Source organism: Dendrobates tinctorius, unplaced genomic scaffold (assembly GCF_039654945.1).
Source record: "Dendrobates tinctorius isolate UK_male_01 unplaced genomic scaffold, ASM3965494v1 ptg000125l, whole genome shotgun sequence".
NCBI lineage: Eukaryota > Metazoa > Chordata > Amphibia > Anura > Dendrobatidae > Dendrobates > Dendrobates tinctorius.
The window spans coordinates 32437894-32582072 of NW_027361793.1; positions in this window are offsets into that span (position 1 = coordinate 32437894).

Genomic DNA, 144179 nt, shown 5'->3' on the forward strand with positions numbered 1-144179 from the left:
AGTGATGTCATCGTTTCATTCTATCCTAATTGGGTGAGCAATACCCTCCTTGGCGTATCCAGAGATTCAAACTTCCTCTCGTCACCTTACAGTAACTTAACTTTCTTCAAAGATCTATCCAGATTCACTATACAAAAACGCAGATCATTTTTCCAGACAACAACTTGGCTTCGAAATGCTCATATTAGTTATAATTGGACCCAATCATCAACATTACTTGTGAATTTTGCTTCCAAGTTGGTTCACATTCGATCTCCGGAGGAGGGTTTGGACTTCCTTAAAAATACCGGACTGATCCCTATTGTCTCTCCTTCTAATACTCTTCGTCCATCTGCACAGGACCTCCGTCTCCATCATACATGAACTTTGGACTCCCTTGGATCTTCTCTATTGTGGACTGTCAGGGTTTGTTTCTCCTTATTTTGATTTGCAACTGAAATAACTTCAAGATTTGTGGTTGCTTGCTCCACTAAGATAATCTGAGAATAAAAAAAGCCGAACTTTCCTCCTCCTATTGGTCTTTGGGTACTGGATACTCGGACCAACGCGACAAGTTTGCATATAACATTTGAGTTACTTAAATTTTTTTTTTGTGTACTAGTATATGTATGCTTGTCCTCATACAATAGGAGTTTATTCACTCCTAAAACACTACAAAGAAACATACTGTTAGTCTTTGTCTTGGCTCTTCTTTATGGGGTTTTTCAATCCCCACTATATCGAAGAGACAAGACACTTTAGTATAGTTTATTTCCCTCCTTTCTTCCCTCTGTTCTACCCTTTGTACGTCTCAATAAAGCAACTTAAAACTTACTCCGAACCCCTTACCCTTCCTTTCCCTTTGCCTTATTGTAATATCTACACTTAAACATCAATGTTAAACTATTGCTGTTATCTTGAAAACTTAATAAAGTTCTTTGAAAATGGAGAAAATTCAAAACATTCATTATTCAATAGAGCCCAATAGCAAAAACCAGCGTTTTGAATGAAGAATCACATTTCTTGGTAGAATCATGCAGGATTGAAATTTTTGATGGTTTTTTACTCCTCTCAACAGCCCAAACAAGTTTCTAAAAGCATGAGTTTGCAACTACTTTACTTTTGGAGAAAATTCAAAACATTCATTATTCAATAGGGCCCAAACTATCAAAAACCAGCGGTTTCAATGAACACACATTTCTTGGTAGAATCATGCAGGACTGAAATTTTTGATGTTTTTCTACTCCTCTCATGAGCCCAAACAAGTCTCTAAAAGCATGAGTTTGCAACTACTTTACTTTTGGAGAAAATTCAAAACATTCACTATTCAATAGAGCCCAATAGCAAAAATCAGGTTTTGAATGAAGAATCACATTTCTTGGTAAAATCATGCAGGATTGAAATGTTTGATGTCTTTTTACTCCTCTCAACAGCCCAAACAAGTTTCTAAAAGGATGAGTTTGCAACTACTTTACTTTTGGAGAAAATTCAAAACATTCATTATTCAATAGGGCCCAAACTATCAAAAACCAGCGGTTTCAATGAACACACATTTCTTGGTAGAATCATGCAGGACTGAAATTTTTGATGTTTTTCTACTCCTCTCATGAGCCCAAACAAGTCTCTAAAAGCATGAGTTTGCAACTACTTTACTTTTGGAGAAAATTCAAAACATTCATTATTCAATAGAGCCCAATAGGAAAAACCAGCGTTTTGAATGAAGAATCACATTTCTTGGTAGAATCATGCAGGATTGAAATTTTTGATGGTTTTTTACTCCTCTCAACAACCCAAACAAGTTTCTAAAAGGATGAGTTTGCAACTACTTTACTTTTGGAGAAAATTCAAAACATTCATTATTCAATAGGGCCCAAACTATCAAAAACCAGCGGTTTCAATGAACACACATTTCTTGGTAGAATCATGCAGGACTGAAATTTTTGATGTTTTTCTACTCCTCTCATGAGCCCAAACAAGTCTCTAAAAGCATGAGTTTGCAACTACTTTACTTTTGGAGAAAATTCAAAACATTCATTATTCAATAGGGCCCAAACTATCAAAAACCAGCGGTTTGAATGAACACACATTTCTTGGTAGAATCATGCAGGACTGAAATTTTTGATGTTTTTCTACTCCTCTCATGAGCCCAAACAAGTCTCTAAAAGCATGAGTTTGCAACTACTTTACTTTTGGAGAAAATTCAAAACATTCATTATTCAATAGAGCCCAATTGCAAAAACCAGCGTTTTGAATGAAGAATCACATTTCTTGGTAGAATCATGCAGGATTGAAATTTTTGATGGTTTTTTACTCCTCTCAACAGCCCAAACAAGTTTCTAAAAGGATGAGTTTGCAACTACTTTACTTTTGGAGAAAATTCAAAACATTCATTATTCAATAGGGCCCAAACTATCAAAAACCAGCCGTTTCAATGAACACACATGTCTTGGTAGAATCATGCAGGACTGAAATTTTTGATGTTTTTCTACTCATCTCATGAGCCCAAACAAGTCTCTAAAAGCATGAATTTGCAACTACTTTACTTTTGGAGAAAATTCAAAACATTCATTATTCAATAGAGCCCAATAGCAAAAACCAGCGTTTTGAATGAAGAATCACATTTCTTGGTAGAATCATGCAGGATTGAAATTTTTGATGGTTTTTTACTCCTCTCAACAGCCCAAACAAGTTTCTAAAAGCATGAGTTTGCAACTACTTTACTTTTGGAGAAAATTCAAAACATTCATTATTCAATAGGGCCCAAACTATCAAAAACCAGCGGTTTCAATGAACACACATTTCTTGGTAGAATCATGCAGGACTGAAATTTTTGATGTTTTTCTACTCCTCTCATGAGCCCAAACAAGTCTCTAAAAGCATGAGTTTGCAACTACTTTACTTTTGGAGAAAATTCAAAACATTCACTATTCAATAGAGCCCAATAGCAAAAATCAGGTTTTGAATGAAGAATCACATTTCTTGGTAAAATCATGCAGGATTGAAATTTTTGATGGTTTTTTACTCCTCTCAACAGTCCAAACAAGTTTCTAAAAGGATGAGTTTGCAACTACTTTACTTTTGGAGAAAATTCAAAACATTCATTATTCAATAGGGCCCAAACTATCAAAAACCAGCGGTTTCAATGAACACACATTTCTTGGTAGAATCATGCAGGGCTGAAATTTTTGATGTTTTTCTACTCCTCTCATGAGCCCAAACAAAAAAGCATGAGTTTGCAACTACTTTACATTTGGAGAAAATTCAAAACATTCATTATTCAATAGAGCCCAATAGCAAAAACCAGCGTTTTGAATGAAGAATCACATTTCTTGGTAGAATCATGCAGGATTGAAATTTTTGATGGTTTTTAACTCCTCTCAACAGCCCAAACAAGTTTCTAAAAGGATGAGTTTGCAACTACTTTACTTTTGGAGAAAATTCAAAACATTCATTATTCAATAGGGCCCAAACTATCAAAAACCAGCGGTTTCAATGAACACACATTTCTTGGTAGAATCATGCAGGACTGAAATTTTTGATGTTTTTCTACTCCTCTCATGAGCCCAAACAAGTCTCTAAAAGCATGAGTTTGCAACTACTTTACTTTTGGAGAAAATTCAAAACATTCACTATTCAATAGAGCCCAATAGCAAAAATCAGGTTTTGAATGAAGAATCACATTTCTTGGTAAAATCATGCAGGATTGAAATTTTTGATGGTTTTTTACTCCTCTCAACAGCCCAAACAAGTTTCTAAAAGGATGAGTTTGCAACTACTTTACTTTTGGAGAAAATTCAAAACATTCCTTATTCAATAGGGCCCAAACTATCAAAAACCAGCGGTTTGAATGAACACACATTTCTTGGTAGAATCATGCAGGACTGAAATTTTTGATGTTTTTCTACTCCTCTCATGAGCCCAAACAAGTCTCTAAAAGCATGAGTTTGCAACTACTTTACTTTTGGAGAAAATTCAAAACATTCATTATTCAATAGAGCCCAATAGCAAAAACCAGCGTTTTGAATGAAGAATCACATTTCTTGGTAGAATCATGCAGGATTGAAATTTTTGATGGTTTTTTACTCCTCTCAACAGCCCAAACAAGTTTCTAAAAGGATGAGTTTGCAACTACTTTACTTTTGGAGAAAATTCAAAACATTCATTATTCAATAGGGCCCAAACTATCAAAAACCAGCCGTTTCATTGAACACACATGTCTTGGTAGAATCATGCAGGACTGAAATTTTTGATGTTTTTCTACTCATCTCATGAGCCCAAACAAGTCTCTAAAAGCATGAGTTTGCAACTACTTTACTTTTGGAGAAAATTCAAAACATTCATTATTCAATAGAGCCCAATAGCAAAAACCAGCGTTTTGAATGAAGAATCACATTTCTTGGTAGAATCATGCAGGATTGAAATTTTTGATGGTTTTTTACTCCTCTCAACAGCCCAAACAAGTTTCTAAAAGGATGAGTTTGCAACTACTTTACTTTTGGAGAAAATTCAAAACATTCATTATTCAATAGGGCCCAAACTATCAAAAACCAGCGGTTTCAATGAACACACATTTCTTGGTAGAATCATGCAGGACTGAAATTTTTGATGTTTTTCTACTCCTCTCATGAGCCCAAACAAGTCTCTAAAAGCATGAGTTTGCAACTACTTTACTTTTGGAGAAAATTCAAAACATTCACTATTCAATAGAGCCCAATAGCAAAAATCAGGTTTTGAATGAAGAATCACATTTCTTGGTAAAATCATGCAGGATTGAAATTTTTGATGGTTTTTTACTCCTCTCAACAGCCCAAACAAGTTTCTAAAAGGATGAGTTTGCAACTACTTTACTTTTGGAGAAAATTCAAAACATTCCTTATTCAATAGGGCCCAAACTATCAAAAACCAGCGGTTTGAATGAACACACATTTCTTGGTAGAATCATGCAGGACTGAAATTTTTGATGTTTTTCTACTCATCTCATGAGCCCAAACAAGTCTCTAAAAGCATGAGTTTGCAACTACTTTACTTTTGGAGAAAATTCAAAACATTCTTTATTCAATAGAGCCCAATAGCAAAAACCAGCGTTTTGAATGAAGAATCACATTTCTTGGTAGAATCATGCAGGATTGAAATTTTTGATGGTTTTTTACTCCTCTCAACAGCCCAAACAAGTTTCTAAAAGGATGAGTTTGCAACTACTTTACTTTTGGAGAAAATTCAAAACATTCATTATTCAATAGGGCCCAAACTATCAAAAACCAGCGGTTTGAATGAACACACATTTCTTGGTAGAATCATGCAGGACTGAAATTTTTGATGCTTTTCTACTCCTCTCATGAGCCCAAACAAGTCTCTAAAAGCATGAGTTTGCAACTACTTTACTTTTGGAGAAAATTCAAAACATTCATTATTCAATAGAGCCCAATAGCAAAAACCAGCGTTTTGAATGAAGAATCACATTTCTTGGTAGAATCATGCAGGATTAAAATTTTTGATGGTTTTTTACTCCTCTCAACAGCCCAAACAAGTTTCTAAAAGGATGATTTTGCAACTACTTTACTTTTGGAGAAAATTCAAAACATTCATTATTCAATAGGGCCCAAACTATCAAAAAACAGCCGTTTCAATGAACACACATGTCTTGGTAGAATCATGCAGGACTGAAATTTTTGATGTTTTTCTACTCATCTCATGAGCCCAAACAAGTCTCTAAAAGCATGAGTTTGCAACTACTTTACTTTTGGAGAAAATTCAAAACATTCATTATTCAATAGAGCCCAATAGCGAAAACCAGCGTTTTGAATGAAGAATCACATTTCTTGGTAGAATCATGCAGGATTGAAATTTTTGATGGTTTTTTACTCCTCTCAACAGCCCAAACAAGTTTCTAAAAGGATGAGTTTGCAACTACTTTACTTTTGGAGAAAATTCAAAACATTCATTATTCAATAGGGCCCAAACTATCAAAAACCAGCGGTTTCAATGAACACATTTCTTGGTAGAATCATGCAGGACTGAAATTTTTGATGTTTTTCTACTCCTCTCATGAGCCCAAACAAGTCTCTAAAAGCATGAGTTTGCAACTACTTTACTTTTGGAGAAAATTCAAAACATTCACTATTCAATAGAGCCCAATAGCAAAAATCAGGTTTTGAATGAAGAATCACATTTCTTGGTAAAATCATGCAGGATTGAAATGTTTGATGTCTTTTTACTCCTCTCAACAGCCCAAACAAGTTTCTAAAAGGATGAGTTTGCAACTACTTTACTTTTGGAGAAAATTCAAAACATTCATTATTCAATAGGGCCCAAACTATCAAAAACCAGCGGTTTCAATGAACACACATTTCTTGGTAGAATCATGCAGGACTGAAATTTTTGATGTTTTTCTACTCCTCTCATGAGCCCAAACAAGTCTCTAAAAGCATCAGTTTGCAACTACTTTACTTTTGGAGAAAATTCAAAACATTCATTATTCAATAGAGCCCAATAGGAAAAACCAGCGTTTTGAATGAAGAATCACATTTCTTGGTAGAATCATGCAGGATTGAAATTTTTGATGGTTTTTTACTCCTCTCAACAACCCAAACAAGTTTCTAAAAGGATGAGTTTGCAACTACTTTACTTTTGGAGAAAATTCAAAACATTCATTATTCAATAGGGCCCAAACTATCAAAAACCAGCGGTTTCAATGAACACACATTTCTTGGTAGAATCATGCAGGACTGAAATTTTTGATGTTTTTCTACTCCTCTCATGAGCCCAAACAAGTCTCTAAAAGCATGAGTTTGCAACTACTTTACTTTTGGAGAAAATTCAAAACATTCATTATTCAATAGGGCCCAAACTATCAAAAACCAGCGGTTTGAATGAACACACATTTCTTGGTAGAATCATGCAGGACTGAAATTTTTGATGTTTTTCTACTCCTCTCATGAGCCCAAACAAGTCTCTAAAAGCATGAGTTTGCAACTACTTTACTTTTGGAGAAAATTCAAAACATTCATTATTCAATAGAGCCCAATTGCAAAAACCAGCGTTTTGAATGAAGAATCACATTTCTTGGTAGAATCATGCAGGATTGAAATTTTTGATGGTTTTTTACTCCTCTCAACAGCCCAAACAAGTTTCTAAAAGGATGAGTTTGCAACTACTTTACTTTTGGAGAAAATTCAAAACATTCATTATTCAATAGGGCCCAAACTATCAAAAACCAGCCGTTTCAATGAACACACATGTCTTGGTAGAATCATGCAGGACTGAAATTTTTGATGTTTTTCTACTCATCTCATGAGCCCAAACAAGTCTCTAAAAGCATGAATTTGCAACTACTTTACTTTTGGAGAAAATTCAAAACATTCATTATTCAATAGAGCCCAATAGCAAAAACCAGCGTTTTGAATGAAGAATCACATTTCTTGGTAGAATCATGCAGGATTGAAATTTTTGATGGTTTTTTACTCCTCTCAACAGCCCAAACAAGTTTCTAAAAGCATGAGTTTGCAACTACTTTACTTTTGGAGAAAATTCAAAACATTCATTATTCAATAGGGCCCAAACTATCAAAAACCAGCGGTTTCAATGAACACACATTTCTTGGTAGAATCATGCAGGACTGAAATTTTTGATGTTTTTCTACTCCTCTCATGAGCCCAAACAAGTCTCTAAAAGCATGAGTTTGCAACTACTTTACTTTTGGAGAAAATTCAAAACATTCACTATTCAATAGAGCCCAATAGCAAAAATCAGGTTTTGAATGAAGAATCACATTTCTTGGTAAAATCATGCAGGATTGAAATTTTTGATGGTTTTTTACTCCTCTCAACAGTCCAAACAAGTTTCTAAAAGGATGAGTTTGCAACTACTTTACTTTTGGAGAAAATTCAAAACATTCATTATTCAATAGGGCCCAAACTATCAAAAACCAGCGGTTTCAATGAACACACATTTCTTGGTAGAATCATGCAGGGCTGAAATTTTTGATGTTTTTCTACTCCTCTCATGAGCCCAAACAAAAAAGCATGAGTTTGCAACTACTTTACATTTGGAGAAAATTCAAAACATTCATTATTCAATAGAGCCCAATAGCAAAAACCAGCGTTTTGAATGAAGAATCACATTTCTTGGTAGAATCATGCAGGATTGAAATTTTTGATGGTTTTTAACTCCTCTCAACAGCCCAAACAAGTTTCTAAAAGGATGAGTTTGCAACTACTTTACTTTTGGAGAAAATTCAAAACATTCATTATTCAATAGGGCCCAAACTATCAAAAACCAGCGGTTTCAATGAACACACATTTCTTGGTAGAATCATGCAGGACTGAAATTTTTGATGTTTTTCTACTCCTCTCATGAGCCCAAACAAGTCTCTAAAAGCATGAGTTTGCAACTACTTTACTTTTGGAGAAAATTCAAAACATTCACTATTCAATAGAGCCCAATAGCAAAAATCAGGTTTTGAATGAAGAATCACATTTCTTGGTAAAATCATGCAGGATTGAAATTTTTGATGGTTTTTTACTCCTCTCAACAGCCCAAACAAGTTTCTAAAAGGATGAGTTTGCAACTACTTTACTTTTGGAGAAAATTCAAAACATTCCTTATTCAATAGGGCCCAAACTATCAAAAACCAGCGGTTTGAATGAACACACATTTCTTGGTAGAATCATGCAGGACTGAAATTTTTGATGTTTTTCTACTCCTCTCATGAGCCCAAACAAGTCTCTAAAAGCATGAGTTTGCAACTACTTTACTTTTGGAGAAAATTCAAAACATTCATTATTCAATAGAGCCCAATAGCAAAAACCAGCGTTTTGAATGAAGAATCACATTTCTTGGTAGAATCATGCAGGATTGAAATTTTTGATGGTTTTTTACTCCTCTCAACAGCCCAAACAAGTTTCTAAAAGGATGAGTTTGCAACTACTTTACTTTTGGAGAAAATTCAAAACATTCATTATTCAATAGGGCCCAAACTATCAAAAACCAGCCGTTTCATTGAACACACATGTCTTGGTAGAATCATGCAGGACTGAAATTTTTGATGTTTTTCTACTCATCTCATGAGCCCAAACAAGTCTCTAAAAGCATGAGTTTGCAACTACTTTACTTTTGGAGAAAATTCAAAACATTCATTATTCAATAGAGCCCAATAGCAAAAACCAGCGTTTTGAATGAAGAATCACATTTCTTGGTAGAATCATGCAGGATTGAAATTTTTGATGGTTTTTTACTCCTCTCAACAGCCCAAACAAGTTTCTAAAAGGATGAGTTTGCAACTACTTTACTTTTGGAGAAAATTCAAAACATTCATTATTCAATAGGGCCCAAACTATCAAAAACCAGCGGTTTCAATGAACACACATTTCTTGGTAGAATCATGCAGGACTGAAATTTTTGATGTTTTTCTACTCATCTCATGAGCCCAAACAAGTCTCTAAAAGCATGTGTTTGCAACTACTTTACTTTTGGAGAAAATTCAAAACATTCATTATTCAATAGAGCCCAATAGCAAAAACCAGCGTTTTGAATGAAGAATCACATTTCTTGGTAGAATCATGCAGGATTGAAATTTTTGATGGTTTTTTACTCCTCTCAACAGCCCAAACAAGTTTCTAAAAGGATGAGTTTGCAACTACTTTACTTTTGGAGAAAATTCAAAACATTCATTATTCAATAGGGCCCAAACTATCAAAAACCAGCGGTTTGAATGAACACACATTTCTTGGTAGAATCATGCAGGACTGAAATTTTTGATGCTTTTCTACTCCTCTCATGAGCCCAAACAAGTCTCTAAAAGCATGAGTTTGCAACTACTTTACTTTTGGAGAAAATTCAAAACATTCATTATTCAATAGAGCCCAATAGCAAAAACCAGCGTTTTGAATGAAGAATCACATTTCTTGGTAGAATCATGCAGGATTAAAATTTTTGATGGTTTTTTACTCCTCTCAACAGCCCAAACAAGTTTCTAAAAGGATGATTTTGCAACTACTTTACTTTTGGAGAAAATTCAAAACATTCATTATTCAATAGGGCCCAAACTATCAAAAAACAGCCGTTTCAATGAACACACATGTCTTGGTAGAATCATGCAGGACTGAAATTTTTGATGTTTTTCTACTCATCTCATGAGCCCAAACAAGTCTCTAAAAGCATGAGTTTGCAACTACTTTACTTTTGGAGAAAATTCAAAACATTCATTATTCAATAGAGCCCAATAGCGAAAACCAGCGTTTTGAATGAAGAATCACATTTCTTGGTAGAATCATGCAGGATTGAAATTTTTGATGGTTTTTTACTCCTCTCAACAGCCCAAACAAGTTTCTAAAAGGATGAGTTTGCAACTACTTTACTTTTGGAGAAAATTCAAAACATTCATTATTCAATAGGGCCCAAACTATCAAAAACCAGCGGTTTCAATGAACACATTTCTTGGTAGAATCATGCAGGACTGAAATTTTTGATGTTTTTCTACTCCTCTCATGAGCCCAAACAAGTCTCTAAAAGCATGAGTTTGCAACTACTTTACTTTTGGAGAAAATTCAAAACATTCACTATTCAATAGAGCCCAATAGCAAAAATCAGGTTTTGAATGAAGAATCACATTTCTTGGTAAAATCATGCAGGATTGAAATGTTTGATGTTTTTTTACTCCTCTCAACAGCCCAAACAAGTTTCTAAAAGGATGAGTTTGCAACTACTTTACTTTTGGAGAAAATTCAAAACATTCATTATTCAATAGGGCCCAAACTATCAAAAACCAGCGGTTTCAATGAACACACATTTCTTGGTAGAATCATGCAGGACTGAAATTTTTGATGTTTTTCTACTCCTCTCATGAGCCCAAACAAGTCTCTAAAAGCATGAGTTTGCAACTACTTTACTTTTGGAGAAAATTCAAAACATTCATTATTCAATAGAGCCCAATAGGAAAAACCAGCGTTTTGAATGAAGAATCACATTTCTTGGTAGAATCATGCAGGATTGAAATTTTTGATGGTTTTTTACTCCTCTCAACAACCCAAACAAGTTTCTAAAAGGATGAGTTTGCAACTACTTTACTTTTGGAGAAAATTCAAAACATTCATTATTCAATAGGGCCCAAACTATCAAAAACCAGCGGTTTCAATGAACACACATTTCTTGGTAGAATCATGCAGGACTGAAATTTTTGATGTTTTTCTACTCCTCTCATGAGCCCAAACAAGTCTCTAAAAGCATGAGTTTGCAACTACTTTACTTTTGGAGAAAATTCAAAACATTCATTATTCAATAGGGCCCAAACTATCAAAAACCAGCGGTTTGAATGAACACACATTTCTTGGTAGAATCATGCAGGACTGAAATTTTTGATGTTTTTCTACTCCTCTCATGAGCCCAAACAAGTCTCTAAAAGCATGAGTTTGCAACTACTTTACTTTTGGAGAAAATTCAAAACATTCATTATTCAATAGAGCCCAATTGCAAAAAACAGCGTTTTGAATGAAGAATCACATTTCTTGGTAGAATCATGCAGGATTGAAATTTTTGATGGTTTTTTACTCCTCTCAACAGCCCAAACAAGTTTCTAAAAGGATGAGTTTGCAACTACTTTACTTTTGGAGAAAATTCAAAACATTCATTATTCAATAGGGCCCAAACTATCAAAAACCAGTGGTTTCAATGAACACACATGTCTTGGTAGAATCATGCAGGACTGAAATTTTTGATGTTTTTCTACTCATCTCATGAGCCCAAACAAGTCTCTAAAAGCATGAGTTTGCAACTACTTTACTTTTGGAGAAAATTCAAAACATTCATTATTCAATAGAGCCCAATAGCGAAAACCAGCGTTTTGAATGAAGAATCACATTTCTTGGTAGAATCATGCAGGATTGAAATTTTTGATGGTTTTTTACTCCTCTCAACAGCCCAAACAAGTTTCTAAAAGGATGAGTTTGCAACTACTTTACTTTTGGAGAAAATTCAAAACATTCATTATTCAATAGGGCCCAAACTATCAAAAACCAGCGGTTTCAATGAACACATTTCTTGGTAGAATCATGCAGGACTGAAATTTTTGATGTTTTTCTACTCCTCTCATGAGCCCAAACAAGTCTCTAAAAGCATGAGTTTGCAACTACTTTACTTTTGGAGAAAATTCAAAACATTCACTATTCAATAGAGCCCAATAGCAAAAATCAGGTTTTGAATGAAGAATCACATTTCTTGGTAAAATCATGCAGGATTGAAATGTTTGATGGTTTTTTACTCCTCTCAACAGCCCAAACAAGTTTCTAAAAGGATGAGTTTGCAACTACTTTACTTTTGGAGAAAATTCAAAACATTCATTATTCAATAGGGCCCAAACTATCAAAAACCAGCGGTTTCAATGAACACACATTTCTTGGTAGAATCATGCAGGACTGAAATTTTTGATGTTTTTCTACTCCTCTCATGAGCCCAAACAAGTCTCTAAAAGCATGAGTTTGCAACTACTTTACTTTTGGAGAAAATTCAAAACATTCATTATTCAATAGAGCCCAAAAGGAAAAACCAGCGTTTTGAATGAAGAATCACATTTCTTGGTAGAATCATGCAGGATTGAAATTTTTGATGGTTTTTTACTCCTCTCAACAACCCAAACAAGTTTCTAAAAGGATGAGTTTGCAACTACTTTACTTTTGGAGAAAATTCAAAACATTCATTATTCAATAGGGCCCAAACTATCAAAAACCAGCGGTTTCAATGAACACACATTTCTTGGTAGAATCATGCAGGACTGAAATTTTTGATGTTTTTCTACTCCTCTCATGAGCCCAAACAAGTCTCTAAAAGCATGAGTTTGCAACTACTTTACTTTTGGAGAAAATTCAAAACATTCATTATTCAATAGGGCCCAAACTATCAAAAACCAGCGGTTTGAATGAACACACATTTCTTGGTAGAATCATGCAGGACTGAAATTTTTGATGTTTTTCTACTCCTCTCATGAGCCCAAACAAGTCTCTAAAAGCATGAGTTTGCAACTACTTTACTTTTGGAGAAAATTCAAAACATTCATTATTCAATAGGGCCCAAACTATCAAAAACCAGCGGTTTGAATGAACACACATTTCTTGGTAGAATCATGCAGGACTGAAATTTTTGATGTTTTTCTACTCCTCTCATGAGCCCAAACAAGTCTCTAAAAGCATGAGTTTGCAACTACTTTACTTTTGGAGAAAATTCAAAACATTCATTATTCAATAGAGCCCAATTGCAAAAACCAGCGTTTTGAATGAAGAATCACATTTCTTGGTAGAATCATGCAGGATTGAAATTTTTGATGGTTTTTTACTCCTCTCAACAGCCCAAACAAGTTTCTAAAAGGATGAGTTTGCAACTACTTTACTTTTGGAGAAAATTCAAAACATTCATTATTCAATAGGGCCCAAACTATCAAAAACCAGCCGTTTCAATGAACACACATGTCTTGGTAGAATCATGCAGGACTGAAATTTTTGATGTTTTTCTACTCATCTCATGAGCCCAAACAAGTCTCTAAAAGCATGAGTTTGCAACTACTTTACTTTTGGAGAAAATTCAAAACATTCATTATTCAATAGAGCCCAATAGCAAAAACCAGCGTTTTGAATGAAGAATCACATTTCTTGGTAGAATCATGCAGGATTGAAATTTTTGATGGTTTTTTACTCCTCTCAACAGCCCAAACAAGTTTCTAAAAGGATGAGTTTGCAACTACTTTACTTTTGGAGAAAATTCAAAACATTCATTATTCAATAGGGCCCAAACTATCAAAAACCAGCGGTTTCAATGAACACACATTTCTTGGTAGAATCATGCAGGACTGAAATTTTTGATGTTTTTCTACTCCTCTCATGAGCCCAAACAAGTCTCTAAAAGCATGAGTTTGCAACTACTTTACTTTTGGAGAAAATTCAAAACATTCACTATTCAATAGAGCCCAATAGCAAAAATCAGGTTTTGAATGAAGAATCACATTTCTTGGTAAAATCATGCAGGATTGAAATTTTTGATGGTTTTTTACTCCTCTCAACAGTCCAAACAAGTTTCTAAAAGGATGAGTTTGCAACTACTTTACTTTTGGAGAAAATTCAAAACATTCATTATTCAATAGGGCCCAAACTATCAAAAACCAGCGGTTTCAATGAACACACATTTCTTGGTAGAATCATGCAGGGCTGAAATTTTTGATGTTTTTCTACTCCTCTCATGAGCCCAAACAAAAAAGCATGAGTTTGCAACTACTTTACATTTGGAGAAAATTCAAAACATTCATTCTTCAATAGAGCCCAATAGCAAAAACCAGCGTTTTGAATGAAGAATCACATTTCTTGGTAGAATCATGCAGGATTGAAATTTTTGATGGTTTTTTACTCCTCTCAACAGCCCAAACAAGTTTCTAAAAGGATGAGTTTGCAACTACTTTACTTTTGGAGAAAATTCAAAACATTCACTATTCAATAGAGCCCAATAGCAAAAATCAGGTTTTGAATGAAGAATCACATTTCTTGGTAAAATCATGCAGGATTGAAATGTTTGATGGTTTTTTACTCCTCTCGACAGCCCAAACAAGTTTCTAAAAGGATGAGTTTGCAACTACTTTACTTTTGGAGAAAATTCAAAACATTCATTATTCAATAGGGCCCAAACTATCAAAAACCAGTGGTTTCAATGAACACACATTTCTTGGTAGAATCATGCAGGACTGAAATTTTTGATGTTTTTCTACTCCTCTCATGAGCCCAAACAAGTCTCTAAAAGCATGAGTTTGCAACTACTTTACTTTTGGAGAAAATTCAAAACATTCATTATTCAATAGAGCCCAATAGCAAAAACCAGCGTTTTGAATGAAGAATCACATTTCTTGGTAGAATCATGCAGGATTGAAATTTTTGATGGTTTTTTACTCCTCTCAACAGCCCAAACAAGTTTCTAAAAGGATGAGTTTGCAACTACTTTACTTTTGGAGAAAATTCAAAACATTCATTATTCAATAGGGCCCAAACTATCAAAAACCAGCGGTTTGAATGAACACACATTTCTTGGTAGAATCATGCAGGACTGAAATTTTTGATGCTTTTCTACTCCTCTCATGAGCCCAAACAAGTCTCTAAAAGCATGAGTTTGCAACTACTTTACTTTTGGAGAAAATTCAAAACATTCATTATTCAATAGAGCCCAATAGCAAAAACCAGCGTTTTGAATGAAGAATCACATTTCTTGGTAGAATCATGCAGGATTGAAATTTTTGATGGTTTTTTACTCCTCTCAACAGCCCAAACAAGTTTCTAAAAGGATGATTTTGCAACTACTTTACTTTTGGAGAAAATTCAAAACATTCATTATTCAATAGGGCCCAAACTATCAAAAACCAGCCGTTTCAATGAACACACATGTCTTGGTAGAATCATGCAGGACTGAAATTTTTGATGTTTTTCTACTCATCTCATGAGCCCAAACAAGTCTCTAAAAGCATGAGTTTGCAACTACTTTACTTTTGGAGAAAATTCAAAACATTCATTATTCAATAGAGCCCAATAGCGAAAACCAGCGTTTTGAATGAAGAATCACATTTCTTGGTAGAATCATGCAGGATTGAAATTTTTGATGGTTTTTTACTCCTCTCAACAGCCCAAACAAGTTTCTAAAAGGATGAGTTTGCAACTACTTTACTTTTGGAGAAAATTCAAAACATTCATTATTCAATAGGGCCCAAACTATCAAAAACCAGCGGTTTCAATTAACACATTTCTTGGTAGAATCATGCAGGACTGAAATTTTTGATGTTTTTCTACTCCTCTCATGAGCCCAAACAAGTCTCTAAAAGCATGAGTTTGCAACTACTTTACTTTTGGAGAAAATTCAAAACATTCACTATTCAATAGAGCCCAATAGCAAAAATCAGGTTTTGAATGAAGAATCACATTTCTTGGTAAAATCATGCAGGATTGAAATGTTTGATGGTTTTTTACTCCTCTCAACAGCCCAAACAAGTTTCTAAAAGGATGAGTTTGCAACTACTTTACTTTTGGAGAAAATTCAAAACATTCATTATTCAATAGGGCCCAAACTATCAAAAACCAGCGGTTTCAATGAACACACATTTCTTGGTAGAATCATGCAGGACTGAAATTTTTGATGTTTTTCTACTCCTCTCATGAGCCCAAACAAGTCTCTAAAAGCATGAGTTTGCAACTACTTTACTTTTGGAGAAAATTCAAAACATTCATTATTCAATAGAGCCCAATAGGAAAAACCAGCGTTTTGAATGAAGAATCACATTTCTTGGTAGAATCATGCAGGATTGAAATTTTTGATGGTTTTTTACTCCTCTCAACAACCCAAACAAGTTTCTAAAAGGATGAGTTTGCAACTACTTTACTTTTGGAGAAAATTCAAAACATTCATTATTCAATAGGGCCCAAACTATCAAAAACCAGCGGTTTCAATGAACACACATTTCTTGGTAGAATCATGCAGGACTGAAATTTTTGATGTTTTTCTACTCATCTCATGAGCCCAAACAAGTCTCTAAAAGCATGAGTTTGCAACTACTTTACTTTTGGAGAAAATTCAAAACATTCATTATTCAATAGAGCCCAATAGGAAAAACCAGCGTTTTGAATGAAGAATCACATTTCTTGGTAGAATCATGCAGGATTGAAATTGTTGATGGTTTTTTACTCCTCTCAACAGTCCAAACAAGTTTCTAAAAGGATGAGTTTGCAACTACTTTACTTTTGGAGAAAATTCAAAACATTCATTATTCAATAGGGCCCAAACTATCAAAAACCAGCGGTTTGAATGAACACACATTTCTTGGTAGAATCATGCAGGACTGAAATTTTTGATGTTTTTCTACTCCTCTCATGAGCCCAAACAAGTCTCTAAAAGCATGAGTTTGCAACTACTTTACATTTGGAGAAAATTCAAAACATTCATTATTCAATAGAGCCCAATAGCAAAAACCAGCGTTTTGAATGAAGAATCACATTTCTTGGTAGAATCATGCAGGATTGAAATTTTTGATGGTTTTTTACTCCTCTCAACAGCCCAAACAAGTTTCTAAAAGGATGAGTTTGCAACTACTTTACTTTTGTAGAAAATTCAAAACATTCATTATTCAATAGGGCCCAAACTATCAAAAACCAGTGGTTTCAATGAACACACATGTCTTGGTAGAATCATGCAGGACTGAAATTTTTGATGTTTTTCTACTCATCTCATGAGCCCAAACAAGTCTCTAAAAGCATGAGTTTGCAACTACTTTACTTTTGGAGAAAATTCAAAACATTCATTATTCAATAGAGCCCAATAGCAAAAACCAGCGTTTTGAATGAAGAATCACATTTCTTGGTAGAATCATGCAGGATTGAAATTTTTGATGGTTTTTTACTCCTCTCAACAGCCCAAACAAGTCTCTAAAAGCATGAGTTTGCAACTACTTTACTTTTGGAGAAAATTCAAAACATTCATTATTCAATAGAGCCCAATAGCAAAAACCAGCGTTTTGAATGAAGAATCACATTTCTTGGTAGAATCATGCAGGATTGAAATTTTTGATGGTTTTTTACTCCTCTCAACAGCCCAAACAAGTTTCTAAAAGGATGAGTTTGCAACTACTTTACTTTTGGAGAAAATTCAAAACATTCATTATTCAATAGGGCCCAAACTATCAAAAACCAGCGGTTTCAATGAACACACATTTCTTGGTAGAATCATGCAGGACTGAAATTTTTGATGTTTTTCTACTCCTCTCATGAGCCCAAACAAGTCTCTAAAAGCATGAGTTTGCAACTACTTTACTTTTGGAGAAAATTCAAAACATTCACTATTCAATAGAGCCCAATAGCAAAAATCAGGTTTTGAATGAAGAATCACATTTCTTGGTAAAATCATGCAGGATTGAAATTGTTGATGGTTTTTTACTCCTCTCAACAGTCCAAACAAGTTTCTAAAAGGATGAGTTTGCAACTACTTTACTTTTGGAGAAAATTCAAAACATTCATTATTCAATAGGGCCCAAACTATCAAAAACCAGCGGTTTCAATGAACACACATTTCTTGGTAGAATCATGCAGGACTGAAATTTTTGATGTTTTTCTACTCCTCTCATGAGCCCAAACAAGTCTCTAAAAGCATGAGTTTGCAACTACTTTACATTTGGAGAAAATTCAAAACATTCATTCTTCAATAGAGCCCAATAGCAAAAACCAGCGTTTTGAATGAAGAATCACATTTCTTGGTAGAATCATGCAGGATTGAAATTTTTGATGGTTTTTTACTCCTCTCAACAGCCCAAACAAGTTTCTAAAAGGATGAGTTTGCAACTACTTTACTTTTGGAGAAAATTCAAAACATTCATTATTCAATAGGGCCCAAACTATCAAAAACCAGTGGTTTCAATGAACACACATGTCTTGGTAGAATCATGCAGGACTGAAATTTTTGATGTTTTTCTACTCATCTCATGAGCCCAAACAAGTCTCTAAAAGCATGAGTTTGCAACTACTTTACTTTTGGAGAAAATTCAAAACATTCATTATTCAATAGAGCCCAATAGCAAAAACCAGCGTTTTGAATGAAGAATCACATTTCTTGGTAGAATCATGCAGGATTGAAATTTTTGATGGTTTTTTACTCCTCTCAACAGCCCAAACAAGTTTCTAAAAGGATGAGTTTGCAACTACTTTACTTTTGGAGAAAATTCAAAACATTCATTATTCAATAGGGCCCAAACTATCAAAAACCAGTGGTTTCAATGAACACACATTTCTTGGTAGAATCATGCAGGACTGAAATTTTTGATGTTTTTCTACTCCTCTCATGAGCCCAAACAAGTCTCTAAAAGCATGAGTTTGCAACTACTTTACTTTTGGAGAAAATTCAAAACATTCATTATTCAATAGAGCCCAATAGCAAAAACCAGCGTTTTGAATGAAGAATCACATTTCTTGGTAGAATCATGCAGGATTGAAATTTTTGATGGTTTTTTACTCCTCTCAACAGCCCAAACAAGTTTCTAAAAGGATGAGTTTGCAACTACTTTACTTTTGGAGAAAATTCAAAACATTCATTATTCAATAGGGCCCAAACTATCAAAAACCAGCCGTTTCATTGAACACACATGTCTTGGTAGAATCATGCAGGACTGAAATTTTTGATGTTTTTCTACTCATCTCATGAGCCCAAACAAGTCTCTAAAAGCATGAGTTTGCAACTACTTTACTTTTGGAGAAAATTCAAAACATTCATTATTCAATAGAGCCCAATAGCAAAAACCAGCGTTTTGAATGAAGAATCACATTTCTTGGTAGAATCATGCAGGATTGAAATTTTTGATGGTTTTTTACTCCTCTCAACAGCCCAAACAAGTTTCTAAAAGGATGAGTTTGCAACTACTTTACTTTTGGAGAAAATTCAAAACATTCATTATTCAATAGGGCCCAAACTATCAAAAACCAGCGGTTTGAATGAACACATTTCTTGGTAGAATCATGCAGGACTGAAATTTTTGATGTTTTTCTACTCCTCTCATGAGCCCAAACAAGTCTCTAAAAGCATGAGTTTGCAACTACTTTACTTTTGGAGAAAATTCAAAACATTCACTATTCAATAGAGCCCAATAGCAAAAATCAGGTTTTGAATGAAGAATCACATTTCTTGGTAAAATCATGCAGGATTGAAATTTTTGATGGTTTTTTACTCCTCTCAACAGCCCAAACAAGTTTCTAAAAGGATGAGTTTGCAACTACTTTACTTTTGGAGAAAATTCAAAACATTCCTTATTCAATAGGGCACAAACTATCAAAAACCAGCGGTTTGAATGAACACACATTTCTTGGTAGAATCATGCAGGACTGAAATTTTTGATGTTTTTCTACTCCTCTCATGAGCCCAAACAAGTCTCTAAAAGCATGAGTTTGCAACTACTTTACTTTTGGAGAAAATTCAAAACATTCATTATTCAATAGAGCCCAATAGCAAAAACCAGCGTTTTGAATGAAGAATCACATTTCTTGGTAGAATTATGCAGGATTGAAATTTATGATGGTTTTTTACTCCTCTCAACAGCCCAAACAAGTTTCTAAAAGGATGAGTTTGCAACTACTTTACTTTTGGAGAAAATTCAAAACATTCATTATTCAATAGGGCCCAAACTATCAAAACCAGCCGTTTCATTGAACACACATGTCTTGGTAGAATCATGCAGGACTGAAATTTTTGATGTTTTTCTACTCATCTCATGAGCCCAAACAAGTCTCTAAAAGCATGAGTTTGCAACTACTTTACTTTTGGAGAAAATTCAAAACATTCATTATTCAATAGAGCCCAATAGCAAAAACCAGCGTTTTGAATGAAGAATCACATTTCTTGGTAGAATCATGCAGGATTGAAATTTTTGATGGTTTTTTACTCCTCTCAACAGCCCAAACAAGTTTCTAAAAGGATGAGTTTGCAACTACTTTACTTTTGGAGAAAATTCAAAACATTCATTATTCAATAGGGCCCAAACTATCAAAAACCAGCGGTTTCAATGAACACACATTTCTTGGTAGAATCATGCAGGACTGAAATTTTTGATGTTTTTCTACTCCTCTCATGAGCCCAAACAAGTCTCTAAAAGCATGAGTTTGCAACTACTTTACTTTTGGAGAAAATTCAAAACATTCATTATTCAATAGAGCCCAATAGCAAAAACCAGCGTTTTGAATGAAGAATCACATTTCTTGGTAGAATCATGCAGGATTGAAATTTTTGATGGTTTTTTACTCCTCTCAACAGCCCAAACAAGTTTCTAAAAGGATGAGTTTGCAACTACTTTACTTTTGGAGAAAATTCAAAACATTCATTATTCAATAGGGCCCAAACTATCAAAAACCAGCGGTTTGAATGAACACATTTCTTGGTAGAATCATGCAGGACTGAAATTTTTGATGTTTTTCTACTCCTCTCATGAGCCCAAACAAGTCTCTAAAAGCATGAGTTTGCAACTACTTTACTTTTGGAGAAAATTCAAAACATTCACTATTCAATAGAGCCCAATAGCAAAAATCAGGTTTTGAATGAAGAATCACATTTCTTGGTAAAATCATGCAGGATTGAAATTTTTGATGGTTTTTTACTCCTCTCAACAGCCCAAACAAGTTTCTAAAAGGATGAGTTTGCAACTACTTTACTTTTGGAGAAAATTCAAAACATTCATTATTCAATAGGGCCCAAACTATCAAAAACCAGCGGTTTGAATGAACACACATTTCTTGGTAGAATCATGCAGGACTGAAATTTTTGATGCTTTTCTACTCCTCTCATGAGCCCAAACAAGTATCTAAAAGCATGAGTTTGCAACTACTTTACTTTTGGAGAAAATTCAAAACATTCATTATTCAAAATGCCCAATAGCAAAAACCAGCGTTTTGAATGAAGAATCACATTTCTTGGTAGAATCATGCAGGATTAAAATTTTTGATGGTTTTTTACTCCTCTCAACAGCCCAAACAAGTTTCTAAAAGGATGATTTTGCAACTACTTTACTTTTGGAGAAAATTCAAAACATTCATTATTCAATAGGGCCCAAACTATCAAAAAACAGCCGTTTCAATGAACACACATGTCTTGGTAGAATCATGCAGGACTGAAATTTTTGATGTTTTTCTACTCATCTCATGAGCCCAAACAAGTCTCTAAAAGCATGAGTTTGCAACTACTTTACTTTTGGAGAAAATTCAAAACATTCATTATTCAATAGAGCCCAATAGCGAAAACCAGCGTTTTGAATGAAGAATCACATTTCTTGGTAGAATCATGCAGGATTGAAATTTTTGATAGTTTTTTACTCCTCTCAACAGCCCAAACAAGTTTCTAAAAGGATGAGTTTGCAACTACTTTACTTTTGGAGAAAATTCAAAACATTCATTATTCAATAGGGCCCAAACTATCAAAAACCAGCGGTTTCAATGAACACATTTCTTGGTAGAATCATGCAGGACTGAAATTTTTGATGTTTTTCTACTCCTCTCATGAGCCCAAACAAGTCTCTAAAAGCATGAGTTTGCAACTACTTTACTTTTGGAGAAAATTCAAAACATTCACTATTCAATAGAGCCCAATAGCAAAAATCAGGTTTTGAATGAAGAATCACATTTCTTGGTAAAATCATGCAGGATTGAAATGTTTGATGGTTTTTTACTCCTCTCAACAGCCCAAACAAGTTTCTAAAAGGATGAGTTTGCAACTACTTTACTTTTGGAGAAAATTCAGAACATTCATTATTCAATAGGGCCCAAACTATCAAAAACCAGCGGTTTCAATGAACACACATTTCTTGGTAGAATCATGCAGGACTGAAATTTTTGATGTTTTTCTACTCCTCTCATGAGCCCAAACAAGTCTCTAAAAGCATGAGTTTGCAACTACTTTACTTTTGGAGAAAATTCAAAACATTCATTATTCAATAGGGCCCAAACTATCAAAAACCAGCGGTTTCAATGAACACACATTTCTTGGTAGAATCATGCAGGACTGAAATTTTTGATGTTTTTCTACTCCTCTCATGAGCCCAAACAAGTCTCTAAAAGCATGAGTTTGCAACTACTTTACTTTTGGAGAAAATTCAAAACATTCATTATTCAATAGGGCCCAAACTATCAAAAACCAGCGGTTTGAATGAACACACATTTCTTGGTAGAATCATGCAGGACTGAAATTTTTGATGTTTTTCTACTCCTCTCATGAGCCCAAACAAGTCTCTAAAAGCATGAGTTTGCAACTACTTTACTTTTGGAGAAAATTCAAAACATTCATTATTCAATAGAGCCCAATTGCAAAAACCAGCGTTTTGAATGAAGAATCACATTTCTTGGTAGAATCATGCAGGATTGAAATTTTTGATGGTTTTTTACTCCTCTCAACAGCCCAAACAAGTTTCTAAAAGGATGAGTTTGCAACTACTTTACTTTTGGAGAAAATTCAAAACATTCATTATTCAATAGGGCCCAAACTATCAAAAACCAGCCGTTTCAATGAACACACATGTCTTGGTAGAATCATGCAGGACTGAAATTTTTGATGTTTTTCTACTCATCTCATGAGCCCAAACAAGTCTCTAAAAGCATGAGTTTGCAACTACTTTACTTATGGAGAAAATTCAAAACATTCATTATTCAATAGAGCCCAATAGCAAAAACCAGCGTTTTGAATGAAGAATCACATTTCTTGGTAGAATCATGCAGGATTGAAATTTTTGATGGTTTTTTACTCCTCTCAACAGCCCAAACAAGTTTCTAAAAGGATGAGTTTGCAACTACTTTACTTTTGGAGAAAATTCAAAACATTCATTATTCAATAGGGCCCAAACTATCAAAAACCAGCGGTTTCAATGAACACACATTTCTTGGTAGAATCATGCAGGACTGAAATTTTTGATGTTTTTCTACTCCTCTCATGAGCCCAAACAAGTCTCTAAAAGCATGAGTTTGCAACTACTTTACTTTTGGAGAAAATTCAAAACATTCACTATTCAATAGAGCCCAATAGCAAAAATCAGGTTTTGAATGAAGAATCACATTTCTTGGTAAAATCATGCAGGATTGAAATTTTTGATGGTTTTTTACTCCTCTCAACAGTCCAAACAAGTTTCTAAAAGGATGAGTTTGCAACTACTTTACTTTTGGAGAAAATTCAAAACATTCATTATTCAATAGGGCCCAAACTATCAAAAACCAGCGGTTTCAATGAACACACATTTCTTGGTAGAATCATGCAGGGCTGAAATTTTTGATGTTTTTCTACTCCTCTCATGAGCCCAAACAAAAAAGCATGAGTTTGCAACTACTTTACATTTGGAGAAAATTCAAAACATTCATTATTCAATAGAGCCCAATAGCAAAAACCAGCGTTTTGAATGAAGAATCACATTTCTTGGTAGAATCATGCAGGATTGAAATTTTTGATGGTTTTTTACTCCTCTCAACAGCCCAAACAAGTTTCTAAAAGGATGAGTTTGCAACTACTTTACTTTTGGAGAAAATTCAAAACATTCATTATTCAATAGGGCCCAAACTATCAAAAACCAGTGGTTTCAATGAACACACATGTCTTGGTAGAATCATGCAGGACTGAAATTTTTGATGTTTTTCTACTCATCTCATGAGCCCAAACAAGTCTCTAAAAGCATGAGTTTGCAACTACTTTACTTTTGGAGAAAATTCAAAACATTCATTATTCAATAGAGCCCAATAGCAAAAACCAGCGTTTTGAATGAAGAATCACATTTCTTGGTAGAATCATGCAGGATTGAAATTTTTGATGGTTTTTTACTCCTCTCAACAGCCCAAACAAGTTTCTAAAAGGATGAGTTTGCAACTACTTTACTTTTGGAGAAAATTCAAAACATTCATTATTCAATAGGGCCCAAACTATCAAAAACCAGCGGTTTCAATGAACACACATTTCTTGGTAGAATCATGCAGGGCTGAAATTTTTGATGTTTTTCTACTCCTCTCATGAGCCCAAACAAAAAAGCATGAGTTTGCAACTACTTTACATTTGGAGAAAATTCAAAACATTCATTATTCAATAGAGCCCAATAGCAAAAACCAGCGTTTTGAATGAAGAATCACATTTCTTGGTAGAATCATGCAGGATTGAAATTTTTGATGGTTTTTTACTCCTCTCAACAGCCCAAACAAGTTTCTAAAAGGATGAGTTTGCAACTACTTTACTTTTGGAGAAAATTCAAAACATTCATTATTCAATAGGGCCCAAACTATCAAAAACCAGTGGTTTCAATGAACACACATGTCTTGGTAGAATCATGCAGGACTGAAATTTTTGATGTTTTTCTACTCATCTCATGAGCCCAAACAAGTCTCTAAAAGCATGAGTTTGCAACTACTTTACTTTTGGAGAAAATTCAAAACATTCATTATTCAATAGAGCCCAATAGCAAAAACCAGCGTTTTGAATGAAGAATCACATTTCTTGGTAGAATCATGCAGGATTGAAATTTTTGATGGTTTTTTACTCCTCTCAACAGCCCAAACAAGTTTCTAAAAGGATGAGTTTGCAACTACTTTACTTTTGGAGAAAATTCAAAACATTCATTATTCAATAGGGCCCAAACTATCAAAAACCAGCGGTTTCAATGAACACACATTTCTTGGTAGAATCATGCAGGACTGAAATTTTTGATGTTTTTCTACTCCTCTCATGAGCCCAAACAAGTCTCTAAAAGCATGAGTTTGCAACTACTTTACTTTTGGAGAAAATTCAAAACATTCACTATTCAATAGAGCCCAATAGCAAAAATCAGGTTTTGAATGAAGAATCACATTTCTTGGTAAAATCATGCAGGATTGAAATTTTTGATGGTTTTTTACTCCTCTCAACAGCCCAAACAAGTTTCTAAAAGGATGAGTTTGCAACTACTTTACTTTTGGAGAAAATTCAAAACATTCATTATTCAATAGGGCCCAAACTATCAAAAACCAGCGGTTTCAATGAACACACATTTCTTGGTAGAATCATGCAGGACTGAAATTTTTGATGTTTTTCTACTCCTCTCATGAGCCCAAACAAGTCTTTAAAAGCATGAGTTTGCAACTACTTTACATTTGGAGAAAATTCAAAACATTCATTCTTCAATAGAGCCCAATAGCAAAAACCAGCGTTTTGAATGAAGAATCACATTTCTTGGTAGAATCATGCAGGATTGAAATTTTTGATGGTTTTTTACTCCTCTCAACAGCCCAAACAAGTTTCTAAAAGGATGAGTTTGCAACTACTTTACTTTTGGAGAAAATTCAAAACATTCACTATTCAATAGAGCCCAATAGCAAAAATCAGGTTTTGAATGAAGAATCACATTTCTTGGTAAAATCATGCAGGATTGAAATGTTTGATGGTTTTTTACTCCTCTCGACAGCCCAAACAAGTTTCTAAAAGGATGAGTTTGCAACTACTTTACTTTTGGAGAAAATTCAAAACATTCATTATTCAATAGGGCCCAAACTATCAAAAACCAGCGGTTTCAATGAACACACATTTCTTGGTAGAATCATGCAGGATTGAAATTTTTGATGTTTTTCTACTCCTCTCATGAGCCCAAACAAGTCTCTAAAAGCATGAGTTTTCAACTACTTTACTTTTGGAGAAAATTCAAAACATTCATTATTCAATAGAGCCCAATAGGAAAAACCAGCGTTTTGAATGAAGAATCACATTTCTTGGTAGAATCATGCAGGATTGAAATTTTTGATGGTTTTTTACTCCTCTCAACAACCCAAACAAGTTTCTAAAAGGATGAGTTTGCAACTACTTTACTTTTGGAGAAAATTCAAAACATTCATTATTCAATAGGGCCCAAACTATCAAAAACCAGCGGTTTGAATGAACACACATTTCTTGGTAGAATCATGCAGGACTGAAATTTTTGATGTTTTTCTACTCCTCTCATGAGCCCAAACAAGTCTCTAAAAGCATGAGTTTGCAACTACTTTACTTTTGGAGAAAATTCAAAACATTCATTATTCAATAGAGCCCAATTGCAAAAACCAGCGTTTTGAATGAAGAATCACATTTCTTGGTAGAATCATGCAGGATTGAAATTTTTGATGGTTTTTTACTCCTCTCAACAGCCCAAACAAGTTTCTAAAAGGATGAGTTTGCAACTACTTTACTTTTGGAGAAAATTCAAAACATTCATTATTCAATAGGGCCCAAACTATCAAAAACCAGCCGTTTCAATGAACACACATGTCTTGGTAGAATCATGCAGGACTGAAATTTTTGATGTTTTTCTACTCATCTCATGAGCCCAAACAAGTCTCTAAAAGCATGAGTTTGCAACTACTTTACTTTTGGAGAAAATTCAAAACATTCATTATTCAATAGAGCCCAATAGCAAAAACCAGCGTTTTGAATGAAGAATCACATTTCTTGGTAGAATCATGCAGGATTGAAATTTTTGATGGTTTTTTACTCCTCTCAACAGCCCAAACAAGTTTCTAAAAGGATGAGTTTGCAACTACTTTACTTTTGGAGAAAATTCAAAACATTCATTATTCAATAGGGCCCAAACTATCAAAAACCAGCGGTTTCAATGAACACACATTTCTTGGTAGAATCATGCAGGACTGAAATTTTTGATGTTTTTCTACTCCTCTCATGAGCCCAAACAAGTCTCTAAAAGCATAAGTTTGCAACTACTTTACTTTTGGAGAAAATTCAAAACATTCACTATTCAATAGAGCCCAATAGTAAAAATCAGGTTTTGAATGAAGAATCACATTTCTTGGTAAAATCATGCAGGATTGAAATTTTTGATGGTTTTTTACTCCTCTCAACAGTCCAAACAAGTTTCTAAAAGGATGAGTTTGCAACTACTTTACTTTTGGAGAAAATTCAAAACATTCATTATTCAATAGGGCCCAAACTATCAAAAACCAGCGGTTTCAATGAACACACATTTCTTGGTAGAATCATGCAGGACTGAAATTTTTGATGTTTTTCTACTCCTCTCATGAGCCCAAACAAGTCTCTAAAAGCATGAGTTTGCAACTACTTTACATTTGGAGAAAATTCAAAACATTCATTATTCAATAGAGCCCAATAGCAAAAACCAGCGTTTTGAATGAAGAATCACATTTCTTGGTAGAATCATGCAGGATTGAAATTTTTGATGGTTTTTTACTCCTCTCAACAGCCCAAACAAGTTTCTAAAAGGATGAGTTTGCAACTACTTTACTTTTGGAGAAAATTCAAAACATTCATTATTCAATAGGGCCCAAACTATCAAAAACCAGTGGTTTCAATGAACACACATTTCTTGGTAGAATCATGGAGGACTGAAATTTTTGATGTTTTTCTACTCCTCTCATGAGCCCAAACAAGTCTCTAAAAGCATGAGTTTGCAACTACTTTACTTTTGGAGAAAATTCAAAACATTCATTATTCAATAGGGCCCAAACTATCAAAAACCAGCGGTTTGAATGAACACACATTTCTTGGTAGAATCATGCAGGACTGAAATTTTTGATGTTTTTCTACTCCTCTCATGAGCCCAAACAAGTCTCTAAAAGCATGAGTTTGCAACTACTTTACTTTTGGAGAAAATTCAAAACATTCATTATTCAATAGAGCCCAATAGCAAAAACCAGCGTTTTGAATGAAGAATCACATTTCTTGGTAGAATCATGCAGGATTGAAATTTTTGATGGTTTTTTACTCCTCTCAACAGCCCAAACAAGTTTCTAAAAGGATGAGTTTGCAACTACTTTACTTTTGGAGAAAATTCAAAACATTCATTATTCAATAGGGCCCAAACTATCAAAAACCAGCCGTTTCAATGAACACACATGTCTTGGTAGAATCATGCAGGACTGAAATTTTTGATGTTTTTCTACTCATCTCATGAGCCCAAACAAGTCTCTAAAAGCATGAGTTTGCAACTACTTTACTTTTGGAGAAAATTCAAAACATTCATTATTCAATAGAGCCCAATAGCAAAAACCAGCGTTTTGAATGAAGAATCACATTTCTTGGTAGAATCATGCAGGATTGAAATTTTTGATGGTTTTTTACTCCTCTCAACAGCCCAAACAAGTTTCTAAAAGGATGAGTTTGCAACTACTTTACTTTTGGAGAAAATTCAAAACATTCATTATTCAATAGGGCCCAAACTATCAAAAACCAGCGGTTTGAATGAACACACATTTCTTGGTAGAATCATGCAGGACTGAAATTTTTGATGTTTTTCTACTCCTCTCATGAGCCCAAACAAGTCTCTAAAAGCATGAGTTTGCAACTACTTTACTTTTGGAGAAAATTCAAAACATTCATTATTCAATAGAGCCCAATAGCAAAAACCAGCGTTTTGAATGAAGAATCACATTTCTTGGTAGAATCATGCAGGATTGAAATTTTTGATGGTTTTTTACTCCTCTCAACAGCCCAAACAAGTTTCTAAAAGGATGAGTTTGCAACTACTTTACTTTTGGAGAAAATTCAAAACATTCATTATTCAATAGGGCCCAAACTATCAAAAACCAGCGGTTTCAATGAACACACATTTCTTGGTACAATCATGCAGGACTGAAATTTTTGATGTTTTTCTACTCCTCTCATGAGCCCAAACAAGTCTCTAAAAGCATGAGTTTGCAACTACTTTACTTTTGGAGAAAATTCAAAACATTCATTATTCAATAGAGCCCAATAGCAAAAACCAGCGTTTTGAATGAAGAATCACATTTCTTGGTAGAATCATGCAGGATTGAAATTTTTGATGGTTTTTTACTCCTCTCAACAGCCCAAACAAGTTTCTAAAAGGATGAGTTTGCAACTACTTTACTTTTGGAGAAAATTCAAAACATTCATTATTCAATAGGGCCCAAACTATCAAAAACCAGCGGTTTCAATGAACACACATTTCTTGGTACAATCATGCAGGACTGAAATTTTTGATGTTTTTCTACTCCTCTCATGAGCCCAAACAAGTCTCTAAAAGCATGAGTTTGCAACTACTTTACTTTTGGAGAAAATTCAAAACATTCATTATTCAATAGAGCCCAATAGCAAAAACCAGCGTTTTGAATGAAGAATCACATTTCTTGGTAGAATCATGCAGGATTGAAATTTTTGATGGTTTTTTTACTCCTCTCAACAGCCCAACCAAGTTTCTAAAAGGATGAGTTTGCAACTACTTTACTTTTGGAGAAAATTCAAAACATTCATTATTCAATAGGGCCCAAACTATCAAAAACCAGCGGTTTCAATGAACACACATTTCTTGGTAGAATCATGCAGGACTGAAATTTTTGATGTTTTTCTACTCCTCTCATGAGCCCAAACAAGTCTCTAAAAGCGTGAGTTTGCAACTACTTTACTTTTGGAGAAAATTCAAAACATTCATTATTCAATAGAGCCCAATAGCAAAAACCAGCGTTTTGAATGAAGAATCACATTTCTTGGTAGAATCATGCAGGATTGAAATTTTTGATGGTTTTTTACTCCTCTCAACAGCCCAAACAAGTTTCTAAAAGGATGAGTTTGCAACTACTTTACTTTTGGAGAAAATTCAAAACATTCATTATTCAATAGGGCCCAAACTATGAAAAACCAGCGGTTTCAATGAACACACATTTCTTGGTAGAATCATGCAGGACTGAAATTTTTGATGTTTTTCTACTCCTCTCATGAGCCCAAACAAGTCTTTAAAAGCATGAGTTTGCAACTACTTTACATTTGGAGAAAATTCAAAACATTCATTCTTCAATAGAGCCCAATAGCAAAAACCAGCGTTTTGAATGAAGAATCACATTTCTTGGTAGAATCATGCAGGATTGAAATTTTTGATGGTTTTTTACTCCTCTCAACAGCCCAAACAAGTTTCTAAAAGGATGAGTTTGCAACTACTTTACTTTTGGAGAAAATTCAAAACATTCACTATTCAATAGAGCCCAATAGCAAAAATCAGGTTTTGAATGAAGAATCACATTTCTTGGTAAAATCATGCAGGATTGAAATGTTTGATGGTTTTTTACTCCTCTCGACAGCCCAAACAAGTTTCTAAAAGGATGAGTTTGCAACTACTTTACTTTTGGAGAAAATTCAAAACATTCATTATTCAATAGGGCCCAAACTATCAAAAACCAGCGGTTTCAATGAACACACATTTCTTGGTAGAATCATGCAGGATTGAAATTTTTGATGTTTTTCTACTCCTCTCATGAGCCCAAACAAGTCTCTAAAAGCATGAGTTTTCAACTACTTTACTTTTGGAGAAAATTCAAAACATTCATTATTCAATAGAGCCCAATAGGAAAAACCAGCGTTTTGAATGAAGAATCACATTTCTTGGTAGAATCATGCAGGATTGAAATTTTTGATGGTTTTTTACTCCTCTCAACAACCCAAACAAGTTTCTAAAAGGATGAGTTTGCAACTACTTTACTTTTGGAGAAAATTCAAAACATTCATTATTCAATAGGGCCCAAACTATCAAAAACCAGCGGTTTGAATGAACACACATTTCTTGGTAGAATCATGCAGGACTGAAATTTTTGATGTTTTTCTACTCCTCTCATGAGCCCAAACAAGTCTCTAAAAGCATGAGTTTGCAACTACTTTACTTTTGGAGAAAATTCAAAACATTCATTATTCAATAGAGCCCAATTGCAAAAACCAGCGTTTTGAATGAAGAATCACATTTCTTGGTAGAATCATGCAGGATTGAAATTTTTGATGGTTTTTTACTCCTCTCAACAGCCCAAACAAGTTTCTAAAAGGATGAGTTTGCAACTACTTTACTTTTGGAGAAAATTCAAAACATTCATTATTCAATAGGGCCCAAACTATCAAAAACCAGCCGTTTCAATGAACACACATGTCTTGGTAGAATCATGCAGGACTGAAATTTTTGATGTTTTTCTACTCATCTCATGAGCCCAAACAAGTCTCTAAAAGCATGAGTTTGCAACTACTTTACTTTTGGAGAAAATTCAAAACATTCATTATTCAATAGAGCCCAATAGCAAAAACCAGCGTTTTGAATGAAGAATCACATTTCTTGGTAGAATCATGCAGGATTGAAATTTTTGATGGTTTTTTACTCCTCTCAACAGCCCAAACAAGTTTCTAAAAGGATGAGTTTGCAACTACTTTACTTTTGGAGAAAATTCAAAACATTCATTATTCAATAGGGCCCAAACTATCAAAAACCAGCGGTTTCAATGAACACACATTTCTTGGTAGAATCATGCAGGACTGAAATTTTTGATGTTTTTCTACTCCTCTCATGAGCCCAAACAAGTCTCTAAAAGCATAAGTTTGCAACTACTTTACTTTTGGAGAAAATTCAAAACATTCACTATTCAATAGAGCCCAATAGTAAAAATCAGGTTTTGAATGAAGAATCACATTTCTTGGTAAAATCATGCAGGATTGAAATTTTTGATGGTTTTTTACTCCTCTCAACAGTCCAAACAAGTTTCTAAAAGGATGAGTTTGCAACTACTTTACTTTTGGAGAAAATTCAAAACATTCATTATTCAATAGGGCCCAAACTATCAAAAACCAGCGGTTTCAATGAACACACATTTCTTGGTAGAATCATGCAGGACTGAAATTTTTGATGTTTTTCTACTCCTCTCATGAGCCCAAACAAGTCTCTAAAAGCATGAGTTTGCAACTACTTTACATTTGGAGAAAATTCAAAACATTCATTATTCAATAGAGCCCAATAGCAAAAACCAGCGTTTTGAATGAAGAATCACATTTCTTGGTAGAATCATGCAGGATTGAAATTTTTGATGGTTTTTTACTCCTCTCAACAGCCCAAACAAGTTTCTAAAAGGATGAGTTTGCAACTACTTTACTTTTGGAGAAAATTCAAAACATTCATTATTCAATAGGGCCCAAACTATCAAAAACCAGTGGTTTCAATGAACACACATTTCTTGGTAGAATCATGGAGGACTGAAATTTTTGATGTTTTTCTACTCCTCTCATGAGCCCAAACAAGTCTCTAAAAGCATGAGTTTGCAACTACTTTACTTTTGGAGAAAATTCAAAACATTCATTATTCAATAGAGCCCAATAGCAAAAACCAGCGTTTTGAATGAAGAATCACATTTCTTGGTAGAATCATGCAGGATTGAAATTTTTGATGGTTTTTTACTCCTCTCAACAGCCCAAACAAGTTTCTAAAAGGATGAGTTTGCAACTACTTTACTTTTGGAGAAAATTCAAAACATTCATTATTCAATAGGGCCCAAACTATCAAAAACCAGCGGTTTCAATGAACACACATTTCTTGGTAGAATCATGCAGGACTGAAATTTTTGATGTTTTTCTACTCCTCTCATGAGCCCAAACAAGTCTCTAAAAGCATGAGTTTGCAACTACTTTACTTTTGGAGAAAATTCAAAACATTCATTATTCAATAGAGCCCAATAGCAAAAACCAGCGTTTTGAATGAAGAATCACATTTCTTGGTAGAATCATGCAGGATTGAAATTTTTGATGGTTTTTTTACTCCTCTCAACAGCCCAAACAAGTTTCTAAAAGGATGAGTTTGCAACTACTTTACTTTTGGAGAAAATTCAAAACATTCATTATTCAATAGGGCCCAAACTATCAAAAACCAGCGGTTTCAATGAACACACATTTCTTGGTAGAATCATGCAGGACTGAAATTTTTGATGTTTTTCTACTCCTCTCATGAGCCCAAACAAGTCTCTAAAAGCATGAGTTTGCAACTACTTTACTTTTGGAGAAAATTCAAAACATTCATTATTCAATAGAGCCCAATAGCAAAAACCAGCGTTTTGAATGAAGAATCACATTTCTTGGTAGAATCATGCAGGATTGAAATTTTTGATGGTTTTTTACTCCTCTCAACAGCCCAAACAAGTTTCTAAAAGGATGAGTTTGCAACTACTTTACTTTTGGAGAAAATTCAAAACATTCATTATTCAATAGGGCCCAAACTATCAAAAACCAGCGGTTTCAATGAACACACATTTCTTGGTAGAATCATGCAGGACTGAAATTTTTGATGTTTTTCTACTCCTCTCATGAGCCCAAACAAGTCTCTAAAAGCATGAGTTTGCAACTACTTTACTTTTGGAGAAAATTCAAAACATTCATTATTCAATAGAGCCCAATAGCAAAAACCAGCGTTTTGAATGAAGAATCACATTTCTTGGTAGAATCATGCAGGATTGAAATTTTTGATGGTTTTTTACTCCTCTCAACAGCCCAAACAAGTTTCTAAAAGGATGAGTTTGCAACTACTTTACTTTTGGAGAAAATTCAAAACATTCATTATTCAATAGGGCCCAAACTATCAAAAACCAGCGGTTTCAATGAACACACATTTCTTGGTAGAATCATGCAGGACTGAAATTTTTGATGTTTTTCTACTCCTCTCATGAGCCCAAACAAGTCTCTAAAAGCATGAGTTTGCAACTACTTTACTTTTGGAGAAAATTCAAAACATTCATTATTCAATAGAGCCCAATAGCAAAAACAAGCGTTTTGAATGAAGAATCACATTTCTTGGTAGAATCATGCAAGATTGAAATTTTTGATGGTTTTTTACTCCTCTCAACAGCCCAAACAAGTTTCTAAAAGGATGAGTTTGCAACTACTTTACTTTTGGAGAAAATTCAAAACATTCATTATTCAATAGGGCCCAAACTATCAAAAACCAGCGGTTTCAATGAACACACATTTCTTGGTAGAATCATGCAGGACTGAAATTTTTGATGTTTTTCTACTCCTCTCATGAGCCCAAACAAGTCTCTAAAAGCATGAGTTTTCAACTACTTTACTTTTGGAGAAAATTCAAAACATTCATTATTCAATAGGGCCCAAACTATCAAAAATCAGCGGTTTGAATGAACACACATTTCTTGGTAGAATCATGCAGGACTGAAATTTTTGATGTTTTTCTACTCCTCTCATGAGCCCAAACAAGTCTCTAAAAGCATGAGTTTGCAACTACTTTACTTTTGGAGAAAATTCAAAACATTCATTATTCAATAGAGCCCAATAGCAAAAACCAGCGTTTTGAATGAAGAATCACATTTCTTGGTAGAATCATGCAGGATTGAAATTTTTGATGGTTTTTTACTCCTCTCAACAGCCCAAACAAGTTTCTAAAAGGATGAGTTTGCAACTACTTTACTTTTGGAGAAAATTCAAAACATTCATTATTCAATAGGGCCCAAACTATCAAAAACCAGCGGTTTCAATGAACACACATTTCTTGGTACAATCATGCAGGACTGAAATTTTTGATGTTTTTCTACTCCTCTCATGAGCCCAAACAAGTCTCTAAAAGCATGAGTTTGCAACTACTTTACTTTTGGAGAAAATTCAAAACATTCATTATTCAATAGAGCCCAATAGCAAAAACCAGCGTTTTGAATGAAGAATCACATTTCTTGGTAGAATCATGCAGGATTGAAATTTTTGATGGTTTTTTACTCCTCTCAACAGCCCAAACAAGTTTCTAAAAGGATGAGTTTGCAACTACTTTACTTTTGGAGAAAATTCAAAACATTCATTATTCAATAGGGCCCAAACTATCAAAAACCAGCGGTTTGAATGATCACATTTCTTGGTAGAATCATGCAGGACTGAAATTTTTGATGTTTTTCTACTCCTCTCATGAGCCCAAACAAGTCTCTAAAAGCATGAGTTTGCAACTACTTTACTTTTGGAGAAAATTCAAAACATTCACTATTCAATAGAGCCCAATAGCAAAAATCAGGTTTTGAATGAAGAATCACATTTCTTGGTAAAATCATGCAGGATTGAAATTTTTGATGGTTTTTTACTCCTCTCAACAGCCCAAACAAGTTTCTAAAAGGATGAGTTTGCAACTACTTTACTTTTGGAGAAAATTCAAAACATTCATTATTCAATAGGGCCCAAACTATCAAAAACCAGCCGTTTCAATGAACACACATTTCTTGGTAGAATCATGCAGGACTGAAATTTTTGATGTTTTTCTACTCCTCTCATGAGCCCAAACAAGTCTCTAAAAGCATGAGTTTGCAACTACTTTACTTTTGGAGAAAATTCAAAACATTCATTATTCAATAGGGCCCAAACTATCAAAAACCAGCGGTTTCAATGAACACACATTTCTTGGTAGAATCATGCAGGACTGAAATTTTTGATGTTTTTCTACTCCTCTCATGAGCCCAAACAAGTCTCTAAAAGCATGAGTTTGCAACTACTTTACTTTTGGAGAAAATTCAAAACATTCATTATTCAATAGGGCCCAAACTATCAAAAACCAGCGGTTTCAATGAACACACATTTCTTGGTAGAATCATGCAGGACTGAAATTTTTGATGTTTTTCTACTCCTCTCATGAGCCCAAACAAGTCTCTAAAAGCATAAGTTTGCAACTACTTTACTTTTGGAGAAAATTCAAAACATTCACTATTCAATAGAGCCCAATAGTAAAAATCAGGTTTTGAATGAAGAATCACATTTCTTGGTAAAATCATGCAGGATTGAAATTTTTGATGGTTTTTTACTCCTCTCAACAGTCCAAACAAGTTTCTAAAAGGATGAGTTTGCAACTACTTTACTTTTGGAGAAAATTCAAAACATTCATTATTCAATAGGGCCCAAACTATCAAAAACCAGCGGTTTCAATGAACACACATTTCTTGGTAGAATCATGCAGGACTGAAATTTTTGATGTTTTTCTACTCCTCTCATGAGCCCAAACAAGTCTCTAAAAGCATGAGTTTGCAACTACTTTACATTTGGAGAAAATTCAAAACATTCATTATTCAATAGAGCCCAATAGCAAAAACCAGCGTTTTGAATGAAGAATCACATTTCTTGGTAGAATCATGCAGGATTGAAATTTTTGATGGTTTTTTACTCCTCTCAACAGCCCAAACAAGTTTCTAAAAGGATGAGTTTGCAACTACTTTACTTTTGGAGAAAATTCAAAACATTCATTATTCAATAGGGCCCAAACTATCAAAAACCAGTGGTTTCAATGAACACACATTTCTTGGTAGAATCATGGAGGACTGAAATTTTTGATGTTTTTCTACTCCTCTCATGAGCCCAAACAAGTCTCTAAAAGCATGAGTTTGCAACTACTTTACTTTTGGAGAAAATTCAAAACATTCATTATTCAATAGAGCCCAATAGCAAAAACCAGCGTTTTGAATGAAGAATCACATTTCTTGGTAGAATCATGCAGGATTGAAATTTTTGATGGTTTTTTACTCCTCTCAACAGCCCAAACAAGTTTCTAAAAGGATGAGTTTGCAACTACTTTACTTTTGGAGAAAATTCAAAACATTCATTATTCAATAGGGCCCAAACTATCAAAAACCAGCGGTTTCAATGAACACACATTTCTTGGTAGAATCATGCAGGACTGAAATTTTTGATGTTTTTCTACTCCTCTCATGAGCCCAAACAAGTCTCTAAAAGCATGAGTTTGCAACTACTTTACTTTTGGAGAAAATTCAAAACATTCATTATTCAATAGAGCCCAATAGCAAAAACCAGCGTTTTGAATGAAGAATCACATTTCTTGGTAGAATCATGCAGGATTGAAATTTTTGATGGTTTTTTTACTCCTCTCAACAGCCCAAACAAGTTTCTAAAAGGATGAGTTTGCAACTACTTTACTTTTGGAGAAAATTCAAAACATTCATTATTCAATAGGGCCCAAACTATCAAAAACCAGCGGTTTCAATGAACACACATTTCTTGGTAGAATCATGCAGGACTGAAATTTTTGATGTTTTTCTACTCCTCTCATGAGCCCAAACAAGTCTCTAAAAGCATGAGTTTGCAACTACTTTACTTTTGGAGAAAATTCAAAACATTCATTATTCAATAGAGCCCAATAGCAAAAACCAGCGTTTTGAATGAAGAATCACATTTCTTGGTAGAATCATGCAGGATTGAAATTTTTGATGGTTTTTTACTCCTCTCAACAGCCCAAACAAGTTTCTAAAAGGATGAGTTTGCAACTACTTTACTTTTGGAGAAAATTCAAAACATTCATTATTCAATAGGGCCCAAACTATCAAAAACCAGCGGTTTCAATGAACACACATTTCTTGGTAGAATCATGCAGGACTGAAATTTTTGATGTTTTTCTACTCCTCTCATGAGCCCAAACAAGTCTCTAAAAGCATGAGTTTGCAACTACTTTACTTTTGGAGAAAATTCAAAACATTCATTATTCAATAGAGCCCAATAGCAAAAACCAGCGTTTTGAATGAAGAATCACATTTCTTGGTAGAATCATGCAGGATTGAAATTTTTGATGGTTTTTTACTCCTCTCAACAGCCCAAACAAGTTTCTAAAAGGATGAGTTTGCAACTACTTTACTTTTGGAGAAAATTCAAAACATTCATTATTCAATAGGGCCCAAACTATCAAAAACCAGCGGTTTCAATGAACACACATTTCTTGGTAGAATCATGCAGGACTGAAATTTTTGATGTTTTTCTACTCCTCTCATGAGCCCAAACAAGTCTCTAAAAGCATGAGTTTGCAACTACTTTACTTTTGGAGAAAATTCAAAACATTCATTATTCAATAGAGCCCAATAGCAAAAACAAGCGTTTTGAATGAAGAATCACATTTCTTGGTAGAATCATGCAAGATTGAAATTTTTGATGGTTTTTTACTCCTCTCAACAGCCCAAACAAGTTTCTAAAAGGATGAGTTTGCAACTACTTTACTTTTGGAGAAAATTCAAAACATTCATTATTCAATAGGGCCCAAACTATCAAAAACCAGCGGTTTCAATGAACACACATTTCTTGGTAGAATCATGCAGGACTGAAATTTTTGATGTTTTTCTACTCCTCTCATGAGCCCAAACAAGTCTCTAAAAGCATGAGTTTTCAACTACTTTACTTTTGGAGAAAATTCAAAACATTCATTATTCAATAGGGCCCAAACTATCAAAAATCAGCGGTTTGAATGAACACACATTTCTTGGTAGAATCATGCAGGACTGAAATTTTTGATGTTTTTCTACTCCTCTCATGAGCCCAAACAAGTCTCTAAAAGCATGAGTTTGCAACTACTTTACTTTTGGAGAAAATTCAAAACATTCATTATTCAATAGAGCCCAATAGCAAAAACCAGCGTTTTGAATGAAGAATCACATTTCTTGGTAGAATCATGCAGGATTGAAATTTTTGATGGTTTTTTACTCCTCTCAACAGCCCAAACAAGTTTCTAAAAGGATGAGTTTGCAACTACTTTACTTTTGGAGAAAATTCAAAACATTCATTATTCAATAGGGCCCAAACTATCAAAAACCAGCGGTTTCAATGAACACACATTTCTTGGTACAATCATGCAGGACTGAAATTTTTGATGTTTTTCTACTCCTCTCATGAGCCCAAACAAGTCTCTAAAAGCATGAGTTTGCAACTACTTTACTTTTGGAGAAAATTCAAAACATTCATTATTCAATAGAGCCCAATAGCAAAAACCAGCGTTTTGAATGAAGAATCACATTTCTTGGTAGAATCATGCAGGATTGAAATTTTTGATGGTTTTTTACTCCTCTCAACAGCCCAAACAAGTTTCTAAAAGGATGAGTTTGCAACTACTTTACTTTTGGAGAAAATTCAAAACATTCATTATTCAATAGGGCCCAAACTATCAAAAACCAGCGGTTTGAATGATCACATTTCTTGGTAGAATCATGCAGGACTGAAATTTTTGATGTTTTTCTACTCCTCTCATGAGCCCAAACAAGTCTCTAAAAGCATGAGTTTGCAACTACTTTACTTTTGGAGAAAATTCAAAACATTCACTATTCAATAGAGCCCAATAGCAAAAATCAGGTTTTGAATGAAGAATCACATTTCTTGGTAAAATCATGCAGGATTGAAATTTTTGATGGTTTTTTACTCCTCTCAACAGCCCAAACAAGTTTCTAAAAGGATGAGTTTGCAACTACTTTACTTTTGGAGAAAATTCAAAACATTCATTATTCAATAGGGCCCAAACTATCAAAAACCAGCGGTTTCAATGAACACACATTTCTTGGTAGAATCATGCAGGACTGAAATTTTTGATGTTTTTCTACTCCTCTCATGAGCCCAAACAAGTCTCTAAAAGCATGAGTTTTCAACTACTTTACTTTTGGAGAAAATTCAAAACATTCATTATTCAATAGGGCCCAAACTATCAAAAACCAGCGGTTTGAATGAACACACATTTCTTGGTAGAATCATGCAGGACTGAAATTTTTGATGTTTTTCTACTCCTCTCATGAGCCCAAACAAGTCTCTAAAAGCATGAGTTTGCAACTACTTTACTTTTGGAGAAAATTCAAAACATTCATTATTCAATAGAGCCCAATAGCAAAAACCAGCGTTTTGAATGAAGAATCACATTTCTTGGTAGAATCATGCAGGATTGAAATTTTTGATGGTTTTTTTACTCCTCTCAACAGCCCAAACAAGTTTCTAAAAGGATGAGTTTGCAACTACTTTACTTTTGGAGAAAATTCAAAACATTCATTATTCAATAGGGCCCAAACTATCAAAAACCAGCGGTTTCAATGAACACACATTTCTTGGTAGAATCATGCAGGACTGAAATTTTTGATGTTTTTCTACTCCTCTCATGAGCCCAAACAAGTCTCTAAAAGCATGAGTTTGCAACTACTTTACTTTTGGAGAAAATTCAAAACATTCATTATTCAATAGAGCCCAATAGCAAAAACCAGCGTTTTGAATGAAGAATCACATTTCTTGGTAGAATCATGCAGGATTGAAATTTTTGATGGTTTTTTACTCCTCTCAACAGCCCAAACAAGTTTCTAAAAGGATGAGTTTGCAACTACTTTACTTTTGGAGAAAATTCAAAACATTCATTATTCAATAGGGCCCAAACTATGAAAAACCAGCGGTTTCAATGAACACACATTTCTTGGTAGAATCATGCAGGACTGAAATTTTTGATGTTTTTCTACTCCTCTCATGAGCCCAAACAAGTCTCTAAAAGCATGAGTTTGCAACTACTTTACTTTTGGAGAAAATTCAAAACATTCATTATTCAATAGAGCCCAATAGCAAAAACCAGCGTTTTGAATGAAGAATCACATTTCTTGGTAGAATCATGCAGGATTGAAATTTTTGATGGTTTTTTACTCCTCTCAACAGCCCAAACAAGTTTCTAAAAGGATGAGTTTGCAACTACTTTACTTTTGGAGAAAATTCAAAACATTCATTATTCAATAGGGCCCAAACTATCAAAAACCAGCGGTTTCAATGAACACACATTTCTTGGTAGAATCATGCAGGACTGAAATTTTTGATGTTTTTCTACTCCTCTCATGAGCCCAAACAAGTCTCTAAAAGCATGAGTTTGCAACTACTTTACTTTTGGAGAAAATTCAAAACATTCATTATTCAATAGAGCCCAATAGCAAAAACCAGCGTTTTGAATGAAGAATCACATTTCTTGGTAGAATCATGCAGGATTGAAATTTTTGATGGTTTTTTACTCCTCTCAACAGCCCAAACAAGTTTCTAAAAGGATGAGTTTGCAACTACTTTACTTTTGGAGAAAATTCAAAACATTCATTATTCAATAGGGCCCAAACTATCAAAAACCAGCGGTTTCAATGAACACACATTTCTTGGTACAATCATGCAGGACTGAAATTTTTGATGTTTTTCTACTCCTCTCATGAGCCCAAACAAGTCTCTAAAAGCATGAGTTTGCAACTACTTTACTTTTGGAGAAAATTCAAAACATTCATTATTCAATAGAGCCCAATAGCAAAAACCAGCGTTTTGAATGAAGAATCACATTTCTTGGTAGAATCATGCAGGATTGAAATTTTTGATGGTTTTTTACTCCTCTCAACAGCCCAAACAAGTTTCTAAAAGGATGAGTTTGCAACTACTTTACTTTTGGAGAAAATTCAAAACATTCATTATTCAATTGGGCCCAAACTATCAAAAACCAGCGGTTTCAATGAACACACATTTCTTGGTAGAATCATGCAGGACTGAAATTTTTGATGTTTTTCTACTCCTCTCATGAGCCCAAACAAGTCTCTAAAAGCATGAGTTTGCAACTACTTTACTTTTGGAGAAAATTCAAAACATTCATTATTCAATAGAGCCCAATAGCAAAAACCAGCGTTTTGAATGAAGAATCACATTTCTTGGTAGAATCATGCAGGATTGAAATTTTTGATGGTTTTTTTACTCCTCTCAACAGCCCAAACAAGTTTCTAAAAGGATGAGTTTGCAACTACTTTACTTTTGGAGAAAATTCAAAACATTCATTATTCAATAGGGCCCAAACTATCAAAAACCAGCGGTTTCAATGAACACACATTTCTTGGTAGAATCATGCAGGACTGAAATTTTTGATGTTTTTCTACTCCTCTCATGAGCCCAAACAAGTCTCTAAAAGCATGAGTTTGCAACTACTTTACTTTTGGAGAAAATTCAAAACATTCATTATTCAATAGAGCCCAATAGCAAAAACCAGCGTTTTGAATGAAGAATCACATTTCTTGGTAGAATCATGCAGGATTGAAATTTTTGATGGTTTTTTACTCCTCTCAACAGCCCAAACAAGTTTCTAAAAGGATGAGTTTGCAACTACTTTACTTTTGGAGAAAATTCAAAACATTCATTATTCAATAGGGCCCAAACTATGAAAAACCAGCGGTTTCAATGAACACACATTTCTTGGTAGAATCATGCAGGACTGAAATTTTTGATGTTTTTCTACTCCTCTCATGAGCCCAAACAAGTCTCTAAAAGCATGAGTTTGCAACTACTTTACTTTTGGAGAAAATTCAAAACATTCATTATTCAATAGAGCCCAATAGCAAAAACCAGCGTTTTGAATGAAGAATCACATTTCTTGGTAGAATCATGCAGGATTGAAATTTTTGATGGTTTTTTACTCCTCTCAACAGCCCAAACAAGTTTCTAAAAGGATGAGTTTGCCACTACTTTACTTTTGGAGAAAATTCAAAACATTCATTATTCAATAGGGCCCAAACTATCAAAAACCAGCGGTTTCAATGAACACACATTTCTTGGTAGAATCATGCAGGACTGAAATTTTTGATGTTTTTCTACTCCTCTCATGAGCCCAAACAAGTCTCTAAAAGCATGAGTTTGCAACTACTTTACTTTTGGAGAAAATTCAAAACATTCATTATTCAATAGAGCCCAATGGCAAAAACCAGCGTTTTGAATGAAGAATCACATTTCTTGGTAGAATCATGCAGGATTGAAATTTTTGATGGTTTTTTACTCCTCTCAACAGCCCAAACAAGTTTCTAAAAGGATGAGTTTGCAACTACTTTACTTTTGGAGAAAATTCAAAACATTCATTATTCAATAGGGCCCAAACTATCAAAAACCAGCGGTTTCAATGAACACACATTTCTTGGTACAATCATGCAGGACTGAAATTTTTGATGTTTTTCTACTCCTCTCATGAGCCCAAACAAGTCTCTAAAAGCATGAGTTTGCAACTACTTTACTTTTGGAGAAAATTCAAAACATTCATTATTCAATAGAGCCCAATAGCAAAAACCAGCGTTTTGAATGAAGAATCACATTTCTTGGTAGAATCATGCAGGATTGAAATTTTTGATGGTTTTTTACTCCTCTCAACAGCCCAAACAAGTTTCTAAAAGGATGAGTTTGCAACTACTTTACTTTTGGAGAAAATTCAAAACATTCATTATTCAATAGGGCCCAAACTATCAAAAACCAGCGGTTTCAATGAACACACATTTCTTGGTAGAATCATGCAGGACTGAAATTTTTGATGTTTTTCTACTCCTCTCATGAGCCCAAACAAGTCTCTAAAAGCATGAGTTTGCAACTACTTTACTTTTGGAGAAAATTCAAAACATTCATTATTCAATAGAGCCCAATAGCAAAAACCAGCGTTTTGAATGAAGAATCACATTTCTTGGTAGAATCATGCAGGATTGAAATTTTTGATGGTTTTTTTACTCCTCTCAACAGCCCAAACAAGTTTCTAAAAGGATGAGTTTGCAACTACTTTACTTTTGGAGAAAATTCAAAACATTCATTATTCAATAGGGCCCAAACTATCAAAAACCAGCGGTTTCAATGAACACACATTTCTTGGTAGAATCATGCAGGACTGAAATTTTTGATGTTTTTCTACTCCTCTCATGAGCCCAAACAAGTCTCTAAAAGCATGAGTTTGCAACTACTTTACTTTTGGAGAAAATTCAAAACATTCATTATTCAATAGAGCCCAATAGCAAAAACCAGCGTTTTGAATGAAGAATCACATTTCTTGGTAGAATCATGCAGGATTGAAATTTTTGATGGTTTTTTACTCCTCTCAACAGCCCAAACAAGTTTCTAAAAGGATGAGTTTGCAACTACTTTACTTTTGGAGAAAATTCAAAACATTCATTATTCAATAGGGCCCAAACTATGAAAAACCAGCGGTTTCAATGAACACACATTTCTTGGTAGAATCATGCAGGACTGAAATTTTTGATGTTTTTCTACTCCTCTCATGAGCCCAAACAAGTCTCTAAAAGCATGAGTTTGCAACTACTTTACTTTTGGAGAAAATTCAAAACATTCATTATTCAATAGAGCCCAATAGCAAAAACCAGCGTTTTGAATGAAGAATCACATTTCTTGGTAGAATCATGCAGGATTGAAATTTTTGATGGTTTTTTACTCCTCTCAACAGCCCAAACAAGTTTCTAAAAGGATGAGTTTGCAACTACTTTACTTTTGGAGAAAATTCAAAACATTCATTATTCAATAGGGCCCAAACTATCAAAAACCAGCGGTTTCAATGAACACACATTTCTTGGTAGAATCATGCAGGACTGAAATTTTTGATGTTTTTCTACTCCTCTCATGAGCCCAAACAAGTCTCTAAAAGCATGAGTTTGCAACTACTTTACTTTTGGAGAAAATTCAAAACATTCATTATTCAATAGAGCCCAATAGCAAAAACAAGCGTTTTGAATGAAGAATTACATTTCTTGGTAGAATCATGCAAGATTGAAATTTTTGATGGTTTTTTACTCCTCTCAACAGCCCAAACAAGTTTCTAAAAGGATGAGTTTGCAACTACTTTACTTTTGGAGAAAATTCAAAACATTCATTATTCAATAGAGCCCAAACTATCAAAAACCAGCGGTTTCAATGAACACACATTTCTTGGTAGAATCATGCAGGACTGAAATTTTTGATGTTTTTCTACTCCTCTCATGAGCCCAAACAAGTCTCTAAAAGCATGAGTTTTCAACTACTTTACTTTTGGAGAAAATTCAAAACATTCATTATTCAATAGGGCCCAAACTATCAAAAACCAGCGGTTTGAATGAACACACATTTCTTGGTAGAATCATGCAGGACTGAAATTTTTGATGTTTTTCTACTCCTCTCATGAGCCCAAACAAGTCTCTAAAAGCATGAGTTTGCAACTACTTTACTTTTGGAGAAAATTCAAAACATTCATTATTCAATAGAGCCCAATAGCAAAAACCAGCGTTTTGAATGAAGAATCACATTTCTTGGTAGAATCATGCAGGATTGAAATTTTTGATGGTTTTTTACTCCTCTCAACAGCCCAAACAAGTTTCTGAAAGGATGAGTTTGCAACTACTTTACTTTTGGAGAAAATTCAAAACATTCATTATTCAATAGGGCCCAAACTATCAAAAACCAGCGGTTTCAATGAACACACATTTCTTGGTACAATCATGCAGGACTGAAATTTTTGATGTTTTTCTACTCCTCTCATGAGCCCAAACAAGTCTCTAAAAGCATGAGTTTGCAACTACTTTACTTTTGGAGAAAATTCAAAACATTCATTATTCAATAGAGCCCAATAGCAAAAACCAGCGTTTTGAATGAAGAATCACATTTCTTGGTAGAATCATGCAGGATTGAAATTTTTGATGGTTTTTTACTCCTCTCAACAGCCCAAACAAGTTTCTAAAAGGATGAGTTTGCAACTACTTTACTTTTGGAGAAAATTCAAAACATTCATTATTCAATAGGGCCCAAACTATCAAAAACCAGCGGTTTGAATGATCACATTTCTTGGTAGAATCATGCAGGACTGAAATTTTTGATGTTTTTCTACTCCTCTCATGAGCCCAAACAAGTCTCTAAAAGCATGAGTTTGCAACTACTTTACTTTTGGAGAAAATTCAAAACATTCACTATTCAATAGAGCCCAATAGCAAAAATCAGGTTTTGAATGAAGAATCACATTTCTTGGTAAAATCATGCAGGATTGAAATTTTTGATGGTTTTTTACTCCTCTCAACAGCCCAAACAAGTTTCTAAAAGGATGAGTTTGCAACTACTTTACTTTTGGAGAAAATTCAAAACATTCATTATTCAATAGGGCCCAAACTATCAAAAACCAGCCGTTTCAATGAACACACATTTCTTGGTAGAATCATGCAGGACTGAAATTTTTGATGTTTTTCTATTCCTCTCATGAGCCCAAACAAGTCTCTAAAAGCATGAGTTTGCAACTACTTTACTTTTGGAGAAAATTCAAAACATTCATTATTCAATAGAGCCCAATAGCAAAAACCAGCGTTTTGAATGAAGAATCACATTTCTTGGTAGAATCATGCAGGATTGAAATTTTTGATGGTTTTTTACTCCTCTCAACAGCCCAAACAAGTTTCTAAAAGGATGAGTTTGCAACTACTTTACTTTTGGAGAAAATTCAAAACATTCATTATTCAATAGGGCCCAAACTATCAAAAACCAGCGGTTTCAATGAACACACATTTCTTGGTAGAATCATGCAGGACTGAAATTTTTGATGTTTTTCTACTCCTCTCATGAGCCCAAACAAGTCTCTAAAAGCATGAGTTTGCAACTACTTTACTTTTGGAGAAAATTCAAAACATTCATTATTCAATAGGGCCCAAACTATCAAAAACCAGCGGTTTGAATGAACACACATTTCTTGGTAGAATCATGCAGGACTGAAATTTTTGATGTTTTTCTACTCCTCTCATGAGCCCAAACAAGTCTCTAAAAGCATGAGTTTTCAACTACTTTACTTTTGGAGAAAATTCAAAACATTCATTATTCAATAGGGCCCAAACTATCAAAAACCAGCGGTTTGAATGAACACACATTTCTTGGTAGAATCATGCAGGACTGAAATTTTTGATGTTTTTCTACTCCTCTCATGAGCCCAAACAAGTCTCTAAAAGCATGAGTTTGCAACTACTTTACTTTTGGAGAAAATTCAAAACATTCATTATTCAATAGAGCCCAATAGCAAAAACCAGCGTTTTGAATGAAGAATCACATTTCTTGGTAGAATCATGCAGGATTGAAATTTTTGATGGTTTTTTACTCCTCTCAACAGCCCAAACAAGTTTCTAAAAGGATGAGTTTGCAACTACTTTACTTTTGGAGAAAATTCAAAACATTCATTATTCAATAGGGCCCAAACTATCAAAAACCAGCGGTTTCAATGAACACACATTTCTTGGTACAATCATGCAGGACTGAAATTTTTGATGTTTTTCTACTCCTCTCATGAGCCCAAACAAGTCTCTAAAAGCATGAGTTTGCAACTACTTTACTTTTGGAGAAAATTCAAAACATTCATTATTCAATAGAGCCCAATAGCAAAAACCAGCGTTTTGAATGAAGAATCACATTTCTTGGTAGAATCATGCAGGATTGAAATTTTTGATGGTTTTTTACTCCTCTCAACAGCCCAAACAAGTTTCTAAAAGGATGAGTTTGCAACTACTTTACTTTTGGAGAAAATTCAAAACATTCATTATTCAATAGGGCCCAAACTATCAAAAACCAGCGGTTTGAATGATCACATTTCTTGGTAGAATCATGCAGGACTGAAATTTTTGATGTTTTTCTACTCCTCTCATGAGCCCAAACAAGTCTCTAAAAGCATGAGTTTGCAACTACTTTACTTTTGGAGAAAATTCAAAACATTCACTATTCAATAGAGCCCAATAGCAAAAATCAGGTTTTGAATGAAGAATCACATTTCTTGGTAAAATCATGCAGGATTGAAATTTTTGATGGTTTTTTACTCCTCTCAACAGCCCAAACAAGTTTCTAAAAGGATGAGTTTGCAACTACTTTACTTTTGGAGAAAATTCAAAACATTCATTATTCAATAGGGCCCAAACTATCAAAAACCAGCCGTTTCAAAGAACACACATTTCTTGGTAGAATCATGCAGGACTGAAATTTTTGATGTTTTTCTATTCCTCTCATGAGCCCAAACAAGTCTCTAAAAGCATGAGTTTGCAACTACTTTACTTTTGGAGAAAATTCAAAACATTCATTATTCAATAGAGCCCAATAGCAAAAACCAGCGTTTTGAATGAAGAATCACATTTCTTGGTAGAATCATGCAGGATTGAAATTTTTGATGGTTTTTTACTCCTCTCAACAGCCCAAACAAGTTTCTAAAAGGATGAGTTTGCAACTACTTTACTTTTGGAGAAAATTCAAAACATTCATTATTCAATAGGGCCCAAACTATCAAAAACCAGCGGTTTCAATGAACACACATTTCTTGGTAGAATCATGCAGGACTGAAATTTTTGATGTTTTTCTACTCCTCTCATGAGCCCAAACAAGTCTCTAAAAGCATGAGTTTTCAACTACTTTACTTTTGGAGAAAATTCAAAACATTCATTATTCAATAGGGCCCAAACTATCAAAAACCAGCGGTTTGAATGAACACACATTTCTTGGTAGAATCATGCAGGACTGAAATTTTTGATGTTTTTCTACTCCTCTCATGAGCCCAAACAAGTCTCTAAAAGCATGAGTTTGCAACTACTTTACTTTTGGAGAAAATTCAAAACATTCATTATTCAATAGAGCCCAATAGGAAAAACCAGCGTTTTGAATGAAGAATCACATTTCTTGGTAGAATCATGCAGGATTGAAATTTTTGATGGTTTTTTACTCCTCTCAACAACCCAAACAAGTTTCTAAAAGGATGAGTTTGCAACTACTTTACTTTTGGAGAAAATTCAAAACATTCATTATTCAATAGGGCCCAAACTATCAAAAAACAGCGGTTTCAATGAACACACATTTCTTGGTAGAATCATGCAGGACTGAAATTTTTGATGTTTTTCTACTCCTCTCATGAGCCCAAACAAGTCTCTAAAAGCATGAGTTTGCAACTACTTTACTTTTGGAGAAAATTCAAAACATTCATTATTCAATAGGGCCCAAACTATCAAAAACCAGCGGTTTGAATGAACACACATTTCTTGGTAGAATCATGCAGGACTGAAATTTTTGATGTTTTTCTACTCCTCTCATGAGCCCAAACAAGTCTCTAAAAGCATGAGTTTGCAACTACTTTACTTTTGGAGAAAATTCAAAACATTCATTATTCAATAGAGCCCAATTGCAAAAACCAGCGTTTTGAATGAAGAATCACATTTCTTGGTAGAATCATGCAGGATTGAAATTTTTGATGGTTTTTTACTCCTCTCAACAGCCCAAACAAGTTTCTAAAAGGATGAGTTTGCAACTACTTTACTTTTGGAGAAAATTCAAAACATTCATTATTCAATAGGGCCCAAACTATCAAAAACCAGCCGTTTCAATGAACACACATGTCTTGGTAGAATCATGCAGGACTGAAATTTTTGATGTTTTTCTACTCATCTCATGAGCCCAAACAAGTCTCTAAAAGCATGAGTTTGCAACTACTTTACTTTTGGAGAAAATTCAAAACATTCATTATTCAATAGAGCCCAATAGCAAAAACCAGCGTTTTGAATGAAGAATCACATTTCTTGGTAGAATCATGCAGGATTGAAATTTTTGATGGTTTTTTACTCCTCTCAACAGCCCAAACAAGTTTCTAAAAGGATGAGTTTGCAACTACTTTACTTTTGGAGAAAATTCAAAACATTCATTATTCAATAGGGCCCAAACTATCAAAAACCAGCGGTTTCAATGAACACACATTTCTTGGTAGAATCATGCAGGACTGAAATTTTTGATGTTTTTCTACTCCTCTCATGAGCCCAAACAAGTCTCTAAAAGCATGAGTTTGCAACTACTTTACTTTTGGAGAAAATTCAAAACATTCACTATTCAATAGAGCCCAATAGCAAAAATCAGGTTTTGAATGAAGAATCACATTTCTTGGTAAAATCATGCAGGATTGAAATTTTTGATGGTTTTTTACTCCTCTCAACAGTCCAAACAAGTTTCTAAAAGGATGAGTTTGCAACTACTTTACTTTTGGAGAAAATTCAAAACATTCATTATTCAATAGGGCCCAAACTATCAAAAACCAGCGGTTTCAATGAACACACATTTCTTGGTAGAATCATGCAGGGCTGAAATTTTTGATGTTTTTCTACTCCTCTCATGAGCCCAAACAAAAAAGCATGAGTTTGCAACTACTTTACATTTGGAGAAAATTCAAAACATTCATTATTCAATAGAGCCCAATAGCAAAAACCAGCGTTTTGAATGAAGAATCACATTTCTTGGTAGAATCATGCAGGATTGAAATTTTTGATGGTTTTTTACTCCTCTCAACAGCCCAAACAAGTTTCTAAAAGGATGAGTTTGCAACTACTTTACTTTTGGAGAAAATTCAAAACATTCATTATTCAATAGGGCCCAAACTATCAAAAATCAGTGGTTTCAATGAACACACATGTCTTGGTAGAATCATGCAGGACTGAAATTTTTGATGTTTTTCTACTCATCTCATGAGCCCAAACAAGTCTCTAAAAGCATGAGTTTGCAACTACTTTACTTTTGGAGAAAATTCAAAACATTCATTATTCAATAGAGCCCAATAGCAAAAACCAGCGTTTTGAATGAAGAATCACATTTCTTGGTAGAATCATGCAGGATTGAAATTTTTGATGGTTTTTTACTCCTCTCAACAGCCCAAACAAGTTTCTAAAAGGATGAGTTTGCAACTACTTTACTTTTGGAGAAAATTCAAAACATTCATTATTCAATAGGGCCCAAACTATCAAAAACCAGCGGTTTCAATGAACACACATTTCTTGGTAGAATCATGCAGGACTGAAATTTTTGATGTTTTTCTACTCCTCTCATGAGCCCAAACAAGTCTCTAAAAGCATGAGTTTGCAACTACTTTACATTTGGAGAAAATTCAAAACATTCATTCTTCAATAGAGCCCAATAGCAAAAACCAGCGTTTTGAATGAAGAATCACATTTCTTGGTAGAATCATGCAGGATTGAAATTTTTGATGGTTTTTTACTCCTCTCAACAGCCCAAACAAGTTTCTAAAAGGATGAGTTTGCAACTACTTTACTTTTGGAGAAAATTCAAAACATTCACTATTCAATAGAGCCCAATAGCAAAAATCAGGTTTTGAATGAAGAATCACATTTCTTGGTAAAATCATGCAGGATTGAAATGTTTGATGGTTTTTTACTCCTCTCAACAGCCCAAACAAGTTTCTAAAAGGATGAGTTTGCAACTACTTTACTTTTGGAGAAAATTCAAAACATTCATTATTCAATAGGGCCCAAACTATCAAAAACCAGCGGTTTCAATGAACACACATTTCTTGGTAGAATCATGCAGGATTGAAATTTTTGATGTTTTTCTACTCCTCTCATGAGCCCAAACAAGTCTCTAAAAGCATGAGTTTGCAACTACTTTACTTTTGGAGAAAATTCAAAACATTCATTATTCAATAGAGCCCAATAGGAAAAACCAGCGTTTTGAATGAAGAATCACATTTCTTGGTAGAATCATGCAGGATTGAAATTTTTGATGGTTTTTTACTCCTCTCAACAACCCAAACAAGTTTCTAAAAGGATGAGTTTGCAACTACTTTACTTTTGGAGAAAATTCAAAACATTCATTATTCAATAGGGCCCAAACTATCAAAAACCAGCGGTTTCAATGAACACACATTTCTTGGTAGAATCATGCAGGACTGAAATTTTTGATGTTTTTCTACTCCTCTCATGAGCCCAAACAAGTCTCTAAAAGCATGAGTTTGCAACTACTTTACTTTTGGAGAAAATTCAAAACATTCATTATTCAATAGGGCCCAAACTATCAAAAACCAGCGGTTTGAATGAACACACATTTCTTGGTAGAATCATGCAGGACTGAAATTTTTGATGTTTTTCTACTCCTCTCATGAGCCCAAACAAGTCTCTAAAAGCATGAGTTTGCAACTACTTTACTTTTGGAGAAAATTCAAAACATTCATTATTCAATAGAGCCCAATTGCAAAAACCAGCGTTTTGAATGAAGAATCACATTTCTTGGTAGAATCATGCAGGATTGAAATTTTTGATGGTTTTTTACTCCTCTCAACAGCCCAAACAAGTTTCTAAAAGGATGAGTTTGCAACTACTTTACTTTTGGAGAAAATTCAAAACATTCATTATTCAATAGTGCCCAAACTATCAAAAACCAGCCGTTTCAATGAACACACATGTCTTGGTAGAATCATGCAGGACTGAAATTTTTGATGTTTTTCTACTCATCTCATGAGCCCAAACAAGTCTCTAAAAGCATGAGTTTGCAACTACTTTACTTTTGGAGAAAATTCAAAACATTCACTATTCAATAGAGCCCAATAGCAAAAATCAGGTTTTGAATGAAGAATCACATTTCTTGGTAAAATCATGCAGGATTGAAATTTTTGATGGTTTTTTACTCCTCTCAACAGCCCAAACAAGTTTCTAAAAGGATGAGTTTGCAACTACTTTACTTTTGGAGAAAATTCAAAACATTCATTATTCAATAGGGCCCAAACTATGAAAAACCAGCGGTTTCAATGAACACACATTTCTTGGTAGAATCATGCAGGACTGAAATTTTTGATGTTTTTCTACTCCTCTCATGAGCCCAAACAAGTCTCTAAAAGCATGAGTTTGCAACTACTTTACATTTGGAGAAAATTCAAAACATTCATTCTTCAATAGAGCCCAATAGCAAAAACCAGCGTTTTGAATGAAGAATCACATTTCTTGGTAGAATCATGCAAGATTGAAATTTTTGATGGTTTTTTACTCCTCTCAACAGCCCAAACAAGTTTCTAAAAGGATGAGTTTGCAACTACTTTACTTTTGGAGAAAATTCAAAACATTCATTATTCAATAGGGCCCAAACTATCAAAAACCAGCGGTTTGAATGAACACACATTTCTTGGTAGAATCATGCAGGACTGAAATTTTTGATGTTTTTCTACTCCTCTCATGAGCCCAAACAAGTCTCTAAAAGCATGAGTTTGCAACTACTTTACTTTTGGAGAAAATTCAAAACATTCATTATTCAATAGAGCCCAATAGCAAAAACCAGCGTTTTGAATGAAGAATCACATTTCTTGGTAGAATCATGCAGGATTGAAATTTTTGATGGTTTTTTACTCCTCTCAACAGCCCAAACAAGTTTCTAAAAGGATGAGTTTGCAACTACTTTACTTTTGGAGAAAATTCAAAACATTCATTATTCAATAGGGCCCAAACTATCAAAAACCAGCGGTTTCAATGAACACACATTTCTTGGTACAATCATGCAGGACTGAAATTTTTGATGTTTTTCTACTCCTCTCATGAGCCCAAACAAGTCTCTAAAAGCATGAGTTTGCAACTACTTTACTTTTGGAGAAAATTCAAAACATTCATTATTCAATAGAGCCCAATTGCAAAAACCAGCGTTTTGAATGAAGAATCACATTTCTTGGTAGAATCATGCAGGATTGAAATTTTTGATGGTTTTTTACTCCTCTCAACAGCCCAAACAAGTTTCTAAAAGGATGAGTTTGCAACTACTTTACTTTTGGAGAAAATTCAAAACATTCATTATTCAATAGGGCCCAAACTATCAAAAACCAGCGGTTTCAATGAACACATATTTCTTGGTAGAATCATGCAGGACTGAAATTTTTGATGTTTTTCTACTCCTCTCATGAGCCCAAACAAGTCTCTAAAAGCATGAGTTTGCAACTACTTTACTTTTGGAGAAAATTCAAAACATTCATTATTCAATAGAGCCCAATAGCAAAAACCAGCGTTTTGAATGAAGAATCACATTTCTTGGTAGAATCATGCAGGATTGAAATTTTTGATGGTTTTTTTACTCCTCTCAACAGCCCAAACAAGTTTCTAAAAGGATGAGTTTGCAACTACTTTACTTTTGGAGAAAATTCAAAACATTCATTATTCAATAGGGCCCAAACTATCAAAAACCAGCGGTTTCAATGAACACACATTTCTTGGTAGAATCATGCAGGACTGAAATTTTTGATGTTTTTCTACTCCTCTCATGAGCCCAAACAAGTCTCTAAAACCATGAGTTTGCAACTACTTTACTTTTGGAGAAAATTCAAAACATTCATTATTCAATAGAGCCCAATAGCAAAAACCAGCGTTTTGAATGAAGAATCACATTTCTTGGTAGAATCATGCAGGATTGAAATTTTTGATGGTTTTTTACTCCTCTCAACAGCCCAAACAAGTTTCTAAAAGGATGAGTTTGCAACTACTTTACTTTTGGAGAAAATTCAAAACATTCATTATTCAATAGGGCCCAAACTATGAAAAACCATCGGTTTCAATGAACACACATTTCTTGGTAGAATCATGCAGGACTGAAATTTTTGATGTTTTTCTACTCCTCTCATGAGCCCAAACAAGTCTCTAAAAGCATGAGTTTGCAACTACTTTACTTTTGGAGAAAATTCAAAACATTCATTATTCAATAGAGCCCAATAGCAAAAACCAGCGTTTTGAATGAAGAATCACATTTCTTGGTAGAATCATGCAGGATTGAAATTTTTGATGGTTTTTTACTCCTCTCAACAGCCCAAACAAGTTTCTAAAAGGATGAGTTTGCAACTACTTTACTTTTGGAGAAAATTCAAAACATTCATTATTCAATAGGGCCCAAACTATCAAAAACCAGCGGTTTCAATGAACACACATTTCTTGGTAGAATCATGCAGGACTGAAATTTTTGATGTTTTTCTACTCCTCTCATGAGCCCAAACAAGTCTCTAAAAGCATGAGTTTGCAACTACTTTACTTTTGGAGAAAATTCAAAACATTCACTATTCAATAGAGCCCAATAGCAAAAATCAGGTTTTGAATGAAGAATCACATTTCTTGGTAAAATCATGCAGGATTGAAATTTTTGATGGTTTTTTACTCCTCTCAACAGCCCAAACAAGTTTCTAAAAGGATGAGTTTGCAACTACTTTACTTTTGGAGAAAATTCAAAACATTCACTATTCAATAGAGCCCAATAGCAAAAATCAGGTTTTGAATGAAGAATCACATTTCTTGGTAAAATCATGCAGGATTGAAATGTTTGATGGTTTTTTACTCCTCTCAACAGCCCAAACAAGTTTCTAAAAGGATGAGTTTGCAACTACTTTACTTTTGGAGAAAATTCAAAACATTCATTATTCAATAGGGCCCAAACTATCAAAAACCAGCGGTTTCAATGAACACACATTTCTTGGTAGAATCATGCAGGATTGAAATTTTTGATGTTTTTCTACTCCTCTCATGAGCCCAAACAAGTCTCTAAAAGCATGAGTTTGCAACTACTTTACTTTTGGAGAAAATTCAAAACATTCATTATTCAATAGAGCCCAATAGGAAAAACCAGCGTTTTGAATGAAGAATCACATTTCTTGGTAGAATCATGCAGGATTGAAATTTTTGATGGTTTTTTACTCCTCTCAACAGCCCAAACAAGTTTCTAAAAGGATGAGTTTGCAACTACTTTACTTTTGGAGAAAATTCAAAACATTCATTATTCAATAGGGCCCAAACTATCAAAAACCAGCCGTTTCAATGAACACACATGTCTTGGTAGAATCATGCAGGACTGAAATTTTTGATGTTTTTCTACTCATCTCATGAGCCCAAACAAGTCTCTAAAAGCATGAGTTTGCAACTACTTTACTTTTGGAGAAAATTCAAAACATTCATTATTCAATAGAGCCCAATAGCAAAAACCAGCGTTTTGAATGAAGAATCACATTTCTTGGTAGAATCATGCAGGATTGAAATTTTTGATGGTTTTTTACTCCTCTCAACAGCCCAAACAAGTTTCTAAAAGGATGAGTTTGCAACTACTTTACTTTTGGAGAAAATTCAAAACATTCATTATTCAATAGGGCCCAAACTATCAAAAACCAGCGGTTTCAATGAACACACATTTCTTGGTAGAATCATGCAGGACTGAAATTTTTGATGTTTTTCTACTCCTCTCATGAGCCCAAACAAGTCTCTAAAAGCATGAGTTTGCAACTACTTTACTTTTGGAGAAAATTCAAAACATTCACTATTCAATAGAGCCCAATAGCAAAAATCAGGTTTTGAATGAAGAATCACATTTCTTGGTAAAATCATGCAGGATTGAAATTTTTGATGGTTTTTTACTCCTCTCAACAGTCCAAACAAGTTTCTAAAAGGATGAGTTTGCAACTACTTTACTTTTGGAGAAAATTCAAAACATTCATTATTCAATAGGGCCCAAACTATCAAAAACCAGCGGTTTCAATGAACACACATTTCTTGGTAGAATCATGCAGGACTGAAATTTTTGATGTTTTTCTACTCCTCTCATGAGCCCAAACAAGTCTCTAAAAGCATGAGTTTGCAACTACTTTACATTTGGAGAAAATTCAAAACATTCATTATTCAATAGAGCCCAATAGCAAAAACCAGCGTTTTGAATGAAGAATCACATTTCTTGGTAGAATCATGCAGGATTGAAATTTTTGATGGTTTTTTACTCCTCTCAACAGCCCAAACAAGTTTCTAAAAGGATGAGTTTGCAACTACTTTACTTTTGGAGAAAATTCAAAACATTCATTATTCAATAGGGCCCAAACTATCAAAAACCAGTGGTTTCAATGAACACACATGTCTTGGTAGAATCATGCAGGACTGAAATTTTTGATGTTTTTCTACTCATCTCATGAGCCCAAACAAGTCTCTAAAAGCATGAGTTTGCAACTACTTTACTTTTGGAGAAAATTCAAAACATTCATTATTCAATAGAGCCCAATAGCAAAAACCAGCGTTTTGAATGAAGAATCACATTTCTTGGTAGAATCATGCAGGATTGAAATTTTTGATGGTTTTTTACTCCTCTCAACAGCCCAAACAAGTTTCTAAAAGGATGAGTTTGCAACTACTTTACTTTTGGAGAAAATTCAAAACATTCATTATTCAATAGGGCCCAAACTATCAAAAACCAGCGGTTTCAATGAACACACATTTCTTGGTAGAATCATGCAGGACTGAAATTTTTGATGTTTTTCTGCTCCTCTCATGAGCCCAAACAAGTCTCTAAAAGCATGAGTTTGCAACTACTTTACTTTTGGAGAAAATTCAAAACATTCACTATTCAATAGAGCCCAATAGCAAAAATCAGGTTTTGAATGAAGAATCACATTTCTTGGTAAAATCATGCAGGATTGAAATTTTTGATGGTTTTTTACTCCTCTCAACAGCCCAAACAAGTATCTAAAAGGATGAGTTTGCAACTACTTTACTTTTGGAGAAAATTCAAAACATTCATTATTCAATAGGGCCCAAACTATCAAAAACCAGCGGTTTCAATGAACACACATTTCTTGGTAGAATCATGCAGGACTGAAATTTTTGATGTTTTTCTACTCCTCTCATGAGCCCAAACAAGTCTCTAAAAGCATGAGTTTGCAACTACTTTACATTTGGAGAAAATTCAAAACATTCATTCTTCAATAGAGCCCAATAGCAAAAACCAGCGTTTTGAATGAAGAATCACATTTCTTGGTAGAATCATGCAGGATTGAAATTTTTGATGGTTTTTTACTCCTCTCAACAGCCCAAACAAGTTTCTAAAAGGATGAGTTTGCAACTACTTTACTTTTGGAGAAAATTCAAAACATTCATTATTCAATAGGGCCCAAACTATCAAAAACCAGTGGTTTCAATGAACACACATTTCTTGGTAGAATCATGGAGGACTGAAATTTTTGATGTTTTTCTACTCCTCTCATGAGCCCAAACAAGTCTCTAAAAGCATGAGTTTGCAACTACTTTACTTTTGGAGAAAATTCAAAACATTCATTATTCAATAGGGCCCAAACTATCAAAAACCAGCGGTTTGAATGAACACACATTTCTTGGTAGAATCATGCAGGACTGAAATTTTTGATGTTTTTCTACTCCTCTCATGAGCCCAAACAAGTCTCTAAAAGCATGAGTTTGCAACTACTTTACTTTTGGAGAAAATTCAAAACATTCATTATTCAATAGAGCCCAATAGCAAAAACCAGCGTTTTGAATGAAGAATCACATTTCTTGATAGAATCATGCAGGATTGAAATTTTTGATGGTTTTTTACTCCTCTCAACAGCCCAAACAAGTTTCTAAAAGGATGAGTTTGCAACTACTTTACTTTTGGAGAAAATTCAAAACATTCATTATTCAATAGGGCCCAAACTATCAAAAACCAGTGGTTTCAATGAACACACATTTCTTGGTAGAATCATGGAGGACTGAAATTTTTGATGTTTTTCTACTCCTCTCATGAGCCCAAACAAGTCTCTAAAAGCATGAGTTTGCAACTACTTTACTTTTGGAGAAAATTCAAAACATTCATTATTCAATAGGGCCCAAACTATCAAAAACCAGCGGTTTGAATGAACACACATTTCTTGGTAGAATCATGCAGGACTGAAATTTTTGATGTTTTTCTACTCCTCTCATGAGCCCAAACAAGTCTCTAAAAGCATGAGTTTGCAACTACTTTACTTTTGGAGAAAATTCAAAACATTCATTATTCAATAGAGCCCAATAGCAAAAACCAGCGTTTTGAATGAAGAATCACATTTCTTGGTAGAATCATGCAGGATTGAAATTTTTGATGGTTTTTTACTCCTCTCAACAGCCCAAACAAGTTTCTAAAAGGATGAGTTTGCAACTACTTTACTTTTGGAGAAAATTCAAAACATTCATTATTCAATAGGGCCCAAACTATCAAAAACCAGCCGTTTCAATGAACACACATGTCTTGGTAGAATCATGCAGGACTGAAATTTTTGATGTTTTTCTACTCATCTCATGAGCCCAAACAAGTCTCTAAAAGCATGAGTTTGCAACTACTTTACTTTTGGAGAAAATTCAAAACATTCATTATTCAATAGAGCCCAATAGCAAAAACCAGCGTTTTGAATGAAGAATCACATTTCTTGGTAGAATCATGCAGGATTGAAATTTTTGATGGTTTTTTTACTCTCAACAGCCCAAACAAGTTTCTAAAAGGATGAGTTTGCAACTACTTTACTTTTGGAGAAAATTCAAAACATTCATTATTCAATAGGGCCCAAACTATCAAAAACCAGCGGTTTCAATGAACACACATTTCTTGGTAGAATCATGCAGGACTGAAATTTTTGATGTTTTTCTACTCCTCTCATGAGCCCAAACAAGTCTCTAAAAGCATGAGTTTGCAACTACTTTACTTTTGGAGAAAATTCAAAACATTCACTATTCAATAGAGCCCAATAGCAAAAATCAGGTTTTGAATGAAGAATCACATTTCTTGGTAAAATCATGCAGGATTGAAATTTTTGATGGTTTTTTACTCCTCTCAACAGCCCAAACAAGTTTCTAAAAGGATGAGTTTGCAACTACTTTACTTTTGGAGAAAATTCAAAACATTCATTATTCAATAGGGCCCAAACTATCAAAAACCAGCGGTTTCAATGAACACACATTTCTTGGTAGAATCATGCAGGACTGAAATTTTTGATGTTTTTCTACTCCTCTCATGAGCCCAAACAAGTCTCTAAAAGCATGAGTTTGCAACTACTTTACTTTTGGAGAAAATTCAAAACATTCATTATTCAATAGAGCCCAATAGCAAAAACCAGCGTTTTGAATGAAGAATCACATTTCTTGGTAGAATCATGCAGGATTGAAATTTTTGATGGTTTTTTTACTCCTCTCAACAGCCCAAACAAGTTTCTAAAAGGATGAGTTTGCAACTACTTTACTTTTGGAGAAAATTCAAAACATTCATTATTCAATAGGGCCCAAACTATCAAAAACCAGCGGTTTCAATGAACACACATTTCTTGGTAGAATCATGCAGGACTGAAATTTTTGATGTTTTTCTACTCCTCTCATGAGCCCAAACAAGTCTCTAAAAGCATGAGTTTGCAACTACTTTACTTTTGGAGAAAATTCAAAACATTCATTATTCAATAGAGCCCAATAGCAAAAACCAGCGTTTTGAATGAAGAATCACATTTCTTGGTAGAATCATGCAGGATTGAAATTTTTGATGGTTTTTTACTCCTCTCAACAGCCCAAACAAGTTTCTAAAAGGATGAGTTTGCAACTACTTTACTTTTGAAGAAAATTCAAAACATTCATTATTCAATAGGGCCCAAACTATCAAAAACCAGCGGTTTCAATGAACACACATTTCTTGGTAGAATCATGCAGGACTGAAATTTTTGATGTTTTTCTACTCCTCTCATGAGCCCAAACAAGTCTCTAAAAGCATGAGTTTGCAACTACTTTACTTTTGGAGAAAATTCAAAACATTCATTATTCAATAGAGCCCAATAGCAAAAACCAGCGTTTTGAATGAAGAATCACATTTCTTGGTAGAATCATGCAGGATTGAAATTTTTGATGGTTTTTTACTCCTCTCAACAGCCCAAACAAGTTTCTAAAAGGATGAGTTTGCAACTACTTTACTTTTGGAGAAAATTCAAAACATTCATTATTCAATAGGGCCCAAACTATCAAAAACCAGCGGTTTGAATGAACACACATTTCTTGGTAGAATCATGCAGGACTGAAATTTTTGATGTTTTTCTACTCCTCTCATGAGCCCAAACAAGTCTCTAAAAGCATGAGTTTGCAACTACTTTACTTTTGGAGAAAATTCAAAACATTCATTATTCAATAGAGCCCAATAGCAAAAACAAGCGTTTTGAATGAAGAATCACATTTCTTGGTAGAATCATGCAAGATTGAAATTTTTGATGGTTTTTTACTCCTCTCAACAGCCCAAACAAGTTTCTAAAAGGATGAGTTTGCAACTACTTTACTTTTGGAGAAAATTCAAAACATTCATTATTCAATAGGGCCCAAACTATCAAAAACCAGCGGTTTGAATGAACACACATTTCTTGGTAGAATCATGCAGGACTGAAATTTTTGATGTTTTTCTACTCCTCTCATGAGCCCAAACAAGTCTCTAAAAGCATGAGTTTGCAACTACTTTACTTTTGGAGAAAATTCAAAACATTCATTATTCAATAGAGCCCAATAGCAAAAACCAGCGTTTTGAATGAAGAATCACATTTCTTGGTAGAATCATGCAGGATTGAAATTTTTGATGGTTTTTTACTCCTCTCAACAGCCCAAACAAGTTTCTAAAAGGATGAGTTTGCAACTACTTTACTTTTGGAGAAAATTCAAAACATTCATTATTCAATAGGGCCCAAACTATCAAAAACCAGCGGTTTCAATGAACACACATTTCTTGGTACAATCATGCAGGACTGAAATTTTTGATGTTTTTCTACTCCTCTCATGAGCCCAAACAAGTCTCTAAAAGCATGAGTTTGCAACTACTTTACTTTTGGAGAAAATTCAAAACATTCATTATTCAATAGAGCCCAATTGCAAAAACCAGCGTTTTGAATGAAGAATCACATTTCTTGGTAGAATCATGCAGGATTGAAATTTTTGATGGTTTTTTACTCCTCTCAACAGCCCAAACAAGTTTCTAAAAGGATGAGTTTGCAACTACTTTACTTTTGGAGAAAATTCAAAACATTCATTATTCAATAGGGCCCAAACTATCAAAAACCAGCGGTTTCAATGAACACATATTTCTTGGTAGAATCATGCAGGACTGAAATTTTTGATGTTTTTCTACTCCTCTCATGAGCCCAAACAAGTCTCTAAAAGCATGAGTTTGCAACTACTTTACTTTTGGAGAAAATTCAAAACATTCATTATTCAATAGAGCCCAATAGCAAAAACCAGCGTTTTGAATGAAGAATCACATTTCTTGGTAGAATCATGCAGGATTGAAATTTTTGATGGTTTTTTTACTCCTCTCAACAGCCCAAACAAGTTTCTAAAAGGATGAGTTTGCAACTACTTTACTTTTGGAGAAAATTCAAAACATTCATTATTCAATAGGGCCCAAACTATCAAAAACCAGCGGTTTCAATGAACACACATTTCTTGGTAGAATCATGCAGGACTGAAATTTTTGATGTTTTTCTACTCCTCTCATGAGCCCAAACAAGTCTCTAAAACCATGAGTTTGCAACTACTTTACTTTTGGAGAAAATTCAAAACATTCATTATTCAATAGAGCCCAATAGCAAAAACCAGCGTTTTGAATGAAGAATCACATTTCTTGGTAGAATCATGCAGGATTGAAATTTTTGATGGTTTTTTACTCCTCTCAACAGCCCAAACAAGTTTCTAAAAGGATGAGTTTGCAACTACTTTACTTTTGGAGAAAATTCAAAACATTCATTATTCAATAGGGCCCAAACTATGAAAAACCAGCGGTTTCAATGAACACACATTTCTTGGTAGAATCATGCAGGACTGAAATTTTTGATGTTTTTCTACTCCTCTCATGAGCCCAAACAAGTCTCTAAAAGCATGAGTTTGCAACTACTTTACTTTTGGAGAAAATTCAAAACATTCATTATTCAATAGAGCCCAATAGCAAAAACCAGCGTTTTGAATGAAGAATCACATTTCTTGGTAGAATCATGCAGGATTGAAATTTTTGATGGTTTTTTACTCCTCTCAACAGCCCAAACAAGTTTCTAAAAGGATGAGTTTGCAACTACTTTACTTTTGGAGAAAATTCAAAACATTCATTATTCAATAGGGCCCAAACTATCAAAAACCAGCGGTTTCAATGAACACACATTTCTTGGTAGAATCATGCAGGACTGAAATTTTTGATGTTTTTCTACTCCTCTCATGAGCCCAAACAAGTCTCTAAAAGCATGAGTTTGCAACTACTTTACTTTTGGAGAAAATTCAAAACATTCATTATTCAATAGAGCCCAATAGCAAAAACCAGCGTTTTGAATGAAGAATCACATTTCTTGGTAGAATCATGCAGGATTGAAATTTTTGATGGTTTTTTACTCCTCTCAACAGCCCAAACAAGTTTCTAAAAGGATGAGTTTGCAACTACTTTACTTTTGGAGAAAATTCAAAACATTCATTATTCAATAGGGCCCAAACTATCAAAAACCAGCGGTTTCAATGAACACACATTTCTTGGTACAATCATGCAGGACTGAAATTTTTGATGTTTTTCTACTCCTCTCATGAGCCCAAACAAGTCTCTAAAAGCATGAGTTTGCAACTACTTTACTTTTGGAGAAAATTCAAAACATTCATTATTCAATAGAGCCCAATAGCAAAAACCAGCGTTTTGAATGAAGAATCACATTTCTTGGTAGAATCATGCAGGATTGAAATTTTTGATGGTTTTTTACTCCTCTCAACAGCCCAAACAAGTTTCTAAAAGGATGAGTTTGCAACTACTTTACTTTTGGAGAAAATTCAAAACATTCATTATTCAATAGGGCCCAAACTATCAAAAACCAGCGGTTTCAATGAACACACATTTCTTGGTACAATCATGCAGGACTGAAATTTTTGATGTTTTTCTACTCCTCTCATGAGCCCAAACAAGTCTCTAAAAGCATGAGTTTGCAACTACTTTACTTTTGGAGAAAATTCAAAACATTCATTATTCAATAGAGCCCAATAGCAAAAACCAGCGTTTTGAATGAAGAATCACATTTCTTGGTAGAATCATGCAGGATTGAAATTTTTGATGGTTTTTTTACTCCTCTCAACAGCCCAAACAAGTTTCTAAAAGGATGAGTTTGCAACTACTTTACTTTTGGAGAAAATTCAAAACATTCATTATTCAATAGGGCCCAAACTATCAAAAACCAGCGGTTTCAATGAACACACATTTCTTGGTAGAATCATGCAGGACTGAAATTTTTGATGTTTTTCTACTCCTCTCATGAGCCCAAACAAGTCTCTAAAAGCATGAGTTTGCAACTACTTTACTTTTGGAGAAAATTCAAAACATTCATTATTCAATAGAGCCCAATAGCAAAAACCAGCGTTTTGAATGAAGAATCACATTTCTTGGTAGAATCATGCAGGATTGAAATTTTTGATGGTTTTTTACTCCTCTCAACAGCCCAAACAAGTTTCTAAAAGGATGAGTTTGCAACTACTTTACTTTTGGAGAAAATTCAAAACATTCATTATTCAATAGGGCCCAAACTATCAAAAACCAGCGGTTTCAATGAACACACATTTCTTGGTAGAATCATGCAGGACTGAAATTTTTGATGTTTTTCTACTCCTCTCATGAGCCCAAACAAGTCTCTAAAAGCATGAGTTTGCAACTACTTTACTTTTGGAGAAAATTCAAAACATTCACTATTCAATAGAGCCCAATAGCAAAAATCAGGTTTTGAATGAAGAATCACATTTCTTGGTAAAATCATGCAGGATTGAAATTTTTGATGGTTTTTTACTCCTCTCAACAGCCCAAACAAGTTTCTAAAAGGATGAGTTTGCAACTACTTTACTTTTGGAGAAAATTCAAAACATTCACTATTCAATAGAGCCCAATAGCAAAAATCAGGTTTTGAATGAAGAATCACATTTCTTGGTAAAATCATGCAGGATTGAAATGTTTGATGGTTTTTTACTCCTCTCAACAGCCCAAACAAGTTTCTAAAAGGATGAGTTTGCAACTACTTTACTTTTGGAGAAAATTCAAAACATTCATTATTCAATAGGGCCCAAACTATCAAAAACCAGCGGTTTCAATGAACACACATTTCTTGGTAGAATCATGCAGGATTGAAATTTTTGATGTTTTTCTACTCCTCTCATGAGCCCAAACAAGTCTCTAAAAGCATGAGTTTGCAACTACTTTACTTTTGGAGAAAATTCAAAACATTCATTATTCAATAGAGCCCAATAGGAAAAACCAGCGTTTTGAATGAAGAATCACATTTCTTGGTAGAATCATGCAGGATTGAAATTTTTGATGGTTTTTTACTCCTCTCAACAGCCCAAACAAGTTTCTAAAAGGATGAGTTTGCAACTACTTTACTTTTGGAGAAAATTCAAAACATTCATTATTCAATAGGGCCCAAACTATCAAAAACCAGCCGTTTCAATGAACACACATGTCTTGGTAGAATCATGCAGGACTGAAATTTTTGATGTTTTTCTACTCATCTCATGAGCCCAAACAAGTCTCTAAAAGCATGAGTTTGCAACTACTTTACTTTTGGAGAAAATTCAAAACATTCATTATTCAATAGAGCCCAATAGCAAAAACCAGCGTTTTGAATGAAGAATCACATTTCTTGGTAGAATCATGCAGGATTGAAATTTTTGATGGTTTTTTACTCCTCTCAACAGCCCAAACAAGTTTCTAAAAGGATGAGTTTGCAACTACTTTACTTTTGGAGAAAATTCAAAACATTCATTATTCAATAGGGCCCAAACTATCAAAAACCAGCGGTTTCAATGAACACACATTTCTTGGTAGAATCATGCAGGACTGAAATTTTTGATGTTTTTCTACTCCTCTCATGAGCCCAAACAAGTCTCTAAAAGCATGAGTTTGCAACTACTTTACTTTTGGAGAAAATTCAAAACATTCACTATTCAATAGAGCCCAATAGCAAAAATCAGGTTTTGAATGAAGAATCACATTTCTTGGTAAAATCATGCAGGATTGAAATTTTTGATGGTTTTTTACTCCTCTCAACAGCCCAAACAAGTTTCTAAAAGGATGAGTTTGCAACTACTTTACTTTTGAAGAAAATTCAAAACATTCATTATTCAATAGGGCCCAAACTATCAAAAACCAGCCGTTTCAATGAACACACATGTCTTGGTAGAATCATGCAGGACTGAAATTTTTGATGTTTTTCTACTCATCTCATGAGCCCAAACAAGTCTCTAAAAGCATGAGTTTGCAACTACTTTACTTTTGGAGAAAATTCAAAACATTCATTATTCAATAGAGCCCAATAGCAAAAACCAGCGTTTTGAATGAAGAATCACATTTCTTGGTAGAATCATGCAGGATTGAAATTTTTGATGGTTTTTTACTCCTCTCAACAGCCCAAACAAGTTTCTAAAAGGATGAGTTTGCAACTACTTTACTTTTGGAGAAAATTCAAAACATTCATTATTCAATAGGGCCCAAACTATCAAAAACCAGCGGTTTCAATGAACACACATTTCTTGGTAGAATCATGCAGGACTGAAATTTTTGATGTTTTTCTACTCCTCTCATGAGCCCAAACAAGTCTCTAAAAGCATGAGTTTGCAACTACTTTACTTTTGGAGAAAATTCAAAACATTCACTATTCAATAGAGCCCAATAGCAAAAATCAGGTTTTGAATGAAGAATCACATTTCTTGGTAAAATCATGCAGGATTGAAATTTTTGATGGTTTTTTACTCCTCTCAACAGTCCAAACAAGTTTCTAAAAGGATGAGTTTGCAACTACTTTACTTTTGGAGAAAATTCAAAACATTCATTATTCAATAGGGCCCAAACTATCAAAAACCAGCGGTTTCAATGAACACACATTTCTTGGTAGAATCATGCAGGACTGAAATTTTTGATGTTTTTCTACTCCTCTCATGAGCCCAAACAAGTCTCTAAAAGCATGAGTTTGCAACTACTTTACATTTGGAGAAAATTCAAAACATTCATTCTTCAATAGAGCCCAATAGCAAAAACCAGCGTTTTGAATGAAGAATCACATTTCTTGGTAGAATCATGCAGGATTGAAATTTTTGATGGTTTTTTACTCCTCTCAACAGCCCAAACAAGTTTCTAAAAGGATGAGTTTGCAACTACTTTACTTTTGGAGAAAATTCAAAACATTCATTATTCAATAGGGCCCAAACTATCAAAAACCAGTGGTTTCAATGAACACACATTTCTTGGTAGAATCATGGAGGACTGAAATTTTTGATGTTTTTCTACTCCTCTCATGAGCCCAAACAAGTCTCTAAAAGCATGAGTTTGCAACTACTTTACTTTTGGAGAAAATTCAAAACATTCATTATTCAATAGGGCCCAAACTATCAAAAACCAGCGGTTTGAATGAACACACATTTCTTGGTAGAATCATGCAGGACTGAAATTTTTGATGTTTTTCTACTCCTCTCATGAGCCCAAACAAGTCTCTAAAAGCATGAGTTTGCAACTACTTTACTTTTGGAGAAAATTCAAAACATTCATTATTCAATAGAGCCCAATAGCAAAAACCAGCGTTTTGAATGAAGAATCACATTTCTTGGTAGAATCATGCAGGATTGAAATTTTTGATGGTTTTTTACTCCTCTCAACAGCCCAAACAAGTTTCTAAAAGGATGAGTTTGCAACTACTTTACTTTTGGAGAAAATTCAAAACATTCATTATTCAATAGGGCCCAAACTATCAAAAACCAGTGGTTTCAATGAACACACATTTCTTGGTAGAATCATGGAGGACTGAAATTTTTGATGTTTTTCTACTCCTCTCATGAGCCCAAACAAGTCTCTAAAAGCATGAGTTTGCAACTACTTTACTTTTGGAGAAAATTCAAAACATTCATTATTCAATAGGGCCCAAACTATCAAAAACCAGCGGTTTGAATGAACACACATTTCTTGGTAGAATCATGCAGGACTGAAATTTTTGATGTTTTTCTACTCCTCTCATGAGCCCAAACAAGTCTCTAAAAGCATGAGTTTGCAACTACTTTACTTTTGGAGAAAATTCAAAACATTCATTATTCAATAGAGCCCAATAGCAAAAACCAGCGTTTTGAATGAAGAATCACATTTCTTGGTAGAATCATGCAGGATTGAAATTTTTGATGGTTTTTTACTCCTCTCAACAGCCCAAACAAGTTTCTAAAAGGATGAGTTTGCAACTACTTTACTTTTGGAGAAAATTCAAAACATTCATTATTCAATAGGGCCCAAACTATCAAAAACCAGCCGTTTCAATGAACACACATGTCTTGGTAGAATCATGCAGGACTGAAATTTTTGATGTTTTTCTACTCATCTCATGAGCCCAAACAAGTCTATAAAAGCATGAGTTTGCAACTACTTTACTTTTGGAGAAAATTCAAAACATTCATTATTCAATAGAGCCCAATAGCAAAAACCAGCGTTTTGAATGAAGAATCACATTTCTTGGTAGAATCATGCAGGATTGAAATTTTTGATGGTTTTTTACTCCTCTCAACAGCCCAAACAAGTTTCTAAAAGGATGAGTTTGCAACTACTTTACTTTTGGAGAAAATTCAAAACATTCATTATTCAATAGGGCCCAAACTATGAAAAACCAGCGGTTTCAATGAACACACATTTCTTGGTAGAATCATGCAGGACTGAAATTTTTGATGTTTTTCTACTCCTCTCATGAGCCCAAACAAGTCTCTAAAAGCATGAGTTTGCAACTACTTTACTTTTGGAGAAAATTCAAAACATTCATTATTCAATAGAGCCCAATAGCAAAAACCAGCGTTTTGAATGAAGAATCACATTTCTTGGTAGAATCATGCAGGATTGAAATTTTTGATGGTTTTTTACTCCTCTCAACAGCCCAAACAAGTTTCTAAAAGGATGAGTTTGCAACTACTTTACTTTTGGAGAAAATTCAAAACATTCATTATTCAATAGGGCCCAAACTATCAAAAACCAGCGGTTTCAATGAACACACATTTCTTGGTAGAATCATGCAGGACTGAAATTTTTGATGTTTTTCTACTCCTCTCATGAGCCCAAACAAGTCTCTAAAAGCATGAGTTTGCAACTACTTTACTTTTGGAGAAAATTCAAAACATTCATTATTCAATAGAGCCCAATAGCAAAAACCAGCGTTTTGAATGAAGAATCACATTTCTTGGTAGAATCATGCAGGATTGAAATTTTTGATGGTTTTTTACTCCTCTCAACAGCCCAAACAAGTTTCTAAAAGGATGAGTTTGCAACTACTTTACTTTTGGAGAAAATTCAAAACATTCATTATTCAATAGGGCCCAAACTATCAAAAACCAGCGGTTTCAATGAACACACATTTCTTGGTACAATCATGCAGGACTGAAATTTTTGATGTTTTTCTACTCCTCTCATGAGCCCAAACAAGTCTCTAAAAGCATGAGTTTGCAACTACTTTACTTTTGGAGAAAATTCAAAACATTCATTATTCAATAGAGCCCAATAGCAAAAACCAGCGTTTTGAATGAAGAATCACATTTCTTGGTAGAATCATGCAGGATTGAAATTTTTGATGGTTTTTTACTCCTCTCAACAGCCCAAACAAGTTTCTAAAAGGATGAGTTTGCAACTACTTTACTTTTGGAGAAAATTCAAAACATTCATTATTCAATAGGGCCCAAACTATCAAAAACCAGCGGTTTCAATGAACACACATTTCTTGGTACAATCATGCAGGACTGAAATTTTTGATGTTTTTCTACTCCTCTCATGAGCCCAAACAAGTCTCTAAAAGCATGAGTTTGCAACTACTTTACTTTTGGAGAAAATTCAAAACATTCATTATTCAATAGAGCCCAATAGCAAAAACCAGCGTTTTGAATGAAGAATCACATTTCTTGGTAGAATCATGCAGGATTGAAATTTTTGATGGTTTTTTTACTCCTCTCAACAGCCCAAACAAGTTTCTAAAAGGATGAGTTTGCAACTACTTTACTTTTGGAGAAAATTCAAAACATTCATTATTCAATAGGGCCCAAACTATCAAAAACCAGCGGTTTCAATGAACACACATTTCTTGGTAGAATCATGCAGGACTGAAATTTTTGATGTTTTTCTACTCCTCTCATGAGCCCAAACAAGTCTCTAAAAGCATGAGTTTGCAACTACTTTACTTTTGGAGAAAATTCAAAACATTCATTATTCAATAGAGCCCAATAGCAAAAACCAGCGTTTTGAATGAAGAATCACATTTCTTGGTAGAATCATGCAGGATTGAAATTTTTGATGGTTTTTTACTCCTCTCAACAGCCCAAACAAGTTTCTAAAAGGATGAGTTTGCAACTACTTTACTTTTGGAGAAAATTCAAAACATTCATTATTCAATAGGGCCCAAACTATCAAAAACCAGCGGTTTCAATGAACACACATTTCTTGGTAGAATCATGCAGGACTGAAATTTTTGATGTTTTTCTACTCCTCTCATGAGCCCAAACAAGTCTCTAAAAGCATGAGTTTGCAACTACTTTACTTTTGGAGAAAATTCAAAACATTCACTATTCAATAGAGCCCAATAGCAAAAATCAGGTTTTGAATGAAGAATCACATTTCTTGGTAAAATCATGCAGGATTGAAATTTTTGATGGTTTTTTACTCCTCTCAACAGCCCAAACAAGTTTCTAAAAGGATGAGTTTGCAACTACTTTACTTTTGGAGAAAATTCAAAACATTCACTATTCAATAGAGCCCAATAGCAAAAATCAGGTTTTGAATGAAGAATCACATTTCTTGGTAAAATCATGCAGGATTGAAATGTTTGATGGTTTTTTACTCCTCTCAACAGCCCAAACAAGTTTCTAAAAGGATGAGTTTGCAACTACTTTACTTTTGGAGAAAATTCAAAACATTCATTATTCAATAGGGCCCAAACTATCAAAAACCAGCGGTTTCAATGAACACACATTTCTTGGTAGAATCATGCAGGATTGAAATTTTTGATGTTTTTCTACTCCTCTCATGAGCCCAAACAAGTCTCTAAAAGCATGAGTTTGCAACTACTTTACTTTTGGAGAAAATTCAAAACATTCATTATTCAATAGAGCCCAATAGGAAAAACCAGCGTTTTGAATGAAGAATCACATTTCTTGGTAGAATCATGCAGGATTGAAATTTTTGATGGTTTTTTACTCCTCTCAACAGCCCAAACAAGTTTCTAAAAGGATGAGTTTGCAACTACTTTACTTTTGGAGAAAATTCAAAACATTCATTATTCAATAGGGCCCAAACTATCAAAAACCAGCCGTTTCAATGAACACACATGTCTTGGTAGAATCATGCAGGACTGAAATTTTTGATGTTTTTCTACTCATCTCATGAGCCCAAACAAGTCTCTAAAAGCATGAGTTTGCAACTACTTTACTTTTGGAGAAAATTCAAAACATTCATTATTCAATAGAGCCCAATAGCAAAAACCAGCGTTTTGAATGAAGAATCACATTTCTTGGTAGAATCATGCAGGATTGAAATTTTTGATGGTTTTTTACTCCTCTCAACAGCCCAAACAAGTTTCTAAAAGGATGAGTTTGCAACTACTTTACTTTTGGAGAAAATTCAAAACATTCATTATTCAATAGGGCCCAAACTATCAAAAACCAGCGGTTTCAATGAACACACATTTCTTGGTAGAATCATGCAGGACTGAAATTTTTGATGTTTTTCTACTCCTCTCATGAGCCCAAACAAGTCTCTAAAAGCATGAGTTTGCAACTACTTTACTTTTGGAGAAAATTCAAAACATTCACTATTCAATAGAGCCCAATAGCAAAAATCAGGTTTTGAATGAAGAATCACATTTCTTGGTAAAATCATGCAGGATTGAAATTTTTGATGGTTTTTTACTCCTCTCAACAGCCCAAACAAGTTTCTAAAAGGATGAGTTTGCAACTACTTTACTTTTGAAGAAAATTCAAAACATTCATTATTCAATAGGGCCCAAACTATCAAAAACCAGCCGTTTCAATGAACACACATGTCTTGGTAGAATCATGCAGGACTGAAATTTTTGATGTTTTTCTACTCATCTCATGAGCCCAAACAAGTCTCTAAAAGCATGAGTTTGCAACTACTTTACTTTTGGAGAAAATTCAAAACATTCATTATTCAATAGAGCCCAATAGCAAAAACCAGCGTTTTGAATGAAGAATCACATTTCTTGGTAGAATCATGCAGGATTGAAATTTTTGATGGTTTTTTACTCCTCTCAACAGCCCAAACAAGTTTCTAAAAGGATGAGTTTGCAACTACTTTACTTTTGGAGAAAATTCAAAACATTCATTATTCAATAGGGCCCAAACTATCAAAAACCAGCGGTTTCAATGAACACACATTTCTTGGTAGAATCATGCAGGACTGAAATTTTTGATGTTTTTCTACTCCTCTCATGAGCCCAAACAAGTCTCTAAAAGCATGAGTTTGCAACTACTTTACTTTTGGAGAAAATTCAAAACATTCACTATTCAATAGAGCCCAATAGCAAAAATCAGGTTTTGAATGAAGAATCACATTTCTTGGTAAAATCATGCAGGATTGAAATTTTTGATGGTTTTTTACTCCTCTCAACAGTCCAAACAAGTTTCTAAAAGGATGAGTTTGCAACTACTTTACTTTTGGAGAAAATTCAAAACATTCATTATTCAATAGGGCCCAAACTATCAAAAACCAGCGGTTTCAATGAACACACATTTCTTGGTAGAATCATGCAGGACTGAAATTTTTGATGTTTTTCTACTCCTCTCATGAGCCCAAACAAGTCTCTAAAAGCATGAGTTTGCAACTACTTTACATTTGGAGAAAATTCAAAACATTCATTCTTCAATAGAGCCCAATAGCAAAAACCAGCGTTTTGAATGAAGAATCACATTTCTTGGTAGAATCATGCAGGATTGAAATTTTTGATGGTTTTTTACTCCTCTCAACAGCCCAAACAAGTTTCTAAAAGGATGAGTTTGCAACTACTTTACTTTTGGAGAAAATTCAAAACATTCATTATTCAATAGGGCCCAAACTATCAAAAACCAGTGGTTTCAATGAACACACATTTCTTGGTAGAATCATGGAGGACTGAAATTTTTGATGTTTTTCTACTCCTCTCATGAGCCCAAACAAGTCTCTAAAAGCATGAGTTTGCAACTACTTTACTTTTGGAGAAAATTCAAAACATTCATTATTCAATAGGGCCCAAACTATCAAAAACCAGCGGTTTGAATGAACACACATTTCTTGGTAGAATCATGCAGGACTGAAATTTTTGATGTTTTTCTACTCCTCTCATGAGCCCAAACAAGTCTCTAAAAGCATGAGTTTGCAACTACTTTACTTTTGGAGAAAATTCAAAACATTCATTATTCAATAGAGCCCAATAGCAAAAACCAGCGTTTTGAATGAAGAATCACATTTCTTGGTAGAATCATGCAGGATTGAAATTTTTGATGGTTTTTTACTCCTCTCAACAGCCCAAACAAGTTTCTAAAAGGATGAGTTTGCAACTACTTTACTTTTGGAGAAAATTCAAAACATTCATTATTCAATAGGGCCCAAACTATCAAAAACCAGTGGTTTCAATGAACACACATTTCTTGGTAGAATCATGGAGGACTGAAATTTTTGATGTTTTTCTACTCCTCTCATGAGCCCAAACAAGTCTCTAAAAGCATGAGTTTGCAACTACTTTACTTTTGGAGAAAATTCAAAACATTCATTATTCAATAGGGCCCAAACTATCAAAAACCAGCGGTTTGAATGAACACACATTTCTTGGTAGAATCATGCAGGACTGAAATTTTTGATGTTTTTCTACTCCTCTCATGAGCCCAAACAAGTCTCTAAAAGCATGAGTTTGCAACTACTTTACTTTTGGAGAAAATTCAAAACATTCATTATTCAATAGAGCCCAATAGCAAAAACCAGCGTTTTGAATGAAGAATCACATTTCTTGGTAGAATCATGCAGGATTGAAATTTTTGATGGTTTTTTACTCCTCTCAACAGCCCAAACAAGTTTCTAAAAGGATGAGTTTGCAACTACTTTACTTTTGGAGAAAATTCAAAACATTCATTATTCAATAGGGCCCAAACTATCAAAAACCAGCCGTTTCAATGAACACACATGTCTTGGTAGAATCATGCAGGACTGAAATTTTTGATGTTTTTCTACTCATCTCATGAGCCCAAACAAGTCTATAAAAGCATGAGTTTGCAACTACTTTACTTTTGGAGAAAATTCAAAACATTCATTATTCAATAGAGCCCAATAGCAAAAACCAGCGTTTTGAATGAAGAATCACATTTCTTGGTAGAATCATGCAGGATTGAAATTTTTGATGGTTTTTTTACTCTCAACAGCCCAAACAAGTTTCTAAAAGGATGAGTTTGCAACTACTTTACTTTTGGAGAAAATTCAAAACATTCATTATTCAATAGGGCCCAAACTATCAAAAACCAGCGGTTTCAATGAACACACATTTCTTGGTAGAATCATGCAGGACTGAAATTTTTGATGTTTTTCTACTCCTCTCATGAGCCCAAACAAGTCTCTAAAAGCATGAGTTTGCAACTACTTTACTTTTGGAGAAAATTCAAAACATTCACTATTCAATAGAGCCCAATAGCAAAAATCAGGTTTTGAATGAAGAATCACATTTCTTGGTAAAATCATGCAGGATTGAAATTTTTGATGGTTTTTTACTCCTCTCAACAGCCCAAACAAGTTTCTAAAAGGATGAGTTTGCAACTACTTTACTTTTGGAGAAAATTCAAAACATTCATTATTCAATAGGGCCCAAACTATCAAAAACCAGCGGTTTCAATGAACACACATTTCTTGGTAGAATCATGCAGGACTGAAATTTTTGATGTTTTTCTACTCCTCTCATGAGCCCAAACAAGTCTCTAAAAGCATGAGTTTGCAACTACTTTACTTTTGGAGAAAATTCAAAACATTCATTATTCAATAGAGCCCAATAGCAAAAACCAGCGTTTTGAATGAAGAATCACATTTCTTGGTAGAATCATGCAGGATTGAAATTTTTGATGGTTTTTTTACTCCTCTCAACAGCCCAAACAAGTTTCTAAAAGGATGAGTTTGCAACTACTTTACTTTTGGAGAAAATTCAAAACATTCATTATTCAATAGGGCCCAAACTATCAAAAACCAGCGGTTTCAATGAACACACATTTCTTGGTAGAATCATGCAGGACTGAAATTTTTGATGTTTTTCTACTCCTCTCATGAGCCCAAACAAGTCTCTAAAAGCATGAGTTTGCAACTACTTTACTTTTGGAGAAAATTCAAAACATTCATTATTCAATAGAGCCCAATAGCAAAAACCAGCGTTTTGAATGAAGAATCACATTTCTTGGTAGAATCATGCAGGATTGAAATTTTTGATGGTTTTTTACTCCTCTCAACAGCCCAAACAAGTTTCTAAAAGGATGAGTTTGCAACTACTTTACTTTTGAAGAAAATTCAAAACATTCATTATTCAATAGGGCCCAAACTATCAAAAACCAGCGGTTTCAATGAACACACATTTCTTGGTAGAATCATGCAGGACTGAAATTTTTGATGTTTTTCTACTCCTCTCATGAGCCCAAACAAGTCTCTAAAAGCATGAGTTTGCAACTACTTTACTTTTGGAGAAAATTCAAAACATTCATTATTCAATAGAGCCCAATAGCAAAAACCAGCGTTTTGAATGAAGAATCACATTTCTTGGTAGAATCATGCAGGATTGAAATTTTTGATGGTTTTTTACTCCTCTCAACAGCCCAAACAAGTTTCTAAAAGGATGAGTTTGCAACTACTTTACTTTTGGAGAAAATTCAAAACATTCATTATTCAATAGGGCCCAAACTATCAAAAACCAGCGGTTTGAATGAACACACATTTCTTGGTAGAATCATGCAGGACTGAAATTTTTGATGTTTTTCTACTCCTCTCATGAGCCCAAACAAGTCTCTAAAAGCATGAGTTTGCAACTACTTTACTTTTGGAGAAAATTCAAAACATTCATTATTCAATAGAGCCCAATAGCAAAAACAAGCGTTTTGAATGAAGAATCACATTTCTTGGTAGAATCATGCAAGATTGAAATTTTTGATGGTTTTTTACTCCTCTCAACAGCCCAAACAAGTTTCTAAAAGGATGAGTTTGCAACTACTTTACTTTTGGAGAAAATTCAAAACATTCATTATTCAATAGGGCCCAAACTATCAAAAACCAGCGGTTTGAATGAACACACATTTCTTGGTAGAATCATGCAGGACTGAAATTTTTGATGTTTTTCTACTCCTCTCATGAGCCCAAACAAGTCTCTAAAAGCATGAGTTTGCAACTACTTTACTTTTGGAGAAAATTCAAAACATTCATTATTCAATAGAGCCCAATAGCAAAAACCAGCGTTTTGAATGAAGAATCACATTTCTTGGTAGAATCATGCAGGATTGAAATTTTTGATGGTTTTTTACTCCTCTCAACAGCCCAAACAAGTTTCTAAAAGGATGAGTTTGCAACTACTTTACTTTTGGAGAAAATTCAAAACATTCATTATTCAATAGGGCCCAAACTATCAAAAACCAGCGGTTTCAATGAACACACATTTCTTGGTAGAATCATGCAGGACTGAAATTTTTGATGTTTTTCTACTCCTCTCATGAGCCCAAACAAGTCTCTAAAACCATGAGTTTGCAACTACTTTACTTTTGGAGAAAATTCAAAACATTCATTATTCAATAGAGCCCAATAGCAAAAACCAGCGTTTTGAATGAAGAATCACATTTCTTGGTAGAATCATGCAGGATTGAAATTTTTGATGGTTTTTTACTCCTCTCAACAGCCCAAACAAGTTTCTAAAAGGATGAGTTTGCAACTACTTTACTTTTGGAGAAAATTCAAAACATTCATTATTCAATAGGGCCCAAACTATGAAAAACCAGCGGTTTCAATGAACACACATTTCTTGGTAGAATCATGCAGGACTGAAATTTTTGATGTTTTTCTACTCCTCTCATGAGCCCAAACAAGTCTCTAAAAGCATGAGTTTGCAACTACTTTACTTTTGGAGAAAATTCAAAACATTCATTATTCAATAGAGCCCAATAGCAAAAACCAGCGTTTTGAATGAAGAATCACATTTCTTGGTAGAATCATGCAGGATTGAAATTTTTGATGGTTTTTTACTCCTCTCAACAGCCCAAACAAGTTTCTAAAAGGATGAGTTTGCAACTACTTTACTTTTGGAGAAAATTCAAAACATTCATTATTCAATAGGGCCCAAACTATCAAAAACCAGCGGTTTCAATGAACACACATTTCTTGGTAGAATCATGCAGGACTGAAATTTTTGATGTTTTTCTACTCCTCTCATGAGCCCAAACAAGTCTCTAAAAGCATGAGTTTGGGGGGCGTGGTTTGCAGAGGCCAGGAGCAGACGTGTTTTGCAAGAGCTCCTGAGATTCCTCTAAAAAAGCTACCTAAAGCTTACAAATAAGTGGACTTTATGCAACTATTTGCTGTGGAGGACCTGTGAGAACATGCCTGGAGCTACAGAGATGAAGAAAGAAAAAAATCCAGTGGATAAAAAGCTTCTTAAAGCATCGAGAAGCAAGAGGCCTGAAATTGCTGTGTCATCCCCGCTGTCTGGCTGGAGGAAGATGGCGGCTGCAGTGAAGCCAGTAGCACAGAGGAAGATTGAAGCGACTCCGATGTGGAGATCTGCTGGGTCACAGCCAGTCAACCGGATCATCGGTGGTGGACAAGGAAGGAAAAAAGAGATACCACCGGTTGTCAGCAGCGGGAGGAGAAGCGGCGGCAAAGGTACAGCGGCAGAGCAGAAGAGGAGCGGGACAGAAGAAGCGATGATGTCATCCTATGCCGGCGGGAAGCAGAGAGGCTGCGGGGTCGTCGTGGCAACGGAGAAGCTGGAGAACACAGCGAGGAAGCCCGTCGGGGATGCCGTGAATGGACGCAATGTTGCCGGAAGAGGAGAGGAAAGAGGCGGCAGAGCGGTCACAGCAGCGGTCACACCAAAGGAGGAGGAAGACCCGGTCCTGCTTTCTTCATCCGTGGCTCTGGCGGTAGCTGAGGGGAGGACCCGGGAGACCGGCGGCGATTCTACAGTGGCAGAGCAGAAGAGGAGCAGGGCGGAAGAAGCGGTGATGTCATCATATGCCGGTGAGAGGAAGAGAAGCTGCGGGGTCGCCGTGGCAATGGAGAAGCCGGAGATTGCAGCGGGGAAGCCTGTTGGGGCCTCGCTGAATGGACGTGATGGTGCAGGGAGAGGGGATAGAGGCAGCAGAGCGGTAGTAGCAGCGGTGACATCATTGGAGAGGGAAGAAGCCGCGGTCCCGCTTTCATCATCTGCGGTCCTGGCGGTGGCTGAGGGGAGGACCCGGGAGACCGGCGGTGAGTCTACAAGGACCTTGGTGGAGGCTGGTGTCTGGCGCAGGGAGGTGTCAGGCACCCTGGAACACAATCAAGCGCTCCATACAGCGGAAGAGGGAATTTTCATTGCAACTTGTGGAGCAGCTGAGGAGAGTTGTCGGGTGAGCGTCCAAGGGGCAGGAATCGGTTCAGGGTGGAAGGAGAAGAAAGAGGAGGGTCTGAGGTTGGAACCAGGGGGTGGCAGCCTGCGATATGAAGCTGCTGTATTTGTACCATCGGTACTCAGAGATGGGGGTGCCTGGACTCAGAAATTGGGGATAGGGGGGCAGGGGAACACCTCATTACAACAATGTTTAAATGGGGGGTACCCCTATACTCCTTCACAAAAGGAACAACTACAAAAAACTCAGAGGTTGCGGGATGTGGATGAAGAAGTTCATAATGGAGGGAGTGGATCTGTGGTTCAGTCGTGTGGGGCGATAAGCAAGGCATCCCTAAGAAATAATGGGGTTGAAAGCCCTGTTAATACAGGGAGACAGATGAGCGTAACCTTATGTAAGCCAAATGAGGCCATAAATAATAGCGGACAGAAATATAAAAAATCCAAATTGGGGGATGGGGAGAAAAAAGGGTTCCATATTAACTCTGTCAATTGCATATCATTTAAAGAGGATGTGTATCAAACGATGCTGGAAAGCTCCCAGTTTAATGAGATTACTTTTGGCGCCAATGATGATTTAGAAAGCATTTATACAATAGAATCCTCTGGCGGGGCTGATTCATACGAAGCGTATGGGAGCGATCCTTTTAATGATAAGATTTTGAATGGAACCTCATCTCCATATTCTACTTCTGAGGGGGATAATACTCCTGAAATTAATACTTCACTGATAGATGACATACCCGCCTCAGATGACCATCCATCAGAAGGTTTTGTAGCTAAAATGTGTACAGCCCTTTTAAAATCACTAGATGCCTCAGTAGAAAATCATATTACTCAGAGAAACTCATTTAAGCAAAAAGAATCCAAGGCCTCTGAAGTCTTCATTAAAAATCTTTTTAGGGATGCTTTGCTGCGCCTGACTGATGACTCATATCCTAACTCTGCTAGAAACTTTGATAATACCACAAAAAGCCGAGAAGTACACGATTCTCAAGAAAACCATGAGCCCCGACCCTCTATCACTCTAAAATTGAATGACCTCCCTTATAAAAACCATGAGACACCAACAACACTAGCGGATGGTACCCATTTAACCTCTTTGATCTCCTCAGAGGTCTCTGGATGCTGTTTTCACAATATTAAGACGACAGATTCAATCAAAATTAAAAGTGATATATTACACTCAAGCGACTGTCAAATGTTATCTGTGCTCTCAGACTCATTGAATACTATTAAAAAGGACATTGCTTCTTTTAACTCCACCCTGGCCAATTATGAGGACTTTAAAAGAAAAAACAATGTTAAAATACGAGGGATACCTGAGTCAGTCCAGGCCTTCCAATTAAAGAGTTACATATCCTCAATGGTCACCTCCTTATTCCCCGCTGCTAACGAGAATTATCTAATTGAAAAAACTTTTCGGATACGCAGACCACCTGAGTTACCGCAAGATTTAGCAAGAGATGTTATCGTGTCGTTTCATCCAAACTGGTTAAGAAGTGCGTTCCTTGGACTGTCTAAAGATCCAGAATTCAAATCTTCCCGCTATAGTCATCTATCCTTTTTTAAAGACTTATCAAAAAGCACCTTGAAAAAAAGGAAGTCATTCTCCTCTACTACACGTGAACTGCTACGTGCCAAGATTCCATATTTTTGGACACAATCTTCGACTCTATTGGTGAAATATGCAGAGAGGCTGGTCCCCATCACTTCCCCAGACGAAGGGACTGATTTCTTAGAATTTTTAAGATCCTCCGCAAAATCTTTTCCTCCTTGAACTCAGACTATCACCGCGACTGAAAAATTGCCTTTAATATTTGTACTTGTTCCAAGTTCTCACATTGGTCTTAATTACTAATGTATTCCACTTTTTAATATTCTGGAATTGAACCGGACATTACCCCCAATAGGTCTTAGGGACATCAATGGTTGTCCCGGACGGGGCAGGCTACTATACCTCCTACATTCTACCTTATATATGTTTGTTAATTGACACATTGGAGGCGAATAAGGATAATTGTTTTTTTTTTTTGCAGGTACTGATAAGAAGACTTTAAATCATTCTAGTAAGATACGCAACTGATTGGTTACGTCGAGGTTGCAACTTTTAGTAGCTAACACAGATATGTGAAGTATAACATAATCCTGTGTATTGATTTTATTTCTACTGATATTTAACTTGACGATCATTCAAATGATTACTTGCATTTTTTTTAAGCTAATATGTAAAATTTTGTGATCTCTGATGTGTTGTGTATATAGTCTGCCTATTCCCCCATGCTTGGGGGTTTCCCTGTCTTTACAGGGAATTATGTTTCCCTACCCTTCCTTTGTTTTGTATTCCCTTCCTTTCCTCAAAAATTTGAAACTCTAATAAAGATTATTGGAAAATAAAAGCATGAGTTTGCAACTACTTTACTTTTGGAGAAAATTCAAAACATTCATTATTCAATAGAGCCCAATAGCAAAAACCAGCGTTTTGAATGAAGAATCACATTTCTTGGTAGAATCATGCAGGATTGAAATTTTTGATGGTTTTTTACTCCTCTCAACAGCCCAAACAAGTTTCTAAAAGGATGAGTTTGCAACTACTTTACTTTTGGAGAAAATTCAAAACATTCATTATTCAATAGGGCCCAAACTATCAAAAACCAGCGGTTTCAATGAACACACATTTCTTGGTACAATCATGCAGGACTGAAATTTTTGATGTTTTTCTACTCCTCTCATGAGCCCAAACAAGTCTCTAAAAGCATGAGTTTGCAACTACTTTACTTTTGGAGAAAATTCAAAACATTCATTATTCAATAGAGCCCAATAGCAAAAACCAGCGTTTTGAATGAAGAATCACATTTCTTGGTAGAATCATGCAGGATTGAAATTTTTGATGGTTTTTTACTCCTCTCAACAGCCCAAACAAGTTTCTAAAAGGATGAGTTTGCAACTACTTTACTTTTGGAGAAAATTCAAAACATTCATTATTCAATAGGGCCCAAACTATCAAAAACCAGCGGTTTCAATGAACACACATTTCTTGGTACAATCATGCAGGACTGAAATTTTTGATGTTTTTCTACTCCTCTCATGAGCCCAAACAAGTCTCTAAAAGCATGAGTTTGCAACTACTTTACTTTTGGAGAAAATTCAAAACATTCATTATTCAATAGAGCCCAATAGCAAAAACCAGCGTTTTGAATGAAGAATCACATTTCTTGGTAGAATCATGCAGGATTGAAATTTTTGATGGTTTTTTTACTCCTCTCAACAGCCCAAACAAGTTTCTAAAAGGATGAGTTTGCAACTACTTTACTTTTGGAGAAAATTCAAAACATTCATTTTTCAATAGGGCCCAAACTATCAAAAACCAGCGGTTTCAATGAACACACATTTCTTGGTAGAATCATGCAGGACTGAAATTTTTGATGTTTTTCTACTCCTCTCATGAGCCCAAACAAGTCTCTAAAAGCATGAGTTTGCAACTACTTTACTTTTGGAGAAAATTCAAAACATTCATTATTCAATAGAGCCCAATAGCAAAAACCAGCGTTTTGAATGAAGAATCACATTTCTTGGTAGAATCATGCAGGATTGAAATTTTTGATGGTTTTTTACTCCTCTCAACAGCCCAAACAAGTTTCTAAAAGGATGAGTTTGCAACTACTTTACTTTTGGAGAAAATTCAAAACATTCATTATTCAATAGGGCCCAAACTATGAAAAACCAGCGGTTTCAATGAACACACATTTCTTGGTAGAATCATGCAGGACTGAAATTTTTGATGTTTTTCTACTCCTCTCATGAGCCCAAACAAGTCTCTAAAAGCATGAGTTTGCAACTACTTTACTTTTGGAGAAAATTCAAAACATTCATTATTCAATAGAGCCCAATAGCAAAAACCAGCGTTTTGAATGAAGAATCACATTTCTTGGTAGAATCATGCAGGATTGAAATTTTTGATGGTTTTTTACTCCTCTCAACAGCCCAAACAAGTTTCTAAAAGGATGAGTTTGCAACTACTTTACTTTTGGAGAAAATTCAAAACATTCATTATTCAATAGGGCCCAAACTATCAAAAACCAGCGGTTTCAATGAACACACATTTCTTGGTAGAATCATGCAGGACTGAAATTTTTGATGTTTTTCTACTCCTCTCATGAGCCCAAACAAGTCTCTAAAAGCATGAGTTTGCAACTACTTTACTTTTGGAGAAAATTCAAAACATTCACTATTCAATAGAGCCCAATAGCAAAAATCAGGTTTTGAATGAAGAATCACATTTCTTGGTAAAATCATGCAGGATTGAAATTTTTGATGGTTTTTTACTCCTCTCAACAGCCCAAACAAGTTTCTAAAAGGATGAGTTTGCAACTACTTTACTTTTGGAGAAAATTCAAAACATTCACTATTCAATAGAGCCCAATAGCAAAAATCAGGTTTTGAATGAAGAATCACATTTCTTGGTAAAATCATGCAGGATTGAAATGTTTGATGGTTTTTTACTCCTCTCAACAGCCCAAACAAGTTTCTAAAAGGATGAGTTTGCAACTACTTTACTTTTGGAGAAAATTCAAAACATTCATTATTCAATAGGGCCCAAACTATCAAAAACCAGCGGTTTCAATGAACACACATTTCTTGGTAGAATCATGCAGGATTGAAATTTTTGATGTTTTTCTACTCCTCTCATGAGCCCAAACAAGTCTCTAAAAGCATGAGTTTGCAACTACTTTACTTTTGGAGAAAATTCAAAACATTCATTATTCAATAGAGCCCAATAGGAAAAACCAGCGTTTTGAATGAAGAATCACATTTCTTGGTAGAATCATGCAGGATTGAAATTTTTGATGGTTTTTTACTCCTCTCAACAGCCCAAACAAGTTTCTAAAAGGATGAGTTTGCAACTACTTTACTTTTGGAGAAAATTCAAAACATTCATTATTCAATAGGGCCCAAACTATCAAAAACCAGCCGTTTCAATGAACACACATGTCTTGGTAGAATCATGCAGGACTGAAATTTTTGATGTTTTTCTACTCATCTCATGAGCCCAAACAAGTCTCTAAAAGCATGAGTTTGCAACTACTTTACTTTTGGAGAAAATTCAAAACATTCATTATTCAATAGAGCCCAATAGCAAAAACCAGCGTTTTGAATGAAGAATCACATTTCTTGGTAGAATCATGCAGGATTGAAATTTTTGATGGTTTTTTACTCCTCTCAACAGCCCAAACAAGTTTCTAAAAGGATGAGTTTGCAACTACTTTACTTTTGGAGAAAATTCAAAACATTCATTATTCAATAGGGCCCAAACTATCAAAAACCAGCGGTTTCAATGAACACACATTTCTTGGTAGAATCATGCAGGACTGAAATTTTTGATGTTTTTCTACTCCTCTCATGAGCCCAAACAAGTCTCTAAAAGCATGAGTTTGCAACTACTTTACTTTTGGAGAAAATTCAAAACATTCACTATTCAATAGAGCCCAATAGCAAAAATCAGGTTTTGAATGAAGAATCACATTTCTTGGTAAAATCATGCAGGATTGAAATTTTTGATGGTTTTTTACTCCTCTCAACAGCCCAAACAAGTTTCTAAAAGGATGAGTTTGCAACTACTTTACTTTTGAAGAAAATTCAAAACATTCATTATTCAATAGGGCCCAAACTATCAAAAACCAGCCGTTTCAATGAACACACATGTCTTGGTAGAATCATGCAGGACTGAAATTTTTGATGTTTTTCTACTCATCTCATGAGCCCAAACAAGTCTCTAAAAGCATGAGTTTGCAACTACTTTACTTTTGGAGAAAATTCAAAACATTCATTATTCAATAGAGCCCAATAGCAAAAACCAGCGTTTTGAATGAAGAATCACATTTCTTGGTAGAATCATGCAGGATTGAAATTTTTGATGGTTTTTTACTCCTCTCAACAGCCCAAACAAGTTTCTAAAAGGATGAGTTTGCAACTACTTTACTTTTGGAGAAAATTCAAAACATTCATTATTCAATAGGGCCCAAACTATCAAAAACCAGCGGTTTCAATGAACACACATTTCTTGGTAGAATCATGCAGGACTGAAATTTTTGATGTTTTTCTACTCCTCTCATGAGCCCAAACAAGTCTCTAAAAGCATGAGTTTGCAACTACTTTACTTTTGGAGAAAATTCAAAACATTCACTATTCAATAGAGCCCAATAGCAAAAATCAGGTTTTGAATGAAGAATCACATTTCTTGGTAAAATCATGCAGGATTGAAATTTTTGATGGTTTTTTACTCCTCTCAACAGTCCAAACAAGTTTCTAAAAGGATGAGTTTGCAACTACTTTACTTTTGGAGAAAATTCAAAACATTCATTATTCAATAGGGCCCAAACTATCAAAAACCAGCGGTTTCAATGAACACACATTTCTTGGTAGAATCATGCAGGACTGAAATTTTTGATGTTTTTCTACTCCTCTCATGAGCCCAAACAAGTCTCTAAAAGCATGAGTTTGCAACTACTTTACATTTGGAGAAAATTCAAAACATTCATTCTTCAATAGAGCCCAATAGCAAAAACCAGCGTTTTGAATGAAGAATCACATTTCTTGGTAGAATCATGCAGGATTGAAATTTTTGATGGTTTTTTACTCCTCTCAACAGCCCAAACAAGTTTCTAAAAGGATGAGTTTGCAACTACTTTACTTTTGGAGAAAATTCAAAACATTCATTATTCAATAGGGCCCAAACTATCAAAAACCAGTGGTTTCAATGAACACACATTTCTTGGTAGAATCATGGAGGACTGAAATTTTTGATGTTTTTCTACTCCTCTCATGAGCCCAAACAAGTCTCTAAAAGCATGAGTTTGCAACTACTTTACTTTTGGAGAAAATTCAAAACATTCATTATTCAATAGGGCCCAAACTATCAAAAACCAGCGGTTTGAATGAACACACATTTCTTGGTAGAATCATGCAGGACTGAAATTTTTGATGTTTTTCTACTCCTCTCATGAGCCCAAACAAGTCTCTAAAAGCATGAGTTTGCAACTACTTTACTTTTGGAGAAAATTCAAAACATTCATTATTCAATAGAGCCCAATAGCAAAAACCAGCGTTTTGAATGAAGAATCACATTTCTTGGTAGAATCATGCAGGATTGAAATTTTTGATGGTTTTTTACTCCTCTCAACAGCCCAAACAAGTTTCTAAAAGGATGAGTTTGCAACTACTTTACTTTTGGAGAAAATTCAAAACATTCATTATTCAATAGGGCCCAAACTATCAAAAACCAGTGGTTTCAATGAACACACATTTCTTGGTAGAATCATGGAGGACTGAAATTTTTGATGTTTTTCTACTCCTCTCATGAGCCCAAACAAGTCTCTAAAAGCATGAGTTTGCAACTACTTTACTTTTGGAGAAAATTCAAAACATTCATTATTCAATAGGGCCCAAACTATCAAAAACCAGCGGTTTGAATGAACACACATTTCTTGGTAGAATCATGCAGGACTGAAATTTTTGATGTTTTTCTACTCCTCTCATGAGCCCAAACAAGTCTCTAAAAGCATGAGTTTGCAACTACTTTACTTTTGGAGAAAATTCAAAACATTCATTATTCAATAGAGCCCAATAGCAAAAACCAGCGTTTTGAATGAAGAATCACATTTCTTGGTAGAATCATGCAGGATTGAAATTTTTGATGGTTTTTTACTCCTCTCAACAGCCCAAACAAGTTTCTAAAAGGATGAGTTTGCAACTACTTTACTTTTGGAGAAAATTCAAAACATTCATTATTCAATAGGGCCCAAACTATCAAAAACCAGCCGTTTCAATGAACACACATGTCTTGGTAGAATCATGCAGGACTGAAATTTTTGATGTTTTTCTACTCATCTCATGAGCCCAAACAAGTCTATAAAAGCATGAGTTTGCAACTACTTTACTTTTGGAGAAAATTCAAAACATTCATTATTCAATAGAGCCCAATAGCAAAAACCAGCGTTTTGAATGAAGAATCACATTTCTTGGTAGAATCATGCAGGATTGAAATTTTTGATGGTTTTTTTACTCTCAACAGCCCAAACAAGTTTCTAAAAGGATGAGTTTGCAACTACTTTACTTTTGGAGAAAATTCAAAACATTCATTATTCAATAGGGCCCAAACTATCAAAAACCAGCGGTTTCAATGAACACACATTTCTTGGTAGAATCATGCAGGACTGAAATTTTTGATGTTTTTCTACTCCTCTCATGAGCCCAAACAAGTCTCTAAAAGCATGAGTTTGCAACTACTTTACTTTTGGAGAAAATTCAAAACATTCACTATTCAATAGAGCCCAATAGCAAAAATCAGGTTTTGAATGAAGAATCACATTTCTTGGTAAAATCATGCAGGATTGAAATTTTTGATGGTTTTTTACTCCTCTCAACAGCCCAAACAAGTTTCTAAAAGGATGAGTTTGCAACTACTTTACTTTTGGAGAAAATTCAAAACATTCATTATTCAATAGGGCCCAAACTATCAAAAACCAGCGGTTTCAATGAACACACATTTCTTGGTAGAATCATGCAGGACTGAAATTTTTGATGTTTTTCTACTCCTCTCATGAGCCCAAACAAGTCTCTAAAAGCATGAGTTTGCAACTACTTTACTTTTGGAGAAAATTCAAAACATTCATTATTCAATAGAGCCCAATAGCAAAAACCAGCGTTTTGAATGAAGAATCACATTTCTTGGTAGAATCATGCAGGATTGAAATTTTTGATGGTTTTTTTACTCCTCTCAACAGCCCAAACAAGTTTCTAAAAGGATGAGTTTGCAACTACTTTACTTTTGGAGAAAATTCAAAACATTCATTATTCAATAGGGCCCAAACTATCAAAAACCAGCGGTTTCAATGAACACACATTTCTTGGTAGAATCATGCAGGACTGAAATTTTTGATGTTTTTCTACTCCTCTCATGAGCCCAAACAAGTCTCTAAAAGCATGAGTTTGCAACTACTTTACTTTTGGAGAAAATTCAAAACATTCATTATTCAATAGAGCCCAATAGCAAAAACCAGCGTTTTGAATGAAGAATCACATTTCTTGGTAGAATCATGCAGGATTGAAATTTTTGATGGTTTTTTACTCCTCTCAACAGCCCAAACAAGTTTCTAAAAGGATGAGTTTGCAACTACTTTACTTTTGAAGAAAATTCAAAACATTCATTATTCAATAGGGCCCAAACTATGAAAAACCAGCGGTTTCAATGAACACACATTTCTTGGTAGAATCATGCAGGACTGAAATTTTTGATGTTTTTCTACTCCTCTCATGAGCCCAAACAAGTCTCTAAAAGCATGAGTTTGCAACTACTTTACTTTTGGAGAAAATTCAAAACATTCATTATTCAATAGAGCCCAATAGCAAAAACCAGCGTTTTGAATGAAGAATCACATTTCTTGGTAGAATCATGCAGGATTGAAATTTTTGATGGTTTTTTACTCCTCTCAACAGCCCAAACAAGTTTCTAAAAGGATGAGTTTGCAACTACTTTACTTTTGGAGAAAATTCAAAACATTCATTATTCAATAGGGCCCAAACTATCAAAAACCAGCGGTTTGAATGAACACACATTTCTTGGTAGAATCATGCAGGACTGAAATTTTTGATGTTTTTCTACTCCTCTCATGAGCCCAAACAAGTCTCTAAAAGCATGAGTTTGCAACTACTTTACTTTTGGAGAAAATTCAAAACATTCATTATTCAATAGAGCCCAATAGCAAAAACAAGCGTTTTGAATGAAGAATCACATTTCTTGGTAGAATCATGCAAGATTGAAATTTTTGATGGTTTTTTACTCCTCTCAACAGCCCAAACAAGTTTCTAAAAGGATGAGTTTGCAACTACTTTACTTTTGGAGAAAATTCAAAACATTCATTATTCAATAGGGCCCAAACTATCAAAAACCAGCGGTTTGAATGAACACACATTTCTTGGTAGAATCATGCAGGACTGAAATTTTTGATGTTTTTCTACTCCTCTCATGAGCCCAAACAAGTCTCTAAAAGCATGAGTTTGCAACTACTTTACTTTTGGAGAAAATTCAAAACATTCATTATTCAATAGAGCCCAATAGCAAAAACCAGCGTTTTGAATGAAGAATCACATTTCTTGGTAGAATCATGCAGGATTGAAATTTTTGATGGTTTTTTACTCCTCTCAACAGCCCAAACAAGTTTCTAAAAGGATGAGTTTGCAACTACTTTACTTTTGGAGAAAATTCAAAACATTCATTATTCAATAGGGCCCAAACTATCAAAAACCAGCGGTTTCAATGAACACACATTTCTTGGTAGAATCATGCAGGACTGAAATTTTTGATGTTTTTCTACTCCTCTCATGAGCCCAAACAAGTCTCTAAAACCATGAGTTTGCAACTACTTTACTTTTGGAGAAAATTCAAAACATTCATTATTCAATAGAGCCCAATAGCAAAAACCAGCGTTTTGAATGAAGAATCACATTTCTTGGTAGAATCATGCAGGATTGAAATTTTTGATGGTTTTTTACTCCTCTCAACAGCCCAAACAAGTTTCTAAAAGGATGAGTTTGCAACTACTTTACTTTTGGAGAAAATTCAAAACATTCATTATTCAATAGGGCCCAAACTATGAAAAACCAGCGGTTTCAATGAACACACATTTCTTGGTAGAATCATGCAGGACTGAAATTTTTGATGTTTTTCTACTCCTCTCATGAGCCCAAACAAGTCTCTAAAAGCATGAGTTTGCAACTACTTTACTTTTGGAGAAAATTCAAAACATTCATTATTCAATAGAGCCCAATAGCAAAAACCAGCGTTTTGAATGAAGAATCACATTTCTTGGTAGAATCATGCAGGATTGAAATTTTTGATGGTTTTTTACTCCTCTCAACAGCCCAAACAAGTTTCTAAAAGGATGAGTTTGCAACTACTTTACTTTTGGAGAAAATTCAAAACATTCATTATTCAATAGGGCCCAAACTATCAAAAACCAGCGGTTTCAATGAACACACATTTCTTGGTAGAATCATGCAGGACTGAAATTTTTGATGTTTTTCTACTCCTCTCATGAGCCCAAACAAGTCTCTAAAAGCATGAGTTTGCAACTACTTTACTTTTGGAGAAAATTCAAAACATTCATTATTCAATAGAGCCCAATAGCAAAAACCAGCGTTTTGAATGAAGAATCACATTTCTTGGTAGAATCATGCAGGATTGAAATTTTTGATGGTTTTTTACTCCTCTCAACAGCCCAAACAAGTTTCTAAAAGGATGAGTTTGCAACTACTTTACTTTTGGAGAAAATTCAAAACATTCATTATTCAATAGGGCCCAAACTATCAAAAACCAGCGGTTTCAATGAACACACATTTCTTGGTACAATCATGCAGGACTGAAATTTTTGATGTTTTTCTACTCCTCTCATGAGCCCAAACAAGTCTCTAAAAGCATGAGTTTGCAACTACTTTACTTTTGGAGAAAATTCAAAACATTCATTATTCAATAGAGCCCAATAGCAAAAACCAGCGTTTTGAATGAAGAATCACATTTCTTGGTAGAATCATGCAGGATTGAAATTTTTGATGGTTTTTTACTCCTCTCAACAGCCCAAACAAGTTTCTAAAAGGATGAGTTTGCAACTACTTTACTTTTGGAGAAAATTCAAAACATTCATTATTCAATAGGGCCCAAACTATCAAAAACCAGCGGTTTCAATGAACACACATTTCTTGGTACAATCATGCAGGACTGAAATTTTTGATGTTTTTCTACTCCTCTCATGAGCCCAAACAAGTCTCTAAAAGCATGAGTTTGCAACTACTTTACTTTTGGAGAAAATTCAAAACATTCATTATTCAATAGAGCCCAATAGCAAAAACCAGCGTTTTGAATGAAGAATCACATTTCTTGGTAGAATCATGCAGGATTGAAATTTTTGATGGTTTTTTTACTCCTCTCAACAGCCCAAACAAGTTTCTAAAAGGATGAGTTTGCAACTACTTTACTTTTGGAGAAAATTCAAAACATTCATTTTTCAATAGGGCCCAAACTATCAAAAACCAGCGGTTTCAATGAACACACATTTCTTGGTAGAATCATGCAGGACTGAAATTTTTGATGTTTTTCTACTCCTCTCATGAGCCCAAACAAGTCTCTAAAAGCATGAGTTTGCAACTACTTTACTTTTGGAGAAAATTCAAAACATTCATTATTCAATAGAGCCCAATAGCAAAAACCAGCGTTTTGAATGAAGAATCACATTTCTTGGTAGAATCATGCAGGATTGAAATTTTTGATGGTTTTTTACTCCTCTCAACAGCCCAAACAAGTTTCTAAAAGGATGAGTTTGCAACTACTTTACTTTTGGAGAAAATTCAAAACATTCATTATTCAATAGGGCCCAAACTATGAAAAACCAGCGGTTTCAATGAACACACATTTCTTGGTAGAATCATGCAGGACTGAAATTTTTGATGTTTTTCTACTCCTCTCATGAGCCCAAACAAGTCTCTAAAAGCATGAGTTTGCAACTACTTTACTTTTGGAGAAAATTCAAAACATTCATTATTCAATAGAGCCCAATAGCAAAAACCAGCGTTTTGAATGAAGAATCACATTTCTTGGTAGAATCATGCAGGATTGAAATTTTTGATGGTTTTTTACTCCTCTCAACAGCCCAAACAAGTTTCTAAAAGGATGAGTTTGCAACTACTTTACTTTTGGAGAAAATTCAAAACATTCATTATTCAATAGGGCCCAAACTATGAAAAACCAGCGGTTTCAATGAACACACATTTCTTGGTAGAATCATGCAGGACTGAAATTTTTGATGTTTTTCTACTCCTCTCATGAGCCCAAACAAGTCTCTAAAAGCATGAGTTTGCAACTACTTTACTTTTGGAGAAAATTCAAAACATTCATTATTCAATAGAGCCCAATAGCAAAAACAAGCGTTTTGAATGAAGAATCACATTTCTTGGTAGAATCATGCAAGATTGAAATTTTTGATGGTTTTTTACTCCTCTCAACAGCCCAAACAAGTTTCTAAAAGGATGAGTTTGCAACTACTTTACTTTTGGAGAAAATTCAAAACATTCATTATTCAATAGGGCCCAAACTATCAAAAACCAGCGGTTTCAATGAACACACATTTCTTGGTAGAATCATGCAGGACTGAAATTTTTGATGTTTTTCTACTCCTCTCATGAGCCCAAACAAGTCTCTAAAAGCATGAGTTTTCAACTACTTTACTTTTGGAGAAAATTCAAAACATTCATTATTCAATAGGGCCCAAACTATCAAAAACCAGCGGTTTGAATGAACACACATTTCTTGGTAGAATCATGCAGGACTGAAATTTTTGATGTTTTTCTACTCCTCTCATGAGCCCAAACAAGTCTCTAAAAGCATGAGTTTGCAACTACTTTACTTTTGGAGAAAATTCAAAACATTCATTATTCAATAGAGCCCAATAGCAAAAACCAGCGTTTTGAATGAAGAATCACATTTCTTGGTAGAATCATGCAGGATTGAAATTTTTGATGGTTTTTTACTCCTCTCAACAGCCCAAACAAGTTTCTAAAAGGATGAGTTTGCAACTACTTTACTTTTGGAGAAAATTCAAAACATTCATTATTCAATAGGGCCCAAACTATCAAAAACCAGCGGTTTCAATGAACACACATTTCTTGGTACAATCATGCAGGACTGAAATTTTTGATGTTTTTCTACTCCTCTCATGAGCCCAAACAAGTCTCTAAAAGCATGAGTTTGCAACTACTTTACTTTTGGAGAAAATTCAAAACATTCATTATTCAATAGAGCCCAATAGCAAAAACCAGCGTTTTAAATGAAGAATCACATTTCTTGGTAGAATCATGCAGGATTGAAATTTTTGATGGTTTTTTACTCCTCTCAACAGCCCAAACAAGTTTCTAAAAGGATGAGTTTGCAACTACTTTACTTTTGGAGAAAATTCAAAACATTCATTATTCAATAGGGCCCAAACTATCAAAAACCAGCGGTTTGAATGATCACATTTCTTGGTAGAATCATGCAGGACTGAAATTTTTGATGTTTTTCTACTCCTCTCATGAGCCCAAACAAGTCTCTAAAAGCATGAGTTTGCAACTACTTTACTTTTGGAGAAAATTCAAAACATTCATTATTCAATAGAGCCCAATAGCAAAAACCAGCGTTTTGAATGAAGAATCACATTTCTTGGTAGAATCATGCAGGATTGAAATTTTTGATGGTTTTTTACTCCTCTCAACAGCCCAAACAAGTTTCTAAAAGGATGAGTTTGCAACTACTTTACTTTTGGAGAAAATTCAAAACATTCATTATTCAATAGGGCCCAAACTATCAAAAACCAGCGGTTTCAATGAACACACATTTCTTGGTAGAATCATGCAGGACTGAAATTTTTGATGTTTTTCTACTCCTCTCATGAGCCCAAACAAGTCTCTAAAAGCATGAGTTTTCAACTACTTTACTTTTGGAGAAAATTCAAAACATTCATTATTCAATAGGGCCCAAACTATCAAAAACCAGCGGTTTGAATGAACACACATTTCTTGGTAGAATCATGCAGGACTGAAATTTTTGATGTTTTTCTACTCCTCTCATGAGCCCAAACAAGTCTCTAAAAGCATGAGTTTGCAACTACTTTACTTTTGGAGAAAATTCAAAACATTCATTATTCAATAGAGCCCAATAGGAAAAACCAGCGTTTTGAATGAAGAATCACATTTCTTGGTAGAATCATGCAGGATTGAAATTTTTGATGGTTTTTTACTCCTCTCAACAACCCAAACAAGTTTCTAAAAGGATGAGTTTGCAACTACTTTACTTTTGGAGAAAATTCAAAACATTCATTATTCAATAGGGCCCAAACTATCAAAAACCAGCGGTTTCAATGAACACACATTTCTTGGTAGAATCATGCAGGACTGAAATTTTTGATGTTTTTCTACTCCTCTCATGAGCCCAAACAAGTCTCTAAAAGCATGAGTTTGCAACTACTTTACTTTTGGAGAAAATTCAAAACATTCATTATTCAATAGGGCCCAAACTATCAAAAACCAGCGGTTTGAATGAACACACATTTCTTGGTAGAATCATGCAGGACTGAAATTTTTGATGTTTTTCTACTCCTCTCATGAGCCCAAACAAGTCTCTAAAAGCATGAGTTTGCAACTACTTTACTTTTGGAGAAAATTCAAAACATTCATTATTCAATAGAGCCCAATTGCAAAAACCAGCGTTTTGAATGAAGAATCACATTTCTTGGTAGAATCATGCAGGATTGAAATTTTTGATGGTTTTTTACTCCTCTCAACAGCCCAAACAAGTTTCTAAAAGGATGAGTTTGCAACTACTTTACTTTTGGAGAAAATTCAAAACATTCATTATTCAATAGGGCCCAAACTATCAAAAACCAGCGGTTTGAATGAACACACATTTCTTGGTAGAATCATGCAGGACTGAAATTTTTGATGTTTTTCTACTCCTCTCATGAGCCCAAACAAGTCTCTAAAAGCATGAGTTTGCAACTACTTTACTTTTGGAGAAAATTCAAAACATTCATTATTCAATAGAGCCCAATAGCAAAAACCAGCGTTTTGAATGAAGAATCACATTTCTTGGTAGAATCATGCAGGATTGAAATTTTTGATGGTTTTTTACTCCTCTCAACAGCCCAAACAAGTTTCTAAAAGGATGAGTTTGCAACTACTTTACTTTTGGAGAAAATTCAAAACATTCATTATTCAATAGGGCCCAAACTATCAAAAACCAGCGGTTTCAATGAACACACATTTCTTGGTACAATCATGCAGGACTGAAATTTTTGATGTTTTTCTACTCCTCTCATGAGCCCAAACAAGTCTCTAAAAGCATGAGTTTGCAACTACTTTACTTTTGGAGAAAATTCAAAACATTCATTATTCAATAGAGCCCAATAGCAAAAACCAGCGTTTTGAATGAAGAATCACATTTCTTGGTAGAATCATGCAGGATTGAAATTTTTGATGGTTTTTTACTCCTCTCAACAGCCCAAACAAGTTTCTAAAAGGATGAGTTTGCAACTACTTTACTTTTGGAGAAAATTCAAAACATTCATTATTCAATAGGGCCCAAACTATCAAAAACCAGCGGTTTGAATGATCACATTTCTTGGTAGAATCATGCAGGACTGAAATTTTTGATGTTTTTCTACTCCTCTCATGAGCCCAAACAAGTCTCTAAAAGCATGAGTTTGCAACTACTTTACTTTTGGAGAAAATTCAAAACATTCACTATTCAATAGAGCCCAATAGCAAAAATCAGGTTTTGAATGAAGAATCACATTTCTTGGTAAAATCATGCAGGATTGAAATTTTTGATGGTTTTTTACTCCTCTCAACAGCCCAAACAAGTTTCTAAAAGGATGAGTTTGCAACTACTTTACTTTTGGAGAAAATTCAAAACATTCATTATTCAATAGGGCCCAAACTATCAAAAACCAGCCGTTTCAATGAACACACATTTCTTGGTAGAATCATGCAGGACTGAAATTTTTGATGTTTTTCTACTCCTCTCATGAGCCCAAACAAGTCTCTAAAAGCATGAGTTTGCAACTACTTTACTTTTGGAGAAAATTCAAAACATTCATTATTCAATAGAGCCCAATAGCAAAAACCAGCGTTTTGAATGAAGAATCACATTTCTTGGTAGAATCATGCAGGATTGAAATTTTTGATGGTTTTTTACTCCTCTCAACAGCCCAAACAAGTTTCTAAAAGGATGAGTTTGCAACTACTTTACTTTTGGAGAAAATTCAAAACATTCATTATTCAATAGGGCCCAAACTATCAAAAACCAGCGGTTTCAATGAACACACATTTCTTGGTAGAATCATGCAGGACTGAAATTTTTGATGTTTTTCTACTCCTCTCATGAGCCCAAACAAGTCTCTAAAAGCATGAGTTTTCAACTACTTTACTTTTGGAGAAAATTCAAAACATTCATTATTCAATAGGGCCCAAACTATCAAAAACCAGCGGTTTGAATGAACACACATTTCTTGGTAGAATCATGCAGGACTGAAATTTTTGATGTTTTTCTACTCCTCTCATGAGCCCAAACAAGTCTCTAAAAGCATGAGTTTGCAACTACTTTACTTTTGGAGAGAATTCAAAACATTCATTATTCAATAGAGCCCAATAGGAAAAACCAGCGTTTTGAATGAAGAATCACATTTCTTGGTAGAATCATGCAGGATTGAAATTTTTGATGGTTTTTTACTCCTCTCAACAACCCAAACAAGTTTCTAAAAGGATGAGTTTGCAACTACTTTACTTTTGGAGAAAATTCAAAACATTCATTATTCAATAGGGCCCAAACTATCAAAAACCAGCGGTTTCAATGAACACACATTTCTTGGTAGAATCATGCAGGACTGAAATTTTTTAATGTTTTTCTACTCCTCTCATGAGCCCAAACAAGTCTCTAAAAGCATGAGTTTGCAACTACTTTACTTTTGGAGAAAATTCAAAACATTCATTATTCAATAGGGCCCAAACTATCAAAAACCAGCGGTTTGAATGAACACACATTTCTTGGTAGAATCATGCAGGACTGAAATTTTTGATGTTTTTCTACTCCTCTCATGAGCCCAAACAAGTCTCTAAAAGCATGAGTTTGCAACTACTTTACTTTTGGAGAAAATTCAAAACATTCATTATTCAATAGAGCCCAATTGCAAAAACCAGCGTTTTGAATGAAGAATCACATTTCTTGGTAGAATCATGCAGGATTGAAATTTTTGATGGTTTTTTACTCCTCTCAACAGCCCAAACAAGTTTCTAAAAGGATGAGTTTGCAACTACTTTACTTTTGGAGAAAATTCAAAACATTCATTATTCAATAGGGCCCAAACTATCAAAAACCAGCGGTTTGAATGAACACACATTTCTTGGTAGAATCATGCAGGACTGAAATTTTTGATGTTTTTCTACTCCTCTCATGAGCCCAAACAAGTCTCTAAAAGCATGAGTTTGCAACTACTTTACTTTTGGAGAAAATTCAAAACATTCATTATTCAATAGAGCCCAATAGCAAAAACCAGCGTTTTGAATGAAGAATCACATTTCTTGGAAGAATCATGCAGGATTGAAATTTTTGATGGTTTTTTACTCCTCTCAACAGCCCAAACAAGTTTCTAAAAGGATGAGTTTGCAACTACTTTACTTTTGGAGAAAATTCAAAACATTCATTATTCAATAGGGCCCAAACTATCAAAAACCAGCGGTTTCAATGAACACACATTTCTTGGTACAATCATGCAGGACTGAAATTTTTGATGTTTTTCTACTCCTCTCATGAGCCCAAACAAGTCTCTAAAAGCATGAGTTTGCAACTACTTTACTTTTGGAGAAAATTCAAAACATTCATTATTCAATAGAGCCCAATAGCAAAAACCAGCGTTTTGAATGAAGAATCACATTTCTTGGTAGAATCATGCAGGATTGAAATTTTTGATGGTTTTTTACTCCTCTCAACAGCCCAAACAAGTTTCTAAAAGGATGAGTTTGCAACTACTTTACTTTTGGAGAAAATTCAAAACATTCATTATTCAATAGGGCCCAAACTATCAAAAACCAGCGGTTTGAATGATCACATTTCTTGGTAGAATCATGCAGGACTGAAATTTTTGATGTTTTTCTACTCCTCTCATGAGCCCAAACAAGTCTCTAAAAGCATGAGTTTGCAACTACTTTACTTTTGGAGAAAATTCAAAACATTCACTATTCAATAGAGCCCAATAGCAAAAATCAGGTTTTGAATGAAGAATCACATTTCTTGGTAAAATCATGCAGGATTGAAATTTTTGATGGTTTTTTACTCCTCTCAACAGCCCAAACAAGTTTCTAAAAGGATGAGTTTGCAACTACTTTACTTTTGGAGAAAATTCAAAACATTCATTATTCAATAGGGCCCAAACTATCAAAAACCAGCCGTTTCAATGAACACACATTTCTTGGTAGAATCATGCAGGACTGAAATTTTTGATGTTTTTCTACTCCTCTCATGAGCCCAAACAAGTCTCTAAAAGCATGAGTTTGCAACTACTTTACTTTTGGAGAAAATTCAAAACATTCATTATTCAATAGAGCCCAATAGCAAAAACCAGCGTTTTGAATGAAGAATCACATTTCTTGGTAGAATCATGCAGGATTGAAATTTTTGATGGTTTTTTACTCCTCTCAACAGCCCAAACAAGTTTCTAAAAGGATGAGTTTGCAACTACTTTACTTTTGGAGAAAATTCAAAACATTCATTATTCAATAGGGCCCAAACTATCAAAAACCAGCGGTTTCAATGAACACACATTTCTTGGTAGAATCATGCAGGACTGAAATTTTTGATGTTTTTCTACTCCTCTCATGAGCCCAAACAAGTGTCTAAAAGCATGAGTTTGCAACTACTTTACTTTTGGAGAAAATTCAAAACATTCATTATTCAATAGAGCCCAATAGCAAAAACCAGCGTTTTGAATGAAGAATCACATTTCTTGGTAGAATCATGCAGGATTGAAATTTTTGATGGTTTTTTACTCCTCTCAACAGCCCAAACAAGTTTCTAAAAGGATGAGTTTGCAACTACTTTACTTTTGGAGAAAATTCAAAACATTCATTATTCAATAGGGCCCAAACTATCAAAAACCAGCGGTTTGAATGAACACATTTCTTGGTAGAATCATGCAGGACTGAAATTTTTGATGTTTTTCTACTCCTCTCATGAGCCCAAACAAGTCTCTAAAAGCATGAGTTTGCAACTACTTTACTTTTGGAGAAAATTCAAAACATTCACTATTCAATAGAGCCCAATAGCAAAAATCAGGTTTTGAATGAAGAATCACATTTCTTGGTAAAATCATGCAGGATTGAAATTTTTGATGGTTTTTTACTCCTCTCAACAGTCCAAACAAGTTTCTAAAAGGATGAGTTTGCAACTACTTTACTTTTGGAGAAAATTCAAAACATTCATTATTCAATAGGGCCCAAACTATCAAAAACCAGCGGTTTCAATGAACACACATTTCTTGGTAGAATCATGCAGGACTGAAATTTTTGATGTTTTTCTACTCCTCTCATGAGCCCAAACAAGTCTCTAAAAGCATGAGTTTGCAACTACTTTACATTTGGAGAAAATTCAAAACATTCATTATTCAATAGAGCCCAATAGCAAAAACCAGCGTTTTGAATGAAGAATCACATTTCTTGGTAGAATCATGCAGGATTGAAATTTTTGATGGTTTTTTACTCCTCTCAACAGCCCAAACAAGTTTCTAAAAGGATGAGTTTGCAACTACTTTACTTTTGGAGAAAATTCAAAACATTCATTATTCAATAGGGCCCAAACTATCAAAAACCAGTGGTTTCAATGAACACACATGTCTTGGTAGAATCATGCAGGACTGAAATTTTTGATGTTTTTCTACTCATCTCATGAGCCCAAACAAGTCTCTAAAAGCATGAGTTTGCAACTACTTTACTTTTGGAGAAAATTCAAAACATTCATTATTCAATAGAGCCCAATAGCAAAAACCAGCGTTTTGAATGAAGAATCACATTTCTTGGTAGAATCATGCAGGATTGAAATTTTTGATGGTTTTTTACTCCTCTCAACAGCCCAAACAAGTTTCTAAAAGGATGAGTTTGCAACTACTTTACTTTTGGAGAAAATTCAAAACATTCATTATTCAATAGGGCCCAAACTATCAAAAACCAGCGGTTTCAATGAACACACATTTCTTGGTAGAATCATGCAGGACTGAAGTTTTTGATGTTTTTCTACTCCTCTCATGAGCCCAAACAAGTCTCTAAAAGCATGAGTTTGCAACTACTTTACTTTTGGAGAAAATTCAAAACATTCACTATTCAATAGAGCCCAATAGCAAAAATCAGGTTTTGAATGAAGAATCACATTTCTTGGTAAAATCATGCAGGATTGAAATTTTTGATGGTTTTTTACTCCTCTCAACAGCCCAAACAAGTATCTAAAAGGATGAGTTTGCAACTACTTTACTTTTGGAGAAAATTCAAAACATTCATTATTCAATAGGGCCCAAACTATCAAAAACCAGCGGTTTCAATGAACACACATTTCTTGGTAGAATCATGCAGGACTGAAATTTTTGATGTTTTTCTACTCCTCTCATGAGCCCAAACAAGTCTCTAAAAGCATGAGTTTGCAACTACTTTACATTTGGAGAAAATTCAAAACATTCATTCTTCAATAGAGCCCAATAGCAAAAACCAGCGTTTTGAATGAAGAATCACATTTCTTGGTAGAATCATGCAGGATTGAAATTTTTGATGGTTTTTTACTCCTCTCAACAGCCCAAACAAGTTTCTAAAAGGATGAGTTTGCAACTACTTTACTTTTGGAGAAAATTCAAAACATTCATTATTCAATAGGGCCCAAACTATCAAAAACCAGTGGTTTCAATGAACACACATTTCTTGGTAGAATCATGGAGGACTGAAATTTTTGATGTTTTTCTACTCCTCTCATGAGCCCAAACAAGTCTCTAAAAGCATGAGTTTGCAACTACTTTACTTTTGGAGAAAATTCAAAACATTCATTATTCAATAGGGCCCAAACTATCAAAAACCAGCGGTTTGAATGAACACACATTTCTTGGTAGAATCATGCAGGACTGAAATTTTTGATGTTTTTCTACTCCTCTCATGAGCCCAAACAAGTCTCTAAAAGCATGAGTTTGCAACTACTTTACTTTTGGAGAAAATTCAAAACATTCATTATTCAATAGAGCCCAATAGCAAAAACCAGCGTTTTGAATGAAGAATCACATTTCTTGGTAGAATCATGCAGGATTGAAATTTTTGATGGTTTTTTACTCCTCTCAACAGCCCAAACAAGTTTCTAAAAGGATGAGTTTGCAACTACTTTACTTTTGGAGAAAATTCAAAACATTCATTATTCAATAGGGCCCAAACTATCAAAAACCAGTGGTTTCAATGAACACACATTTCTTGGTAGAATCATGGAGGACTGAAATTTTTGATGTTTTTCTACTCCTCTCATGAGCCCAAACAAGTCTCTAAAAGCATGAGTTTGCAACTACTTTACTTTTGGAGAAAATTCAAAACATTCATTATTCAATAGGGCCCAAACTATCAAAAACCAGCGGTTTGAATGAACACACATTTCTTGGTAGAATCATGCAGGACTGAAATTTTTGATGTTTTTCTACTCCTCTCATGAGCCCAAACAAGTCTCTAAAAGCATGAGTTTGCAACTACTTTACTTTTGGAGAAAATTCAAAACATTCATTATTCAATAGAGCCCAATAGCAAAAACCAGCGTTTTGAATGAAGAATCACATTTCTTGGTAGAATCATGCAGGATTGAAATTTTTGATGGTTTTTTACTCCTCTCAACAGCCCAAACAAGTTTCTAAAAGGATGAGTTTGCAACTACTTTACTTTTGGAGAAAATTCAAAACATTCATTATTCAATAGGGCCCAAACTATCAAAAACCAGCCGTTTCAATGAACACACATGTCTTGGTAGAATCATGCAGGACTGAAATTTTTGATGTTTTTCTACTCATCTCATGAGCCCAAACAAGTCTCTAAAAGCATGAGTTTGCAACTACTTTACTTTTGGAGAAAATTCAAAACATTCATTATTCAATAGAGCCCAATAGCAAAAACCAGCGTTTTGAATGAAGAATCACATTTCTTGGTAGAATCATGCAGGATTGAAATTTTTGATGGTTTTTTTACTCTCAACAGCCCAAACAAGTTTCTAAAAGGATGAGTTTGCAACTACTTTACTTTTGGAGAAAATTCAAAACATTCATTATTCAATAGGGCCCAAACTATCAAAAACCAGCGGTTTCAATGAACACACATTTCTTGGTAGAATCATGCAGGACTGAAATTTTTGATGTTTTTCTACTCCTCTCATGAGCCCAAACAAGTCTCTAAAAGCATGAGTTTGCAACTACTTTACTTTTGGAGAAAATTCAAAACATTCACTATTCAATAGAGCCCAATAGCAAAAATCAGGTTTTGAATGAAGAATCACATTTCTTGGTAAAATCATGCAGGATTGAAATTTTTGATGGTTTTTTACTCCTCTCAACAGCCCAAACAAGTTTCTAAAAGGATGAGTTTGCAACTACTTTACTTTTGGAGAAAATTCAAAACATTCATTATTCAATAGGGCCCAAACTATCAAAAACCAGCGGTTTCAATGAACACACATTTCTTGGTAGAATCATGCAGGACTGAAATTTTTGATGTTTTTCTACTCCTCTCATGAGCCCAAACAAGTCTCTAAAAGCATGAGTTTGCAACTACTTTACTTTTGGAGAAAATTCAAAACATTCATTATTCAATAGAGCCCAATAGCAAAAACCAGCGTTTTGAATGAAGAATCACATTTCTTGGTAGAATCATGCAGGATTGAAATTTTTGATGGTTTTTTTACTCCTCTCAACAGCCCAAACAAGTTTCTAAAAGGATGAGTTTGCAACTACTTTACTTTTGGAGAAAATTCAAAACATTCATTATTCAATAGGGCCCAAACTATCAAAAACCAGCGGTTTCAATGAACACACATTTCTTGGTAGAATCATGCAGGACTGAAATTTTTGATGTTTTTCTACTCCTCTCATGAGCCCAAACAAGTCTCTAAAAGCATGAGTTTGCAACTACTTTACTTTTGGAGAAAATTCAAAACATTCATTATTCAATAGAGCCCAATAGCAAAAACCAGCGTTTTGAATGAAGAATCACATTTCTTGGTAGAATCATGCAGGATTGAAATTTTTGATGGTTTTTTACTCCTCTCAACAGCCCAAACAAGTTTCTAAAAGGATGAGTTTGCAACTACTTTACTTTTGAAGAAAATTCAAAACATTCATTATTCAATAGGGCCCAAACTATCAAAAACCAGCGGTTTCAATGAACACACATTTCTTGGTAGAATCATGCAGGACTGAAATTTTTGATGTTTTTCTACTCCTCTCATGAGCCCAAACAAGTCTCTAAAAGCATGAGTTTGCAACTACTTTACTTTTGGAGAAAATTCAAAACATTCATTATTCAATAGAGCCCAATAGCAAAAACCAGCGTTTTGAATGAAGAATCACATTTCTTGGTAGAATCATGCAGGATTGAAATTTTTGATGGTTTTTTACTCCTCTCAACAGCCCAAACAAGTTTCTAAAAGGATGAGTTTGCAACTACTTTACTTTTGGAGAAAATTCAAAACATTCATTATTCAATCGGGCCCAAACTATCAAAAACCAGCGGTTTGAATGAACACACATTTCTTGGTAGAATCATGCAGGACTGAAATTTTTGATGTTTTTCTACTCCTCTCATGAGCCCAAACAAGTCTCTAAAAGCATGAGTTTGCAACTACTTTACTTTTGGAGAAAATTCAAAACATTCATTATTCAATAGAGCCCAATAGCAAAAACAAGCGTTTTGAATGAAGAATCACATTTCTTGGTAGAATCATGCAAGATTGAAATTTTTGATGGTTTTTTACTCCTCTCAACAGCCCAAACAAGTTTCTAAAAGGATGAGTTTGCAACTACTTTACTTTTGGAGAAAATTCAAAACATTCATTATTCAATAGGGCCCAAACTATCAAAAACCAGCGGTTTGAATGAACACACATTTCTTGGTAGAATCATGCAGGACTGAAATTTTTGATGTTTTTCTACTCCTCTCATGAGCCCAAACAAGTCTCTAAAAGCATGAGTTTGCAACTACTTTACTTTTGGAGAAAATTCAAAACATTCATTATTCAATAGAGCCCAATAGCAAAAACCAGCGTTTTGAATGAAGAATCACATTTCTTGGTAGAATCATGCAGGATTGAAATTTTTGATGGTTTTTTACTCCTCTCAACAGCCCAAACAAGTTTCTAAAAGGATGAGTTTGCAACTACTTTACTTTTGGAGAAAATTCAAAACATTCATTATTCAATAGGGCCCAAACTATCAAAAACCAGCGGTTTCAATGAACACACATTTCTTGGTACAATCATGCAGGACTGAAATTTTTGATGTTTTTCTACTCCTCTCATGAGCCCAAACAAGTCTCTAAAAGCATGAGTTTGCAACTACTTTACTTTTGGAGAAAATTCAAAACATTCATTATTCAATAGAGCCCAATAGCAAAAACCAGCGTTTTGAATGAAGAATCACATTTCTTGGTAGAATCATGCAGGATTGAAATTTTTGATGGTTTTTTACTCCTCTCAACAGCCCAAACAAGTTTCTAAAAGGATGAGTTTGCAACTACTTTACTTTTGGAGAAAATTCAAAACATTCATTATTCAATAGGGCCCAAACTATCAAAAACCAGCGGTTTCAATGAACACACATTTCTTGGTAGAATCATGCAGGACTGAAATTTTTGATGTTTTTCTACTCCTCTCATGAGCCCAAACAAGTCTCTAAAAGCATGAGTTTGCAACTACTTTACTTTTGGAGAAAATTCAAAACATTCATTATTCAATAGAGCCCAATAGCAAAAACCAGCGTTTTGAATGAAGAATCACATTTCTTGGTAGAATCATGCAGGATTGAAATTTTTGATGGTTTTTTACTCCTCTCAACAGCCCAAACAAGTTTCTAAAAGGATGAGTTTGCAACTACTTTACTTTTGGAGAAAATTCAAAACATTCATTATTCAATAGGGCCCAAACTATGAAAAACCAGCGGTTTCAATGAACACACATTTCTTTGTAGAATCATGCAGGACTGAAATTTTTGATGATTTTCTACTCCTCTCATGAGCCCAAACAAGTCTCTAAAAGCATGAGTTTGCAACTACTTTACTTTTGGAGAAAATTCAAAACATTCATTATTCAATAGAGCCCAATAGCAAAAACCAGCGTTTTGAATGAAGAATCACATTTCTTGGTAGAATCATGCAGGATTGAAATTTTTGATGGTTTTTTACTCCTCTCAACAGCCCAAACAAGTTTCTAAAAGGATGAGTTTGCAACTACTTTACTTTTGGAGAAAATTCAAAACATTCATTATTCAATAGGGCCCAAACTATCAAAAACCAGCGGTTTCAATGAACACACATTTCTTGGTAGAATCATGCAGGACTGAAATTTTTGATGTTTTTCTACTCCTCTCATGAGCCCAAACAAGTCTCTAAAAGCATGAGTTTGCAACTACTTTACTTTTGGAGAAAATTCAAAACATTCATTATTCAATAGAGCCCAATAGCAAAAACCAGCGTTTTGAATGAAGAATCACATTTCTTGGTAGAATCATGCAGGATTGAAATTTTTGATGGTTTTTTACTCCTCTCAACAGCCCAAACAAGTTTCTAAAAGGATGAGTTTGCAACTACTTTACTTTTGGAGAAAATTCAAAACATTCATTATTCAATAGGGCCCAAACTATCAAAAACCAGCGGTTTCAATGAACACACATTTCTTGGTACAATCATGCAGGACTGAAATTTTTGATGTTTTTCTACTCCTCTCATGAGCCCAAACAAGTCTCTAAAAGCATGAGTTTGCAACTACTTTACTTTTGGAGAAAATTCAAAACATTCATTATTCAATAGAGCCCAATAGCAAAAACCAGCGTTTTGAATGAAGAATCACATTTCTTGGTAGAATCATGCAGGATTGAAATTTTTGATGGTTTTTTACTCCTCTCAACAGCCCAAACAAGTTTCTAAAAGGATGAGTTTGCAACTACTTTACTTTTGGAGAAAATTCAAAACATTCATTATTCAATAGGGCCCAAACTATCAAAAACCAGCGGTTTCAATGAACACACATTTCTTGGTACAATCATGCAGGACTGAAATTTTTGATGTTTTTCTACTCCTCTCATGAGCCCAAACAAGTCTCTAAAAGCATGAGTTTGCAACTACTTTACTTTTGGAGAAAATTCAAAACATTCATTATTCAATAGAGCCCAATTGCAAAAACCAGCGTTTTGAATGAAGAATCACATTTCTTGGTAGAATCATGCAGGATTGAAATTTTTGATGGTTTTTTTACTCCTCTCAACAGCCCAAACAAGTTTCTAAAAGGATGAGTTTGCAACTACTTTACTTTTGGAGAAAATTCAAAACATTCATTATTCAATAGGGCCCAAACTATCAAAAACCAGCGGTTTCAATGAACACACATTTCTTGGTAGAATCATGCAGGACTGAAATTTTTGATGTTTTTCTACTCCTCTCATGAGCCCAAACAAGTCTCTAAAAGCATGAGTTTGCAACTACTTTACTTTTGGAGAAAATTCAAAACATTCATTATTCAATAGAGCCCAATAGCAAAAACCAGCGTTTTGAATGAAGAATCACATTTCTTGGTAGAATCATGCAGGATTGAAATTTTTGATGGTTTTTTACTCCTCTCAACAGCCCAAACAAGTTTCTAAAAGGATGAGTTTGCAACTACTTTACTTTTGGAGAAAATTCAAAACATTCATTATTCAATAGGGCCCAAACTATGAAAAACCAGCGGTTTCAATGAACACACATTTCTTGGTAGAATCATGCAGGACTGAAATTTTTGATGTTTTTCTACTCCTCTCATGAGCCCAAACAAGTCTCTAAAAGCATGAGTTTGCAACTACTTTACTTTTGGAGAAAATTCAAAACATTCATTATTCAATAGAGCCCAATAGCAAAAACCAGCGTTTTGAATGAAGAATCACATTTCTTGGTAGAATCATGCAGGATTGAAATTTTTGATGGTTTTTTACTCCTCTCAACAGCCCAAACAAGTTTCTAAAAGGATGAGTTTGCAACTACTTTACTTTTGGAGAAAATTCAAAACATTCATTATTCAATAGGGCCCAAACTATCAAAAACCAGCGGTTTCAATGAACACACATTTCTTGGTAGAATCATGCAGGACTGAAATTTTTGATGTTTTTCTACTCCTCTCATGAGCCCAAACAAGTCTCTAAAAGCATGAGTTTGCAACTACTTTACTTTTGGAGAAAATTCAAAACATTCATTATTCAATAGAGCCCAATAGCAAAAACAAGCGTTTTGAATGAAGAATCACATTTCTTGGTGGAATCATGCAAGATTGAAATTTTTGATGGTTTTTTACTCCTCTCAACAGCCCAAACAAGTTTCTAAAAGGATGAGTTTGCAACTACTTTACTTTTGGAGAAAATTCAAAACATTCATTATTCAATAGGGCCCAAACTATCAAAAACCAGCGGTTTCAATGAACACACATTTCTTGGTAGAATCATGCAGGACTGAAATTTTTGATGTTTTTCTACTCCTCTCATGAGCCCAAACAAGTCTCTAAAAGCATGAGTTTTCAACTACTTTACTTTTGGAGAAAATTCAAAACATTCATTATTCAATAGGGCCCAAACTATCAAAAACCAGCGGTTTGAATGAACACACATTTCTTGGTAGAATCATGCAGGACTGAAATTTTTGATGTTTTTCTACTCCTCTCATGAGCCCAAACAAGTCTCTAAAAGCATGAGTTTGCAACTACTTTACTTTTGGAGAAAATTCAAAACATTCATTATTCAATAGAGCCCAATAGCAAAAACCAGCGTTTTGAATGAAGAATCACATTTCTTGGTAGAATCATGCAGGATTGAAATTTTTGATGGTTTTTTACTCCTCTCAACAGCCCAAACAAGTTTCTAAAAGGATGAGTTTGCAACTACTTTACTTTTGGAGAAAATTCAAAACATTCATTATTCAATAGGGCCCAAACTATCAAAAACCAGCGGTTTCAATGAACACACATTTCTTGGTACAATCATGCAGGACTGAAATTTTTGATGTTTTTCTACTCTCATGAGCCCAAACAAGTCTCTAAAAGCATGAGTTTGCAACTACTTTACTTTTGGAGAAAATTCAAAACATTCATTATTCAATAGAGCCCAATAGCAAAAACCAGCGTTTTGAATGAAGAATCACATTTCTTGGTAGAATCATGCAGGATTGAAATTTTTGATGGTTTTTTACTCCTCTCAACAGCCCAAACAAGTTTCTAAAAGGATGAGTTTGCAACTACTTTACTTTTGGAGAAAATTCAAAACATTCATTATTCAATAGGGCCCAAACTATCAAAAACCAGCGGTTTGAATGATCACATTTCTTGGTAGAATCATGCAGGACTGAAATTTTTGATGTTTTTCTACTCCTCTCATGAGCCCAAACAAGTCTCTAAAAGCATGAGTTTGCAACTACTTTACTTTTGGAGAAAATTCAAAACATTCACTATTCAATAGAGCCCAATAGCAAAAATCAGGTTTTGAATGAAGAATCACATTTCTTGGTAAAATCATGCAGGATTGAAATTTTTGATGGTTTTTTACTCCTCTCAACAGCCCAAACAAGTTTCTAAAAGGATGAGTTTGCAACTACTTTACTTTTGGAGAAAATTCAAAACATTCATTATTCAATAGGGCCCAAACTATCAAAAACCAGCCGTTTCAATGAACACACATTTCTTGGTAGAATCATGCAGGACTGAAATTTTTGATGTTTTTCTACTCCTCTCATGAGCCCAAACAAGTCTCTAAAAGCATGAGTTTGCAACTACTTTACTTTTGGAGAAAATTCAAAACATTCATTATTCAATAGAGCCCAATAGCAAAAACCAGCGTTTTGAATGAAGAATCACATTTCTTGGTAGAATCATGCAGGATTGAAATTTTTGATGGTTTTTTACTCCTCTCAACAGCCCAAACAAGTTTCTAAAAGGATGAGTTTGCAACTACTTTACTTTTGGAGAAAATTCAAAACATTCATTATTCAATAGGGCCCAAACTATCAAAAACCAGCGGTTTCAATGAACACACATTTCTTGGTAGAATCATGCAGGACTGAAATTTTTGATGTTTTTCTACTCCTCTCATGAGCCCAAACAAGTCTCTAAAAGCATGAGTTTTCAACTACTTTACTTTTGGAGAAAATTCAAAACATTCATTATTCAATAGGGCCCAAACTATCAAAAACCAGCGGTTTGAATGAACACACATTTCTTGGTAGAATCATGCAGGACTGAAATTTTTGATGTTTTTCTACTCCTCTCATGAGCCCAAACAAGTCTCTAAAAGCATGAGTTTGCAACTACTTTACTTTTGGAGAAAATTCAAAACATTCATTATTCAATAGAGCCCAATAGGAAAAACCAGCGTTTTGAATGAAGAATCACATTTCTTGGTAGAATCATGCAGGATTGAAATTTTTGATGGTTTTTTACTCCTCTCAACAACCCAAACAAGTTTCTAAAAGGATGAGTTTGCAACTACTTTACTTTTGGAGAAAATTCAAAACATTCATTATTCAATAGGGCCCAAACTATCAAAAACCAGCGGTTTCAATGAACACACATTTCTTGGTAGAATCATGCAGGACTGAAATTTTTGATGTTTTTCTACTCCTCTCATGAGCCCAAACAAGTCTCTAAAAGCATGAGTTTGCAACTACTTTACTTTTGGAGAAAATTCAAAACATTCATTATTCAATAGGGCCCAAACTATCAAAAACCAGCGGTTTGAATGAACACACATTTCTTGGTAGAATCATGCAGGACTGAAATTTTTGATGTTTTTCTACTCCTCTCATGAGCCCAAACAAGTCTCTAAAAGCATGAGTTTGCAACTACTTTACTTTTGGAGAAAATTCAAAACATTCATTATTCAATAGAGCCCAATTGCAAAAACCAGCGTTTTGAATGAAGAATCACATTTCTTGGTAGAATCATGCAGGATTGAAATTTTTGATGGTTTTTTACTCCTCTCAACAGCCCAAACAAGTTTCTAAAAGGATGAGTTTGCAACTACTTTACTTTTGGAGAAAATTCAAAACATTCATTATTCAATAGGGCCCAAACTATCAAAAACCAGCGGTTTGAATGAACACACATTTCTTGGTAGAATCATGCAGGACTGAAATTTTTGATGTTTTTCTACTCCTCTCATGAGCCCAAACAAGTCTCTAAAAGCATGAGTTTGCAACTACTTTACTTTTGGAGAAAATTCAAAACATTCATTATTCAATAGAGCCCAATAGCAAAAACCAGCGTTTTGAATGAAGAATCACATTTCTTGGTAGAATCATGCAGGATTGAAATTTTTGATGGTTTTTTACTCCTCTCAACAGCCCAAACAAGTTTCTAAAAGGATGAGTTTGCAACTACTTTACTTTTGGAGAAAATTCAAAACATTCATTATTCAATAGGGCCCAAACTATCAAAAACCAGCGGTTTCAATGAACACACATTTCTTGGTACAATCATGCAGGACTGAAATTTTTGATGTTTTTCTACTCCTCTCATGAGCCCAAACAAGTCTCTAAAAGCATGAGTTTGCAACTACTTTACTTTTGGAGAAAATTCAAAACATTCATTATTCAATAGAGCCCAATAGCAAAAACCAGCGTTTTGAATGAAGAATCACATTTCTTGGTAGAATCATGCAGGATTGAAATTTTTGATGGTTTTTTACTCCTCTCAACAGCCCAAACAAGTTTCTAAAAGGATGAGTTTGCAACTACTTTACTTTTGGAGAAAATTCAAAACATTCATTATTCAATAGGGCCCAAACTATCAAAAACCAGCGGTTTGAATGATCACATTTCTTGGTAGAATCATGCAGGACTGAAATTTTTGATGTTTTTCTACTCCTCTCATGAGCCCAAACAAGTCTCTAAAAGCATGAGTTTGCAACTACTTTACTTTTGGAGAAAATTCAAAACATTCACTATTCAATAGAGCCCAATAGCAAAAATCAGGTTTTGAATGAAGAATCACATTTCTTGGTAAAATCATGCAGGATTGAAATTTTTGATGGTTTTTTACTCCTCTCAACAGCCCAAACAAGTTTCTAAAAGGATGAGTTTGCAACTACTTTACTTTTGGAGAAAATTCAAAACATTCATTATTCAATAGGGCCCAAACTATCAAAAACCAGCCGTTTCAATGAACACACATTTCTTGGTAGAATCATGCAGGACTGAAATTTTTGATGTTTTTCTACTCCTCTCATGAGCCCAAACAAGTCTCTAAAAGCATGAGTTTGCAACTACTTTACTTTTGGAGAAAATTCAAAACATTCATTATTCAATAGAGCCCAATAGCAAAAACCAGCGTTTTGAATGAAGAATCACATTTCTTGGTAGAATCATGCAGGATTGAAATTTTTGATGGTTTTTTACTCCTCTCAACAGCCCAAACAAGTTTCTAAAAGGATGAGTTTGCAACTACTTTACTTTTGGAGAAAATTCAAAACATTCATTATTCAATAGGGCCCAAACTATCAAAAACCAGCGGTTTCAATGAACACACATTTCTTGGTAGAATCATGCAGGACTGAAATTTTTGATGTTTTTCTACTCCTCTCATGAGCCCAAACAAGTCTCTAAAAGCATGAGTTTTCAACTACTTTACTTTTGGAGAAAATTCAAAACATTCATTATTCAATAGGGCCCAAACTATCAAAAACCAGCGGTTTGAATGAACACACATTTCTTGGTAGAATCATGCAGGACTGAAATTTTTGATGTTTTTCTACTCCTCTCATGAGCCCAAACAAGTCTCTAAAAGCATGAGTTTGCAACTACTTTACTTTTGGAGAAAATTCAAAACATTCATTATTCAATAGAGCCCAATAGGAAAAACCAGCGTTTTGAATGAAGAATCACATTTCTTGGTAGAATCATGCAGGATTGAAATTTTTGATGGTTTTTTACTCCTCTCAACAACCCAAACAAGTTTCTAAAAGGATGAGTTTGCAACTACTTTACTTTTGGAGAAAATTCAAAACATTCATTATTCAATAGGGCCCAAACTATCAAAAACCAGCGGTTTCAATGAACACACATTTCTTGGTAGAATCATGCAGGACTGAAATTTTTGATGTTTTTCTACTCCTCTCATGAGCCCAAACAAGTCTCTAAAAGCATGAGTTTGCAACTACTTTACTTTTGGAGAAAATTCAAAACATTCATTATTCAATAGGGCCCAAACTATCAAAAACCAGCGGTTTGAATGAACACACATTTCTTGGTAGAATCATGCAGGACTGAAATTTTTGATGTTTTTCTACTCCTCTCATGAGCCCAAACAAGTCACAAGTCTCTAAAAGCATGAGTTTGCAACTACTTTACTTTTGGAGAAAATTCAAAACATTCATTATTCAATAGAGCCCAATTGCAAAAACCAGCGTTTTGAATGAAGAATCACATTTCTTGGTAGAATCATGCAGGATTGAAATTTTTGATGGTTTTTTACTCCTCTCAACAGCCCAAACAAGTTTCTAAAAGGATGAGTTTGCAACTACTTTACTTTTGGAGAAAATTCAAAACATTCATTATTCAATAGGGCCCAAACTATCAAAAACCAGCGGTTTGAATGAACACACATTTCTTGGTAGAATTATGCAGGACTGAAATTTTTGATGTTTTTCTACTCCTCTCATGAGCCCAAACAAGTCTCTAAAAGCATGAGTTTGCAACTACTTTACTTTTGGAGAAAATTCAAAACATTCATTATTCAATAGAGCCCAATAGCAAAAACCAGCGTTTTGAATGAAGAATCACATTTCTTGGTAGAATCATGCAGGATTGAAATTTTTGATGGTTTTTTACTCCTCTCAACAGCCCAAACAAGTTTCTAAAAGGATGAGTTTGCAACTACTTTACTTTTGGAGAAAATTCAAAACATTCATTATTCAATAGGGCCCAAACTATCAAAAACCAGCGGTTTCAATGAACACACATTTCTTGGTACAATCATGCAGGACTGAAATTTTTGATGTTTTTCTACTCCTCTCATGAGCCCAAACAAGTCTCTAAAAGCATGAGTTTGCAACTACTTTACTTTTGGAGAAAATTCAAAACATTCATTATTCAATAGAGCCCAATAGCAAAAACCAGCGTTTTGAATGAAGAATCACATTTCTTGGTAGAATCATGCAGGATTGAAATTTTTGATGGTTTTTTACTCCTCTCAACAGCCCAAACAAGTTTCTAAAAGGATGAGTTTGCAACTACTTTACTTTTGGAGAAAATTCAAAGCATTCATTATTCAATAGGGCCCAAACTATCAAAAACCAGCGGTTTGAATGATCACATTTCTTGGTAGAATCATGCAGGACTGAAATTTTTGATGTTTTTCTACTCCTCTCATGAGCCCAAACAAGTCTCTAAAAGCATGAGTTTGCAACTACTTTACTTTTGGAGAAAATTCAAAACATTCACTATTCAATAGAGCCCAATAGCAAAAATCAGGTTTTGAATGAAGAATCACATTTCTTGGTAAAATCATGCAGGATTGAAATTTTTGATGGTTTTTTACTCCTCTCAACAGCCCAAACAAGTTTCTAAAAGGATGAGTTTGCAACTACTTTACTTTTGGAGAAAATTCAAAACATTCATTATTCAATAGGGCCCAAACTATCAAAAACCAGCCGTTTCAATGAACACACATTTCTTGGTAGAATCATGCAGGACTGAAATTTTTGATGTTTTTCTACTCCTCTCATGAGCCCAAACAAGTCTCTAAAAGCATGAGTTTGCAACTACTTTACTTTTGGAGAAAATTCAAAACATTCATTATTCAATAGAGCCCAATAGCAAAAACCAGCGTTTTGAATGAAGAATCACATTTCTTGGTAGAATCATGCAGGATTGAAATTTTTGATGGTTTTTTACTCCTCTCAACAGCCCAAACAAGTTTCTAAAAGGATGAGTTTGCAACTACTTTACTTTTGGAGAAAATTCAAAACATTCATTATTCAATAGGGCCCAAACTATCAAAAACCAGCGGTTTCAATGAACACACATTTCTTGGTAGAATCATGCAGGACTGAAATTTTTGATGTTTTTCTACTCCTCTCATGAGCCCAAACAAGTCTCTAAAAGCATGAGTTTTCAACTACTTTACTTTTGGAGAAAATTCAAAACATTCATTATTCAATAGGGCCCAAACTATCAAACACCAGCGGTTTGAATGAACACACATTTCTTGGTAGAATCATGCAGGACTGAAATTTTTGATGTTTTTCTACTCCTCTCATGAGCCCAAACAAGTCTCTAAAAGCATGAGTTTGCAACTACTTTACTTTTGGAGAAAATTCAAAACATTCATTATTCAATAGAGCCCAATAGGAAAAACCAGCGTTTTGAATGAAGAATCACATTTCTTGGTAGAATCATGCAGGATTGAAATTTTTGATGGTTTTTTACTCCTCTCAACAACCCAAACAAGTTTCTAAAAGGATGAATTTGCAACTACTTTACTTTTGGAGAAAATTCAAAACATTCATTATTCAATAGGGCCCAAACTATCAAAAACCAGCGGTTTCAATGAACACACATTTCTTGGTAGAATCATGCAGGACTGAAATTTTTGATGTTTTTCTACTCCTCTCATGAGCCCAAACAAGTCTCTAAAAGCATGAGTTTGCAACTACTTTACTTTTGGAGAAAATTCAAAACATTCATTATTCAATAGAGCCCAATTGCAAAAACCAGCGTTTTGAATGAAGAATCACATTTCTTGGTAGAATCATGCAGGATTGAAATTTTTGATGGTTTTTTACTCCTCTCAACAGCCCAAACAAGTTTCTAAAAGGATGAGTTTGCAACTACTTTACTTTTGGAGAAAATTCAAAACATTCATTATTCAATAGGGCCCAAACTATCAAAAACCAGCCGTTTCAATGAACACACATGTCTTGGTAGAATCATGCAGGACTGAAATTTTTGATGTTTTTCTACTCATCTCATGAGCCCAAACAAGTCTCTAAAAGCATGAGTTTGCAACTACTTTACTTTTGGAGAAAATTCAAAACATTCATTATTCAATAGGGCCCAAACTATCAAAAACCAGCGGTTTGAATGAACACACATTTCTTGGTAGAATCATGCAGGACTGAAATTTTTGATGTTTTTCTACTCCTCTCATGAGCCCAAACAAGTCTCTAAAAGCATGAGTTTGCAACTACTTTACTTTTGGAGAAAATTCAAAACATTCATTATTCAATAGAGCCCAATAGGAAAAACCAGCGTTTTGAATGAAGAATCACATTTCTTGGTAGAATCATGCAGGATTGAAATTTTTGATGGTTTTTTACTCCTCTCAACAACCCAAACAAGTTTCTAAAAGGATGAGTTTGCAACTACTTTACTTTTGGAGAAAATTCAAAACATTCATTATTCAATAGGGCCCAAACTATCAAAAACCAGCGGTTTCAATGAACACACATTTCTTGGTAGAATCATGCAGGACTGAAATTTTTGATGTTTTTCTACTCCTCTCATGAGCCCAAACAAGTCTCTAAAAGCATGAGTTTGCAACTACTTTACTTTTGGAGAAAATTCAAAACATTCATTATTCAATAGGGCCCAAACTATCAAAAACCAGCGGTTTGAATGAACACACATTTCTTGGTAGAATCATGCAGGACTGAAATTTTTGATGTTTTTCTACTCCTCTCATGAGCCCAAACAAGTCTCTAAAAGCATGAGTTTGCAACTACTTTACTTTTGGAGAAAATTCAAAACATTCATTATTCAATAGAGCCCAATTGCAAAAACCAGCGTTTTGAATGAAGAATCACATTTCTTGGTAGAATCATGCAGGATTGAAATTTTTGATGGTTTTTTACTCCTCTCAACAGCCCAAACAAGTTTCTAAAAGGATGAGTTTGCAACTACTTTACTTTTGGAGAAAATTCAAAACATTCATTATTCAATAGGGCCCAAACTATCAAAAACCAGCGGTTTGAATGAACACACATTTCTTGGTAGAATTATGCAGGACTGAAATTTTTGATGTTTTTCTACTCCTCTCATGAGCCCAAACAAGTCTCTAAAAGCATGAGTTTGCAACTACTTTACTTTTGGAGAAAATTCAAAACATTCATTATTCAATAGAGCCCAATAGCAAAAACCAGCGTTTTGAATGAAGAATCACATTTCTTGGTAGAATCATGCAGGATTGAAATTTTTGATGGTTTTTTACTCCTCTCAACAGCCCAAACAAGTTTCTAAAAGGATGAGTTTGCAACTACTTTACTTTTGGAGAAAATTCAAAACATTCATTATTCAATAGGGCCCAAACTATCAAAAACCAGCGGTTTCAATGAACACACATTTCTTGGTACAATCATGCAGGACTGAAATTTTTGATGTTTTTCTACTCCTCTCATGAGCCCAAACAAGTCTCTAAAAGCATGAGTTTGCAACTACTTTACTTTTGGAGAAAATTCAAAACATTCATTATTCAATAGAGCCCAATAGCAAAAACCAGCGTTTTGAATGAAGAATCACATTTCTTGGTAGAATCATGCAGGATTGAAATTTTTGATGGTTTTTTACTCCTCTCAACAGCCCAAACAAGTTTCTAAAAGGATGAGTTTGCAACTACTTTACTTTTGGAGAAAATTCAAAGCATTCATTATTCAATAGGGCCCAAACTATCAAAAACCAGCGGTTTGAATGATCACATTTCTTGGTAGAATCATGCAGGACTGAAATTTTTGATGTTTTTCTACTCCTCTCATGAGCCCAAACAAGTCTCTAAAAGCATGAGTTTGCAACTACTTTACTTTTGGAGAAAATTCAAAACATTCACTATTCAATAGAGCCCAATAGCAAAAATCAGGTTTTGAATGAAGAATCACATTTCTTGGTAAAATCATGCAGGATTGAAATTTTTGATGGTTTTTTACTCCTCTCAACAGCCCAAACAAGTTTCTAAAAGGATGAGTTTGCAACTACTTTACTTTTGGAGAAAATTCAAAACATTCATTATTCAATAGGGCCCAAACTATCAAAAACCAGCCGTTTCAATGAACACACATTTCTTGGTAGAATCATGCAGGACTGAAATTTTTGATGTTTTTCTACTCCTCTCATGAGCCCAAACAAGTCTCTAAAAGCATGAGTTTGCAACTACTTTACTTTTGGAGAAAATTCAAAACATTCATTATTCAATAGAGCCCAATAGCAAAAACCAGCGTTTTGAATGAAGAATCACATTTCTTGGTAGAATCATGCAGGATTGAAATTTTTGATGGTTTTTTACTCCTCTCAACAGCCCAAACAAGTTTCTAAAAGGATGAGTTTGCAACTACTTTACTTTTGGAGAAAATTCAAAACATTCATTATTCAATAGGGCCCAAACTATCAAAAACCAGCGGTTTCAATGAACACACATTTCTTGGTAGAATCATGCAGGACTGAAATTTTTGATGTTTTTCTACTCCTCTCATGAGCCCAAACAAGTCTCTAAAAGCATGAGTTTGCAACTACTTTACTTTTGGAGAAAATTCAAAACATTCATTATTCAATAGAGCCCAATAGCAAAAACCAGCGTTTTGAATGAAGAATCACATTTCTTGGTAGAATCATGCAGGATTGAAATTTTTGATGGTTTTTTACTCCTCTCAACAGCCCAAACAAGTTTCTAAAAGGATGAGTTTGCAACTACTTTACTTTTGGAGAAAATTCAAAACATTCATTATTCAATAGGGCCCAAACTATCAAAAACCAGCGGTTTCAATGAACACACATTTCTTGGTACAATCATGCAGGACTGAAATTTTTGATGTTTTTCTACTCCTCTCATGAGCCCAAACAAGTCTCTAAAAGCATGAGTTTGCAACTACTTTACTTTTGGAGAAAATTCAAAACATTCATTATTCAATAGAGCCCAATAGCAAAAACCAGCGTTTTGAATGAAGAATCACATTTCTTGGTAGAATCATGCAGGATTGAAATTTTTGATGGTTTTTTACTCCTCTCAACAGCCCAAACAAGTTTCTAAAAGGATGAGTTTGCAACTACTTTACTTTTGGAGAAAATTCAAAACATTCATTATTCAATAGGGCCCAAACTATCAAAAACCAGCGGTTTCAATGAACACACATTTCTTGGTACAATCATGCAGGACTGAAATTTTTGATGTTTTTCTACTCCTCTCATGAGCCCAAACAAGTCTCTAAAAGCATGAGTTTGCAACTACTTTACTTTTGGAGAAAATTCAAAACATTCATTATTCAATAGAGCCCAATTGCAAAAACCAGCGTTTTGAATGAAGAATCACATTTCTTGGTAGAATCATGCAGGATTGAAATTTTTGATGGTTTTTTTACTCCTCTCAACAGCCCAAACAAGTTTCTAAAAGGATGAGTTTGCAACTACTTTACTTTTGGAGAAAATTCAAAACATTCATTATTCAATAGGGCCCAAACTATCAAAAACCAGCGGTTTCAATGAACACACATTTCTTGGTAGAATCATGCAGGACTGAAATTTTTGATGTTTTTCTACTCCTCTCATGAGCCCAAACAAGTCTCTAAAAGCATGAGTTTGCAACTACTTTACTTTTGGAGAAAATTCAAAACATTCATTATTCAATAGAGCCCAATAGCAAAAACCAGCGTTTTGAATGAAGAATCACATTTCTTGGTAGAATCATGCAGGATTGAAATTTTTGATGGTTTTTTACTCCTCTCAACAGCCCAAACAAGTTTCTAAAAGGATGAGTTTGCAACTACTTTACTTTTGGAGAAAATTCAAAACATTCATTATTCAATAGGGCCCAAACTATGAAAAACCAGCGGTTTCAATGAACACACATTTCTTGGTAGAATCATGCAGGACTGAAATTTTTGATGTTTTTCTACTCCTCTCATGAGCCCAAACAAGTCTCTAAAAGCATGAGTTTGCAACTACTTTACTTTTGGAGAAAATTCAAAACATTCATTATTCAATAGAGCCCAATAGCAAAAACCAGCGTTTTGAATGAAGAATCACATTTCTTGGTAGAATCATGCAGGATTGAAATTTTTGATGGTTTTTTACTCCTCTCAACAGCCCAAACAAGTTTCTAAAAGGATGAGTTTGCAACTACTTTACTTTTGGAGAAAATTCAAAACATTCATTATTCAATAGGGCCCAAACTATCAAAAACCAGCGGTTTCAATGAACACACATTTCTTGGTAGAATCATGCAGGACTGAAATTTTTGATGTTTTTCTACTCCTCTCATGAGCCCAAACAAGTCTCTAAAAGCATGAGTTTGCAACTACTTTACTTTTGGAGAAAATTCAAAACATTCATTATTCAATAGAGCCCAATAGCAAAAACAAGCGTTTTGAATGAAGAATCACATTTCTTGGTGGAATCATGCAAGATTGAAATTTTTGATGGTTTTTTACTCCTCTCAACAGCCCAAACAAGTTTCTAAAAGGATGAGTTTGCAACTACTTTACTTTTGGAGAAAATTCAAAACATTCATTATTCAATAGGGCCCAAACTATCAAAAACCAGCGGTTTCAATGAACACACATTTCTTGGTAGAATCATGCAGGACTGAAATTTTTGATGTTTTTCTACTCCTCTCATGAGCCCAAACAAGTCTCTAAAAGCATGAGTTTTCAACTACTTTACTTTTGGAGAAAATTCAAAACATTCATTATTCAATAGGGCCCAAACTATCAAAAACCAGCGGTTTGAATGAACACACATTTCTTGGTAGAATCATGCAGGACTGAAATTTTTGATGTTTTTCTACTCCTCTCATGAGCCCAAACAAGTCTCTAAAAGCATGAGTTTGCAACTACTTTACTTTTGGAGAAAATTCAAAACATTCATTATTCAATAGAGCCCAATAGCAAAAACCAGCGTTTTGAATGAAGAATCACATTTCTTGGTAGAATCATGCAGGATTGAAATTTTTGATGGTTTTTTACTCCTCTCAACAGCCCAAACAAGTTTCTAAAAGGATGAGTTTGCAACTACTTTACTTTTGGAGAAAATTCAAAACATTCATTATTCAATAGGGCCCAAACTATCAAAAACCAGCGGTTTCAATGAACACACATTTCTTGGTACAATCATGCAGGACTGAAATTTTTGATGTTTTTCTACTCTCATGAGCCCAAACAAGTCTCTAAAAGCATGAGTTTGCAACTACTTTACTTTTGGAGAAAATTCAAAACATTCATTATTCAATAGAGCCCAATAGCAAAAACCAGCGTTTTGAATGAAGAATCACATTTCTTGGTAGAATCATGCAGGATTGAAATTTTTGATGGTTTTTTACTCCTCTCAACAGCCCAAACAAGTTTCTAAAAGGATGAGTTTGCAACTACTTTACTTTTGGAGAAAATTCAAAACATTCATTATTCAATAGGGCCCAAACTATCAAAAACCAGCGGTTTGAATGATCACATTTCTTGGTAGAATCATGCAGGACTGAAATTTTTGATGTTTTTCTACTCCTCTCATGAGCCCAAACAAGTCTCTAAAAGCATGAGTTTGCAACTACTTTACTTTTGGAGAAAATTCAAAACATTCACTATTCAATAGAGCCCAATAGCAAAAATCAGGTTTTGAATGAAGAATCACATTTCTTGGTAAAATCATGCAGGATTGAAATTTTTGATGGTTTTTTACTCCTCTCAACAGCCCAAACAAGTTTCTAAAAGGATGAGTTTGCAACTACTTTACTTTTGGAGAAAATTCAAAACATTCATTATTCAATAGGGCCCAAACTATCAAAAACCAGCCGTTTCAATGAACACACATTTCTTGGTAGAATCATGCAGGACTGAAATTTTTGATGTTTTTCTACTCCTCTCATGAGCCCAAACAAGTCTCTAAAAGCATGAGTTTGCAACTACTTTACTTTTGGAGAAAATTCAAAACATTCATTATTCAATAGAGCCCAATAGCAAAAACCAGCGTTTTGAATGAAGAATCACATTTCTTGGTAGAATCATGCAGGATTGAAATTTTTGATGGTTTTTTACTCCTCTCAACAGCCCAAACAAGTTTCTAAAAGGATGAGTTTGCAACTACTTTACTTTTGGAGAAAATTCAAAACATTCATTATTCAATAGGGCCCAAACTATCAAAAACCAGCGGTTTCAATGAACACACATTTCTTGGTAGAATCATGCAGGACTGAAATTTTTGATGTTTTTCTACTCCTCTCATGAGCCCAAACAAGTCTCTAAAAGCATGAGTTTTCAACTACTTTACTTTTGGAGAAAATTCAAAACATTCATTATTCAATAGGGCCCAAACTATCAAAAACCAGCGGTTTGAATGAACACACATTTCTTGGTAGAATCATGCAGGACTGAAATTTTTGATGTTTTTCTACTCCTCTCATGAGCCCAAACAAGTCTCTAAAAGCATGAGTTTGCAACTACTTTACTTTTGGAGAAAATTCAAAACATTCATTATTCAATAGAGCCCAATAGGAAAAACCAGCGTTTTGAATGAAGAATCACATTTCTTGGTAGAATCATGCAGGATTGAAATTTTTGATGGTTTTTTACTCCTCTCAACAACCCAAACAAGTTTCTAAAAGGATGAGTTTGCAACTACTTTACTTTTGGAGAAAATTCAAAACATTCATTATTCAATAGGGCCCAAACTATCAAAAACCAGCGGTTTCAATGAACACACATTTCTTGGTAGAATCATGCAGGACTGAAATTTTTGATGTTTTTCTACTCCTCTCATGAGCCCAAACAAGTCTCTAAAAGCATGAGTTTGCAACTACTTTACTTTTGGAGAAAATTCAAAACATTCATTATTCAATAGGGCCCAAACTATCAAAAACCAGCGGTTTGAATGAACACACATTTCTTGGTAGAATCATGCAGGACTGAAATTTTTGATGTTTTTCTACTCCTCTCATGAGCCCAAACAAGTCTCTAAAAGCATGAGTTTGCAACTACTTTACTTTTGGAGAAAATTCAAAACATTCATTATTCAATAGAGCCCAATTGCAAAAACCAGCGTTTTGAATGAAGAATCACATTTCTTGGTAGAATCATGCAGGATTGAAATTTTTGATGGTTTTTTTACTCCTCTCAACAGCCCAAACAAGTTTCTAAAAGGATGAGTTTGCAACTACTTTACTTTTGGAGAAAATTCAAAACATTCATTATTCAATAGGGCCCAAACTATCAAAAACCAGCGGTTTCAATGAACACACATTTCTTGGTAGAATCATGCAGGACTGAAATTTTTGATGTTTTTCTACTCCTCTCATGAGCCCAAACAAGTCTCTAAAAGCATGAGTTTGCAACTACTTTACTTTTGGAGAAAATTCAAAACATTCATTATTCAATAGAGCCCAATAGCAAAAACCAGCGTTTTGAATGAAGAATCACATTTCTTGGTAGAATCATGCAGGATTGAAATTTTTGATGGTTTTTTACTCCTCTCAACAGCCCAAACAAGTTTCTAAAAGGATGAGTTTGCAACTACTTTACTTTTGGAGAAAATTCAAAACATTCATTATTCAATAGGGCCCAAACTATGAAAAACCAGCGGTTTCAATGAACACACATTTCTTGGTAGAATCATGCAGGACTGAAATTTTTGATGTTTTTCTACTCCTCTCATGAGCCCAAACAAGTCTCTAAAAGCATGAGTTTGCAACTACTTTACTTTTGGAGAAAATTCAAAACATTCATTATTCAATAGAGCCCAATAGCAAAAACCAGCGTTTTGAATGAAGAATCACATTTCTTGGTAGAATCATGCAGGATTGAAATTTTTGATGGTTTTTTACTCCTCTCAACAGCCCAAACAAGTTTCTAAAAGGATGAGTTTGCAACTACTTTACTTTTGGAGAAAATTCAAAACATTCATTATTCAATAGGGCCCAAACTATCAAAAACCAGCGGTTTCAATGAACACACATTTCTTGGTAGAATCATGCAGGACTGAAATTTTTGATGTTTTTCTACTCCTCTCATGAGCCCAAACAAGTCTCTAAAAGCATGAGTTTGCAACTACTTTACTTTTGGAGAAAATTCAAAACATTCATTATTCAATAGAGCCCAATAGCAAAAACAAGCGTTTTGAATGAAGAATCACATTTCTTGGTGGAATCATGCAAGATTGAAATTTTTGATGGTTTTTTACTCCTCTCAACAGCCCAAACAAGTTTCTAAAAGGATGAGTTTGCAACTACTTTACTTTTGGAGAAAATTCAAAACATTCATTATTCAATAGGGCCCAAACTATCAAAAACCAGCGGTTTCAATGAACACACATTTCTTGGTAGAATCATGCAGGACTGAAATTTTTGATGTTTTTCTACTCCTCTCATGAGCCCAAACAAGTCTCTAAAAGCATGAGTTTTCAACTACTTTACTTTTGGAGAAAATTCAAAACATTCATTATTCAATAGGGCCCAAACTATCAAAAACCAGCGGTTTGAATGAACACACATTTCTTGGTAGAATCATGCAGGACTGAAATTTTTGATGTTTTTCTACTCCTCTCATGAGCCCAAACAAGTCTCTAAAAGCATGAGTTTGCAACTACTTTACTTTTGGAGAAAATTCAAAACATTCATTATTCAATAGAGCCCAATAGCAAAAACCAGCGTTTTGAATGAAGAATCACATTTCTTGGTAGAATCATGCAGGATTGAAATTTTTGATGGTTTTTTACTCCTCTCAACAGCCCAAACAAGTTTCTAAAAGGATGAGTTTGCAACTACTTTACTTTTGGAGAAAATTCAAAACATTCATTATTCAATAGGGCCCAAACTATCAAAAACCAGCGGTTTCAATGAACACACATTTCTTGGTACAATCATGCAGGACTGAAATTTTTGATGTTTTTCTACTCTCATGAGCCCAAACAAGTCTCTAAAAGCATGAGTTTGCAACTACTTTACTTTTGGAGAAAATTCAAAACATTCATTATTCAATAGAGCCCAATAGCAAAAACCAGCGTTTTGAATGAAGAATCACATTTCTTGGTAGAATCATGCAGGATTGAAATTTTTGATGGTTTTTTACTCCTCTCAACAGCCCAAACAAGTTTCTAAAAGGATGAGTTTGCAACTACTTTACTTTTGGAGAAAATTCAAAACATTCATTATTCAATAGGGCCCAAACTATCAAAAACCAGCGGTTTGAATGATCACATTTCTTGGTAGAATCATGCAGGACTGAAATTTTTGATGTTTTTCTACTCCTCTCATGAGCCCAAACAAGTCTCTAAAAGCATGAGTTTGCAACTACTTTACTTTTGGAGAAAATTCAAAACATTCACTATTCAATAGAGCCCAATAGCAAAAATCAGGTTTTGAATGAAGAATCACATTTCTTGGTAAAATCATGCAGGATTGAAATTTTTGATGGTTTTTTACTCCTCTCAACAGCCCAAACAAGTTTCTAAAAGGATGAGTTTGCAACTACTTTACTTTTGGAGAAAATTCAAAACATTCATTATTCAATAGGGCCCAAACTATCAAAAACCAGCCGTTTCAATGAACACACATTTCTTGGTAGAATCATGCAGGACTGAAATTTTTGATGTTTTTCTACTCCTCTCATGAGCCCAAACAAGTCTCTAAAAGCATGAGTTTGCAACTACTTTACTTTTGGAGAAAATTCAAAACATTCATTATTCAATAGAGCCCAATAGCAAAAACCAGCGTTTTGAATGAAGAATCACATTTCTTGGTAGAATCATGCAGGATTGAAATTTTTGATGGTTTTTTACTCCTCTCAACAGCCCAAACAAGTTTCTAAAAGGATGAGTTTGCAACTACTTTACTTTTGGAGAAAATTCAAAACATTCATTATTCAATAGGGCCCAAACTATCAAAAACCAGCGGTTTCAATGAACACACATTTCTTGGTAGAATCATGCAGGACTGAAATTTTTGATGTTTTTCTACTCCTCTCATGAGCCCAAACAAGTCTCTAAAAGCATGAGTTTTCAACTACTTTACTTTTGGAGAAAATTCAAAACATTCATTATTCAATAGGGCCCAAACTATCAAAAACCAGCGGTTTGAATGAACACACATTTCTTGGTAGAATCATGCAGGACTGAAATTTTTGATGTTTTTCTACTCCTCTCATGAGCCCAAACAAGTCTCTAAAAGCATGAGTTTGCAACTACTTTACTTTTGGAGAAAATTCAAAACATTCATTATTCAATAGAGCCCAATAGGAAAAACCAGCGTTTTGAATGAAGAATCACATTTCTTGGTAGAATCATGCAGGATTGAAATTTTTGATGGTTTTTTACTCCTCTCAACAACCCAAACAAGTTTCTAAAAGGATGAGTTTGCAACTACTTTACTTTTGGAGAAAATTCAAAACATTCATTATTCAATAGGGCCCAAACTATCAAAAACCAGCGGTTTCAATGAACACACATTTCTTGGTAGAATCATGCAGGACTGAAATTTTTGATGTTTTTCTACTCCTCTCATGAGCCCAAACAAGTCTCTAAAAGCATGAGTTTGCAACTACTTTACTTTTGGAGAAAATTCAAAACATTCATTATTCAATAGGGCCCAAACTATCAAAAACCAGCGGTTTGAATGAACACACATTTCTTGGTAGAATCATGCAGGACTGAAATTTTTGATGTTTTTCTACTCCTCTCATGAGCCCAAACAAGTCTCTAAAAGCATGAGTTTGCAACTACTTTACTTTTGGAGAAAATTCAAAACATTCATTATTCAATAGAGCCCAATTGCAAAAACCAGCGTTTTGAATGAAGAATCACATTTCTTGGTAGAATCATGCAGGATTGAAATTTTTGATGGTTTTTTACTCCTCTCAACAGCCCAAACAAGTTTCTAAAAGGATGAGTTTGCAACTACTTTACTTTTGGAGAAAATTCAAAACATTCATTATTCAATAGGGCCCAAACTATCAAAAACCAGCGGTTTGAATGAACACACATTTCTTGGTAGAATCATGCAGGACTGAAATTTTTGATGTTTTTCTACTCCTCTCATGAGCCCAAACAAGTCTCTAAAAGCATGAGTTTGCAACTACTTTACTTTTGGAGAAAATTCAAAACATTCATTATTCAATAGAGCCCAATAGCAAAAACCAGCGTTTTGAATGAAGAATCACATTTCTTGGTAGAATCATGCAGGATTGAAATTTTTGATGGTTTTTTACTCCTCTCAACAGCCCAAACAAGTTTCTAAAAGGATGAGTTTGCAACTACTTTACTTTTGGAGAAAATTCAAAACATTCATTATTCAATAGGGCCCAAACTATCAAAAACCAGCGGTTTCAATGAACACACATTTCTTGGTACAATCATGCAGGACTGAAATTTTTGATGTTTTTCTACTCCTCTCATGAGCCCAAACAAGTCTCTAAAAGCATGAGTTTGCAACTACTTTACTTTTGGAGAAAATTCAAAACATTCATTATTCAATAGAGCCCAATAGCAAAAACCAGCGTTTTGAATGAAGAATCACATTTCTTGGTAGAATCATGCAGGATTGAAATTTTTGATGGTTTTTTACTCCTCTCAACAGCCCAAACAAGTTTCTAAAAGGATGAGTTTGCAACTACTTTACTTTTGGAGAAAATTCAAAACATTCATTATTCAATAGGGCCCAAACTATCAAAAACCAGCGGTTTGAATGATCACATTTCTTGGTAGAATCATGCAGGACTGAAATTTTTGATGTTTTTCTACTCCTCTCATGAGCCCAAACAAGTCTCTAAAAGCATGAGTTTGCAACTACTTTACTTTTGGAGAAAATTCAAAACATTCACTATTCAATAGAGCCCAATAGCAAAAATCAGGTTTTGAATGAAGAATCACATTTCTTGGTAAAATCATGCAGGATTGAAATTTTTGATGGTTTTTTACTCCTCTCAACAGCCCAAACAAGTTTCTAAAAGGATGAGTTTGCAACTACTTTACTTTTGGAGAAAATTCAAAACATTCATTATTCAATAGGGCCCAAACTATCAAAAACCAGCCGTTTCAATGAACACACATTTCTTGGTAGAATCATGCAGGACTGAAATTTTTGATGTTTTTCTACTCCTCTCATGAGCCCAAACAAGTCTCTAAAAGCATGAGTTTGCAACTACTTTACTTTTGGAGAAAATTCAAAACATTCATTATTCAATAGAGCCCAATAGCAAAAACCAGCGTTTTGAATGAAGAATCACATTTCTTGGTAGAATCATGCAGGATTGAAATTTTTGATGGTTTTTTACTCCTCTCAACAGCCCAAACAAGTTTCTAAAAGGATGAGTTTGCAACTACTTTACTTTTGGAGAAAATTCAAAACATTCATTATTCAATAGGGCCCAAACTATCAAAAACCAGCGGTTTCAATGAACACACATTTCTTGGTAGAATCATGCAGGACTGAAATTTTTGATGTTTTTCTACTCCTCTCATGAGCCCAAACAAGTCTCTAAAAGCATGAGTTTTCAACTACTTTACTTTTGGAGAAAATTCAAAACATTCATTATTCAATAGGGCCCAAACTATCAAAAACCAGCGGTTTGAATGAACACACATTTCTTGGTAGAATCATGCAGGACTGAAATTTTTGATGTTTTTCTACTCCTCTCATGAGCCCAAACAAGTCTCTAAAAGCATGAGTTTGCAACTACTTTACTTTTGGAGAAAATTCAAAACATTCATTATTCAATAGAGCCCAATAGGAAAAACCAGCGTTTTGAATGAAGAATCACATTTCTTGGTAGAATCATGCAGGATTGAAATTTTTGATGGTTTTTTACTCCTCTCAACAACCCAAACAAGTTTCTAAAAGGATGAGTTTGCAACTACTTTACTTTTGGAGAAAATTCAAAACATTCATTATTCAATAGGGCCCAAACTATCAAAAACCAGCGGTTTCAATGAACACACATTTCTTGGTAGAATCATGCAGGACTGAAATTTTTGATGTTTTTCTACTCCTCTCATGAGCCCAAACAAGTCTCTAAAAGCATGAGTTTGCAACTACTTTACTTTTGGAGAAAATTCAAAACATTCATTATTCAATAGGGCCCAAACTATCAAAAACCAGCGGTTTGAATGAACACACATTTCTTGGTAGAATCATGCAGGACTGAAATTTTTGATGTTTTTCTACTCCTCTCATGAGCCCAAACAAGTCTCTAAAAGCATGAGTTTGCAACTACTTTACTTTTGGAGAAAATTCAAAACATTCATTATTCAATAGAGCCCAATTGCAAAAACCAGCGTTTTGAATGAAGAATCACATTTCTTGGTAGAATCATGCAGGATTGAAATTTTTGATGGTTTTTTACTCCTCTCAACAGCCCAAACAAGTTTCTAAAAGGATGAGTTTGCAACTACTTTACTTTTGGAGAAAATTCAAAACATTCATTATTCAATAGGGCCCAAACTATCAAAAACCAGCGGTTTGAATGAACACACATTTCTTGGTAGAATTATGCAGGACTGAAATTTTTGATGTTTTTCTACTCCTCTCATGAGCCCAAACAAGTCTCTAAAAGCATGAGTTTGCAACTACTTTACTTTTGGAGAAAATTCAAAACATTCATTATTCAATAGAGCCCAATAGCAAAAACCAGCGTTTTGAATGAAGAATCACATTTCTTGGTAGAATCATGCAGGATTGAAATTTTTGATGGTTTTTTACTCCTCTCAACAGCCCAAACAAGTTTCTAAAAGGATGAGTTTGCAACTACTTTACTTTTGGAGAAAATTCAAAACATTCATTATTCAATAGGGCCCAAACTATCAAAAACCAGCGGTTTCAATGAACACACATTTCTTGGTACAATCATGCAGGACTGAAATTTTTGATGTTTTTCTACTCCTCTCATGAGCCCAAACAAGTCTCTAAAAGCATGAGTTTGCAACTACTTTACTTTTGGAGAAAATTCAAAACATTCATTATTCAATAGAGCCCAATAGCAAAAACCAGCGTTTTGAATGAAGAATCACATTTCTTGGTAGAATCATGCAGGATTGAAATTTTTGATGGTTTTTTACTCCTCTCAACAGCCCAAACAAGTTTCTAAAAGGATGAGTTTGCAACTACTTTACTTTTGGAGAAAATTCAAAGCATTCATTATTCAATAGGGCCCAAACTATCAAAAACCAGCGGTTTGAATGATCACATTTCTTGGTAGAATCATGCAGGACTGAAATTTTTGATGTTTTTCTACTCCTCTCATGAGCCCAAACAAGTCTCTAAAAGCATGAGTTTGCAACTACTTTACTTTTGGAGAAAATTCAAAACATTCACTATTCAATAGAGCCCAATAGCAAAAATCAGGTTTTGAATGAAGAATCACATTTCTTGGTAAAATCATGCAGGATTGAAATTTTTGATGGTTTTTTACTCCTCTCAACAGCCCAAACAAGTTTCTAAAAGGATGAGTTTGCAACTACTTTACTTTTGGAGAAAATTCAAAACATTCATTATTCAATAGGGCCCAAACTATCAAAAACCAGCCGTTTCAATGAACACACATTTCTTGGTAGAATCATGCAGGACTGAAATTTTTGATGTTTTTCTACTCCTCTCATGAGCCCAAACAAGTCTCTAAAAGCATGAGTTTGCAACTACTTTACTTTTGGAGAAAATTCAAAACATTCATTATTCAATAGAGCCCAATAGCAAAAACCAGCGTTTTGAATGAAGAATCACATTTCTTGGTAGAATCATGCAGGATTGAAATTTTTGATGGTTTTTTACTCCTCTCAACAGCCCAAACAAGTTTCTAAAAGGATGAGTTTGCAACTACTTTACTTTTGGAGAAAATTCAAAACATTCATTATTCAATAGGGCCCAAACTATCAAAAACCAGCGGTTTCAATGAACACACATTTCTTGGTAGAATCATGCAGGACTGAAATTTTTGATGTTTTTCTACTCCTCTCATGAGCCCAAACAAGTCTCTAAAAGCATGAGTTTTCAACTACTTTACTTTTGGAGAAAATTCAAAACATTCATTATTCAATAGGGCCCAAACTATCAAACACCAGCGGTTTGAATGAACACACATTTCTTGGTAGAATCATGCAGGACTGAAATTTTTGATGTTTTTCTACTCCTCTCATGAGCCCAAACAAGTCTCTAAAAGCATGAGTTTGCAACTACTTTACTTTTGGAGAAAATTCAAAACATTCATTATTCAATAGAGCCCAATAGGAAAAACCAGCGTTTTGAATGAAGAATCACATTTCTTGGTAGAATCATGCAGGATTGAAATTTTTGATGGTTTTTTACTCCTCTCAACAACCCAAACAAGTTTCTAAAAGGATGAGTTTGCAACTACTTTACTTTTGGAGAAAATTCAAAACATTCATTATTCAATAGGGCCCAAACTATCAAAAACCAGCGGTTTCAATGAACACACATTTCTTGGTAGAATCATGCAGGACTGAAATTTTTGATGTTTTTCTACTCCTCTCATGAGCCCAAACAAGTCTCTAAAAGCATGAGTTTGCAACTACTTTACTTTTGGAGAAAATTCAAAACATTCATTATTCAATAGGGCCCAAACTATCAAAAACCAGCGGTTTGAATGAACACACATTTCTTGGTAGAATCATGCAGGACTGAAATTTTTGATGTTTTTCTACTCCTCTCATGAGCCCAAACAAGTCTCTAAAAGCATGAGTTTGCAACTACTTTACTTTTGGAGAAAATTCAAAACATTCATTATTCAATAGAGCCCAATTGCAAAAACCAGCGTTTTGAATGAAGAATCACATTTCTTGGTAGAATCATGCAGGATTGAAATTTTTGATGGTTTTTTACTCCTCTCAACAGCCCAAACAAGTTTCTAAAAGGATGAGTTTGCAACTACTTTACTTTTGGAGAAAATTCAAAACATTCATTATTCAATAGGGCCCAAACTATCAAAAACCAGCCGTTTCAATGAACACACATGTCTTGGTAGAATCATGCAGGACTGAAATTTTTGATGTTTTTCTACTCATCTCATGAGCCCAAACAAGTCTCTAAAAGCATGAGTTTGCAACTACTTTACTTTTGGAGAAAATTCAAAACATTCATTATTCAATAGGGCCCAAACTATCAAAAACCAGCGGTTTGAATGAACACACATTTCTTGGTAGAATCATGCAGGACTGAAATTTTTGATGTTTTTCTACTCCTCTCATGAGCCCAAACAAGTCTCTAAAAGCATGAGTTTGCAACTACTTTACTTTTGGAGAAAATTCAAAACATTCATTATTCAATAGAGCCCAATAGGAAAAACCAGCGTTTTGAATGAAGAATCACATTTCTTGGTAGAATCATGCAGGATTGAAATTTTTGATGGTTTTTTACTCCTCTCAACAACCCAAACAAGTTTCTAAAAGGATGAGTTTGCAACTACTTTACTTTTGGAGAAAATTCAAAACATTCATTATTCAATAGGGCCCAAACTATCAAAAACCAGCGGTTTCAATGAACACACATTTCTTGGTAGAATCATGCAGGACTGAAATTTTTGATGTTTTTCTACTCCTCTCATGAGCCCAAACAAGTCTCTAAAAGCATGAGTTTGCAACTACTTTACTTTTGGAGAAAATTCAAAACATTCATTATTCAATAGGGCCCAAACTATCAAAAACCAGCGGTTTGAATGAACACACATTTCTTGGTAGAATCATGCAGGACTGAAATTTTTGATGTTTTTCTACTCCTCTCATGAGCCCAAACAAGTCTCTAAAAGCATGAGTTTGCAACTACTTTACTTTTGGAGAAAATTCAAAACATTCATTATTCAATAGAGCCCAATTGCAAAAACCAGCGTTTTGAATGAAGAATCACATTTCTTGGTAGAATCATGCAGGATTGAAATTTTTGATGGTTTTTTACTCCTCTCAACAGCCCAAACAAGTTTCTAAAAGGATGAGTTTGCAACTACTTTACTTTTGGAGAAAATTCAAAACATTCATTATTCAATAGGGCCCAAACTATCAAAAACCAGCGGTTTGAATGAACACACATTTCTTGGTAGAATTATGCAGGACTGAAATTTTTGATGTTTTTCTACTCCTCTCATGAGCCCAAACAAGTCTCTAAAAGCATGAGTTTGCAACTACTTTACTTTTGGAGAAAATTCAAAACATTCATTATTCAATAGAGCCCAATAGCAAAAACCAGCGTTTTGAATGAAGAATCACATTTCTTGGTAGAATCATGCAGGATTGAAATTTTTGATGGTTTTTTACTCCTCTCAACAGCCCAAACAAGTTTCTAAAAGGATGAGTTTGCAACTACTTTACTTTTGGAGAAAATTCAAAACATTCATTATTCAATAGGGCCCAAACTATCAAAAACCAGCGGTTTCAATGAACACACATTTCTTGGTACAATCATGCAGGACTGAAATTTTTGATGTTTTTCTACTCCTCTCATGAGCCCAAACAAGTCTCTAAAAGCATGAGTTTGCAACTACTTTACTTTTGGAGAAAATTCAAAACATTCATTATTCAATAGAGCCCAATAGCAAAAACCAGCGTTTTGAATGAAGAATCACATTTCTTGGTAGAATCATGCAGGATTGAAATTTTTGATGGTTTTTTACTCCTCTCAACAGCCCAAACAAGTTTCTAAAAGGATGAGTTTGCAACTACTTTACTTTTGGAGAAAATTCAAAGCATTCATTATTCAATAGGGCCCAAACTATCAAAAACCAGCGGTTTGAATGATCACATTTCTTGGTAGAATCATGCAGGACTGAAATTTTTGATGTTTTTCTACTCCTCTCATGAGCCCAAACAAGTCTCTAAAAGCATGAGTTTGCAACTACTTTACTTTTGGAGAAAATTCAAAACATTCACTATTCAATAGAGCCCAATAGCAAAAATCAGGTTTTGAATGAAGAATCACATTTCTTGGTAAAATCATGCAGGATTGAAATTTTTGATGGTTTTTTACTCCTCTCAACAGCCCAAACAAGTTTCTAAAAGGATGAGTTTGCAACTACTTTACTTTTGGAGAAAATTCAAAACATTCATTATTCAATAGGGCCCAAACTATCAAAAACCAGCCGTTTCAATGAACACACATTTCTTGGTAGAATCATGCAGGACTGAAATTTTTGATGTTTTTCTACTCCTCTCATGAGCCCAAACAAGTCTCTAAAAGCATGAGTTTGCAACTACTTTACTTTTGGAGAAAATTCAAAACATTCATTATTCAATAGAGCCCAATAGCAAAAACCAGCGTTTTGAATGAAGAATCACATTTCTTGGTAGAATCATGCAGGATTGAAATTTTTGATGGTTTTTTACTCCTCTCAACAGCCCAAACAAGTTTCTAAAAGGATGAGTTTGCAACTACTTTACTTTTGGAGAAAATTCAAAACATTCATTATTCAATAGGGCCCAAACTATCAAAAACCAGCGGTTTCAATGAACACACATTTCTTGGTAGAATCATGCAGGACTGAAATTTTTGATGTTTTTCTACTCCTCTCATGAGCCCAAACAAGTCTCTAAAAGCATGAGTTTTCAACTACTTTACTTTTGGAGAAAATTCAAAACATTCATTATTCAATAGGGCCCAAACTATCAAACACCAGCGGTTTGAATGAACACACATTTCTTGGTAGAATCATGCAGGACTGAAATTTTTGATGTTTTTCTACTCCTCTCATGAGCCCAAACAAGTCTCTAAAAGCATGAGTTTGCAACTACTTTACTTTTGGAGAAAATTCAAAACATTCATTATTCAATAGAGCCCAATAGGAAAAACCAGCGTTTTGAATGAAGAATCACATTTCTTGGTAGAATCATGCAGGATTGAAATTTTTGATGGTTTTTTACTCCTCTCAACAACCCAAACAAGTTTCTAAAAGGATGAGTTTGCAACTACTTTACTTTTGGAGAAAATTCAAAACATTCATTATTCAATAGGGCCCAAACTATCAAAAACCAGCGGTTTCAATGAACACACATTTCTTGGTAGAATCATGCAGGACTGAAATTTTTGATGTTTTTCTACTCCTCTCATGAGCCCAAACAAGTCTCTAAAAGCATGAGTTTGCAACTACTTTACTTTTGGAGAAAATTCAAAACATTCATTATTCAATAGGGCCCAAACTATCAAAAACCAGCGGTTTGAATGAACACACATTTCTTGGTAGAATCATGCAGGACTGAAATTTTTGATGTTTTTCTACTCCTCTCATGAGCCCAAACAAGTCTCTAAAAGCATGAGTTTGCAACTACTTTACTTTTGGAGAAAATTCAAAACATTCATTATTCAATAGAGCCCAATTGCAAAAACCAGCGTTTTGAATGAAGAATCACATTTCTTGGTAGAATCATGCAGGATTGAAATTTTTGATGGTTTTTTACTCCTCTCAACAGCCCAAACAAGTTTCTAAAAGGATGAGTTTGCAACTACTTTACTTTTGGAGAAAATTCAAAACATTCATTATTCAATAGGGCCCAAACTATCAAAAACCAGCGGTTTGAATGAACACACATTTCTTGGTAGAATTATGCAGGACTGAAATTTTTGATGTTTTTCTACTCCTCTCATGAGCCCAAACAAGTCTCTAAAAGCATGAGTTTGCAACTACTTTACTTTTGGAGAAAATTCAAAACATTCATTATTCAATAGAGCCCAATAGCAAAAACCAGCGTTTTGAATGAAGAATCACATTTCTTGGTAGAATCATGCAGGATTGAAATTTTTGATGGTTTTTTACTCCTCTCAACAGCCCAAACAAGTTTCTAAAAGGATGAGTTTGCAACTACTTTACTTTTGGAGAAAATTCAAAACATTCATTATTCAATAGGGCCCAAACTATCAAAAACCAGCGGTTTCAATGAACACACATTTCTTGGTACAATCATGCAGGACTGAAATTTTTGATGTTTTTCTACTCCTCTCATGAGCCCAAACAAGTCTCTAAAAGCATGAGTTTGCAACTACTTTACTTTTGGAGAAAATTCAAAACATTCATTATTCAATAGAGCCCAATAGCAAAAACCAGCGTTTTGAATGAAGAATCACATTTCTTGGTAGAATCATGCAGGATTGAAATTTTTGATGGTTTTTTACTCCTCTCAACAGCCCAAACAAGTTTCTAAAAGGATGAGTTTGCAACTACTTTACTTTTGGAGAAAATTCAAAGCATTCATTATTCAATAGGGCCCAAACTATCAAAAACCAGCGGTTTGAATGATCACATTTCTTGGTAGAATCATGCAGGACTGAAATTTTTGATGTTTTTCTACTCCTCTCATGAGCCCAAACAAGTCTCTAAAAGCATGAGTTTGCAACTACTTTACTTTTGGAGAAAATTCAAAACATTCACTATTCAATAGAGCCCAATAGCAAAAATCAGGTTTTGAATGAAGAATCACATTTCTTGGTAAAATCATGCAGGATTGAAATTTTTGATGGTTTTTTACTCCTCTCAACAGCCCAAACAAGTTTCTAAAAGGATGAGTTTGCAACTACTTTACTTTTGGAGAAAATTCAAAACATTCATTATTCAATAGGGCCCAAACTATCAAAAACCAGCCGTTTCAATGAACACACATTTCTTGGTAGAATCATGCAGGACTGAAATTTTTGATGTTTTTCTACTCCTCTCATGAGCCCAAACAAGTCTCTAAAAGCATGAGTTTGCAACTACTTTACTTTTGGAGAAAATTCAAAACATTCATTATTCAATAGAGCCCAATAGCAAAAACCAGCGTTTTGAATGAAGAATCACATTTCTTGGTAGAATCATGCAGGATTGAAATTTTTGATGGTTTTTTACTCCTCTCAACAGCCCAAACAAGTTTCTAAAAGGATGAGTTTGCAACTACTTTACTTTTGGAGAAAATTCAAAACATTCATTATTCAATAGGGCCCAAACTATCAAAAACCAGCGGTTTCAATGAACACACATTTCTTGGTAGAATCATGCAGGACTGAAATTTTTGATGTTTTTCTACTCCTCTCATGAGCCCAAACAAGTCTCTAAAAGCATGAGTTTGCAACTACTTTACTTTTGGAGAAAATTCAAAACATTCACTATTCAATAGAGCCCAATAGCAAAAATCAGGTTTTGAATGAAGAATCACATTTCTTGGTAAAATCATGCAGGATTGAAATTTTTGATGGTTTTTTACTCCTCTCAACAGCCCAAACAAGTTTCTAAAAGGATGAGTTTGCAACTACTTTACTTTTGGAGAAAATTCAAAACATTCATTATTCAATAGGGCCCAAACTATCAAAAACCAGCCGTTTCAATGAACACACATGTCTTGGTAGAATCATGCAGGACTGAAATTTTTGATGTTTTTCTACTCATCTCATGAGCCCAAACAAGTCTCTAAAAGCATGAGTTTGCAACTACTTTACTTTTGGAGAAAATTCAAAACATTCATTATTCAATAGAGCCCAATAGCAAAAACCAGCGTTTTGAATGAAGAATCACATTTCTTGGTAGAATCATGCAGGATTGAAATTTTTGATGGTTTTTTACTCCTCTCAACAGCCCAAACAAGTTTCTAAAAGGATGAGATTGCAACTACTTTACTTTTGGAGAAAATTCAAAACATTCATTATTCAATAGGGCCCAAACTATCAAAAACCAGCGGTTTCAATGAACACACATTTCTTGGTAGAATCATGCAGGACTGAAATTTTTGATGTTTTTCTACTCCTCTCATGAGCCCAAACAAGTCTCTAAAAGCATGAGTTTGCAACTACTTTACTTTTGGAGAAAATTCAAAACATTCACTATTCAATAGAGCCCAATAGCAAAAATCAGGTTTTGAATGAAGAATCACATTTCTTGGTAAAATCATGCAGGATTGAAATTTTTGATGGTTTTTTACTCCTCTCAACAGTCCAAACAAGTTTCTAAAAGGATGAGTTTGCAACTACTTTACTTTTGGAGAAAATTCAAAACATTCATTATTCAATAGGGCCCAAACTATCAAAAACCAGCGGTTTCAATGAACACACATTTCTTGGTAGAATCATGCAGGACTGAAATTTTTGATGTTTTTCTACTCCTCTCATGAGCCCAAACAAATCTCTAAAAGCATGAGTTTGCAACTACTTTACATTTGGAGAAAATTCAAAACATTCATTATTCAATAGAGCCCAATAGCAAAAACCAGCGTTTTGAATGAAGAATCACATTTCTTGGTAGAATCATGCAGGATTGAAATTTTTGATGGTTTTTTACTCCTCTCAACAGCCCAAACAAGTTTCTAAAAGGATGAGTTTGCAACTACTTTACTTTTGGAGAAAATTCAAAACATTCATTATTCAATAGGGCCCAAACTATCAAAAACCAGTGGTTTCAATGAACACACATGTCTTGGTAGAATCATGCAGGACTGAAATTTTTGATGTTTTTCTACTCATCTCATGAGCCCAAACAAGTCTCTAAAAGCATGAGTTTGCAACTACTTTACTTTTGGAGAAAATTCAAAACATTCATTATTCAATAGAGCCCAATAGCAAAAACCAGCGTTTTGAATGAAGAATCACATTTCTTGGTAGAATCATGCAGGATTGAAATTTTTGATGGTTTTTTACTCCTCTCAACAGCCCAAACAAGTTTCTAAAAGGATGAGTTTGCAACTACTTTACTTTTGGAGAAAATTCAAAACATTCATTATTCAATAGGGCCCAAACTATCAAAAACCAGCGGTTTGAATGAACACACATTTCTTGGTAGAATCATGCAGGACTGAAATTTTTGATGTTTTTCTACTCCTCTCATGAGCCCAAACAAGTCTCTAAAAGCATGAGTTTGCAACTACTTTACTTTTGGAGAAAATTCAAAACATTCATTATTCAATAGAGCCCAATAGCAAAAACCAGCGTTTTGAATGAAGAATCACATTTCTTGGTAGAATCATGCAGGATTGAAATTTTTGATGGTTTTTTACTCCTCTCAACAGCCCAAACAAGTTTCTAAAAGGATGAGTTTGCAACTACTTTACTTTTGGAGAAAATTCAAAACATTCATTATTCAATAGGGCCCAAACTATCAAAAACCAGCGGTTTCAATGAACACACATTTCTTGGTACAATCATGCAGGACTGAAATTTTTGATGTTTTTCTACTCCTCTCATGAGCCCAAACAAGTCTCTAAAAGCATGAGTTTGCAACTACTTTACTTTTGGAGAAAATTCAAAACATTCATTATTCAATAGAGCCCAATAGCAAAAACCAGCGTTTTGAATGAAGAATCACATTTCTTGGTAGAATCATGCAGGATTGAAATTTTTCATGGTTTTTTACTCCTCTCAACAGCCCAAACAAGTTTCTAAAAGGATGAGTTTGCAACTACTTTACTTTTGGAGAAAATTCAAAACATTCATTATTCAATAGGGCCCAAACTATCAAAAACCAGCGGTTTGAATGATCACATTTCTTGGTAGAATCATGCAGGACTGAAATTTTTGATGTTTTTCTACTCCTCTCATGAGCCCAAACAAGTCTCTAAAAGCATGAGTTTGCAACTACTTTACTTTTGGAGAAAATTCAAAACATTCACTATTCAATAGAGCCCAATAGCAAAAATCAGGTTTTGAATGAAGAATCACATTTCTTGGTAAAATCATGCAGGATTGAAATTTTTGATGGTTTTTTACTCCTCTCAACAGCCCAAACAAGTTTCTAAAAGGATGAGTTTGCAACTACTTTACTTTTGGAGAAAATTCAAAACATTCATTATTCAATAGGGCCCAAACTATCAAAAACCAGCCGTTTCAATGAACACACATGTCTTGGTAGAATCATGCAGGACTGAAATTTTTGATGTTTTTCTACTCATCTCATGAGCCCAAACAAGTCTCTAAAAGCATGAGTTTGCAACTACTTTACTTTTGGAGAAAATTCAAAACATTCATTATTCAATAGAGCCCAATAGCAAAAACCAGCGTTTTGAATGAAGAATCACATTTCTTGGTAGAATCATGCAGGATTGAAATTTTTGATGGTTTTTTACTCCTCTCAACAGCCCAAACAAGTTTCTAAAAGGATGAGTTTGCAACTACTTTACTTTTGGAGAAAATTCAAAACATTCATTATTCAATAGGGCCCAAACTATCAAAAACCAGCGGTTTCAATGAACACACATTTCTTGGTAGAATCATGCAGGACTGAAATTTTTGATGTTTTTCTACTCCTCTCATGAGCCCAAACAAGTCTCTAAAAGCATGAGTTTGCAACTACTTTACTTTTGGAGAAAATTCAAAACATTCACTATTCAATAGAGCCCAATAGCAAAAATCAGGTTTTGAATGAAGAATCACATTTCTTGGTAAAATCATGCAGGATTGAAATTTTTGATGGTTTTTTACTCCTCTCAACAGTCCAAACAAGTTTCTAAAAGGATGAGTTTGCAACTACTTTACTTTTGGAGAAAATTCAAAACATTCATTATTCAATAGGGCCCAAACTATCAAAAACCAGCGGTTTCAATGAACACACATTTCTTGGTAGAATCATGCAGGGCTGAAATTTTTGATGTTTTTCTACTCCTCTCATGAGCCCAAACAAAAAAGCATGAGTTTGCAACTACTTTACATTTGGAGAAAATTCAAAACATTCATTATTCAATAGAGCCCAATAGCAAAAACCAGCGTTTTGAATGAAGAATCACATTTCTTGGTAGAATCATGCAGGATTGAAATTTTTGATGGTTTTTTACTCCTCTCAACAGCCCAAACAAGTTTCTAAAAGGATGAGTTTGCAACTACTTTACTTTTGGAGAAAATTCAAAACATTCATTATTCAATAGGGCCCAAACTATCAAAAACCAGTGGTTTCAATGAACACACATGTCTTGGTAGAATCATGCAGGACTGAAATTTTTGATGTTTTTCTACTCATCTCATGAGCCCAAACAAGTCTCTAAAAGCATGAGTTTGCAACTACTTTACTTTTGGAGAAAATTCAAAACATTCATTATTCAATAGAGCCCAATAGCAAAAACCAGCGTTTTGAATGAAGAATCACATTTCTTGGTAGAATCATGCAGGATTGAAATTTTTGATGGTTTTTTACTCCTCTCAACAGCCCAAACAAGTTTCTAAAAGGATGAGTTTGCAACTACTTTACTTTTGGAGAAAATTCAAAACATTCATTATTCAATAGGGCCCAAACTATCAAAAACCAGCGGTTTCAATGAACACACATTTCTTGGTAGAATCATGCAGGACTGAAATTTTTGATGTTTTTCTACTCCTCTCATGAGCCCAAACAAGTCTCTAAAAGCATGAGTTTGCAACTACTTTACTTTTGGAGAAAATTCAAAACATTCACTATTCAATAGAGCCCAATAGCAAAAATCAGGTTTTGAATGAAGAATCACATTTCTTGGTAAAATCATGCAGGATTGAAATTTTTGATGGTTTTTTACTCCTCTCAACAGCCCAAACAAGTTTCTAAAAGGATGAGTTTGCAACTACTTTACTTTTGGAGAAAATTCAAAACATTCATTATTCAATAGGGCCCAAACTATCAAAAACCAGCGGTTTCAATGAACACACATTTCTTGGTAGAATCATGCAGGACTGAAATTTTTGATGTTTTTCTACTCCTCTCATGAGCCCAAACAAGTCTCTAAAAGCATGAGTTTGCAACTACTTTACATTTGGAGAAAATTCAAAACATTCATTCTTCAATAGAGCCCAATAGCAAAAACCAGCGTTTTGAATGAAGAATCACATTTCTTGGTAGAATCATGCAGGATTGAAATTTTTGATGGTTTTTTACTCCTCTCAACAGCCCAAACAAGTTTCTAAAAGGATGAGTTTGCAACTACTTTACTTTTGGAGAAAATTCAAAACATTCACTATTCAATAGAGCCCAATAGCAAAAATCAGGTTTTGAATGAAGAATCACATTTCTTGGTAAAATCATGCAGGATTGAAATGTTTGATGGTTTTTTACTCCTCTCAACAGCCCAAACAAGTTTCTAAAAGGATGAGTTTGCAACTACTTTACTTTTGGAGAAAATTCAAAACATTCATTATTCAATAGGGCCCAAACTATCAAAAACCAGCGGTTTCAATGAACACACATTTCTTGGTAGAATCATGCAGGATTGAAATTTTTGATGTTTTTCTACTCCTCTCATGAGCCCAAACAAGTCTCTAAAAGCATGAGTTTGCAACTACTTTACTTTTGGAGAAAATTCAAAACATTCATTATTCAATAGAGCCCAATAGGAAAAACCAGCGTTTTGAATGAAGAATCACATTTCTTGGTAGAATCATGCAGGATTGAAATTTTTGATGGTTTTTTACTCCTCTCAACAGCCCAAACAAGTTTCTAAAAGGATGAGTTTGCAACTACTTTACTTTTGGAGAAAATTCAAAACATTCATTATTCAATAGGGCCCAAACTATCAAAAACCAGCGGTTTCAATGAACACACATTTCTTGGTAGAATCATGCAGGACTGAAATTTTTGATGTTTTTCTACTCCTCTCATGAGCCCAAACAAGTCTCTAAAAGCATGAGTTTGCAACTACTTTACTTTTGGAGAAAATTCAAAACATTCACTATTCAATAGAGCCCAATAGCAAAAATCAGGTTTTGAATGAAGAATCACATTTCTTGGTAAAATCATGCAGGATTGAAATTTTTGATGGTTTTTTACTCCTCTCAACAGTCCAAACAAGTTTCTAAAAGGATGAGTTTGCAACTACTTTACTTTTGGAGAAAATTCAAAACATTCATTATTCAATAGGGCCCAAACTATCAAAAACCAGCGGTTTCAATGAACACACATTTCTTGGTAGAATCATGCAGGGCTGAAATTTTTGATGTTTTTCTACTCCTCTCATGAGCCCAAACAAAAAAGCATGAGTTTGCAACTACTTTACATTTGGAGAAAATTCAAAACATTCATTATTCAATAGAGCCCAATAGCAAAAACCAGCGTTTTGAATGAAGAATCACATTTCTTGGTAGAATCATGCAGGATTGAAATTTTTGATGGTTTTTTACTCCTCTCAACAACCCAAACAAGTTTCTAAAAGGATGAGTTTGCAACTACTTTACTTTTGGAGAAAATTCAAAACATTCATTATTCAATAGGGCCCAAACTATCAAAAACCAGCGGTTTCAATGAACACACATTTCTTGGTAGAATCATGCAGGACTGAAATTTTTGATGTTTTTCTACTCCTCTCATGAGCCCAAACAAGTCTCTAAAAGCATGAGTTTGCAACTACTTTACTTTTGGAGAAAATTCAAAACATTCATTATTCAATAGGGCCCAAACTATCAAAAACCAGCGGTTTCAATGAACACACATTTCTTGGTAGAATCATGCAGGACTGAAATTTTTGATGTTTTTCTACTCCTCTCATGAGCCCAAACAAGTCTCTAAAAGCATGAGTTTGCAACTACTTTACTTTTGGAGAAAATTCAAAACATTCATTATTCAATAGAGCCCAATTGCAAAAACCAGCGTTTTGAATGAAGAATCACATTTCTTGGTAGAATCATGCAGGATTGAAATTTTTGATGGTTTTTTACTCCTCTCAACAGCCCAAACAAGTTTCTAAAAGGATGAGTTTGCAACTACTTTACTTTTGGAGAAAATTCAAAACATTCATTATTCAATAGGGCCCAAACTATCAAAAACCAGCGGTTTCAATGAACACACATTTCTTGGTAGAATCATGCAGGACTGAAATTTTTGATGTTTTTCTACTCCTCTCATGAGCCCAAACAAGTCTCTAAAAGCATGAGTTTGCAACTACTTTACATTTGGAGAAAATTCAAAACATTCATTATTCAATAGAGCCCAATAGCAAAAACCAGCGTTTTGAATGAAGAATCACATTTCTTGGTAGAATCATGCAGGATTGAAATTTTTGATGGTTTTTTACTCCTCTCAACAGCCCAAACAAGTTTCTAAAAGGATGAGTTTGCAACTACTTTACTTTTGGAGAAAATTCAAAACATTCATTATTCAATAGGGCCCAAACTATCAAAAACCAGCGGTTTCAATGAACACACATTTCTTGGTAGAATCATGCAGGATTGAAATTTTTGATGTTTTTCTACTCCTCTCATGAGCCCAAACAAGTCTCTAAAAGCATGAGTTTGCAACTACTTTACTTTTGGAGAAAATTCAAAACATTCATTATTCAATAGAGCCCAATAGGAAAAACCAGCGTTTTGAATGAAGAATCACATTTCTTGGTAGAATCATGCAGGATTGAAATTTTTGATGGTTTTTACTCCTCTCAACAGCCCAAACAAGTTTCTAAAAGGATGAGTTTGCAACTACTTTACTTTTGGAGAAAATTCAAAACATTCATTATTCAATAGGGCCCAAACTATCAAAAACCAGCGGTTTCAATGAACACACATTTCTTGGTAGAATCATGCAGGACTGAAATTTTTGATGTTTTTCTACTCCTCTCATGAGCCCAAACAAGTCTCTAAAAGCATGAGTTTGCAACTACTTTACTTTTGGAGAAAATTCAAAACATTCACTATTCAATAGAGCCCAATAGCAAAAATCAGGTTTTGAATGAAGAATCACATTTCTTGGTAAAATCATGCAGGATTGAAATTTTTGATGGTTTTTTACTCCTCTCAACAGTCCAAACAAGTTTCTAAAAGGATGAGTTTGCAACTACTTTACTTTTGGAGAAAATTCAAAACATTCATTATTCAATAGGGCCCAAACTATCAAAAACCAGCGGTTTCAATGAACACACATTTCTTGGTAGAATCATGCAGGGCTGAAATTTTTGATGTTTTTCTACTCCTCTCATGAGCCCAAACAAAAAAGCATGAGTTTGCAACTACTTTACATTTGGAGAAAATTCAAAACATTCATTATTCAATAGAGCCCAATAGCAAAAACCAGCGTTTTGAATGAAGAATCACATTTCTTGGTAGAATCATGCAGGATTGAAATTTTTGATGGTTTTTTACTCCTCTCAACAGCCCAAACAAGTTTCTAAAAGGATGAGTTTGCAACTACTTTACTTTTGGAGAAAATTCAAAACATTCATTATTCAATAGGGCCCAAACTATCAAAAACCAGTGGTTTCAATGAACACACATGTCTTGGTAGAATCATGCAGGACTGAAATTTTTGATGTTTTTCTACTCATCTCATGAGCCCAAACAAGTCTCTAAAAGCATGAGTTTGCAACTACTTTACTTTTGGAGAAAATTCAAAACATTCATTATTCAATAGAGCCCAATAGCAAAAACCAGCGTTTTGAATGAAGAATCACATTTCTTGGTAGAATCATGCAGGATTGAAATTTTTGATGGTTTTTTACTCCTCTCAACAGCCCAAACAAGTTTCTAAAAGGATGAGTTTGCAACTACTTTACTTTTGGAGAAAATTCAAAACATTCATTATTCAATAGGGCCCAAACTATCAAAAACCAGCGGTTTCAATGAACACACATTTCTTGGTAGAATCATGCAGGACTGAAATTTTTGATGTTTTTCTACTCCTCTCATGAGCCCAAACAAGTCTCTAAAAGCATGAGTTTGCAACTACTTTACTTTTGGAGAAAATTCAAAACATTCATTATTCAATAGGGCCCAAACTATCAAAAACCAGCGGTTTCAATGAACACACATTTCTTGGTAGAATCATGCAGGACTGAAATTTTTGATGTTTTTCTACTCCTCTCATGAGCCCAAACAAGTCTCTAAAAGCATGAGTTTGCAACTACTTTACTTTTGGAGAAAATTCAAAACATTCATTATTCAATAGAGCCCAATTGCAAAAACCAGCGTTTTGAATGAAGAATCACATTTCTTGGTAGAATCATGCAGGATTGAAATTTTTGATGGTTTTTTACTCCTCTCAACAGCCCAAACAAGTTTCTAAAAGGATGAGTTTGCAACTACTTTACTTTTGGAGAAAATTCAAAACATTCATTATTCAATAGGGCCCAAACTATCAAAAACCAGCGGTTTCAATGAACACACATTTCTTGGTAGAATCATGCAGGACTGAAATTTTTGATGTTTTTCTACTCCTCTCATGAGCCCAAACAAGTCTCTAAAAGCATGAGTTTGCAACTACTTTACATTTGGAGAAAATTCAAAACATTCATTATTCAATAGAGCCCAATAGCAAAAACCAGCGTTTTGAATGAAGAATCACATTTCTTGGTAGAATCATGCAGGATTGAAATTTTTGATGGTTTTTTACTCCTCTCAACAGCCCAAACAAGTTTCTAAAAGGATGAGTTTGCAACTACTTTACTTTTGGAGAAAATTCAAAACATTCATTATTCAATAGGGCCCAAACTATCAAAAACCAGTGGTTTCAATGAACACACATGTCTTGGTAGGATCATGCAGGACTGAAATTTTTGATGTTTTTCTACTCATCTCATGAGCCCAAACAAG